Source organism: Schistocerca serialis, chromosome 3, assembly GCF_023864345.2.
Source record: "Schistocerca serialis cubense isolate TAMUIC-IGC-003099 chromosome 3, iqSchSeri2.2, whole genome shotgun sequence".
NCBI lineage: Eukaryota > Metazoa > Arthropoda > Insecta > Orthoptera > Acrididae > Schistocerca > Schistocerca serialis.
In genome coordinates this window covers 1,026,616,291-1,026,760,469 of record NC_064640.1, presented here as the reverse complement: position 1 = coordinate 1,026,760,469, position 144,179 = coordinate 1,026,616,291, and the positions used below count along the sequence as shown (strand labels likewise).

Here is a 144,179-nt window from a genome sequence, read left to right as displayed (position 1 = left end):
TGTAAGATGGCAAGAACTATGCCCCTTACATGAAGTCATTAAAGATCACCTAACTCACGTTGAGCGAACAGTAGGGCTGAACAAAAATGACTGACAAGGCACAATGCATCTTGTAGACGGTATAGTATGGACATATTGGAATAATTAATGTCGGGTGATGGTTTTACAGTAATTCAGACGATATTTTTATGTTCAACATTTGCATCTGGTGTTTAATACCTGAATATAACATCAATGTGCACCCCGTTTTAATTAAAAGGGATCAATTCTGAATCAATTTATGTCAACACTGCCACCACAGTTCAGTCAGGAGTCACAGGGCCTTATTGCTTTCTTTGCGTTATCCGATATTGCGGCAGTTTTGCACTCTCTGTTGATCTGTTAGTCAATTACCTGGGGTGAACACACACCAAAACCAGATAAGTGACGGGTGGGATGTTACATATGGCTGGCCCATGCCAGGATAAGATACTTCAGGATTTGCTAGGAAGTAGTCTTGAAAAAGGAAATTTTTCCATGTGATCCATTGCTTAGCCATTTTCAATTGAAAAAAAAAACGGGTAGCATTAGTTACAATAAGTTACACTGTCTTCTTCATGTGCTGTCCTTTCAAATTGACATTTATAGGTGCCTATGCATTATATTTGTGATTTGTTGGAGTACTTGTGATGTGCAGTGCCGTAATCAGCCGATGCTGAGCACACAGAACAGAATCATTGCTACTAGCCCTTTTGGGGGAATGCTTCATGAACTATTTGTCGGGTCACTGCTCACACCCAGTGTATCAGTTTGTGTCCTGATATTTGTTTTGTGTTATCCAATTATTGAGTGTAAGGGGTACTTGGGTTTTGAGTTTTCATGTAACATAAAAGTGCAAATGATAACGAGGGGAAAAGCCAAGACAACGGCAGAATATAATCAGACAGTTACTCGGCAGAACATGGGTGATAGTAGGGAAACCTCTACCGATGAGCGTGAAGAACGCGAGTTGCAACTTCCTGAAACTGCGTCTCATGGCTGGTTTAGTCCGCTGAATAGCAAGGACGTTGATTCAGGCAGTGATATTGAGGGCTCGGGGGGCGCAGGGAGTACGGGATTTATCCATAAGTATGGAAGATCCAGCGTAAGAAGCCAGAGTGTGTTGGAACAAAACGGTGTCCGACGATTATCAAACGATTCATTCACAAGTGATCCGACTGGGGCGTGGAGACGGTACTTGTCTAGATATCGAAGGGTTCCTCAGAACAGAGGAGAAGAGTTGCATTGTCAACCGCAAAAGGACGAGGATCAAAATGCGGCTACTCTCACAAACATTACGGACCTGTTGCAACCGATGCAAACGGTGAACTTAGAGCAGAGCGCCAACCTTAATTCCGAAATTAAAAAGGCGAATTCGGAGCTGAAAGAGAACCTTAATGCCGAAATTAAAAAGGCGAATGCGGAGTTGAAAGAGCAAGTAAAAGAGGAGGTAAAGAATCTCGACGTCAAAATAGAGAAAGAGATTTCCATCAACAAACGAACGGCAATTGAAGCCAAATTAATTGCGAAAGGTGCAAGGAAAATAACGAGAGAAACTCGGGACTCCACGCAAAGCACGGCAAAAGTAGGAAAGGTCATGTTATCAAGGCTACAAAGCCGGATAAAACGTGTCGAAGAAAAGCAACAAGAGCAACCGGACATAGGGCCTGACGAGATGTTGAAAGAGGAGGTGGCGATATTAAAAAGAAATTTAGAGGACGAGGTAAAACGTCTCATTACAGAGAGATAGGAAAGAAGAAGGGTGTAAGTACTGCGTCGGCTGAACCGTCACTTGCCGGAACACAGATAACCGCTTCACGGTGTGACAAAGTTGACACTATAAGCAACGGGAGCCACGCCTTGATTCACAGCTCTGAGGCAACGACCGAGGTAAACACGGACAGCGCGCAGCTGTGCAGTGAGCACAGTTGCTGTCAGCTGATTAGATGTACCGAACAACTGTCGAACATACAGAAGGGGAGAGATGACGATAGCGTGTCGGAACGAATTAGTCCACGTCCCGAAGTTCATACGAATCGTAAGAACGGGCGAAATGATAACTGGAATGATGACCGGTTTGACTACAAGCATTTTGTGTCAGTCCGAAAGTTCCATCACTACAAGGACGAATGTAATAGCTTGCATCCAAAAACTTTTATGGGACAATTCGAGTTATCTTTGCCCCCACACTGGCCCTTGATGTACCAGCTGGATTTTGTGTGCTCCCATATGGAGGGCGCGACCGCTGAGTACATGAGAAATGTAGCGAAGACGAGCGTCTCGTTCGAAGAATTCAAAAATACCTTCTTGGGCAAGTATTGGTCTGAAGAAACCCAAGAAAGGATCAAACAAGAAATTATGATGCCCAGAGATATGGAAGGGGCAGGGTACTGGAGTCTGGTCAAATTTTTTGAAAATATGACAAAAAGGAACCAGTACCTAGACAACCCATGTAGCGGTGCGGAAATTATCAGATTATGCTACATGAAACTTCCCATCTCGTATCAACAATCACTTGCCGGTCGTTGTGGTAGTGATACTGAGGTATTTAAGGGCATTTTGCGCGAACTGGAATTCACATTTCAAGAGGAACAGGCGCGGGAGAAACGCCGACAGCGTGAACAGAATAACAATCGTCGCAATAATGGACCTCAGTGGGATAGTAGGCCAGTGCCGAACTACAACGGCCACAATCAAAATAAGAGTAATTGCAACTCGAAAAGAAGGTACACGGAAGATGAGCGACACTCTCCGGTGCAACATAATAAATTACAAAGGACTTGGGGCGGTAATCAGCAATCGGGAAGGAACAGGAATAATGGTTACCAAAATAACAACCAGGAAGAGGTCGAAGTCCGCCCTCCGAAGCCTGGTCCATCCCACCTTAACGGGCAGGATTACGAATGACTAGACCAGAGCGCGGACGTATTAAATATAGGCTTAGAATAAGGATTTTGTTAAAGTGTCTTGTTTGTTTGTGTATATACTGATCTTAGTGGTAGAATGTCTCGTTTATATGTGCCTATATTTTGTGTTTTTTTATTAATAATTATATCTCGCCTCTCGATGTTGTAAAAGTGAAGCATTAGATTATTTTGTAAAAACACATGATTAAAGAATGGAATACAAGTATTTCTGAGCGTACCCCTAGAAAAAGATTGATTAGGAACTCTGTAAATTACAGAAAAGTTCCCGGTAATTGTATCTCCGTCATTGGAGAACATATTTAAGGTGGCCAGTCCCGTAGGTCGTTACGAGGACGCACCGCTGCTTCTCGTATGCCGCTGAATACGTAAGAGGTGGACAGCTATGCGCAGTTGCGTGAATTAGCGCACCCAGAGTATGTTAAAATGAACCGGATGTAATCATCTACAGAGCGAACAGCAGCACTGATACGCCAGAAATACTTGTTGACACATAGATAGTATAACAACTGCGAGTGTGAGCAGTGAGCTATATTTGTGTTGTGCCATTATGGCATTGCTAATCCGAAACATGTTCACAGGTATTATAAAACCATTCGTGACAAAAGGAGAAAACGGGAAGAAAGTAGAGGAGAGAAGAAGTGTCGCAATAGAACACGATAAAGGACGCTATCCAAACTTCCAACAAAAAAATCTTGGTAAGACTGACACATGTCTAAGTTTGTTGTGTTTTATACATGTTCGCAGGCACAATATGAGGGACGTCTGCCACATAGGAAATTCAGAAGAAAAAACAAGATTAGAGATAAAAAGTAGTAAATAGTAGATATGTAGTCGGGTTGGCCAACACCGTGTTAGTCGTAGGAATTGGTAGTTAGAAATGGTGATGGGATCCTGTCCAGATAGTATTTATTCCCTATCCCTTGATTGTGTGTGTGTGAACGACTGTGAAGCAAGTTGTCTTGTACATTTTTTATGTTTATGTATAAAAAAATGTATGGTACTGATGGTTAAACATGAGCACTTTCCATGTACTAAAATTAGTTGTCTTAGTGTGTTAAGGTGGCGTAACTGAGCAAGAGGGACTTGAAGCTACGACACCTGGCGCACCACACACGAGCTGACAAGGAACGAGGACGACAGCAATGAGGGGAGCATACAGCTGACGATGGTGATGGCATGCAGACCACGCCCTGAATCGATGGGAACGGTGGTCAACTCAGCAGCCAAGGAGAGGTGACATCCAGCACCTCGGTGTACGACAAAGAGGTCGGTCCTGGTCTCTGTACACGGTACGGATCGGGGGCAGCAATGAAGAGGTCCGAGAAGGTTTCTGTATTTGTTGCTCGCCTTATCAGGCGGAGCGACAGCCCAGATGACCTTTTGTGCCTAATGACACCAACTTTGAAGGCCTGAGCAAAAAATAGGCTCTTGTCTGATCACGGTCCCTCCTTGCCCTAAAACGTCTATAGAACGAGCAATGACCTGTGGCTGAGCCGTGAGAGGTCACCGATCATAGACGCACCGATGGGGTCTTGTGCCTGTCGGACAAGATGTCAACAACGAGCTCTTAGGTGAGAGCCATCCTGCCTCAAGAAGATGCGGGCCCCTGTGGCGCCATCTTCGTAATCGACGTTGCTCTTTTTCTCAGCCGTTAGCCAACCCTCAACTTGCTAGTCAGAACTAATATCACTTCGTTTCCTGCAAGAAACTTGTGCCATGTGTGTGAGTGTGTCAGTGTGGATTCAAAAGAATAACATGCGCCACAACGAACGTACTCATTTGTTCTGTTTATGAATTATGTTATGAGAAGGTTATGATTTTATAAATGTGCCATCTGTTAAAACGTCATATATTTGTCATGCCATGTCTGTTTGTGTTAGAATAAGATTTCATACTTATACCTTGTTACAAATACACAACAGTGGTTGCTCAATACGCAATGATTCTTGTCATTTTTCTTGTGTTTCATATATATATATATATATATATATATATATATATAAGGTACATGTGTGTACACAATCCAGACACTGGACTGGGCCAGACCTTGTTGATTTGTGTAAAGATGACACTTACACCATGCACAATATAAACGTCCAGAGACAGTGAGACACAAAAAAACCCTTTATTTAGAAAATGTCAAACGTGTGTTCACATATAATTGATTGAGAGCAACCACTATCAGCCTCACAAAATGTTACACGAATATTGTTCATGTATGTTTTTAGTAATTTAAGTCGAGTAGGGATGGATAACTGAGAGTGAATGGACCTTAAGTTATAATTGCGGGTCTTGCCATTCAAATGCCAAGCACAGAGGTGCTTAAACATGTGTATTTGCCTTTTGCGACGTGTGTCCTTGTAATATAATTCTAGTTTTCTTTTGAGTACTCTGACCAATAATTGTCTCAGGAATCGGCAGAGATTAAAGTAAAATTAGACTAAATAATGACCACATCTTTAACAGGAAATCCAGTCATTGAAGGCAGGTACCCTAGGAATGAGTCGGAGTTTGCATCAGAGAGGAGGCACTGGTATTCAATTGCCTGTAACTAACCACGCGAACGAATTAAACTAACAGTTATGGAGATATTAATAATGTACCACAGGTGGTAACATCATAGGAGTCATCACCTGCATTACAAAATTGATTTGAAGAGAGGGGCTATGTAAGATGGTAAGAACTATGCCCCTTACATGAAGTCATTAAAGATCACCTAACTCACGTTGAGCGAATAGTAGTGCTGAACAAAAATGACTGACAAGGCACAATGCATCTTGTAAAGGGTATAGTGTGGATGTATTGGAATAATTAATGTCGGGTGATGGTTTTAAAGTAATTCACACGACATAAAAACTTTGTGGAAATGCGTCGATTTACTGGAGGCTAGTTTACCCCAGGGAAGTACTCAGAAATGACCGTGGCCGCCGGCAGAGCGGCTAAGGGAAGCGACAATAGGCAGCTTAGGGCGGCTCAAGCTCTGAGAAAGCGGTAACGTGGCGCGGCCTCCAACTGCCTTAAGATGAGTGACAGTGAGTGGGTGGTTGACCCCGACTCCATGCTGGTATACTGAGAAACAGATGGAGACCTTTACGCCTGTTGATAAATGTCCGTTGTCCCGTTTTCTGTGAAACATGTTAAAAAGCCGTGCAAAGCTATTGTGGAGCGGTCAACAGACATCAAAATATGCGTGTTTGTGACTATAGCAACTTCACGGTGAATTCACGGTCCACAGAGCCTGAAGTAAATCAGGTGAAGAGCGACAGCATGAAATACGTCAGTCTCCAATGGGATTGTAGGAACAAGGAATTTGAAGTACTCTCCTGGGAGTCAGAATTCCGGAAAAATTGGTGTTTGTGCAGGTGCTAACCTCGATGGGTGGCCTACGGGGAGCAAAATAGCAGAAGTTGAGAGGAAGGAATATTTTGTGGGAATTTGTTCACTTCCCAGAGCAGGCATTGGTCGTTGCTGGGAAGCGACGCATAATTAACGCGACTTGCGCTGCAATTGGCGTAAGTGATTTTGCTGGAGGGGAAACCGAGGCAATGAGCGGCCTGTGAGAAGTCTCCGTAGAGGTCTTCCGTTCCCAGCTTGCCTAGAGTGTGGACATGGCGTTCTTGACTCAGCTTGCCTGAGAAAGAGTGAGCATCTCTGCAGTTTAGGACTTAAGACGGGTTCACACAGACAACAAAAGTATCGCCACTACTAATGGCGAACTGCAGTTGCTTTGTAGTTGCATTTGTGAACTCCTAGTTTTCGGTGGCGCCATTTAAGAAGCGCAACTTTTGTCACGCCACAAAAAGTTGAACTTGGTTCTACTCTGTTGCGCAATTTTGCCTTTTCCACAATCAATAACGTCATTCGATTGCTACCTCGCGGCTGGATTCAAACCTTTCTAGTGCATATTCGTTCGCAGATAGTGCTTTTGCTATTAATAAGTCGAAAAAGTGGTCAACAGCGACAATTGTGAGATTCTTGGAGGTGTATCAAGAACGAGAATGCCTTTGGAACCACAAAAGCAAATCATACAAAGACAGAAATTTGAGAGATGCTGCATTAATTGAAATAGTAAACAGTATGCGTGAATATGTATCTGGAATTGAGAGAATTGGAGATAGGAAGTTTTGGTTCAGCTATGTACTGAGCAAGATAGCTGGGAGTGAATAGACGAGCGCAGCCCTGCAGCACCACGAGGTCGGTCGACGTCCACACAACGACGCTGCTCCGCCACACTGAATTCGGTGATATTGCGCCCGCTCTGGCCACTGATAATTTGTTGGATCACGTCGGCAAAGTTTCCACGAGGGTTTCATGGGCCGTGTATTGTAGAATTCTTCTCACACTTCGCATTACGCCTGGGTCAGCCGATAGGAATTATTTTTGATATATCGCGCTTTACTCCACGCAAACGCAATTTATTACCACTGCCTGTTAGGAGAGTCATGTAATGTGATGATTGACGGTCGTGAGTTTACATAAATCTGTGCTAATCGACTGCATCTGTTTTCAATCAAGTAGTTGAAATCTCAAGTCACTTTCTTAACTAATTTTATATCCAACATTTGCATCTGGTGTTTAATATCTGAATATAACATCAATGTGCACCCCTTTTTAATTAAAAGGGATCAATTCTGAATCAATTAATGTCAACACTGCCACCGCAGTTCAATCAGGAGTCACAGGGCCTTAATACTTTCTTTGCGTTATCTGATATTGTGGCATTTTTGCACTTTCTGTTGATCTGTTAGTCAATTACCTGGGGTGAACACACACCAAAATTAGATAAGTGACGGGTGGGGTGTTACACTTTAAGTGGCCCAAAGAGATGGAAGTCTGAGGGTGCCAGGTCTGAACTGTAGGGTGGATGAGGCAATTATGTCCAACCCAATTTGGCGATGTGTTCCCGGGTTCTCAGACTTGTGTGTGGGAGTGCATTATCGTGTTGGAGCATGACCTCTGCTGGATTCCTGTCCGATTGAACACGGTTCTTGAGTTTATTCAGAGTCTTCACGCATGCCTCCGAATTGATAGTGGAGCCACATCCACGAGAATGACGCCATCACAATCCCAGAAGACTGTCTCCATGACTTTTCCGAGGGGCTGTCTTGAATTTCTGCTTTTGTGGTGAATGAGAATGATGCCACTCCATAGACTGCCTTTTTGTTTCTGGCGAAAAGTGGTGCACCCAACTTTCGTCCACCATAATGATCCGTGACAGAAAGGCCTCTCCGTCAATCTCAAAATGCTCCAACAATTCAGGTGAAATGGTTTTTCTTTGAATCTTGTGGTCTGCTGTGAGCATTCATGGAACCCACCGTGAGCACCACTTTGAATATCCTAGAGTCTTGATCATTGAAGACGCACTTCCAGTGCTGACCGACAACTGTAGAGCCAATTGTCGAGTTGTGGTGTGCCGGTCGGTACGAATAATGGCATCTGCACGATTCAACATGTCTGGAGCAGTGGCTGTGACAGGACGTCCCGAGCGTAGCTGATCATGGAGCTCTGTTTCTTCGTTTCCTGAGGCTGTAACTTTCTTTATCCATCGTCCAATTGTGCTCCTATCAACTGCAGCATCGCCATACACCGCACACAAAAGTTTATGGATGTTCACCACTGTTTCTTTTTCTGCACAAAAGAATTCAATAACACCCCGTTGTTTGTAACGTGGGTCGTATGTAGACACTATTTCGACGCTGTACTGCGGCTCTGCCATGTGCCAGAATGGCTCGAAACTTCACCGGTGCACAGAACAAGCGTCAACTGTGAAGCACCAACAAGGACGTTTGTCTATGTATATTAATGCCCTTTTTTTAAAAAAAATGTGGAACATTACTTATTGAATGACTCTCGTACATATGCCTGGCTGTATGGAAGAGGTTATAAAAAATAAATGAAAGTTGTGTGTGACACCTGTGTTCTTTTTTCTCTCCCTATAAAATCCCATACATGTTAATGTACTTATATAGTCTTCACCATGAGCAGATGGACCTAACACCTATTTCACAAGGACTTGGTCTAGGAATACTGTAGAAAAATAAAATAAGAAGAAGAATGGTTCACTACTGCCAGACATTATATGCTCGATAAGTGTAGGTCCATCAGATTGTGGCAAGACAAGTGTCCTCATGTCCATGCTAATGTACCCAGATAGAGTTTGCTTCGAACACATATATATATATATTTCCAGAAAATTATTCCAGCCCAGATACCAGCTACTGGAGGAAGCACTTTTGGGCATTGATGGTATTGCATAAAGGACGTTTTCCAAAAGTGGCGATGTTCCACTACATGAATATTTCACTTCCACTTCAGAAGTCGTATGGGTGTTGATGTCTTTTTCCTAAGTCGAACATACTCTAGGATTCCAAAGCAATAGATAAGGGGTAATGCAAACCTTACTATTGCTTCCAAACAAGATAATATGAATTAAAATACATTTATCAGGTATATGTAAGACACAATATGATATGGGGCAAATTTACAACTTGATGTGGAGAGTGCTGCAATCACAGTACAGCTTTTTGTTTATCAGTAAAACAAGGCAACTGAATGAAGGCCGACACCGACAGAACTTTCAGGAGGTCTTTAAAGCATGGTGGCATGTATATACAGGCTGGTTCTTATTAGCATTTAAAATCCCCTGATGCGATGTAGATGACAGTGATACAAACAATTTAATATCACGAAACAATAAGCAACCAATTGCATAAGAGAAATTTAATTTCTTTAGTGGTTTCTTCAGAAGGTAATGCCTGTCATTTGTGAGTGTCAATAATAAAGTGCATACAGCAAAATGCCATGGTCCTAAAAAAATATATGCAGGAGCGATAAGTAATACAATATTACCTATTGCTCCTGCTCATATTTTTAGGACCATGGCGTTTTGCTGTATGCACTTCATTACTGACACTCACAAATAATGCTATAGGCATAAGCAAATGCTGGGAAATACCTCAGAAATAAATGGTAAATGCTGAACATGTAATGTCACCAGATGATGTATCTCGCCACATGTGTAGCATTTCGGCTTGTCGGTCCTGCTCTTGCTGGTAGGTATCAGCGCTACACACCATTATGTTATGGCACTCTGTTTTCGTTCTTAAATTATAGTGTGATACGGTAGTGCTTGCTGTAGTAGTAATACAAGACTGCGATGAACCGGTTTACATTTATGAAAAGAGAGCAGCCTACAGTAGCGATGTTTGGCGCTACCCTCTACCAGTGAGAGTAGTATGGACAAACCCAACCATTACACATGTTGTGAGGTACGTCATCTGGTGATGTAACAAGTTAAACATTTGTCATCCAGTTTTGGGGTATTACTTGACAGTGATGGCCTGCTGTGTCTTATATTAAATTACTTGTCTCAGCATCATTTACCTCACTTTGGAGTGTTTTAAACATTAATAAGAATCAGCCCGTATTGCGAAACAACGAGGTAATTGCACCATTTTACATCGCACTGTGACAAAAATTTCCACTCATTTCCCTCAGCAGTCTGTCTAAGACTGTTATGAGGCAGACCACTCGTATTGTATGGTGATGCGAAAATTCAGATTCTTGCCATTAGTATCACATATCATACCACTAGAACTGAAGTACTCAACAAAAGTATCAGAGAAGTAAATACTCATTTTCAGGCCATTTTGAGGTTAATAAATGACTTGAATTCAATGCTGGCTGTAACTGAAAAGAAAGCAAATGAGAATGTATATAAATTGTATACTGTTCCAAAGTCTGCAGTTGCTTAGTTCACAGCATTTGGAAAGAGACCGGTCACTTAGAGAAACGTTTAAGCCTGTTACTGAATCTGTAAAACGCCTCTCGAATGCAAATGACGCTGAAAGAGAAGATGCTAGTGGAGATTACATTAAATATCACAGTGATAGTCAGACAGACAAAACATATTTGGTAAGCAGGGAAAAACCATATATATTGTGTTTTCAACCTGTAAGTTTAATCAATGATGCAATACACATCAGTGATTGAGAATCTGAGAGAACAACACGTTTGCCGAATCAAATATTTTTAAAAGCTTCAGAAATTGACAAATATTTATCGAAACAAAGAGTCCTATAGGGTCAGATGTTACACATAACTGAAGTATGTAAGAAAGCCAATGGATTTGGAACAAAAAGTCTCAGCAGTTCGAAATAGAAAAATATGATTAAATCAACGCTAGAGGCCATACATGGCGATGGAATTATCGACATTCAGAATAAAAAATTAAAAATTGATTTTCACAGTACAAATACTATGACGATCCCAACAAAATAGTTTAACGATTAAGACTACTCACAGTGTTGACTGCACATGAGAAAACAATTCATACAAATGAAAGCATCAGTAGTTTAAGAGCTTCAAGAAAGACATATTATCGAGTAATGGCGACAATAGGTCAAGATATCCACAAACCAGCATGCAAGACATTTCTATGGAGGGATTTTGAAATTTGAGGACTGGACAACTTATGGCAGGGAGATCTCACAGATGTGGGACAATATTCATGGAATAACAAATGTTTCAAATTTATTTTAATGGTGATTGGTACATGCTCAAAATTTTCTTCGGACTTACCTGTGAAAACAAAGATACAAAGTAAGGAAAGCAGTTGCACAGGTGACTTTGAATTGCTGCAGGTGGGAACCAATCGGCTCTCAGACAGCATTCAAACATACCATCGTAGAGAGCTTTAAAATTGATGGATATCTTCCCACAAACCACTGACCAGTATAATCGTACCATGCACCAAACAATAAAAATGAAACCAACCGGCACTTATGACAATGAGCTTCTAAATACCAAATATACAGGGTGCCCCAGCTACCTTGTCCACCCAAAATATCTCTGGAACAATAAAAGCTATTGGAAAACGACTTTCACCGGTATCAATGTAGGGCTGAGGCCCATGAATGTACATATTTGGAAACATTCTAAAACGAAAGCATACGTCTTTTTTAACACAAACTTATGATTTTTTAAATGGACCCCCTATATTTTTTTCTTCAGCAATCGATAACATGAGAAAGCACATACACAATGGCGTTGATTGCATCGCAATATTCCCGTTACATCCCGAGATATTGAGACGCGAAGTTGACGCTTGAAACACCCGACATGCGCTGCTAGCGCACGTCCTGAGGCTCAGGCGTGAACCCCATGCTGCCCGTAATCGCGATGTGATTGACATGTGTAATCACACCTCCATACTTATCAAGAGGTCCGAAACGAATAATACGGTCTGCTGCCATCAACTCTCATAAGCACATAATGGTTTCCCTGCCGCACGTTTTACGTATCTACGTACACAATATGAACCAGTACCCATCGGTGTACACCGGTCAGGTTGTCTTATTTATCCTGCACACCCAAAATAAGGTTTATCTAATGCGTTATATGACCCATTTTGCCTGTCGCGCAGGGCCTGGCTCTACCTAGTCAAGTGTCCAACGTAGTTCCCACTACTGCAACAGTTACCACTTCGCCTTGTTTATGATTTGCGACCCATGCAAACTCCTGTACTCCACCACCCTCCGAGCTGCCCATTTGTTGTTGCTTTGGCGTGCAGTACACCGCTTGCCAGTGTAGTCGTGCATCAGAATAATCTAGTGACGGCACGGAGGTAGTACACATTGTGAATAAACGTTGTGTTGTGGAACTTATACTGTACAGTATAATGTACACACATGAAGATATGGTGGAAATGCTGCTGATCTATGGAGAATGAACGTTGACGGGAAATACGTTATGAGATTGCTTGGTTGTTGATAGTACTGTTAGCGAACATTATGATTATTAAGTTAATATGTCTGTTTTCTACCCTACTCTACGTACCTGTACTGTACCCTGTTGTAGGTGGACGAAATGCTGTTCAGGCAGAACGACTGTACAGAAGACGATTCCCTGACAAGCCATCGCCTTCGCGCCGGATGTTTGGTCGTCTCACATCTCGCCTACGAGAAACGGGAAGCTTAAATCCAAGACCTCGACATCGTCCTAGAACACGCACAGATGAACGGGCTGAAGTTCCTGTGCTCGCTACCATAGCTGTGAATCCTCAAATCAGCACACGTCAAATTGAACGTGAAGTTGGTGTGTCGAAATCAAGTGCACAGCGTATTCTTAAACGTCATAAATTTCATCCTTACCATGTCATTTACACCAGGATCTTCATGGAAATGACTTCCGCAATAGCGTAACATTTTGTCGGTGGGCTCAGCAAAAACTTCTGACTAATCCAAATTTTTTTGCAGATGTTCTCTTTACCGACGAGGCATCATTCTCCAACAAAGGAATTGTCAATATGAGGAATATGCATTATTGGTCCAAAACGGCTCCGTCAGGTAGAGCATCAACGTCCGTGGAAAGTTAATGTTTGGTGTGGGATTATTGGAGATACCATTATCGGACCTTTCTTTATAAATGGCATCCAAAATGGCAGACAATACTCTAGATTTATACGACACAATCTTCCTGTTCTCTTGGACACCGTACCTCTGATCCGGAGAATGGTCATGTGGAATCAGCATGACGGATGCCCTGCACATAACGCCTTACGAGCACGACTTCTGAGAAGTTCTCTGGTAGGTGGATTGGACGAGGTGGCCCAGTTAGGTGGCCTGCCCGATCTCCAGACCTTACACCGCTGGATTATTTTCTTTGGGGAGCAGTGAAGGATGCTGTTTACCAACATGAACCAACAATACCAGAGGACATGAAGCAACGCATTATTGATGCTTGTACAGCCATCAAAGAGGAAACAGTAGCACGAAGTAGGGTATCCTTCTTCCGCAGAGTGACCCTATGTATGCAAGCCAATGGGCATCACTTTGAGCATGAGATGTGAACGCTATGTTTAGTATGTAGTACTGGTATCACAGTGGAAGTTTCTACGAAGGGCCATTTTACCCAGTGATGTTAAGAAACATTTGTTTGCAACAATTTGTCATTTAACACATTAGATAAACATAACATTGATAATTATGTGATAATAAAACTAATTGGTTAAACATGTTTACACTCATCTTCTATGTCCTACCTGAACTTCCCAAATCAAAACATTTTTACCTAAACAACGGTAAAACTTTTAGTCCACTTGCTCGTTTCACTAAAACCATCAGCATGAATTTTACTATTACGAGTGAATGATTAACTGTCACTTGCACTAGATCAACAGTAAAGTAAAGTTTTAACGTTGAACGGCATTACCTTCTTAGTAACGGATTAACGATAAGCGAAGTTAACTTTGTGACTAACGTTGCGGTACACAGATATGTTACAGAACCGCATCACCCCTAGCCTATGGGATAAATACCTGCTGGAATGTACGACGTTAATGCAGGATGGTAGCAGACCGTATTATTCGTTTCGGACCTCTTGATAAGTATGGGAGTGTGATTACGCATGTCAATCACATCGCGATTACGGGCAGCTTGGGGTTCACGCCTGTGCCTCAGGACGTGCGCTAGCAGCGCATGTCGGGTGTTTCAAGCGTCAACTTGGCGTCTTAGTATCTCGGGATGTAATGGGAATATTGCGATGCAATCAACGGCATTGTGTATGTGGTTTTTCATGCTATGGATTGCTGAAGAAAAAATATAGGAGGTCCATTTAAAAAAACATAAGTTTGTGTTAAAAACACATATGCTTTCGTTTTAGAATGTTTCCAAATATGTACATTCATGGGCCCCAGCCCTACATTGATACCCGTGAAAGTCGTTTTCCAATAGCTGTAATTGTTCCAGAGATATTTTGGGTGGACAAAAAAATGGTTCAAATGGCTCTGAGCACTATGGGACTCGACATCTTAGGTCATAAGTCCCCTAGAACTTAGAACTACTTAAACCTAACTAACCTAAGGACATCACACACACCCATGCCCGAGGCAGGATTCTAACCTGCGACCGTAGCAGTCCCGCGGTTCCGGACTGCAGCGCCAGAACCGCACGGCCACCGCGGCCGGCTGGGTGGACAAGATAGCTGGGACACCCTGTATATTACAATGGTAGATCCACACATGGCTCTGAGCACTATGGGACTTAACATCTCTGGTCATCAGTCCCCTAGAACTTAGAACTACTTAAACCTAACTAACCTAAGGACATCACACACATCCATGCCCGAGGCAGGATTCGAACCTGCGACCGTAGCAGTCGCGCGGTTCCGGACTGCGCGCCTAGAACCGCTAGACCACCGCGGCCGGCAGATCGACACAAGCATTAATTAAATGTATGTGACTTAGTATGTATATCAAAATATAAGACTGTATTTGAGAAATCATACCTATGAAATTGACCAACAGACATATTTATAGTTTCCAAGGTGCAACGATCAAACACTAGTACTTACATCTTGAAGTACAGCAGTGGCAGTAAGGAGTAGGCAGTTTTTACAGTGAAGAACTAAAGAGAAGCCATCATAAAGCATCAGGGAAACAAGGCTCTCGTTTAATGCATTTCCTTCTTTGCACAACAGTTAGGTGAATGACAATGATTTGCTTTGTAACAAGGTTCACAAACATCAAACTATGTAATAGCGTAACATGACATGTATGATAGGAGTCTCATCAGCAGAGGTAGTAGTGTCCTCAAGAAGTTATCTATGGAACTGCGCATCCCCACTTCTAATTATCGCAGACCAGAAATGAAGCTTGAGAAACGACTTGTGCATGGTGGCAAGGGAATCATTCTACTAGACGAGGCCTGCAGATAACATGACATAACCTACACTGCAAATAAAGATCTCCTAGGACATTACAGTAAAGATCGAATTTTAGCTGACAGAGCTAAGGAGATACGTGCAAAAAGGGATATCAGCATAGATAGGTCAGTGTATCACTGCATTTGTAGTATAGAAAGCAATGCATGCAAACTTATATTTGGTTGGGTTAAAATTTCATCTGGGTTGTAAATGCAGCTCATTGTCCACTGAAGATGGAGGAGAGTATAAAGACCACCTGTTTGAAAAAAAATAATTCAGTTGTGTTGTTGTTGTTGTGGTCTTCAGTCCAGAGACTGGTTTGATGCAGCTCTCCATTCTACTCTATCCTGTGCAAGCTTCTTCATCTCCAACTAGCTACTGCAACCTACATCCTTCTCAATCTGTTTAGTGTACCCATCCCTTGGTCTCCCTCTACGATTTTCACCCTCCACGCTGCCCTCCAATACTAATTTGGTGATCCCTTGATGCCTCAGAATATGCCCTACCAAGCGATCCCTTCTTCTAGTCAAGTTGTGCGACAAATTTTTCTTCTCTCCTATTCTATTCAATACCTCCTCATTAGTTATGTGATCTACCCATTTAATCTTCAGCATTCTTCTGTAGCACCAGATTTCGAAAGCCTCTGTTCTCTTCTTGTCTAAACTATTTATCGTCCACGTTTCACTTCCATACATGGCTACATTCCATACAAATACTTTCAGAAACGACTTCCTGACATTTAAATCGAAACTCGATGTTAACAAATTTCTCTTATTCAGAAACACTTTCCTTGCCATTGCCAGTCTACATTTTGTATCCTCTCTACTTCGACCAACATCAGTTATTTTGCTCCCCAAATAGCAAAACTCCTTTACTACTTTAAGTGTCTCATTTCCTAATCTAATTCCGGCAGGATCACCCGATTTAATTACGACTACATTCCCTTATCCTCGTTTTGCTTTTGTTGATGTTCATCTTATATCCTCCTTTCAAGACATTGTCCATTCCGTTCAACTGCTCTTCCAAGACCTTTGCTGTCTCTGACAGAATTACAATGTCATCGGCGAACCTCAAAGTTTTTATTTCTTCTCCATGGATCTTAATAACTACTCCGAATTTTTCTTTTGCTTCCTTCAATGCTTGCTCAATATACAGATTGAATAACATCGGGGAGAGGCTACAACCCTGTCCCACTCCATTCCCAACCACTGATTCCCTTTCATGTCCCTCAACTCTTATAACTGCCATCTGGTTTCTGTACAAATTGTAAATAGCCTTTCGCTTCCTGTATGTTACCGCTGCCACCTTCAGAATTTGAAAGAGAGTATTCCAGTCAACATTGTCAAAAGCTTTCTATAAATCTACAAATGCTAGAAACGTAAGTTTGCCTTTCCTTAATCTATTTTCTAAGATAAGTCGTAGGGTCAGTATTGCCTCACGTGTTCCAACATTTCTGCGGAATCCAAAGTGATTTTCCCGAGGTTGGCTTCTACAGGTTTTCCATTCGTCGATAAAGAATTCATGTTAGTATTTTGCAGCTGTGGCTTATTAAACTGATAGTTCTGTAGTTTTCACATATGCCAACATCTGCTTTCTTTGGGATTGGAATTATTATATTCTTCTTGAAGTCTGAGGGTATTTCGCCTGTCTCATACATCTTGCTCACTAAATGGTAGAGTTTTGTTAGGCCTGGCTCTCCCAAGGCTGTCATTAGTTGTAATGGGATGTTGTCTACTCCCGGGGCCTTGTTTCAACTTAGATCTTCCATTGCTCTGTCAAACTCTTCATGCAGTGTCATATCTCCCATTTCATCTTCATCTACATTCTCTTCCATTTCTGTAATATTGTCCTCAAGAACATCGCCCTTGTGTAGACCCTTTATATACTCGTTCCACCTTTCTGCTTTCCCTTCTTTGCTTAGTACTGGGTTTCCATCGGTACTCTAGATATTCATGCAAGTCGTCCTGTTTTCTTCAAAGGTCTCTTTAATTTTCCTGTAGGCAGTATCTATCTTACCCTTAGTGATAAGTGCCTCTACATCCTTACATTTGTTCTCTAGCCATCCCTGCTGAGCCATTTTTCACTTCCTGTCGATCTCATTTTTGATACGTTTGTATGTAAACATCCTAAAAATGGCTGCTCATTAACAACTGTATAAAGTTGAAGAGACTGAAGAAATCAGCCAGTCAGTTGCAAACCAAAGGTTTATTTAATGCTAGATCAAGGTGTCGATATTTCTAAAAATATCTTCTTCAGAAGGAGTTGATCCTAAAAATGTATATAACCAGCTATAAACTGTTTTTACATACACAAAAAATATTAATAATATAAAAATATTTGTAAGGTAAGCATACTCACTTGTTACAGCACATGGTGATTAATTGCAGTAGCTGAAGCTGAGCGGTTCTTGTGATATATAAAGTCGATAAAAAAACCTCAGAAACGTCACATGCCATAGCTTAAGATAGCAGTCAGATTAGATTCAGCATAAATGTATTTACACAGTGGTAAAGGCTCTTGTCAACATAAATTATAACAAGATTTTAAAGGATAATGACGATGAGGTCCCATACTCCAAGGAGCGTAGGGGACGATGTGGGAGACCCACACCGCTGACTAAGCAAGGTCGTAGCGGAGGTGGTTTGCCATTGCTGTCCTCCGACCCTAATGGGGATGATTGATGATGATGTAGACGACACAACACCCAGTCATCTCGAGGCAGGGAAAATCCCTGATACCGCCGGCAATCGAACCCGCGACCCCGTGGGCGGGAAGCGAGAACGGTACCGCAAGACCACGGGCTGCGGACTTACAGCATAAAATATTTGCGTAATCTAAGTATTCAGCATGCCAGAGACAAAGGCCAACTGTTCACAGGTACATGCTCAAACGATAACGAAAAATTGGGCTGCAGAGGAGGCTAAATACATCTGCATAAGAACCACGCCTTTCTTGTGTTAAGTAACAAAAAATGGTGCAAATGGCTCTGAGCATTATGGGACTTAACTGCTTAGATCATCAGTCCCCTAGAGCTTAGAACTACTTAAACCTAAATAACCTAAGGACATCACACACATCCATGTCCGAGGCAGGATTCGAACCTGCGACCGTAGCGGTCGCGCGGTTCCAGACTGTAGCGCCTAGAACCGCTCGGCCTTCACGCCCGGCTGATAAGTAACAGCGTTTTGCATTAAAGTAAGAATGAAAATTTCCTTCACAAGGCTGCAAATAATGCAATAAATTTACGGGTATACATTATGCATAAAATCTCTAATATATTTGTTGACACAGTAATACTACAGGTAAATTAACTGTGCAGAAGACAGAATCTATTTATAAAGAATCACTGTTATAAATGCGTGGGGAGAGAAGAGCAAATATGAGCTAAAACAACGTCACTAAAAAGAGAAACTTCCGCTTAACACTACAGAAGCTTAAGTAATAAGGAAAATTAGAATGCAGTGGGAGCTACATATATGCACACAAGTACTGTGTCTTGCTGGTGTTAAGTAATGTAATTTTACATTAAAGCAAAATGACAATCTCTTATAGGCCAGTAATAAATGCAATAATTTTAGAGGTATACATTAAATATAAAATTATCTGTAAAACATTTATGTAGCAGAGTGATACTGCATGTAAATTTAGTTTGCAGACGTAACAATTCTATTACAAAAATCTACTTCTGTTAGAAAAATGTGAAGGAAAGAATAAAATGGACAAAGTTACATTTCTTTTGAGTCCTCAGTCTTCTGACTGGTTCAATCTGGCCCGCTACTAATTTCTCTCCTGTGCCAACCTCTTCTTCTCAGAGTAACACTTAAACCTACATCCCCAATTACTTGTAGGATTAATTTCAATCTCTGTCTTCCTCTACTGTTTTTGCCCTCTACAGCTCCCTCTAGTAGCATGGAAGTTATTCCCTGACGTCTTAACAGATGTCCTATCATTCCTGTCCATTCTCCTTGCCAGTGTTTTCCACATATTCCTTTCCTCTCCTCGTTCCTTACCTTATCAGCCCACCTAATTTTCAACATTCGTCTGTAGCACTACATTTCAAATGCTTCGATTCCCTTCTGTTCAGGTTTTCTAACGGCCAATGTTTCACATCCATACATTGCTGTGTTCCAAACGTACATTCTCAGAAATTTCTTCTTCAAATCGAGTCCTATGTTTGATACTAGTAGACTTCTCTTGGCCAGGAATGCCCTTTTTGCCAGTGCTAGTCTGCTTTTGATGCCCTCCCTGCTCCATCCATCATTGGTTGTTTTGCTGCCTAGGTGGTGGAATTCTGTTCGGGGAGTTGGAACACCCTGTCCCGAGAACGTTAAATTTAGTGACTTCGCTTCCCTGTATTTCAGGAACCACTGTAGCCATTGACATAAAACTTTTATAGGATAATACACTGTATGTACTGAGTCTAATAAACTACAATAATTGCATTTCATCCACTGATTTTGGAAATACAAATTTTTAGTTACATGGTTAAAATTTCGTGTACTTTTTTGTACATTATCCTAAATAATTTTAATTATACATAACATTATACTCTTCTTTTAGTTCAATAGACTCAGGATATGTATGTTATTACTCTCTGAAAATTTGAATACTCTACTCGAAGTGGTTTCTGAGATTTAGGGAAAAATGCAACAAAAATGTAAATTTTCGGGAATGGCCTCTAAAGTTTTAAAATATTGTAACTTACTTAATATATGCTTAATTTTTTGTTTTTAGTCACTCAGAAGCACACTACACCATACTCCTCCTGATCTTTTTTCCTAGTTTTTTCTTCTTTCTGGACTCCTTAGTGGCCAACTGTTCTGCATACTCTGCTTTATCAATGCGAGACTTGTCCGTCTGTTCAAGTTCTCTGATGCAGTTTGCTCCAGGATTAATTCCCATATGCTGTAGCACTTTCACCCTACCAATGTTGTCATCATTAAAAGCAGTAACAGCATCACTGAGCCCCCACTTTAGTGTCTTCATTCCAACAAAAACCTTTTTTGGTAAGTGAGTCCATATAAGATAATTGAACGACTCATTGGGATTTTGAGTCTGACCATGCAGACGCTTTTTCAGTAATTCAGGATTTGCCAGGTCTCTGTAAATAGCTTTTATGATATAAAAACGGTTCAATGGCTCTAAGCACTACTGGACTTAACATCTGAGGTCATCAGTCCCCTAGACTTAGAACTATTTAAATCTAACTAACCTAAGGACTTCACACACGTCCATGCCCAAGGCAGGATTTGAAAGTGCGACCATAGCAGCATCGCGATTACGGACTGAAGTGTCTAGAACTGCTCGGCCACAGCGTCATTTATGATATCCATGACTGCTGCTGGGATGGAACGTTTATGACTGTATGAACGTTTTGAGTACTAGGCATTGCAGTAATTGCACCATGAATCAGGTAGAGGAGGGCAAAGATGATGTACCGGTTTTTCATCAGTTGACAGTCTGTGGAGGAAGGCAGCCTGTACTGGCTGCTTCATTTTCAACAAATCCTCAGTATTATTTCTAATGGCCATCCCATAATACTGCCATAGTTCATCAATCATTTTGTCTGACAGTGTGCCTCTTATGGTTTTACCATCAGAAAGTTTCTTGTCTCTGAAACGTCGTTTCAACTTCCTCAACCTGGTTCCCATCCTCTTCTGCACATGACCAACACATTCCAGTTTTGTGATAATCTTCTCACCATAAGGCTGAGCGGCTACTACACTGTTATATGCTTCTGAGTCTCCATCACTTAAGAACTTAGAGTAACACACTCCCATTTCGTTCACAGATCGACTAAAAATTTCAATAGCTGCAGAGGCCTCCATGCCACCACTTGTTCCTTCATAATTTCTGTCACAGATATGCCATTCTTCATTCTCTGATTTATACTCATAACAATGTTTGGTTAAAATCTGGATATCTATTACCATTCCAGTATCCCCACTAGTCACTGTAGCAACAGAATTCTTAGAACTGTTAGCCACATGTCTGCCAAGTACCATCAAAAGCTACTGGTATGTCTGTCATACCATTATTTATTGCAACAGTTTCGTTTGCAGGACCCTTCATTGATTCACATGCAACAGATTCCACAGCAGCTCCAATAAACCCTGCATATTTGTCGATTTTACAAGGTGGGCATGGCATATTCATCACAGCACATAATGTTTCTGCTGCAGTGTGTCCTTTGCCAATAGCTCTCAATCCATAAAACCACCTAACATTTACTTTAAAATAATTACCTTTACACTTATCAGAATTAAAAAATGAATGAGTATATGTACACCTGGCACTATTAATGATAGTATATTTACAACTGGCACAATTAATGACAAGTTTCCTGGCTAGTCCACTTGATACCTCAATGTATTTATGTAAACTAACTGGCCCTCCACATATTTTACAACACACACATTCACCCCCTGTTAGGATTCGTAAATCTATCAGAATATAACTCCACCTACCAATTACATCAATTTCGTTTTGACAAAACTGTGTATCACAACATTTTATTTTAATCTTCAAAGCACTAATGGGTGTTTCATACTGACGAAATTGCCTGTATTTCATTGTCTGCAACTTCACATGTCACATGTTGAACACAGTGTTTCCCTTTATTCGAAAATCAATTATTATGAAACCTACGATTCTTAAAAACACTTCGTTTTGGCGTCTTTCTTTACTTTTTGAGAGATCCTTCATTTTTCCTCGGAAAAACGTTAGCACTTCGACATACAACGAGTGTTTATACTATGAAACGATACGATACTGTTTTTGACATTGCTACCTATACAAACATGTAATTTAACTTTTATAACACAGAAATGTGGAGCCTTCTATATAAAAAATTACATGTTATTTCATTCGAAAAATAGCAAATTTTATAATGAGATGAAAATCCGAAAATGTGAAAAAACTTTTTTGTCCTCTCTAGCTCCCCTTAACTTCATCTACTTCATGACCATCAATCCTGATTTGAAGTTTCTGCCTGTTCCCATTTCTGCTACTTCTCATTACTTTTGTCTTTCTTCAATTTATTCTCAATCCATATTCTGTACTCATTAGGCTGTCCGTTCCAGTGAACAGATCTTGTAATTCTTCTTCACTTTCACTCAGATAACAATGTTATCAGCGAATCATATCGTTCCTACCCTTTCACCTTTAATTTTGATTCCACTCCTGAACCTTTCTATTACTTCAATCATTGCTTCTTCTATGTACAGATTGAACAGTAGTGGCAAAAGACCACTCTTGCTTTTTAATTTCACCTAAGGTTGTTTTGACTTTCCTATATGCTGAGTCAGTCCTTCCAACAATCATTTCTTTTTCGATTTCTTCACATTTTTCATGCAGCCGTTACATCATAACTTCCCTGTACTTCCTATTCATTTAGTTCTTCAGTGACTTGTATTACTGCATTCCTGAACTTGCCTGTAGGTAAATTCAGCGTGCAGAAGCTAGACCTCTATTTACAAAGGACCACTGTTATGAAGGCATAGTGAAAGAAGAGCAAGAGCAAGTTACATCATAACATAAAAAATGAGAATCTTCTGATTAAGTGTACGAATACAATTAACTTTTTTAATATCAACTGTTGGAACATGTGCTCAAAAGGCTCTGAAAAACGAAACTCAGTGTTATGAGATGTCTGTAGCTATATAGTAGAGAGAAAATATTTAGAGGAAAACGGCACATACACCGATGTTAGCGGAGGTTGGTAAACATGTATTATGTGACCGTGAGCAGCAGTTTAAATCCATCAAGGAAGTGCATATTTGCAAGTTGAAACTGATCGTTCAAAATGTTACCATCTCTCTTCGCAAGATGTTTATAAATTTCAAGTTCTTCTAATAAATCCAATGTCCAGCCCTTTATTTCCTTATGTGAAATTACGATTTCTTCTAATTTCCTCTGAGAATGGTCTGAAATAAGTAAATGTTCATCAAATGAAGAACTATGAACATTTTCCCCTTTTGTACCCAGTAGGTGCTCCTTATATCTGGCTTTAATAGCTCGACGAGTCTGCCTTATGCAATAGGGCAATATTTACAGATCATTTTGTAGACGCCTGAATTTGTGAAAGGATATGGTTCAGTTTTTAATGTATGTATAAAATTTTTCTTCAATCTGTTGTTAGCAGAGAAGGTAAATTTACAACCATATTTTCTAGTCAGAAGACAGCAATCCTGTAGGGCTGTTTTCTAGTCAGAAGACAGCCAATCCTGTAGGGCATATTACTCAAAAATGATATCGAAATGAACGTGCCATTTCCCTCTTCATTACTCCTCAGTTTGATGACACATATTGTTGAAATTTTTTATTTGCCCTTTTGTTACTCAGTAAAAAACAAAAAAGCACACACACACACACACACACACACACACACACACACACACACACACACACACACACACACACATGCATGGGCGAATTGTAATAATTTAAATGAGACTAAAAAATCTCAAATCATTAATTTTTCCATAACTTGCGGTTCATGTTGACAGCTAAACTGCTGCACATGTAATTGTTCCACAAGTAACTAGCACAGGAAAGAAAATCAAGGCAGTGTATGACGTTACACCACAGTTGATTTCTCATAATTGGGACTTTAATTTGTTGATATTAAAAATTTTATAACAACTCCTGTCCTGCAGATCTTATGATAACTTTTGAATCTCGTATATTTTACTAGTAATGAAACAGTTCCTTCTTTATTCCCATTATCCATCACAAAAATGTGAAGTTTGTGTATTGGATGATGAAAACAAACATTCAGGTACTTCACAGTTATTACTAGATTTTTTAGACAGATCTGGAATGGAGTAAGTAATGGTTGTGTCCATTGTTCTGCATATTGTGCTGCTCACCAGGCATACTTGGTCAAATTCTCAAAGTGTGGTTATGCAAACTGACAATACAGGAATGACTGAAGTTGAGCAATATTGTTCTGCTGAAAAATCTGATATGACAAAGAGCTATTATAAACTATACTGTCTAATAATTTTGTGCAAGATGCTTTAATAGATGCATTTTTATCGAGAGGCTGAATTACACTATTAGTTCTGGATGGAACCCGAGTTATATTAACGGTCTTTTCGACTTCCTCCTAAAGACAGAGGTCCCAGTCAGCAGTCCAACAAAAGTAAAGAATTATTTTCTACAAATGGTAGGAAGACGTTTCGGATGAAACATTAAAAACGATTCCCTCCCATTTTTCCAGATTTTGCTACATCGATTATATGATACTTTTAAGTAAACAGTCCTTTTTTTAAATTTTTAATTATAATTTGGCTTGATGTCCCTGAAGACAGATATAAAACTGAGGAAACAATATTCCACCGATACTTATCATTGGCATTGTTGTATACGAATGTGTCATCACATTCATCGACTGCACAACCAAATTTCTTGCTTCTTCTAATTTTTCCACAATTTCTAACGAAATATCGACGTCATTCGAATGCGTGTAGAAGAAATTAACTAATAAATAACACAAATGTTGGTATTCAGGAGAAGTAGGTGATTGTGATTGCATACCACGTTCTTCATATGTCCACTCCACAAGGTTGGATTCCACATCACAGTCAAACACTGGAGCCTGCACAAAAAGACAGATGCTATCAACAAGCATATATTAAGAAATGACAAAGAAAATTCATTTTTTATCTTGATTATTAATACTTAGTGATAGCACAAAGGCAACCGCTATTTATTATGGATATTAAATGAGTTGCAAACTCGAGCAAATAGTAACTGTGAGCATTTCAGTCAGAGAAACTATCAATGGCAACTGAAGTTCACTGTACAAATTACGATCACATTGGGCCACCTGATCTGTTTACCAATGTTCTTTCTACAAATGAGGTGTGCCCACCATTTTGTGCATGTACTGTGTGCTACAGCTACAGCAGGGGTGCATATTTCTTCACGCACCTGGCCAGCTACGAATTTGGCAATTTTCAACATTTTTAACAAATACAATGTTACTTAGCAACTAAATTTTTCACATTTGCTTCTTTCGATGTATTTTTCCTGTATAAAAAATTTCGGGGCAGGTTTCGACATGTTGCATTGGACTGCTCCATGTTAAGTTCATTTGTATATAGACCACTTGAGATTTCAGACCAAGACATTCTAGCGGTGGAACTACAGCACCCACAGGCCATGTTCTGTGTGAAGAATTACAGAAACTGTCAGATACAGTGTGTCATAAGACCAAACAAGTCGAGGCCACAGCCTGCTGAGGATGAAGAGGAAACTGTTGCGGTCGTGATAATCTCATATGCTGCGAACACATTAGCAAAAATCGGAAGAATTATCTGGAAACATAATGTCAAGTGCCTACCAGCCAAGACGAAAGCCTTGTTGGGATCAGTCGAGGATGACCTAGGACTTGAGTCTACTGTATCCCTTGCGAGTATGAGAAACTTTATGTAGGACAGACTATTTGAACAGTACAAGAGAGACGTGCTGAGCATAAATGCTACACATACACTGAACGCTCGATAAAGTCCACTGTGGCAGAGCACTGCATCTTCTATGGAAATATGAATTAGAATGGCACCAAGTTATTACAGCAGTCGAACTCCTTTTATTCTGATAGACTCTGCAAAGATCTGCCTACATTATGAATCAATAAATAAAGCCAGTGGTTTTCAATTAAGCAAGAGCTGGGATCCAGCGCTAACCATGGTCAAAGCACAACGAAAATCTATGTGCAGATATGCGTTTGTCATGGCAACTAAAGAGGACAAGAACGTATTGTCACCACCCCAGTGTCTAGCACTGGTGACAGTGGGAGTGAAGACATCAGATCATTCCCTACAGATGCACTCCCCTGCCATTGCAATAGGTCAGCACCCAGCGATGGTATGCCGATGGGGGGTGGGGTGGGGCTGGGAAGGGGATACAATGGCGACTCCCAGTGGAAGGTAACCAATCATCTGAAATGCCTGAAGATGGCAAGAAATTGGCTTGCCACAATATCACACTTTCTGGGTGACAAAGAGTGGCAGAATAACCAAGAAATACTCAGAAAGACTGAGAAACACATTTTCTCATCTCTAATTGGTTATCCAAGGCATGGTCTTATAAGGAGACGAGATACTGGCAGAAGTAAAGCTGTGAGTACCGGGCGTGAGTCGTGATTCGGTAGCTCAGATGGTAGATCACTTGCCCGCGAAAGGCAAAGTCCCGAGTTCGAGTCTCGGTCGGGCACACAGTTTTAATCTGCCAGGAAGTTTCATGATGATGAATATTTTAAAACGTCAGTAACACCATTGTCTGGAGTATATCTATGTCTTTTATTACACCAATCTGAAAACCTGAGCCTGCTAAATATCACAAAAATGTTTTCATTTTCACTTCATTTGAAAGGTCGCCATCTCTCCTTTCATGATCTTTGGGTAGGACATTTGCCTGTCAAATAATGATTTTATTCTTAAACCTGAATAAAGTTCTACAGTCACTCTCTTCAATGTTTCTTGGAGCTCTGTATTCATTTTTTGGACTCCAAGCAACGTTAACACTACCATTTTTACTGATTTCAACCGAACTTACTCAGCTCGAAGTACGCTACAGAGCTCACTTCAGAAAATGGAGACAATTCTCCACATGTGAGAATTAATACAATTTATACAAAATTGGTGAATGTTCTTCGTGTTGAACAGCTTCCCCCACACTTTCACTCATCCTGAGGATATTCTGAGGTGAAGTATATTCTCCAACTCACTTTATTCGTGGAAATCTGAGAGTGTTCTCAAAAACTCTGAGAGTAAAATACATTCCCTGTTTTATTCATACCATCCATAGGGTCGTACGAATAAAAAGGAGGACATTTCCCAGAAAAGATTCTCGAGACAAGAGAACATTCTCTCAGAAAATTCTCAATTTTATATGAATAAAAAATTCAAAGCATATTCTCTGACCAGGGAGTTCTTCCTTAGTACCTCCCCTTCTTCTTGAGAAAGTTTTCAGTGTGTGTTCCATTCCGCATCCCGCACAGGACACACACAAAATCTTGCATTTCATTCAGTTCGTTCAAACAGGCAAACTATTCAGTGTAAAAATATGGAACTATCAACAGTGTACTCTGGGAGAGTTATACTATGTTTTGACTTAAGTCTTATATGTGGCAACAAATTATTAAGACATTAAAAGGACAGCTCACAAAAATCGAATTTTCGATATGTGGGAAACACTTTTGTTATTGAAGTTTGGTAAACACGAAAATTTAAGAAACCATCACAATTTCATCTACTCCAAACCAGAACTCTGTCAGAGCTATCTAATACAAGACAAATTTGCCCAAATATGACACCTCATGGTCCACTTGCATGTCAAGAACTGGGCAGTTATAATTAAAGTGCAGCTACTTACAGAGGTCCAGTATGGGCTGTAATTATTGTATGGCAGTGAAACTTGGTAGATATTATAATGTGTTAACGGGAAAATGATTTATGTGGGAAAAAAGTTACTTCCAATTGTGCCACCAAGTATAAATCTGGTGCTGTGAATGCAAGGAAAACATAAAGAAATGTTTCCGTATGTAATGGACCAGGAATGGGATGTGGGCAGATAAGGTCAAGCAAGTGAGAAACGCATAATGGTGGTTTTATTATTAACTGCTGATCACACAATTTGTTCAAAATAAGTACTGGGGACATTAACAAGATGTTGTACAGTGCTGATTCAGGAGGATATCAGTTCAAATCAGTGTCTGGCCATCCTGTTTTAGGTTTTTCTTGATTTCCCTACATTGTTCCACACGAATGCCAAGATGGTTAGAAAAGGGCGTGGCTCATTTCCTTCCCCATCCTGAAACAATCTGAACTTGTGCTCTGACTCCAGCTACCTCATGTTAACGGGTCGTTAAAGTCTAATCTTCCTTCCTTTTCGTACAACACCAGGTTTGCACCTGGTGGCCAAAACTGTTACTAACTTTTCCCTGCGTAAATCGTTTCCTCAATTATGCATTAGCATATCTGACAAGTTCCGCTGTCATATGAAAAGTGCGGCCTACTCTGGACCTCTGTGATTACACGCCCTGTACTATGTGGTTGCCAGAGCAGTTCTGTTAAAAGAAACAGATCAGTAGGTTTGTAATTAACGATTTATTAATATTTATGAGTCACCTTTTTATTCGTAACGTAACAAAACACAATATTCTTGCCGTGAGGGATAGGCCCACTGCCACTGTGAGGAAATCCAAAAGTGATACAAAAAACAGTATGCCAGTATTGCAGGAATATTTATATTGCCTGATGCAGACTGAATTCCTCAGATGAACTTCATTTAGAATTAGTTAATAATAAGGCTTTGTTAGTAAAATTTCAAAACTTATGCCAATATAGTTTACCTGAGTGTCACTATCACTGTAGATATTTGATGAAATAATCATCTCGCCCACTGAATTTTCTGGAACAGTTCTTTCTGCCATGCCTCACATCAGGCGTTTGTGGATTCTGGAATGGTGTCATTAGTCTCCATGCGATGCCACACCCATTGCCTCCTACAATTCATGCATTGGAATGGTTCTTGGTTAGTATCTGGCATACATCACAGTTTCCCCATGTCTTAGCATCATGTACAGATGGAGGCCATAAAGTATTGGCACTAGTAAACATTTCACCATAATCACATGTCACCTGCAGGTTGGTACTAGAAAAAACCTTTCCGTTAATATATTCGTCTCCAAGTGCATAAAATAGCATGATTGGTATGTGCTTACAACTGTGGGCTCCCACTGGACATAGAAACTGATATCTTGACTGCCATTTATGTTTTACTGTTTATAGATCTCCCAAGTTCCTGGGAAATCACATCTGCAAAGGTGCTCTTTAGTAACATTATGAAGAACATCTAAATATGTCAGTGGCAAAGTTGTCTGATGTATGCATAAGTCTTCTCCTACACTAGTCTGAAGAACTAGGTCTACTAAATAGCACAAAAACGTTCTCGTTTGCTATTTGTTTGGAAGAATGCCCCCCCCCCCTCTTCTTTCATGATTTTCAGGAAGTGATTCGCCAGCCAAATAATGTATTCAATGCTAAATTTATATAGGCATAACGTCTACAGTTTCTCTCTTCAGTATTTCTTTCGGCGATGTGTATCTATTTTTGGCTTCTGGGTAACATAAATACTACCATTTTTACTAAAAAGCTCTGTAAAGCTTAACCTCAACAGAACTTACTCAGCTCGAAGTCTGCTACAGAGCTTACTTTAAAAATTGTAGAATGTTCTCTGCTTGTGAGAATCTTCCCTAGTTTTATTCATATGAAATTGGAGAACGTTCTTCACTTTGAACAACTTTCCTCACCCTTTCAGTCAAACTGAGAACATTCTCATGTGAAGAATATTCTACGACTTGCTTTATTTGTGCGAACCTGAGAATTTTCTCGAAATTCCGACAATACAGTACATTCTCTGTTCTATTCATATGACCCATTATCCCACTTTCACCATTCTTACCTTTCTTGAGGAAGAAAACATGCGGAAGAAATATCCACATCGTCAAGAAACATTTGCAGTTAGCCCCTAAAACAGAGGAAACTAATAAAATAAGGGCCGGAAATCCGCAAAAGCACGAAATCCGTTGTTATATCATGAGTTAGCGGCCCCACTATGTTAATTTTTAATGCTTGCAGACAATGAAATCTTGCATCCCCCCCTAGTTCCTAGTCTCAAGACATTGTCTACAAATGATATAACATCTTGATTAACTGCAATTGGATGTAGTTTCAGTAGTTTCATTAAGCTTCTTGTCAGAGCCAGAAAAGAACATATACTATTATATAAGAGAATCGTTCTATATTCATTAAATTACCATAAAGATAAGTAATTGGTTAACAGATGCTTTGTACTCTTGTTGTTTGTAGCATTTGTATATCTTTAATTAAATGTCAATAGTACAATTAGCATCAGCTTATATTAGCTGAAATAAAAAAAAGTTAAATTACGTGTTGCGTGACCGAAATTAAGCACTGATGAAGTAAAAACCCTTTTCACTATTATGAACTAGCACAAAGTAAACTGCAATCTCTGAAAACAAGTTTCGACCAGGATTCAAAAACGATGTACTTTGGTGTTTTGTCGACATTATTGTATACGTTACTTCGGAACGTCCGAGAAGTTATTAGTAGAAGTTGCTCTTGTGTGGATACATTTAGGCCGTAAATAGTCGTGTTTCCTTTAATTCAGATACGCGCGTATGTTTATTTTACTTCGCAGGAAACATAAAATTACGTCATGGCAACGTACAATTAGCGTCTAACGACAGTCCGTTGTTGTAGCAAAGCCTTTCGGGAGCGGTGAGACGCCATCTAAAGTTGTTGCCAGAGAGCAAAAATTGTGACATAATGGCGCAACTTTTAGCGATAGACGGCAGCAGAGTGGCGTTCTTTATGATTTAAATCAATAAGTGTATTTGTGATTGTACTAAGTGTTTCATCGAACTCAGTTTTCTGTGTTGTATTTTCGGTGAAGTTTTCTCTAAACGGAAAGGCAATATTGTAGCATCTACAGAAGAGGGTAGTGGGACGTTTCCCAACCGACTCGATTGGCGTAAACAAAACGTATGTTATACACATTTAATCCCATTTCGTATGCTTATATGATATATTAGTATAGTTTTTGTTTTGTTTTACTGAAGTGGCTTATGTTCTACGATAACGAATTTTAGATGCGTAGTATTAATTGCCAGCCTTTTTTTCCATTATCTCGGCATTTTGTAACTTGTTTAATCACACTGCATGGTATGTACTTATTTTTTTCAGCTTTGTTTTGTTTTATTTCAAATTTTAGTGTAATTTAAATTCCGTACATAATGAAGAATTTTTATAACATAAACAAACTTTTGTTGGAAACTTACTGATACCCAACGATGTGTACTTTTGGCTGTGCACTCTTTTGTATAGTTCTACATTTATAAGACTTCGTGATGAACGCATATGGCGTATGTCGATTGATTACTGAGGTAATTACATTATTGAATAAACTCTCAAATAACTCAGCTTATATTAATGTGGAAAGTTACAGTTTTATCAACATATTATCCAGTGTGTATCGTAATTGTAAACAAGACGTCCTTTGTATATACACGAGAGATTACTGTGACACTCATCAAATTCTCTGAGCGAGTGGCACATTTCTCTAGGACGAAACATTTGTATTCAGTTAGCTCAAAGATATCGATTTTAACTGTATACAGAAAAAATTTGAGATTTTTTAGTAATAGCATGGCACTTTAAACACACAGGCAAATTAAAGCATATTTCACTGTTTTAACTAATTATTGTTTTAGTTTTCTAATATTGCTTTGATGTAAGCTTTCAGTGCTACACAAGTTTTACTGTTTCCAATCGTGGCTATGTTTACTTTTTAAAATAAATTACTTTTGTCTTTGTTTGGCAGTGCTTCATTTATTGTGTTTGTTATTGGAGACTTCATAGATTGTAGGTGTTACCTGGTACTTCACACTTCTAATGAATCAAATTGAGAACCAATATATGTATTCAAATGCAGAGTTCATGTGAACGAGCAACACACACAAAGTGTACCGTATATTACATTTTTAAAAAGTTAGTGAGTTCATGGGTTTGTGTTGAAACTAGATTACATTTCTAACTTCAGACACTTTCTAGTTACGGACATTTGGTAAATGTGCATCACATACCTTGTGATGTGATACATTACTTAATACAGAATCCAGGTTAATGACATCTTACAGAAATATTCTCGTGGTTCCATTTAAATTATATTCTGCTGATATGCAGTGTGTAGATGTGTGTATCTTATTAGTTAGTGGGTGTATTGTAGTCATGATTAAGGTATAGATTACATACCAGGAGATGGGAGTGGGATTTTTGCATCTTGAAGCAATGTAATATTAAGGGTTGAGTTTACAGGGATGTTAAACATATGTAGCATGTTCATAGCTTTAATGTTTCAACTGAGTTTTATAAAACATACGTAAGATTTTAAATGAAGTTGTAATGAAGTGATAATTTAAATTATCCACTGTAGACATTTCTGAGTCAACCCTAGGAAGCATGTCTGGAGTTGGCCCTTCTACTAGATCTGTGCTTCTGAAGTGGCTGGATATGAATATGAATATTAGTACATGTACTTACTACACTGATCTTGTGCAGGCTTCTGCAAGCTTGAAGAGATCTAATTTTCCAATCTTTCTGTCATCAGCCATCTCATTTATTTCCTTGTAGAAATCATAATTAAGATACATTTAACGTGTTAGAGCATTAAATAAATATTTTTATTGAATGGTAAACATAGCTTCTCATAAACTATTTTCCTGATAGTATATATAAGAAATGGAGTAAAAAGGAAGCATTTTCACGTGAAAAAGAAGGTATAGGATCATGGGCGTAGTGCAGCCAATGAAGTGTTACAAAAGGAAACAGCTTGTCTTTCTAAGATCCCTACAGATTGCTTGTACCCACGTAGTCATTAATGTGCATAACTGTGTATCTCTTCAGTTACCTGTAAGAGATTTTCAAACACAGTTTCAGGTTGTTAGCCACATACCTTTCTCCAGTGGCAACTGTGACCTGATTAACAAATATAAATATTTCATGCTAGTATTGACTGCTGAAGTCGGTGGTAACGAAGCAGTGCTCTGTCTCAGATTTGAGCTAAACTGTAGCGATTCAAGCTGCAAAACTAGGGTCTCAAAGATGCACTATATTTTTTTTTTTTTTTTTTTTTCGCCAGTTGCAAAATTCTGATAGTGATTGCAAGAGAAGTAAACTTTCACCTTTAGAACAAAAATCATGAGTGTTAAGGTCACATGCAGTTAATGTTGAAAATTATCTGTTGGTAATTCAGGAAGACCTGCAACAGGTAGTTCTTTGAACATGAACGCAGGACAATGGCACTTGAGGAAATACGAGAAATTATTAAGATTGTGATTCAAATCCCAGCATGAACATACATTGCTTTACTCCCTCCCTCCTTTTTTATTTATCCATTTGTGCAAGAATAGGCAATTAAAACTGAAAACTCAGCTATGCCTTTTAAACTTGTTTTCAGTGTAGAAATATGTTTGAAAGTATTATAACTTTTCTTAAAGTCTAACAGCCTTGTTGTTGTTTCATTGCTGTTTCAAGTTGTTGTCGGCTGCGTGTAACCTAAAAAGAAGTGTGTTGTAATGGAGGATTCTTTTGGAAATTTATTATTGGTTCAAAAATGAAAAAAATCGCTTACTATTAAAAGCGATGGAAATAAAAATGCCATGTTTTGTGATTGAGTATTTTGTTTCTCTGTAACAGAGTGGAATGTGCACCAGGTGCAAAAGCCAAGACTGGTGAAGCTAGAAGCTAAGGAGAAGCTGGTCATTATAAAATGGAAGACGCAAATTGAGATTGTTAAAAACCATTCAACAACCAAGATTGCATAAAATATTTTTTTTGTCTAAGAGAATCAATTTCAACAGAATATGCTGTTATCTTCAGGTCTTAAAATCTTTTGTTGTAAAATACTTCCATTTTACCCTGACCTCATGCACATTATAAAAGGTTTTTCATAGTCTGTTGAAACCAGTTGTCTTAAAAGAAGAAAAAGAAATGTGCGATCACAGCTGTTGAATGGTTTTTAGCAATTAAGCAGATTGCCCTTCAGTTTCACAGAGTGAGAAAATTCAAGCAAATTGAGATGTTAATTGGGGTTGTAGGCCTGTTGATAAGTTGATAATGCTTCTTCTCATGTGGCTGGATTGGGCAATAACGGTAAAGCAACAGTTATCACTAATATTGTAATAGTAAAGGTGAAATAAAAAATAGAAAAAAGTCGTGTGGAAAATAGGAGATATGAAATAAGTTAACAAGGAAACAGCAAATGTGTAGAGTTGCAGAGAACGTGACATGAAATTGAGTAGAAATGTAAGAAAAGTAGGTGTGTCTCATAATGTGGACAATGTAGGAAAAGATAGATTTCTACTTACCATAGAAATATCACATTGAGTTGCAGACAGGCACAATTAAGGCACTTACACACAAGCTTTCAGCCATCGCCTTCTTGAGAAAAAGAGAGAGAAACACACCATATTCACACAAGCAAGCACACCTCATGCACACATGACCGGCAACTCGGGCCATTACTCATAATGTGTATTGACAAAGAGAAAAATAGAGTAGAATGTACGTAGACTGCCACCAAAGGAAGAAAATGAAGAGAAAATCAACACAAGTTATTCACAATTGAACAGTGAAATGTAGTGCATATAAATTAATTCTCATCTGGATGCTAAGAATATTAACCTCCCTTTATTTTATTTTAGTTCCCATGTTACCTTGTGCCCCAGTACTGTCTCATCAAACCACTAATTCCACTGACATCGTTCGACCACTCCTTTATTTCCCCCCTCCCTATAATCTTGTTATGTTACGTATGTTCTTAAATTTCATTCCCGTCATCTGGCACATGGGCAGTTTTTTTATCTTCTGTGGTATTTTGCTAGTGAGACTCCTCATTGATTTTTGTGTATTGAGGGATTTATTGTTACAGTGTAATTTAGATTTCAGTGGTAATAAGCAATTTAACTCTTGAGTCTTTATATTATTCCCACATTTCAGGTTACGGTTTTGTTAATATGCAGTTACAGTGAGATGAACTGCTGCCCTCAAATCACAGATTAACTTGTGTTGGATGACTGCTTGTCCATAAGAATTCTCGTTTCTATTCTCTGGCTCTGTAAGTGAAGTAGGCCTCAGTGTGTCATCTCATTTTTGTGTAGTTAAGACATCTTTGTATCTGTTCTTGTCTTCCACAGTTTCATTTTCAGTATTTTTACAAATATATTAAAGTACTGATTTATTTTGTGTAATTATTCTCTAGAGAACCATTTTGGTTTATAGCGAAGTTTGGGGGAAATGTTGAAAAATTGTACTGCTTTTGGAACTGTAAACTTCAGGATTTCTCAAAGTAAGTTGTTTATCTTAATACCATGGCAGAGGCCAAGACTCATTAAGTATCAGTAGCTACACGGTGAAGTATGTGTAAAATATTTGTAGAATACTCTAGCACCAAGTGTGGAAGACACTGTATAGGATGAACCCAAACTCGGACAAAATTTCAAAGATTGTTAATAATATTTCCTCGGTATTTTGGTATAAGGGACCTATGGTGTCAGGTGACCTATCAGACTAACTGCATTTCATGCAATATCCTACTCCCATTGTCTATGTACTTGAAATGAAATGGAAAATATCTACACAGTGGTGCAAATATAGGAATAATGTGCTGTGTCCTCGTTTGGAAACAAACTTTCTTGAGTCACTCATAGTACTTATGTAACAGCAGTAATACCAATTTAACTTTCTGCCCTCAAGCTTGTGATCAGTATTGCTTGGTGCAGTCCTGGGTTTCTTATACTGGCAATGTTAACTGTATGTTAAGTGACACACAACAGTATGGATATATTTACTGATGACGAGTTTGCTGTTGGGCGCCTCAAATATTGGTGTTACTAAACTGTACACTGGCAGAACAAAACGTCCAAACTTTGGTAATGGTGTTTTTCATCAGAAGTTTGTTGCATTACACTTTTACTATTAGATGATTGCACTTTACAATGTGGTTAGGGTAACAAGCCAAATAAATCATGGTTATGTTATTACTCTGTAATGAGCCACATAAGCCTATGATTCTCTTATACTAAAATACTTGGGAAATACACTGGAGAACCTTGGAAATTTTGTTGAAGTTTGGCTTCAACACGAACTCATAATTACCTGAATTTATGTTGCAGCTTGATGTCTTAAAATGATTTTTATGTTTTTGTATGATACATAAGAGGGGGGGAAAACCATTGGGGACAAAATTGATCTCTATAAATCTTGCATTGTGAATTCAAATTAACTGCAGGACTTTGTTTACTATTTGCCTTTGAGAATTTGGGTTTTGTTCCACGTGGTTTCTTTGTAAATAGTTGGCCTCTATACTTGTATTCAGGGTACAAGGTTTTCTATAGATGATTTTAGTTGTATTTAGAAAAGATTAATTTTTTTTCTTTCTGTTCATTTTTTAAACTGTCCTTGTGTATACTGGGTGAAATTCTTTTTTAAAACAGCTCAGTTCTTGTATAAAAGGCAAGCAATTGTCACTCTAAAGTTCTGTTTTAATTACAGTTTTCTTTCTTTTTTCTTCCTTTCCCCTCTCCCCCTTTTTTTACATTGTCCTGTTGGGTACAAAATGCCCATGTGTTCCTCTAACTTGTAGACCAGCTTCCTGTTAAATTGGCTCTGGTACCCACAGTTGGATGTGGTGTCAACATACAGTAGAAATAGGCACTATCCATATAAATTATAGAGGAAAAAATTCTTACATTCACTTTTATTTTGCAGGAATATACCAGTCATCTTTGTGAACATTAAAATGAGTGCCCCTGCTGTGAAACAGTCACTCCCAGCTTCTGGAACTCCAACTAAAGTTGGCCCAGGTGCACCTGCTTCTGGGGCTGCAAATAACTCTCAGTCAGCAGGTGTACCAAAACTGTCAGCTGTGAGCCCAGCTAAGCCACCAGCATCAGGAAATGCTAATCACAATGTATCAAATATGCCTCTTAGTTTAGTTCAGGAACACAAAAATGGAAGCGGTCAGAACCAGACCGTGTCTGGGCCACCAAGAGGATCTGACAAGAACAGAGATCTTGCACCTTCAAGTGCTCTGAAACCTACATCAAATGGTGTGGAAGGATCCCCAACTAAGCCCCAACACAGTTTAACAAATTCAGGAAATGATAAGAAGTCAGATGAATCACAAGCAGTTGCAAATCATTCAGCTGATTCAAGTGTCACATTACCTACATCCCAGACAACACAACAATCAGTTCTGCCAACACAGCAGGGAACACAGTTACAGTCTCAGTTGCAGTTACAACAACTGCAGATGCAGCAGCTGTTACCACAGCAACAGATGATGTCACAACAGCAAATTGTACCCCAACAGCAACAGTCACTGATGCAACAGCAGATGTTGCCACAGCAACAACAGCAGCAACAATCACAGTTTATGACACAACATGGGATGCCAAGACCATCCCAACAAATACTACCACAACAGCAAATGATCGCACAACAACATATGATTGCACAGCAGAAGCAACAGATGCTAGGGCAACAGGGAATCGGTCAACTCGTAATACCCCAACAACAAATGCAGACACAACAGATGATACAAGCACAGCAACACCTGCAAGCCCAACAGCATCTACAAGCACAGCAGCAACAGATGCAAGCACAGCAATTACAACAGCTGCAGGCTCAACAGCACATGCAAGCTCAGCATGTTCCAGGGCAGCAACAGATACAGAATCAAGCACACATGCAAGTGCAGCAACAGCAGCATCTCCAACCTCCACATATTCAGACACAGCAGCAGATGCAACATATGCAACCACAGCAGCAAGCACAACCTCAGTTACAAGTGACAGCACAATCTGTACAGCAGCAGGTTCAGCCATCTCAGCAACAAAATTCAACAATATCACATTCAGTGCAACAAGCCCAAGCACAACATGGGAAAGGGCAACAGCAGTTGCAAGAGCAGCAGCCACAACAACAGAACCAAGGAGAGAAACAGCCATCTACGGTGCAGGATAACCAGGAAACGCAGACACAACCAAACTCTGGACTCGAGGGCCAAGAAGTGTCGACTGCTCTTACGTTGACGACAGCTGATGCCAGCAGTGTACCAGAAAATGAAACAGAAGAGCAGAAACAGGGGGAAAAAGAACAAAATTCCCAAGCAGAAACAAGTGGAAAGGAGCAGACCCCTAAAGATGAAAATGTAACGTCAGAGAACACAGAAACACCTTCAAGTACAGCAGGTATGTGGAAGCTGTTTGTAGTTTCAAGTTGCCAAATCATCTTTAGAACTAACTATTTTGTGTGTTTTACCATTAATTCGTATAGCAGACATGTTGGTTAGATGTTTTATGGTGAATCAGGGTTACTAAATTTTAATTTGTTGTTGGTGGTAACAGAAGACCTTGCTTCTTCAGGTTGGTACATTGTTACAGTATGTAATTTTTTGGGGTATTTGTATTAAGAAATACTCATTCAGTATCCATGAATGTATATTTAGTTTAATCAAATATGTTATACATTATTGGCTTGAATGGCACCACAGGTTTGAAGAACATGCTGTCCACATCAATGCTCTAATTATGTGATGGGTGTTATATTGCTCAACTTATTTGCCTTTTATGGATGGAAACAATGCTGTTTCGGACTAAGAGTATACACAGCTTACACACAAGATACATGCTTCATATGATGTGTGAACGCGCGCGCGCACACACACACACACACACACACACACACACACACACACAAATTAGGACTTAATGATGATAAAAGAAAACTGATGTTTGAGTGAAAGATTTCTGGTGTTGGTAATTGGGGAGAGTCCCCTTGAAGACTAGCTTTTTTTTAAAAAAATGAAAATATTTCACACAGTTGTATGCCCAAATTAATGTTATATGGTGAATGTAGACTACAAGTGACCTATTTTTTAGCTGAATTTTGGACTGTATGGATGTATACCCTTGCTAAATTATTCCCAGAAGTGTTTTCTACCATCTCACATGCTCCGTAATAATAGTTTGAAGGTGGGCACTCAAGGAGATGTATTGTTCATCCACGTGCTTGTGAAACCATTTCTGCTGTTTTGCAAGAGAACATCCTTGTTAGAGAACATACGTTCAATAGAACATTTGTTGCTACCTAAAGTTTCACAAAAAGTAAAGACCCATAGAAGTGTCAACCTCCCATTTGATCTCGTGTGTGTGTGTGTGTGTGTGTGTGTGTGTGTGTGTGTGTGTGTGTGTGTGTGTGTTGTGTGTGTAAAATTTTATGTATTTATTAAAAATCATGTTCGTGACCATCAGTTACTGTATAGACTTTTATTATTGCTGCTAGTGTAGATTGTTAAAAATCCTTGTCAAACACAAGGGTTTTTTTCCCCCCAATTATACATTTGGATACAAATGTGTTGTTTTTTCCCCACTCTGTGTAATATCAAATGCATGTTCTAAACATGAAAAGCGATTTGTGCATTCCTTGTGTTATGTGGACCGAGATATCATGTATGTATACGGATTCTGGATTGGAAAAATTTCTTGTGTCTGATGGTGATTTTGTAACAGTTGAAACTCGTAGCAAATCATAAAGGATTTCATGGCAACTGTTGGAAGTACAGTGATTTTCAGTAAATATTATAATCTATTCTCTATGCATGTAAGTCCCTGTTGTTTGGGCGTCAGTCACATTTAGTGCATTGAGAATGGCTAGTCACTAGCTGAAATCTGGATTTGTGTAATAAAATCTAAAAAAGGATGCATGATGGCTGCACTCTATAATTTATAAAATTTGTGAGTTTGTTGCACATCACTTACACACTGCCAACTAAACATTTGTCTCTGCAGTAACAAATGTATTTGAGCACTCAAGTGACGAATGTTATTAGATTGCAAAACTTATTCATTCTGTAACTTAGTTTGTCATTTTAGTAATGCTTGTGGTCACTGAAAGTAATGAGGGGCCGATATTTTATGACTTTTAGAGCATTTCAAGCAAACTTTAGATTGCTTTACTTACTACCCATGTCAATTTTTCTGAGAAACTGTGATACCATATACCAGAAAAAAAGTTTCTTTATTAAGCTGCAGTGCAGTGGCAGTATTTATTTAGAGGACAAATGGCAGCTGGGGACTCGAATAAGATGAAAGGTAACAATTATGAAAGGCATTGTGAAGATTCAGTTGCTGTTAACTTCTGTAAGCTAAGCTGTATTAAGTGGCTTTGTGGTAGTAAGATGTAATTGGAATGTATTGACATACTATTTGCTGTTGTAATGTTACAGCACTGTAATATCTCTTTACTCCACAATGAACATGGTTCTTTTGCTTCCATCCATAAGGTAATGTCTGTCTGTTTCTTTTTGTCACAGATACTTTCTGTCGTGGTAAAATGTTTGCCAGGTATGCTGCATCAACATAAAACATTTTTGCCTTTGTTATCAACTATTTAATGCTGCTCACTGTTAACAGTAGGGCTGAAATTCAGTTCATTGTGACACTCTGGTATTTCTGCGATGGAAAGCTGTAGAACTGAATCTACTCGGTTACGTTAGACCAAATGAGAAACTGCTTCAGTCAAAGTAAACAAGGAAATTGGCATGCAAGCCACTGAAGTACCGTAAAATTGAAAGATTTGTCCAAGGCCGGGAGTCACAACACAAATTTGTTTTTATCAAAACAAAATGAAGAAGAAATGTGTGCTGGAATGTCTAACTTTGCAGATGCGATAAAACATAGTGGTTATCATGTTGTATTTATATTTTATAGGGAATTTTAATATTTGAAGATGCTTTAGACAGCTGTCAAGTGAGTGTGGTTAAGAGTTTGAATTAAATTTGCAATTAGAGATATGGTCCTTTCTACACTTGGTTCTGGCATCCAGATTCATGTTTTTAAAGAATTCCCTAAACCATTTCAGGTCTCTTGATGAATCCTTTGAGAATGCCACCCTTAATTTTCTGCTCCATTCATGTCCAGTTAGAATCTTTGGTCCATCTGCAATGACCCCATCACTGATTGTACAGTAAAATCTGTCTTCCTAGGTTCTGTACAATTGTCATATCATCAGCTTGATCTTGGTCGAACTATACATGCAACAGTGTGAAATATATGCAAATCAGTTTAGTATGTTTTGCAGAAAGAGAATTCCTTACATGTTACGATAGCTACAACGTGTAGATGCAAGTCGATATATAGATTGCAATAACTATGCAGACAAGAGGAGGGACAGGGAGACTGTAGACCAGTGTGGAGAACTACATCGAACCTGTCTTTGGACTGAGTTTCACAACCCAAAAGTGCCACACAGCAATACTAACAAATTGTGTAAAATACTAAGCAATAAATACAGATAATCTGTTGGAAAATGCACTGAGATGCACATTAGAAATTCAAGTGAGGTACTTTTCTTTGTTGTTTAACAGAACAGTGTTGAGTGGAAGTATATTCAGAACTATTGCAGAACTGTTAAGCAGATGTGTAGAATCTTCAGTGCAAAATACAGTGCAGTGACAATTATAGCCCTTAAGACCACTGTTGGAGAAATGCAGTACCAACATGGAAAAAGATAAAAACTACAATACACTGAAGGGAATGGATTAATAATGAGTTCATAGTTCATGAAAAGCCATTGGCTTCACTAATGCGCTAAATTCATGAACAGGCTTTCTTATAAAACTGGATAGAATGATGAAATGAACAGAGATGGTAAGTCAAATGTAAGGACTTGCTGGAACAGAAGCCTCACATTTTTGGGGATGCCAATTGTTCATCAGAATGATACAGCAGCGAAAATAGCAAGTACTGGGCGAAAATTAGTAGACACAATTGATTTTTCATGAATGAGTTATCAGCAATGCGCCAACAAAATGCTTCATAGGGAGAAGTAGAACAATGGAAGGCATTTTGAATCGTGTCACCTCTCACTCGTTGACAACATACAATTATTTGCCTTCCCCATACACACAAATCTATTTAAATCACGACAAAATCAAGAAAATTTTGACATTGCCATTGGTTTATTGAAAAACCATAAAAGATAGCTGAGGCATAATTGGAACTTAATAAGCTGAAGGAGAATTTTGAAGTTAAAAATGGGGCGATGTTTGGAAGGAATGGGTATTGTCCATGACCATTTCTGCTAAAATGGTTTTGCAAATGAGGTGTGTCTGAAGAAAGGAAGGGGCGGGGGGCTAAATGAAGGAAGAGTGAGGAAAGAAACTAACTTGCCAAATGCTGTTAAAAGAACAAAATACTAAGTGAAGTACTGAAATAAATCGAACCAGAGATAAGTTGTGACCAGGGAAGCTGATGTGAAATCTGTGTCGGCTGGATGTGGCATAGGAATGTGTTGATAAACCTTTGATTGAACAAAACTGGCAGTTTTTACACAAAATGGCCCAAGCTGGAAAACTGGTGGTACTGGTCATAAGACAATAGTCGTGTTACATCGAATGTAATCAAAGAATATGTGATAGCTGTGCAGAAGAGGAAAGTTTACTACTAGCAAGAAATTAGTCAGTTTGTGTATGGCTCTGTGTGACAAATTGTGCTGTAAACTTTGCATTTTTCACAAACTGGAGTGTGGTAAGGCAGAGTCTAAGCTGCAAAACATTTCCAGGGGCTGAAGTGGACTCCGACCAAAATTTATTGGTTGTGAATTGCAGATTAAATGTGAAGAAATTGCAGAAAGGTAGGAAATAAAGGAGATGGAACTTCCCAATTTGCAAGAACCACTGGTTGTTAGAGTTTAGAAAGGAGCATTAGGCAAAGATTTTTACATTGGAAAGGAATGCGCTAAAAGACCGACAGGTAGCTTTCAGTGGTTGAGAAGTGAAAGCAGACAAAAAGACCCAGTAGAAATAATTGGATAACAATAGTTGTTGAATTTAGTTGGCAAAAGGAGGAAATATAAAAATGCAGCAAATAAAGAAGGCAAAAGGTAATGCACGTGTATAGAAAAATTGGATTGAGGGAAGTGCAAAGTGGTAAAACAGGAACAGCTAGAGGAGAAATGAACAGCAGTAGAATCGAGCAGGATGATGGGAAAGAAAAATTAGACACACATGTGGAGAAAAGAGAAGCAGCTGTAGGAATATGGCTTACATGGCAAGCCAGTACTAAGCATAGAAGGGAAGGCTTTAAGATAGAATATGTAGAAGTGCCATACAAAGACAATGAACGTGAAGACATGTTACAGAAAGGGAAGAAGTAAATGCAGATGATACAACTCTGTAAGAATAATTTCACTGAGCACTGGATGGACTTAGGTCAGAGCAAGGCTGTGGAAATAAATGACATTCCCTCATAATTAGAGAGATATTTGGGACAACATACTATGACAAATTATTTCTCCTGGTATACAGACAGGTGAAATATCCTCAGACTTGAAGAAGACTGTAATAATTCAGATTCCAAAGGAGGCAGGTAGTGCTGGGTGTGAATATTGCTGAACCATCAGTTTAATTAGTCATGGTTGTGATGTATTGACACACATTATTAGCCCTCAGGGGCTCAGCATTATTTTGCTGGATACAAACTTGGCAACCTCAGAGTTCCTGAGCTATAGGTTGGTGATCACCTCCAGTTCTCTGTCACTGTAACCTCTGGGCATTCTTCAGTGACCCTCATGTGGCATGACAATCGAATGTTGTGTGTCACAGGTCACAGAGACAGGAGATCTCTACTTAATTGCCCATGTTGTGAGGACAGTACAAACCTCTCTAAAGAAACAAAACTCTCAATTTTAAAGGTGAGGTGTGCACCAGTGAGGTACTTGGCTATTAAGGTGGAGCATTCAATGGGTGACCTTTGGGGATCTGCTGCACCTCAGTTGTATAAAGTTTACTCAGTCAAGCAGGACTCTGTCCGAGAGGACCCGTACTTCCCTAGCTGCTTGTGGAAGCGAGATGGAACTCTTGAACTCAAACTTATCAATTGTACTATCTATAGTCACACCTAGTCATCCGATTGAATGACAGAGGCTAGTCCTGATAATCATATTGCGTTTAGCAATGGGGCTCAAGGAGTCTTAAATTGTATTGTTTTTGTAGTGATAAAGAGGGAGAAGGAAATCGGGGGAAAAATGGGAGATACTGCCTATAGGAAAATTACAGAGACCTTTGGAGAAAAGAGAACCTTCTGTATGAATATCAAGAACTCAGATGGAATCCCAGTTCTAAGCAAAGAAGGGAAAGCAGAAAGGTGGAAGGAGTATATAGAGGGTCTATAGAAGGGCAATGTACTTGAGGACAATATTATGGAAATGGAAGAGGATGTAGATGAAGATGAAATGGGAGATACGATACTGCGTGAAGAGTTTGACAGAGCACTGAAAGACCTGAGTCGAAACAAGGCCCCGGGAGTAGACAACATTCCATTATAACTACTGATGGCCTTGGGAGAGCCATTCCTGACAAAACTCTACCATACCATCTGGTGAGCAAGATGTACCATCTGGTGAGCAAGATGTACCATCTGGTGAGCAAGATGTACCATCTGGTGAGCAAGATGTACCATCTGGTGAGCAAGATGTACCATCTGGTGAGCAAGATGTACCATCTGGTGAGCAAGATGTACCATCTGGTGAGCAAGATGTACCATCTGGTGAGCAAGATGTACCATCTGGTGAGCAAGATGTACCATCTGGTGAGCAAGATGTACCATCTGGTGAGCAAGATGTACCATCTGGTGAGCAAGATGTACCATCTGGTGAGCAAGATGTACCATCTGGTGAGCAAGATGTACCATCTGGTGAGCAAGATGTACCATCTGGTGAGCAAGATGTACCATCTGGTGAGCAAGATGTATGAGACAGGCGAAATACCCTCAGACTTCAAGAAGAATATAATAATTCCAATCCCAAAGAAAGCAGGTGCTGACAGATGTGAAAATTACCAAACTATCACTTTAATAAGTCATGCGTGCAAAATACTAATGCGAATTCTTTACAGACGAATGGAAAAACTGGTAGAAGCCGACCTCAGGGAAGATCAGTTTGGATTCCGTAGAAATATTGAAACACGTGAGGCAATACTGACCCTACGACTTATCTTAGAAGCTAGATTAAGGAAAGGCATTTGTAGACTTAGAGAATGCTTTTGACAATGTTGACTGGAATACTCTCTTTCAAATTCTGAAGTTGGCAGGGGTAAAATACAGGGAGGGAAAGGTATTTACAATTTGTACAGAAACCAGATGACAGTTATAAGAGTCGAAGGACATGAAGGGGAAGCAGTGGTTGGGAAGGGAGTGAGACAAGGTTGTAGCCTATCCCTGATGTTATTCAATCTGTATATTGAGCAAGCAGTGAAGGAAACAAAAGAAAAATTTGGAGTAGGTGTTAAAATCCATGGAGAAGAAATAAAAACTTTGAGGTTTGCCGATGAAATTGTAACTCTGTCGGAGACAGCAAAGGACTTGGAAGAGCAGTTGAATGGAATAGACAGTGTCTTGAAAGGAGGGTATAAGATGAACATCAACAAAAGCAAAACGAGGATATTGGAATATAGTCAAATTAAGTCGGGTGATGCTGAGGGAATTGGATTAGGAAATGAGACACTTAAAGTAGTAAAGGAGTTTTGCTATGTAGGGAGCAAAATAACTGATGATGGTCGAAATAGAGAGGATGTAAAATATAGACTCGCAATGGCAAGGAAAGTGTTTCTGAATAAGAGAAATTTGTTAACATCGAGTATAGATTTAAGTGTCAGGAAGTCATTTCTGAAAGTATTTGTATGCAGCGTAGCCATATATGGAAGTGAAACATGGACGATAACTAGTTTGGACAAGAAGAATGGAAGCTTTTGAGATGTGGTGCTGCAGAGGAATGCTGAAGATTAGATGGGTAGATCATATAACTAATTGCGAGGTGTTGAATAGAATTGGGGAGAAGAGAAGTTTGTGGCACAACGTGACTAGAAGAAGGGATCGGTTGGTAGGAAATGTTCTGAGACATTGAGGGATCACCAATTTAGTATTGGAGGGCAGCGTGGAGGGTAAAAATCGTAGAGGGAGACCAAGAGATGAATACACTAAGCAGATTCAGAAGGATGTAGGCTGCAGTAGGTTTGTGTGCTTCGATATTATGAACAGAGACATCACAGAACTAGAACAACAGTGGGCATCTCAAGGGATAATGGATGTGGTTGTAAAAGAATAATGGAAATTGAGAAGACCACTACCTTCGTTCTGACCTTCTGTTCTCCAATGCTGCTTGAACACATTATGGTAGGATTCCTGAGACTTAGGCTTAGGCATTATGTGGTGCTACAAATGCTCGCAGTTTGGCCATACGGTGCTGCATTGTGGAGGCGAAGCGACCTGCGAGATGTGTGGAAAGGCAGGCCATGAATCTGGTGGGACTGCTGCGCGTCTTGAACATTTTGTGTTAACTGCTCTGGGAACCAACCACTCTGGAGCCCAGACTGCCCTGTTTTTGCTGAGGAATGCAAAATTCAGGAAATAAGTGATGGGGTCCATTATGCAGAAGCCAAAATAGAATGTAAGGTGACAAAACCCTTGCTTTTGCCAATTTATATGCTTCAATGATATAGAAACCTGTTTCTAAGGTGGAAGTTTCAACTCAGACCATGTCTGGTGCACCCTTATGCACCACCAGCACTTGGGCTTGCACCTGTACATACCAAAGCAGAGCGAGTAAAGACATAGAAATCCAGGCAGCTGTGACAGAAGACAAAAGCGACATTTTTGCCGTAAGCATCAAGAATGCAATCCAAAAGCTAAGTGACTCTTCACATCCCCCTTTCCCCATCATCCTCGGAGGCAATGGGAGCAGGGGAGGGGTCACAGTGTTTGGGTCAAAAGTTGTCCTGGACACCAACAGATGTCATCCTGACATGTCTGACTGACGAGGACGGTGACACGGATTCAGTGCCCCGTTACCAGACTCTGACAACCCCTTCACTTCCCTTAGCTCTAAAAGTGCCTCACCATCATGGCCAAAAGATAGGGGTGAACTGAAACAACGGCGCTAATGTCTCCCATACTCCAGTGGGATATGAATGGACTCATCTGGAGGAACTGACTCCTTGTACAGGACAGACGTACCCTGTTGGTTGTAGCCCCCTGACCACACTGGGATCGCTCTGCTGATTCCTGTGCCGTTAACTCCCCACGTATGCCAAGAAGTGGATGCCCGTCACCCTGGGGCATTGGGACTCCCGGCAATGGCCCTCTTGCCAGGTGGCCTTTGCTGCTGTTCGATGGCGCCCGTGGGGCGGGCTCCCTGTCAGAGTGGGTGGCATCAGGGCGGATGACGTGCCATGAAGCATACCGTGTCATCACTTGCTGGTGATCAAACACCAGCAGTCTCTAAGTGGTCGAGGTCTAACTTCAATGCTAAGAAATAAGACTCCAAAGCGTGTCTCCGGGAGGTGGAGGACTTGTCTGAAATGCGGTCAGGATCGGTCTTGATCAAAACGGCTTCCTCTGCCCAGTCACTGGCACTACTTGCCTGTGACAAGCTGGGGGATGTTTGTTTCCATCATGCCCCATAAGAGCTTAAATATGATACAGGGTATAGTATTTCACAAGGACCTTTTGCAGTCTGATGATGAGCTGCGCGCCAGTTTAGAGCAACTTGGTGTCCATTTTGTGCGGCATGTCCACCTGGGTCCAAGGGATAATCAGATTGCCACCGGTGCCTTCATCTTGGCCTTCGAGGGTGATACATTACCCAAGAAAGTCAAGGTGATGGTCTACCGTTGTGATGTAAAGCCATATATCCCTCCCCAATGTGGTACTTTAAGTGCTGGAAGTTCGGCCATATGTCTTCTCGCTGTACTTCCAGCATCACCTGTTGGGATTGTGGACGTCCTACACATCCCAATACTCCCTGTGCCCCACCTCCCATCTGTGTCAACTCTGGAGAGCACCATTTGCCTTGCTCGCCAGACAGCAGGATTCTCCAGACAGAAAGAAAAATAATGGAATACAAGACCCTGGACCGACTGACGTACACTGAGGCTAAGAGAAAATACGAGAGGTTACATCCTGTGCATATGACGTCAACCTACGCTGCCGCTATGACAACGGTTCTACCATCTTCCGTTCCCCTGCGTACAGTTGGCTCTCAGAGCTGTCAGACTCCACCTGCCCCCTTGATGGTGGGGGCACTTCCCTCACTGTTGCTCCTGCACAACCTACTTCAGAAGCTAAGAGCTTGTCAGTCCACACTTCTCAGCTGCAGAAGCACAAGTCTTTTTCGGCTCCTCTCGCCAGGAAGGGGTCCCTTGGGTCACTCCCTTCCCAGGTTCCTGCCAGTGACAAGGCTGACATCTGCCAGTGGCTGAAGCAACTGCAGGTAGCTGGTCATAGGGCTTCACAGTCCTCCTCTGTCACTGAGACTGAATCAATGTAGCCCTCCCACCCGGACAAACCTAAGGAGCAGCAAGAGAAACCTAAAAAGAAAAAGACCCTCAAGAACCAAGGCACTGCGGTGCCACCCACACCACCACTACCTACAAGCTCTGTGTCTGAGGATGAAGTGGAGATTCTGGTGTCCCCTGAGGATCTAGATCTCGCTGGCCCCTCTGACACAATGGATGTCGATCGCAGAGGTACTCATCTGGTGGCAGCAGGTGACCGTGAGGTGTAGGCTGCCTCGTTGAGTGTTTCATGCCTTCCCAATCTCACGATCATGTAATCCTCCAGTGGAATTGTGGCGGTTTTTTCCACCACCTGGCTGAGCTACGACAACTGTTAAGCTTTATACCTGCTTTATACCTTTATACCTGCCCTCCGGGAAACCTGGTTCGCGGCAATGCATGACAACCTGTGTGGTAGTGACCACTTCCCCATCTTCCTGTCACTCCCCTGGCGTCATACCCACAGACGCCTACCCAGATGGGCTTTAAACAAGGCAGACTGGGAAGCTTTCACCTCTACTGTCACCGCTGAATCTTCCCTACATGGTGCCATTGATGCCATTGAGCAGGTCACTAAAACGGTTGTTTCTGTGACAGAAAATGCGATCCCTCGTTCTTTAAGGTGCCCTGGCGAAAGACTGTCCCTTGGTGATCGGCGGAAGTCACTGAGGCATTTAAAGAGCGTCGGTGAGCTCTACAGCGACATAGGTGGCACCCTTCCCTAGAGCACCTAATAGCCTTTAAGAGGCTCCGTGGCCATGTTCGCCAGCTTATAAAACGACAGAAACAGGAGTGTTGGCAGAGGTACATGTCTACCATTGGGTGCCATAGGTCACCTTCCCAAGTCTGGATGAAGATCAGACGTCTTTTTGGGTACCAGACCCCAACAGGTGTCCCTGGCATTAACATCAATGGTGCATTATCTACCGACGCAAACGCAATTGCTGAGCACGTTGCTCGCTGAGCACTCACTCGACTCTTCCATTTCCTTCAGGGTGTGCTGGTTAGTCCTTACCTGAGTTATTTGCATGCGCTTATAAGTCTAAGTAATTCACTCATAAAATTCATTCCTTGATTACTAATTATACTTAATGGTGATCCAGACTTAAGAATCCATTCTTTTACAAAAACTTTAGTTATAGTCTCAGCGTTGTGATCAGGTATGGGTATCATGGGAAGGTATCTAGAGAAATGACCTAACATTGTCATTATGTATTTGTTTCTATCTTTAGTCTTAGGCAACGGTCCTACGACATTTAGTCCTACACATTCAAATGGTTCACTTGTTTCTGGCAGTTCTTGCAATGGTGCTATACTTTTTCCTACATTACTCCGTCTGTTACAGGAATCAAATTGTGAAACAAACTCAAAAATATTAGCTTTGCGGCTCGGTGACCAAAATGTTTGAGCTATTTTAATGTTTGTTGCCTTTTTTTACCACAATGTCCTCATAATAAACAATCGTGTTGTTCTCTCATGATTTGCTCTTTCATGCTTTCTGGGATAAATAAGCGGTTTTCTTTACTAGTGATTTTGTACAATAATCCATCTATTTTGACAAAATGTTGATCATTTTTCCATTACTTGCATTGTTGATCTTCTTGAGCTGCTTTTAACTCTTCTTCTCAACTTACTGTAACACAAACGTTGAGTTTGACTCGTTGCATCAGCATTCACGTGGTGTTTACCAGGTCAGTGAATAACCTTAAATTGGTACTCACTCAGTCTTAATGCCCATCTTGTTAATCTGAAACTTGGCTCCTTTAAGCTCAATAACCGTTTCAGTGCGGCATGATCTGTAATAACTGTTAATTCCCTTCCTGTTAAGAAACATCTGTTATGTGTTATACCAAAAACCAAAGCACAAAGCTACTTCTCACTAGTAGTATAATTACATTCTGCTTTGTTTAATTGTCTGGAAGCAAATGAGATTGGATGTTCATGACCATCAACTTCTTGAGACAAGATTGCACCTATGACAAAATTGGGTGCATCTGTTGAAAGAATAAAAGGTTTACTGAGATCCAGATAGGCGAACACTGTGGCTGTGGGTAGAGCAGTTTTAAGTTCTTCCATTGCCCTTTTGCATTCTGTTGACCAATTAAATGTGGCTCCTTTCTTCAGTAACTGTGTCATTGGACATGCTATATTCATACAACCGGTTATAAATCGTCTGTAGAAATTTGACAATACCAAGAATCATTGTAGTTCTTTCAAATTCTGTGGTTCAGGAAAATTCTTTACATCTTCAATTAATTTTCGATCAGGTCGAACACCTTCACTGGTTATAACATGACAACATAGTTAATCTTTCTTTGTACAAAATGACATTTATCTGCTGACAAAGACAGGTTTGCACTTCTTACATGCTCAAATGCAGCTTGTAGTCTCTCAGTATGCTGCTTCATTTTTTCACAAAAAATTATTACATCATCAAGGTAAACAAGTGCTTGTGTTGGGGCGAGCCCTTGTAAAACTGAATTCGTCAGACGTTGAAATGTAGCTGGAGCATTATGAAGTCCAAACGGCATACTCCTGTTGCTGTTACAAATGAAGTTTTTGCTTGATCATCCGGATGCATTGTTAACTGGTGATAACCACATGTTAAATCTCATACTGAAAAAATTCATCTGCCCAAGTAATCCAAGGTTTCCACTAAATTTGGTAGGAGGTAAATGTCAGGTGTGGTCACAGCATTCAAAGATTGGTTATAAACACAAAAACGCAACTGTGGTTCTCCAGAAATTGATTTCTTCTTTACAATTACAACAGGTGAACACAACGGTGGGTCTGAAGGATCTCTTAGTTTTATAATTCCAGCTTCTAATTGTTCTTTAACCATGTCTTCTACCAACTGTCTTTGACTGAATGATATTCGGTAATGTTTCTGTGTGATTGGAGCTGCATTCTCTGTATGAATACGATGCTGAACTAAATGAGTGACAGGTAAATTTGCAAGTTCTTGGAATAAATCTGCATACTCCAACAAAACAGGTGCTAAAATCTTATGTTCATCACCTGTCAAATGTTCTATCTTCTTCCAAATCTTGCACTTCAGTTCATTATCAACTTTGTTTCCTCATTGCAATTGTGTGGACTGTACCAAAATCTGTGTTTATAACTGCTGTGTTTGTTACTTCATCTGGAATCTGTATTACGTCACTTTTACTTATACTCGACACTTCAGCAACTTTTGTTCCTCGTGGCAAAACAACATCCTCATTGCTCATATTCGTTATTGTAACTGGGACTTTAGGGACATTCGTCTCTCCATTGTAGCGACACCTACACTGCTAGAGACATAACAACACACAGTATCCAGTAACTCACTTTTCTCGGGTTGCTCAATTAATAACAAAGTTCCTTCCTTGCATTGGGGTGACTTAACTTCAACATAGATTGTCTTTCCTGCTCCCCTGGGAATTTGCTGAGGCTGATTAATTTGAACATCGACTCGAACAATTTGAACTGGTGCATCGTTTGGGCGGTTCATTTCCACGACATCAGTAGTGCTGCTCCTTTGAGTACGATCTGAAGAAAGATTCCCTAGGTTTTAGTTGCTATGGCCTAGTCTGATCTTTCTTTCTGCGACAAATCTCTCTGCCTCATTAGCGGACAAGAAATAAAATCAAAGTACACCATTTTAACGCGTTTTGTTATTTGAAACTACCTGCACCCTTGCTGTGTATTTATCTTTATTTTCACCTTCATATTGGCCTTGGCCAAGAATTAATTCTACGTCAACCTCTCCATAGTTATGTAGTTTTCCTCCATTTAATCCTCGCACTTTTAATAGCGGCAGTCTCAGTTTATCCTGTTTTATCTATGCAGCGCCTCATTAATGAGGTCTGTGCTCCTGTGTCAATAAGTAGTTTGATGTTTCTCCCACGATATACAGCACTTATCATAGTCATTTTCGGTCTGATTTTTGCTGGAACTAATAGGAATCACTGTCTCTGGCAGGGGGCGGACAGAGTGATGGCCCGTACGTCCCCATACTCAGTTAAAGATCTGGCAGATTGTCTGTTGTTCGCATTACCATCCTTGTTGTGACAATTTCTCGAAACATGACCCTGCATCCCACAATGATAGCAGATTCGATTCTCTTTACAATCCTTACGCTTGTGAGCCAGCTTATTGCATCTGTAGCATTGTACTGTTATGTTGAAAACTCTGTGTTCTTGTTTCTGCATCTCATTCAGTCGTCTTTGTGCTTCAACGAAACCAACAGCTGATTCTACTGCTTCCTGAAACGTTTTACATCGTGCCATTCTAACAGCTTTGCTTACTTCCTGTCCGTATAACCCATGAGTACATGTGTCCAAGGCTCTCTGGTTGGCTTTGAACAACTGAATGCGATTTTCATTTTTATCTTCTACTAACTCGTGCGTTTGAGCATTGATGTTTCGAATTCTGTCGGCAAACTGCTCGATAGATTCATCTCGTTGCGTTCGCAAACTGTAAAGCTGCTCTCTATACATCTGATCACGTTTTTACATTCTAAACTCATTGTAATCTTCTGTTTTCATGCAAGTAGGTGCTGCACTAATGAAATCTTGTGCTACTCCCGGAATTCTTAATTTGGTAACCATTAGCTTATCTTATGATCCTACAGTGCGGCACCTTCAAGTCTACGAAAAAAACACTTTCACATCGTCTTCGGGTTTCCCGCTAAACACTGGTACTGATGGCAATAATGAAAAATTCTTTATTGTAGTTGTACCTGTTCTGCATGAACTGTCATTTGACAAGTCTTTCTGCTTTTAACTGCCGAATCTCTTCTTGCAGTTCATTAATAACAGTTTGTAGATTGACAATGTTACTCTTGACTGGATTGTGGCATTTCGTCTAATTTAACGCCAATGAGTCACTCAAGTGTAAAATAAAACTCCATCACTGCCTTTCGTATTGTAACCAAACTGGAGTAGGTCCACCTGAATTCCAGCGTTGGATGTCCCTGAGTAGTCGGAAGATGTTCATGCTGCTGCTGCTGCTGCTCAAAGTTCACGTTGTGCTGCACCTCTTCAGGACTGTAGGTTTTCCATAATGCTGACACCAGTTGTTTGTGTTGTTGTCCCGGATTATGATTACACGAAATATTTGTCAGAATTTGTACGTGGTGGGTCCTTGAGGTACGGCAATACGCGAACACAAAGAAGTAAGTTTAAATAGTTTTACTAACAAAAGGCTAATTATAAAACACGCACACTACGCGCACCCTCATCACTGTGTCTGACATTCTAACAGCAGCTAATTACAATCGTATCAAAGTGCTCCATGGTGAGTTAAGAAAAGAGTCATATTCGCGCGCTGGTTATCTGGCGGGCTTACAGATGGGGGCCAGTGGCGTACTCTCATGTGGCGCACTGTGGCTGGACGCACGTCTACTGACCAAGCAAATTGTCAGCATTCCAAGATGGGTCGGCTGGCAAGCAAGAGTTTCATACTGTACGGCTACGTGCAAACCCATAGACCCTTACAATAGTGAATCTGTTGGTAGGATACATTCTGATGCATCAAGGCATAGTTAGGTAGCATGATGAAGTGTGGAGGTAAAAGTGTTAGAGGGAGGCAAAGGTTTGACTACAGTTAGCAGGTCCAAGATTGTGTGGTTTGCAGTTGTGATAGGCAGGAGAGCTGCATAGAACCAATCTTTGGACTGACGATGAGAGCAAGGATAATAATCCTAGAAATCTAAAATAGGAAATTTATGGTCTTGTTTGCAATGTCTAGACTACTTATACAAATTTTCCTTTTAAATTATTAAAGGGACTCATTTTTGGTGATCACTGTTCATGGAAGTATGAATATTTTTATGTGACTCTTCAATTTTAACAGTTATGTTGATTTCTCTTTTCTTTCAACTTCTGTGCTTTTCTTTTTAAGCCTGTTGTGCAAATAAGAGTTTAGAGGATAGGCTTGCTATATAACACAACTATACCGCTTGTCTGAAGAAAACGCAAAATCACATTTGAGGATTGCAGTTATGGCTGCTGTGTAAGAGTAACAAGAGTATGTGAACACCCTAACTTTTGAAACCTTGCAGATTTATTGATTATTTTTCATTGAATGCTGTTAAATGTAACGTAGATAGGGTAATCTACTGTGATATGCTTCAATACTGCTCCTCTAGAGTTATGAGCACATCTTCAATTGTGTACATTTTAGGATCTTTTGCGCCTGTGCAGCTGGGATGACATAATTGCCTTATAGTTCAAATACATACAGGCTTGATAAACAACCTGCACAGTTTGTGGCATACACAGCTAGTCCTTACCACTCAACTACAAGTTTTCATCAGTGCCAGCAGGTGGCAATGCACTGTGCAGATATTTACCTCTGGTCTCTTGCAGTTGGCATAAATGCCGTTAGATAGTAGCACACTCCTCAGATATGCCAATTGACTCACTATATAGTAAAATTATATTGGACGTAATTATTAAATTATTGTTACTATTGTTATTGGCAGTGGCCACAGTTGTATAAATTTGTTAACTGTCTTAACCGTTATACAGCAGACGCCTATTTCAGGCTTTTAGGTTTATAAGAGTCAAAAAATTTGTAAACATCCAAAACGTATACTTGTGAGCTGCCACTGGAGGATTTTAAGCTATTTGCTAGTCCTCTTACTTTTTACTACATGCCACACAAGTAGTCTTATGTACTGTCTTGAACATCACCGGTGCATTTACTTGTGAATAATAATTGCTTATACAATGGATTCTGCAGTTGTGGTTATAGTTGAACAGGAAATGCCATTAGAAGCAGATATCCATCTGTATATTAGGACTGAACTATAACAAAGCAAAGTAAATAAATTTCTGGTGTTGTTCTGTGCCAACTAGTGTGATTGTATCAGATTAGACACATTAGATGTGTCGCTTGTTTGATATATTGAAGGAGATATCAAAAAGTTCCATGACTGGCTCTGTAATACACCAGTGCAAGGCTGCACACAGATACTGGAAGTACCGATATCCAGAAGTGCCATGAGAGAGCATCCTGTTTACGTTGCGAGCTGTACAGCTGTGGCTATTCTCACCACATTTGTTTCCATGTCTGCATGAGTAGCAAGCTAGAACAAGTGAATGTGAGTTTTTGTGTGAAACTGGGGAAATCAGCATCAGAGATGCTCACTGTGATTGTGTAAGTGTACACTGATGTTGCAATGAGTTGTGCAAGGTGTTTTGACTGGCACATGTGCTTCAAGAAGAGAGCATCATCAGCAGAAGACATGAGAGATCGGTTCGACATCCCACAGGCAAAACACTGAAAAATGTCAAATATATTTGGCAGCTTTCGCGTGAAGATTGTCAGAACAGTCCACAGCGTTGTGACCACTATTGTTGTGTAGGCAATCCTTACGTGTGATTTCAGTATGTGTCATGTTGCTATCAGGTTTGTCCCCAAGCTGCTAACTCGGTTGCAGAAGGAACACTGTGTTGAAGTCTGCCGAGACCACCATCAACATGCCTTAAAGGACCCATCCTTCATGCCGAGGATCATTACAGATGATGAAATGTGCACTGTGTATGGGTACGACTGTGAGACGAAGCAAGTCATCACAGTGGAAAAGCCAGTCATGACTGAAAAAGGCAAGGCAGATCCACAGCATGACAAAGTGCACACTCGTAGTCTTTTTAGACATTTGCATCATTGTACATCATGAATTCGTCCCAAGGGCTCAGGCTGTCAATAGCGAGTTCAAGAGGTATTAACCCATGTAATGGGGGGAGGTGGAGGGGACATTCAGTGAAAGGGACCATATTTGTTGTGTATGAAAAACTGGTTGCTGCATGACTGTGCACCCTGTCACTGCTTCATATTAACACAAGAGTTTCTCACCAGAAACAGTATTATCACAGTCCTTCCCCACCGTACCGGATTTGGTTTTTGCAGACAATGCCGTCTTCCTGATTATCAAGGTACAGCTCAGAGGTTACCATTTTGCTACCACTACTGAGTTCCAGCACAAATTGCAGAAGGTGCTTGACAAGTTTCGAAAAGAAGACTTCCAGGACACATTTTATCAGTGGCAGAAATGCTGGGAGTGCTCTACTGCTGTACAAGGTGGTGCTTTTGAAGGTGGTGGTGGTGTGTAAGTGCAGATTGTAAATGAAGTATTTTTTGATACAGTATTGTCAGAGTTTTTCAGTATCATTCCTCCAGTATTCTAAACGTTTGTAGCAAACGTCAGAGAAGCCAACGTTTTGAATTGTCGTTACTGTATGCATGGTTTTCTTGTGTTGTGCTTGAAGATTTATGGTGAGTACTGATGTTCTAGTGTTTTTATGGGCACAGCTGCTCATTAATATATTGACAGGTGAATAGGAATGTGATAAACCCTACATGTCATGGACTTAATGAAAGGGAAGCAGTTGGTATATAATTTGAGATTACCATGACAGTTGTACGGTTTGCTTCTATGATAATTATAATGGTGTAGTCACATGTGCTTTTTCAGTGTGAAGCTATATTAATGTTAGCTGAAAACTTATCTTGCTCATGATTTCTTTCACATTGTGAAATACCCTGTGTTACATGTTATCAGCCAGTGTGAATGGAGCACACTGAGGCTATTTAAACTACATCCTCCAATCCATGTTCTGAAAAAAATATGGATGCTTAATGACAGAGGCTCAATAGATCACACATTCATAGGGAGTGTATTTAGTCTGCGGTGGAATGAGCAAATACAACTACTCCCTGTATAGTGGAGATATTGACCTGGTATAGACATCAAAACAGAGAAGTTAAGCGTTGTAACTCAGTGCTACATTGATCCGGCCATATAGGTTATCTGGGGATGTGCGGACCGTGTAAGGTTACCATCAAGGGTGATTTTGTTGGTAAATTAACTGTGTGTAACCTACTGAACTTCCCCAAGTTATAGTTTTGTAATTTCTTTTTGTTTAGTTGATTTGTATTGAAAATTTGACAAAATGACAACTCCTTAATACAGGAGACCCATATCTGCTATTAAAGTGCGCGTCATTTATGTTGGCGGCTGAGTTTAGGTTCATTCTGCGCATCTGGCGTCACAAAACACAGTCAGCCAATGAACAGAGAACGACGTTGCCAGATCTCGACTGCAGTGCAGAGCATGGACGAGTGTCTTCAGTTTTAGAAACGTTCAGTCATAAATAAAGTAATAGAACAAAAGCAATGTCTTGATAGCAGACTTTCTTTTATAGAAAGTTTGGAAAAAGCATTCTTTATACCAATAGCTTCATATTCTATTAATTAATTAAACCAAACAAGCAATAAGACTCCTAATTCAGGCGATAGCAAGGAAAGGTGTTTGTATCAATCTCACAAACCGCTTTTTCGCAACAAAGAACAGCGGTAATTGTTTATTTCCTATTGTACTTCGATGAAGCGTGAGTAATTCATAGTCATACCAACAGTTTTTGTCAGTACTTTGCGTGACATGTTAGAGTCCTCATGGCATTCTGTGTGTAGACGAGCTGTGTTAGTGTAATGGTTAAGTTGTTGGGCTTCCATGCCAAAGGTTATGAGTTCAAGCCTTGTGTGGTGTGTAAAATTTTCATTATTTGAAAACAATATGGAAGTGCATTACTTCACGAATTATATTCGTTTGAATGCAATTTTTTGAAATTTCTAGTGCTTTGTCTCTTCATTAACCCTTTCGCTGCTGCAGACACGTGCTCCCCGCATTCCGCGCTGTGCGCGATTTTGTCATCACTGCACTGCTCGCCTGTGCAGACACATGGTGTTCCCACTGCTTTGACACACTTATAATTCAATTTCACAAAAACTATTTGGCCCAAAAATTTGATTTTTACACGTCTTCTTGACTGATACCTTCCCCCCTCAACTTTTACCTCTGCAAACTCTTCAAAATTTCGTGCAGTGGTTTACAATATTTAATGCTGCATAATAACTGCGTTGAACATCGAAACAGAATTAAGCCATTTATCGGGGGAAGGTATCAGTCAAGAAGACATGTAAAAATCTAATTTTTGGGCCAAATAGTTTTTGTGGAATCGAATGACAAGAGTGTCAAAGCAGTCGGAACACGATGTGTCTGCACGGGCGAGGAGTGCAGTGACAAAATCGCGCACAGCGCGGAATGCAGGGAGCATGTCTTTGTAGCAGCGAAAGGGTTAATGCGGCCGTGGTAGCTTTACTTCATGAACTGCGCGCTCCCCCCTAAACGTAAGCTTGCGAACTATGCTATACTATGGCGCTGCTTCTATTGGCGCGTGCGTCGTGTGCAACTGGCAACGCAGCAATCTCCCGCATCTGGGCGGGCATGCGCGAGCCGCCAAGATAAAAGAATTGAACTATACTAACTTTGATTGCATTTCAGTGAGCTGAGTGGGAGGGAGCAGCAATCAGCCAATAGAGCTCTTTGTAGAGGGCTATGTCCTAGAAATACAGTAGATACATAAGGAGTCTTGTCATGCACTGCTGGCTACATACTAGCAACTCTGCGCCCCCCCTGCCACTGATGGAATCTGTCAGTCTCAAAGTTAATTAGTTTTTTGGAACCTATAAATTTCAACATACACATTTAAGGGAAGCTAAGTGTTCATTTATGATTACTATTGCACATCTGTTTGGTACTTCAGGCTATGTAGTAGGGTCCGTGCCAGATATCAAACTTTCCGGCATGCTAATTTTGAAGTACAGTCGGGCATTATCTTTCAACTTCGTGATTTGCCTTATACTGCACAAAATATTTTTTGGCTTGTCTCCATTAAATTATAGATACCTTCCAAGTAAATCAGCATCCATCAAAAACTTCAGTAGCTTGTTGATTTGCTGTGGATGACTGCCCTATATCATACGTAATCAGGGTGTATACCACCCGGGACAACTGGGAGATACGGGAAAAACCTGGGAATTTTTTCATCCAGGAGAAAACTGGGAAAAACCTGGGAATTTTTCAGAATTGCGAGACGTTTTTGTTTTAGTTTTCAGTTAAATTTTTGTAATTTTGACTTGTAAGAAACAATACTCTAACAAAGAATATTACTACATCCTGCTACTGCAGAAAAATATTGCAGCAACAAAACATGAATGGGAGAGAGAAAACAAAAAACCAAAATAAAACTTAAGTTGCAAAGGAAATGTGCCATATACAACAACAAAACAGTGCTCATACAAGCGTCTTCCAACAGCAGAATGTGTCAAAGGCTTTAGGAAGACTCTGTAATGCTTCATAACAACAAATTGCCTCTGATGAGTGTGAAGTCACAACTGTTTACATTAGTTTCGTTTGAGCAGTTGCGAGCGGGCTCATGCACATGGCCAGTTGTCACACATGTGTAGTACCTTCTCCTGTTACTGGATACAGAAGTATGCCTGTTAGCTGTGTAGGCAGTAGCAACTAGCAGCAAGATGCTACCCGGAAAAATTTTACTGGCGTCCACAAACCGGGGTATCTGCCGTGGGCGGCAAGAATTCATATTCTTGAGGAAAAAAGCCTTGTTTCACAAAGCGCCTAGTATCTAGCGCATGTTGGTCTATTGATTATTCATATGATTTTGAAACTCTTCGCTGTTGGTTTTTGAACATTTGTAAACTTAGAATAAGTTTATTTCAGAATCGATCGTAAGTTGATTTTTGAATGCGTGCATAGTGTAAGTCATGTCTCTGCCAGGGGAATCCCCATCACATCTAGAAATAAAACTTTCCTGTAAACAGAAGGGGACGGGGCTGTACGAACTGAGCGGAATAAAGCTGAATGGGTGAATGTCAATCGCTGTTTGTTTATGTGATTGACTGGGTTTGCGAATGATCAGCATTGTTTATAATTACCAGTGAAATTTGTAGATTCAGACTACTAGAGTGGAAATAAACTACTAGCAGGAATAACAGGTAAGAAAAATTATGTACTATTTTCTCGATGTATCCAAGAAAATGAAATTCTGATAGAAAATTTTTGGCCAGACCGCTACACAAGTAGCAAATGGCCAGTTGTACAGACCCCAGTAGCAGCCACCTAAGTTCTATTCTGGGAGTAGCGTGGAAAACACTTCGTAAGAACACGTAATAACGCCTAACCAGAGAATAAACGCGCAATAACTAAGCAGTTGATTGTGGCAGGGTTAATGGAATTAAGCGGAGAATAAGTTTTGACACTGGCTGGAATAGTTACAGAATTAGTGATGACAAGATTGTTTGTTAGAATGAGGAAGGAGAAGAAACGGGGACATCACACAAATCATGGGAGAAAATGACGATTCCAAATTTATGATGTAAAAATTTCGCACTGCTACTTTTTGATCGCATGCTTGAGAAGCTGAAGTGTATGAATGAAATGTGAAACTATTTCTGAACATAAAGCTTTTTGCTTGTAGTAGGCCTAATAGGCATTTGATATTAATACTTCATGAATTATATCCTGTCGTGTTAAAAAAAGTGACCATTTGTGCTAAAACAGTCTGTTTGTTTAGTGTGTGTTACAATTGCTGCAGTATTAGACAGTCCTATTTTGTTTTATCTAGCAGACAGTGACAAAATACATGTAATCAGGTTGAGAAACCACACCAGTTTTAGGTACTGTTTGCATTAACAGATTTTTCAGTATTAGGCGACGACATTTCGTTTTTTCATGTGGCAAAGCATTTGATGAAGTTTGATGAGGTAATAGATCCTTTCGCAGAAAGGAAAGGACACCACGCAAAGCTGTAGCAAAGTTGGAGAGAAAAAAATGCCGGGGCTGCAGGATTAAAGAAATGTGGACTGTCTTGCTTGTCATTTGCCTTTATTGGTTTCATGTATCCTATATTTCATTTTATGTTACACATGGCATCCATTATATGTTTGAATTCCACAGAGCGAAATACAATGACATGCGATAGAAGAATGCTGTGTGGAGAGGTGTGGCACTGCACTTTGGTGCAGACCAAATAACATGTCTTACATTTCTTCGAACACATTTTATGTATCACACTCTTCAGAAAGATGTGCACTACAAAATGAACATATTTTTGAAAAGTTGATTTTTTTTTTTTTTCCAACTTTTTGGCGTCCTACCTCAAACGCTCGAGGGGGGCCATGGTTAGGGAATATCGTAAATATGGGGCTGATGCACAGAGGAGTCAGAGTTGTAGTGGGGAGGTGGGTGGTCTCTACGTGACCTGCATTTACATTAAGTGATTTTGCTATTTCCTCTTCGTTTATTGCTCTCACGTCAAATGAAATCAAAACGGATTTCTGTGGCCGGGAGCTATCAAGTGAATTAAAATACATTCACATACTCATGGAAGGCTAAAATGTTATTAGTTTCAGATTTTATTTCCCCTTTCTGACAGCCAAATATTAATCGCCTTTCAGAATAATGAAGTTATTTTTGTCGGTTTGCTAAAGAAATTTGGCTTTTATTAATCTTTTCTGCCGAGGCAGTCAATTTATGTGAAACAAAGTGTTTAATTCCACACTGTTGGCTAGTTTCAACTGTTCGCTGCGTTTCAAAGGTGTTTCTTTTTATCTTCTAGCACATATGGCATTATGCCGTAATAAAGAACCAAACATGAGATGATACAGTTCTGGTTCTCCAAGAAAATTTACATCCGAATCTGGACATATGAATGTGCACTGTAGGCCGAATTATGCATTTTAGTATGGTTCACAAAATTTCAATGCTCTTGGAGTACCCTCTGATGTCTTGTATCTTTTATGACGTAATGTTTTACACGTTCAAGCATACGGGCTTCCTGTGCCATCGTAGCTGCACATGCACGGTGACGCCTGTTACCTGGCGCTTTCTGGCAACTGCTGAAACGAACCTATTTCCAACAGGTGGCAGGAAAATATTGTAAATGGTTGTTTGAAAAGCGTTACTTTCAAAGTAAATTTTCTTTTATGCAAGCTGAACTATGTGCGAGAATGTACAATGAATTTCTTAAATCACAGAGCGTTTGCCTCTCATTTAAAAATAAACTCTTTGAGGACGATCATTTAGAAAAATTTTGAGCCCAGATGATCAGGCATTTATATCGTTACTAAAAATTTTGCTGTCACATTTGTGTCATGTATCTTAAAGTGTAACACGCACAAAAAAGATCAATATTATATGTGAAAGCTTAGCTTCTCTTGCAGCTAATTAATCTTAGAGACCAATATTATATGTGAAAGCAACACTATGTATATTAATTTAAACCATACTTAACAGTGATGTTGCTATTGGCTGACTGTCACGTGTGCTATGCTCTGAATATCAGCTGTCGTTGGCTGGCGAGATCATGTGACATGAGCTGTGACTGGCTTACAAAAGCGCATCGCAATCTCGATTTACATGCTTCAGAAAGTAACATGCGGTGTTTGGTGGAATTCAAATTTATACTTTCATAACACGAAAATATGCAGTGTACATGTTGCTGCACATCAAAGATATTTCAAAAACTTTTTTATTTATTATTATTATTATTATTATTATTACTATTGAGTTCGGTTTTCTAAATGGCCGGGAAATTCTACGCTGGTGTATAAAACCATAACTGTTCAATGGATTGGTAAGCTTTACTGTTCCAAGAAAAAGTATACTGTCACTTACCATGGAAAAAGTGTGTTTTCGCCTGGGAGAAAATGTATTTTTAACTGGGAAATATGGGAAAAATGCAGGAATTTTCTTTTCTTGTCATCATATACATACCCTGGTAATGCTATCTTCTGCCTGCCCACCATAGTTTTTTTTGAGGAGCTTCAAAGCCTAAACAGAAGCTTATTTAATTTATCCCACTGTGTCGGGGGCTAGACTAGACCCGCAGTTACTCCTTACCTGCTGTAAGAGTCAGCCAAAAGGAGTCCTGTACTTACAAGGGGAGGCCGCCAATTGTGAAATTCAGATTCGATTCATACTGCGCATAATAAAAGCTCATGGCCAGAGGTGTAATGTGGCAAAGCACCAAGACGCACTTCTCAGCCGTTGTCGAGAAAATCGACAGTTGCGGTGAAATACTCTCGATGATTAATAATTTTCTACAGCGTCGTGGCGCAGTGGTAAGCGCTCGGGTTCGTAATCCGAAGGTCACCAGATCGAATCTCGCGCCATGCAATTTTTTTTTATTATTAGTTTTTTGTAATTCAAATATATATATATATATATATATATATATATATATATATATATATATATATATATATATATATATATATATATATATATATATATATATGTTGGTGAAGGCGGATCACTCTCCAATTGTACCACCTCCATTTCTCCGTTTTTTTTTTTTTTTTTTTTTTTTTAACAGGGTGTACCAAAGCTCTCCCGTCCGCACTGATTTTCGACAATGTTATAAGTTGCGCTAGGGACCGCATCTACCTTCTTTCGAAGTTAGCAGGCAACTACGCTGTTATGCGGTGGCTCGTTTCGGCCAATTCAACATCTGTTATTCAAGTGTAACGAGCGAGTAACGGAGTTTATATTTCATACCTGCCACAGGAAATTTGTGTTCGTGGGGTCTCTATTCTAATTCGAATGTTTGACTTACGCTATACGTATTCGTTTCGGAATATCGTTTCTACGTCTTCCGTTAACTATACGTGTTTAACATTATGAAGACAATTAATAACATTTGTGAAATACAACTTTGTTTGCGGAAAACATAATGATGTTCGAAGTTGCCAGTTTTTCCACGACAAACTACTTCCAACAACTTATTATATTCATAATTGTTGCAACTGATTGCCGGGAATTTTATATATATATAAATTATAAAAAAACAAATACTTAAAAAAAAAAGAGGTTGCATAGCGCGAGATTCGATCCAGCGACCTTTGGATTACAAACCCCAGCGCTAACCGCTGCGCCACGACGCTGTACAGAATTATTAATCGTAGAGAGTATTCGACCGCAACGCTTTCTTTTAACTCGATTTTCTCGACAACGGCTGAGAAGTGCATCTTGGTGCTTTGCCACATTACACCTCTGGCCATGAGCTTTTATTATGCGCAGTATGAATCGAATCTGAATTTCACAATTGGCGGCCTCCCCTTGTTAGTTAAACTTTTACATTAACAATTTGGCTATTATTAGGACCTCTGTAAGCCTTAGCTCATCTCACGACTTCTCCCTCAACATTTTTGGCTTTATTACTTATGATACCCATTATGGGGTTGACCTCAATTTTTCTAAATTTTATAAAAATTCGGGCCATTTGGGGAAAGATGCATAATCTATCCACCATTCACTCTAGTCTTTGGCACCTACTATTAGGCCCACCATACATGGAGCAACTCAAATGAAACCCATTGGCTAAATAAGTGGGTAACCAGTCGATTATGAATAAGGGACCCTCACAGTTGCAGCCCCTTGACAATGCAGGACTTGCTCTGTTTGTAGCTGAGCTGTAACATACCTGTGTGTGCCAAGGAATAGGTGCCTGCCCAGTCTAAGACACTGGGACTCTGTGCAATGCGTTCTATGCCAGGCAGCCTTAGCCATTGCAGGGTGGCACCTATGGAGAAAGCTAGCCATCAGAGTGAGTGGTATCAGGGTGGATGATCCACAGTGAAGTGGATCAAACTCACTCATATCAGTGACCATGCCAACACAGCTTTCTCATCAGACAGAAGGCAAGATTTTAATGCAGAGGCTTACAACCATTTGGTGTTTACGTTTTTGACCACATCATCAGGTGTGGGTATACTCCAGAACTGACTGATAAATCTTTTGCAACAACTGTTTTTCATCGAAAATATTGAGTATAGGTTTAGAGAAGTTACTATAGTATAGGAATTGAGAAATGGATCTTTGTTGATGGAAACTTCGAATACTAACCAATCACAGGTGCTTCAGTCTGTCACAAGTTCGGGGATATATCAGTTGTTTGTTGTATTCAAAAAGGACCTAAGGATAGTAGAGTGGACACTGGGAGCTTTCACCCCAGCCTTCAATGGAAATGTTTTACCTGAAAAAGTTGAGTCGTGGTTTATAGGTGTGATTTCAAACCCTATTTTTCTCCTATGAGACATTTCAGGTGCCAGAGGTTGGGACACACGTCCTCTCACTGTACTAATGAGGTTACTTGTGGGTTGTGTTTAAGGGCAATGCATGAGGGCAGCCCTTGAGAAAAACCATCTACATGTGTGAAATACCCAGAACTCATCCTCCTCTCCACCCCCCCCCCCCCCCCCCTTCAACAGTTTTCAAGAGGGAAAAGTAAGTATAAAATGTGGGACTGCATGTATTGCCATGATGCCAATAAAAAGTTGACAATTCCATCCAATTGATATGATGTCAAACTTTGCAAATATTGTCAAGGTCCGCACCAAGCATGATGGCACAGTCTTGAATAGCAACTCTTGGCCTTAGCCACATGTCAGGCCTATTTTCCAGGCGGGGGAGGGGACTTCAGCTTCCTCGAGTCCTCAGACCCACAGTTTGGTTGGTAACTGCCCCATCATGGCAACCAGAGATGTCATCATCTGGCATCAGGGAAGAGGACACCAGCCAAGATCCATCCGCGAGGATTAAGCGAACCAGTGGCTGACAGAGCCACAGGCTGTAGGTCGTAGGAAAAAATGACCTCCTTCTGGCCCAGAAGTCAAGACAGGGAAGTCATCACAGAAACAGAAATCTCACATGGGAAGGGAAGAAAGAAAAAAATAGAAAGTTAAACTGAATTCTGCTGCACTGGTCGATCCAGCTCCAATCTCACCAGAGTTCTAGCATATGAATACCAATGATGAATTGCACATTGTGGTGGAACACTACTCAAAAGTAAAGTAATTTGTACTTTCGTTTCCCATTCACTTTTTTCTCAGATCCCAATATGATATGCCTTTAATGAAACTGTGACAGCAACCATTGCCAGCTCCAGGAGAGACAGTTCTCAGAAACCCAACTCCTTACTGTTAAGAGCTTTTCATGTGTTTAAACATGCAATACATGAAATAAAGACTTGTTACAAACTAGTTTAAAATGTATGACAGTTTTCATCATGTAATAACTTAATTATTTCCATTATACACACACATACAGTTTGCAGTAAAGAAAAATCAAACTAATAATAAAGAGTTAAAAAGAAAATTTAACAAAATAGAAACTGCAAATTAGTTAGGAAATGGAGGGTGATACGTAAAAGTGTTAGAAATTTGGAAGAGACTAAGAGGAGGATAGTAATTAATAGGTAAAATGATGCACACCACAGTCACTGTTTGGAAGTGAGAGCCTTGGAATTGCATCAAACCTTTTTCTTTAGATTTGACATTAGAATTTGTGTACATAAGCTATAAAGCTACAAATCCTACTGTAAAATGCTGAGGGGACATCTGGAAGAGTCTACACTCATATGCTCTGAAGCTGTCAGTGAGCAGGTGCCACTACCATTGTTTTAGAAGCTGTTCCTTTTCATATCTACCTGTCAGTTAGGATATTATATACTATTATATGCTTACCTCCGGACAGATTTATACTATCACGAGCTGGTAGAGCTAGTGGAACAGCTCCCACTTGGGGCCTTCAGTGCCCACAGTCCTCTGTAGTGCAGGGAAACCACATCTAGCAGGGGTCAAGTAATAGGACAATTAATTTCAGAACTGCAGTCTATCTTCCTAAACCTGGAACTGTACTACACATTTCCGTACGGCGCATGGAACTTACTCAGTCATTGAGCTTACAGTTTGTAGCCTGTGCATCTTACCCTTGATCCAGTGGTACATCTAGGCAACATATGCAACTCTGACCACTTTCCTATCATTCTCTCTTTCGTAAACCACCGACCCTTGGAACAATTACAATACAGTGGTCACCTCCAGAGCACTGTTCCTATTGGACACCTGTGCCGAGTTGGTCTGAAGAAATAGCTGCAGCTGTCAGATAGTATTGCTTAGACACAGACACCATCCTTCTGCAGAACATTTTATAACATTCAAGAGACTTAGAGGAGGCACGATTTTTAATAAAAGGAGAAAGCAGGGGTGTTGGGAACAGTATTTGTCATCTACACCATGTGATCAAAAGTATCCGGACACCTGGCTGAAAATGACTTAAAAGTTTGTGGCACCCTCCATTGGTAATGCTGGAATTCAATATTGTGTTGGCCCACCCTTAGCCTTCATGACAGCTTCCACTCTTGCAGGCATACATTCAATCAGGTGCTGGAAGATTTCTTGGGGAATGGGAGCCCATTCTTCACGGAGTGCTGCAATGAGGAGAAGTATCGATGTCTGTCGCTGAGGTCCGGCACGAAGTCGGTGTCCAAAACATCCCAAAGGTGTTCTGTACGATTCAGGTCAGGACTCTGTGTAGGCCAGTCCATTATGGGGATGTTACTGTCATGTAACCACTCTGCCACAGGCCATGCATTATGAACAGGTGCTTGATCGTGTTGAAAGATGCAATCACCATCCCCAAATTGCTCTTCAGCAGTGGGAAGCAAAAAGGTGCTTAAAACATCAATGTAGGACTGTGCTGTGGTAGTGCCATGCAAAACAACAAGGGGTGCAAGCCCTCTCCGTGAAATATACGACCACACCATAACACCACTGCCTCCGAATTTTACTGTTGGCACTACACACATTGGCAGATTATGTTCAGGGCATTCGCCATACCTACACCATGCCATTGGATCACGACATTGTGTACCATGATTCGTCACTCCACACAAGTTTTTCCACTGTTCAATCGTCCAAGGTTGACAGTCCTTACACCAAGCGAGGTGTCGTTTGGCATTTACCGGCATGATGTGTGGCTTACGATCAGCCGCTTGACCATGAAATCCAAGTTTTCTCACCTCCCACCTAACTGTCACAGTACTTGCAGTGGATCCTGATGCAGTTTGGAATTACTGTGTGGTGATCTGTGCTGTATGTGTCCCTTCACATTTCCACATCACTATCACATCAGGAACAGTGGTCCTATGGGTGTTTAGGAGTGTGGAAATCTTGCTTACAGACGTATGACATAAGTGACACACAATCACCTGACCACGTTCAAAGTCTGGGAGTTCTGCAGAGTGCCCAATTCTGCTCTCTCGTGATGTCTAATGACTACTGAGGTCGCTGATATGGAGGACCTGGCAGTAGGCGGCAGCACAATGCACCATATTTCTACTAAGATTGAAACAACTTCAGAAATTGTTGTAAATAAATGGATAAAATATTTAACAGCTACACCTTAATAAAAATATAACACATAGTAACTCATTGTTACATCGTTTTTTTATAAGTTAGTTCTACCCTATCCTATTTCTGGGCGCAAACATTGATAACACGAGATATGAACTCCTGCCGTTTGGTTAAAGATTCACAGTTCCCTTCACTATTGCCAAGTTTGACTGTGTCATTTGTCATTGTGTTAGAAAGGTAGGTTTTAATGTGTTTTAATGTACTTTTGCTGCTTTAGCAAGACGTAGTGGTTTCTGGAATTGCAAGAATCAGTGACAGTAATTTCACACAATCAGCGAACACTGTTTTCAATCCATTGTTTATAATGAATTTAACGAGGTCCTGAGAAGTAGCCCTTGATCCTCAGTGCTGTAAATAAACATAAGTTATCCTTTCAGTTTTCCACTGTTAAAGAAAGGATGCATTTTAAGCAGTTTTTAAACTTAGTTTTGGAAAATAGTTTGGCATACTATAAACGAGAACTTTTTTCTCATTTACTACAAGTTCTGTAAAATGTATTTCACGAAGTCCTGGAATCTAGTTTCCATGTTTACTACTGTGTTAATTATTTCAAATGCTAGCCTTTAAATTTCTGAAAGTGCTTGTTTCATTTAAATTAATTTGATATACGTGCGCAGAATTTATAAGGCTCTTAGCTTCCACTAAGCATTTTAGAATAATTTCCTCACATCTCAGTCTTTGGACAGCCTTAATGCAGTTTTCAGTTTTGAATCTACAGCATCTTATGTCCACAGTTTTACTTTTGTAAGATGTCAGACAAAATACTTGTATGCTGGAAAATTGAATTTTACAGCTGCAGTAGAAAAAGAAAAGTTTGATCATCCAGTGTGCTATTTAGCCCAATTTCTTGATGTACAGAGATGTATAGAATTATCATCCCAGCCTTCATTATTTATCACTTCATTAAATGCTGCTCTCAGGTCTGCATAGAATAATGGTTTGTCCAGTGCGTGAATGAAAATTCCATCTTGTTTCACAAGAACTTGGTAGTTTAAATCCCCTTTCCCTCAGAAGTTAACTTCTTTTACTGGATTAGCTAAAAATGTGTGAAATTCTGATACATTGGCCACAAAAAGTTTTACGTGCGTAATTTTTATTACAAGCATGGAGGAGGATTAGGTTCACCTGATGTGCATAGCAGTGGATGAAGAGAGCATGAAGATATGCTTTTTTTGCAATAGACTGGACACCATAATTTTTCCCTGCTATTTAATTGCATTTTTGCAATATAATTTGTTTTCATCATTATTCCAACCATGTAGCACTTGCAACAAAGTAATGGCTATTTCTTGTATACCTCGGTTTTTTTGATACACCATAAAACCCTATAAATCTCTCTCATATTTCTCCTGATTCGTTATTTGAAAAATGAAAAATTGCACTCATTTGACTTCTAATTGAGACATCTGTTGTTTCGTAGGATTATCCTGATATAAAAGGACTATATTTAACCAGAATGAGATTTTCACTCTGCAGCAGAGTGTCGCTGATATGAAACTTCCTGGCTGATTAAAACTGTGTGCCCGACCGAGACTCAAACTCGGGACCTTTGCCTTTCGCGGGCAAGTGCTATATTTAACTTCAGTTGAAATTGTTCTTTAACAACATCTGTAATACAAGCTATGAATTCATTCTATTTGTCAAAGGAAGTGCCTTTAAATACTCCATCAAATGCTAAGTGATCTTTCTCGAAGAGCTAAATCTTGCCATGCTAAAAAGCAGATAGTCGAAATGGGTTTCTTCATTATACTTCTGTTTCGATCAACCTCCTTCTTATGTTTCAAAGCTTCCAGGCATCTTGCTTCTGAAAGAGCATGTTCAATTTTTACTGTACCTAACTGATTGTATTTAAAAGTTGCTGTGATATGTGAAATGGAGTATACATGCTTTTTAGCTTTCAAAAGGAAATTTTGAAGATACTCTTCACCCACCCCTTGCTTAAACCATTCGAAACTGTCATTGCCCATTCCAAATAGTACACAGTAAAAACAAAAAAGTTGTGTTCTTACGACACTTCCACTTTGGAATTGTGCCATTGTGTTAAAAAATGTCTTACAAATTTTCTGCAAGTTTTTTTAATGGACAGACCTGGCTTTGTCTTTTGTTCTTTCACCTGGAGTTTATCTTCCAAAGAAAGACAAGAGAAGAATGCAGGGTTTTCAGTTAAAACGATTCAGTAGATCTTGTGATGAAATAAATGTGTCCATGGCAGTTTGAGGTAGTCAACAATACCATGCATTACAAGATAATGATTTAAACATTACACAACATACAGTTTTCCTTTCATGATGATGGCACCTCAAACATGACATGGCACACCGAAATATACTTCATTAATCAGTTAATCATTACCACCGCTTACTACATTTTAACCACAAAATTCATGTTCTAGGTTTCACCATAAGCATGTCTAGTACTGTTGATATGAAAACCTAGAGACATACGACAGAACTACCAATGTTTGAAATACGTAAGGCTACTAAATTTTAGTCTGAAGAACAATGAAAATACGTAGGCTATTTCCTGTCATCTTGCAACAACACCCAGTGACACATTCACATTTATTTTCTATGAATTATGAGTGTCTTCTTGATATTTGTGTTTATTTAAAACACTTAAATTTGTGTTTATTTAAAACACTTAAATTTAGAGTTAATGGTTTCTCATTCTGCCTGGCTTGCTGCTAGTGTGGTAGACGATGCAAAGTAGTGCTATCTGTTGGGGTACCGAGGAATGACTTGTCATTCCCTTTAGGTGCATATCCACCTGCTGGTGAGAAGTAGGAACTAATCAAACTTTGGCTTTTAAAAACTGTATCCATGCCATAGAAACCACAGTCTGCCACGTGAAAGAAACGAGCTTACTGGCCGTGCTTGTAGTAAGTATGGAATTCTGTGCTGCTATTGGTTGCAAAGCTAGAGGAGTGATAAGTTATACTGGTTGGTGCATACAAGAAGTTCAAAAGTAAAATATTCGAAAATTTGTATGAGGGTACGTGATCAGGTTGGATTAAGTCCAGCTTGGATGAATTTTTTTGGGTAGGTCCAGTGTTAGAGCCTTAATGGACACTTTGCCACTGTTCCACAGTGCTTTAGAAGAGTGTTTGGACACAGCCCCAGGACCTAATAAAATCTACAATCAAATGCTTAAACACCTCAGAAACATGGCAGGAGAGAATTATTATTCCTACCATTAAAACAAGAAAAGACCATCAAATTTTAGCTAATTATCAACCATTGTCTCAAACGAATGAGCTGTGTAAATTATTTGAAGGAATGGTCAACTGATGATTGTGTTGGTGCCTCGTAGGTAAAGAACATTTATGACAATTTTGGAGTGGCTTTTGGGCATTTGGTCCACCAGAGACCAATTGATTTGTCTGGAACCTGCAGTGCGCAGTGCTTTCACACATTACCAACACCTGAGCACTGTGTTCTTTGAGCTGCAGAAGATGTACAATATCACATGGTTCTGTGAGATCCTGACTACTCTGCACGAATTGGCTTCTAGTTTTGGTCACCCATTTTGACCCAGAATTTCTTCTCCCTCGCACTGTTTCAGGTCCAAAATAGGTTGACCTCAGCAACCAATACACGCAGGAAAGTTGGGTCTCTCAGGGATCGGATTTGAGCGTAACCCTCTTTACCATTGCCATCAATGATATAGTGACTGCTGTGGGACACTCAGTCACACCATCATTGTATGTGGGCAACATTTGCCTGTACTACAGCTTTACATCATTGTGCACTGCAGGACGTCAATGTCAAGGGCCCATACAGAAAGTATGTAGCTGTTGCTGAATCTTGGATGTAAATTTTCTCCCACAAAAGCCAACATTATGCACTTTCGTATACTCAGCACTGTGCACACGCACCAAGAACTTTATCTTGATAACAGGTTACTAGAAGTCATTGAAACTTTCAGATTTTTAGACTTTTTATTTGACAATAAGTTAATGTGGTTACCACGTATATGACAGCTCAAGGCAAATTGCATGAAGAAACTTAATACCTTCAAATTTCTCAACAGCACCTCCTGGGGCACAGGCTGCACAGTTCTCGTGGTGTTCTACAAAGCTTTGATTTTATTCTGCTCGGACTAAAAATGTGTCACTAGTGGGGTCACACCATAACCAGTACTGAGCTTAATTAGACCCTGTCCACCACAGTGATGTGAAATTGGCAACTGGAGCATTCCACCTAAGATTTGTAGGCTTTTTCCTGGTTGAAGCTGTTATCCTACCACTGAGGGTCAGACTTCAGCAACTCTTGGTGAATTATAGGGTTACAGTCTGTTAGATACCTACTCATCTGTGTTACTCGACTATTTCACAATCAGCAGCCCAGACTGTTTACGGATCACCCAAAAATGGGTAGACCAGTTGGGATATGATTGAAGGCCGTATGCAAGGACCTCAGACTGCCTCCTCTTGTCTGTTCCAAGAGTTCCCTCTCAGCACCTCTGTGGTATGTATCCAGTGTTATGATTTGAACAGACTTATTTTATGGCCCTGAGAAAAATCCTGATCCCACCATTCTCAGATACCTATTCCTTTCAGTTCTCTAGAACTACTACCCATATTTGACATGCATCTAAAAGGATGGATCAAAAGTCAAAGACAGGTTGGTCATACTTTTCACCCACAAAGGGGCATCAGAAGTATTCTCTGCTGAGTGGGTGGAGTATATACACCGCAGAGTTGGTTGCCATAACACAGACTCTGCAGTACATTCAAACTCTCACCACAAAGGTCTTCTTGTGATTTGCTGTGACTCTGTAAGCTGTTTACAGGGCATATCTCAGTGCTACCCTAGAAATGATAGTGGCACACTTGAACTCTGAGACCGGGTACAAACTTCAGAGTGCAGCCATGGCATAAAATTTTGAAAACCTAGGCTATGGAATGGCAGGCTACCATGACCCTTAACTAGTTGAGAGCAGTGAAGGGGTCCACGAAAAGGTGTGACATACTTCACTCCATGCCCTTCGTTAAGATGCCATCATCATACTGTGCTGACTAAGCACTGGCCACACCATACTTACCTGTGAATTCCTTTTGCGCCAAGATTATCCCTCCGGTACAACTGGTGTCATCATTTCGTGATAGCCCATATTAGTGGTGAGTGTTCGCTGCAGGCTCATCAGAGATGGGCACTCAACCTGCCTACCTCTCTTACAGACAATGAACTAGCAGCTACCAAAGTCCTACGTTTTCTGAGGGAAAGCTGATTTTATAACAAAATTTAATACACCACGTTTGGTGTCGGATGATTTTAGTGGAGTACCTATCACTGTGGTGTGTGCCCAGAGTTGCGTTGGGGCTCTCTCTCCTTCCGCACTGTGTTACATTCTTAAACTCTTATGTATTTTATCTGCCTGTGCAAGGCAAATCAGCTCTTTAGTCCCTACAGCCTGCATCATCTTGCCACATTTTATTTTCTCACTCAGCTTTAGTTGTACAGATTACAACAATGCTTCTTAAGTGTACCAGTCAGTGACCCACTTCAGTTTTTAGCTGCTGGGGTTTTATCTCGTTTTAAACCCTCTGTCTAGAGCTGCTGCCATGCACATTTTTAAGCACAATGATATGATCACAGGTGCTGAAGCTGAAAATTCTACTTTCCTTGTTTCATATCTTTTGATTTGATTTACCTGTGAATTGAGATACTGATGACCAAGTAGTTTAGTCTCTTCAAAACCCATTATCGTCATCTTGTTAAATGTAGACTGAGTGAAGTGGTGAAAGACACTGGGCTCTTTCAGGAGGACTGAAGTTCAAATCCCAGTCTGTCCATCCAGTTTTAGGTATTCCATAGTTTTACTAAATTTCTTAAGACAAATGCTGAGATGGTTCCTTTAAAAAAGGGTATGGCCGACCGCTTTTCCTATCCTTTCCCAATTCAAGGTTTTACTCAGTCTCTCAGCAGCCTCATTTTCAACTGAATCTTATTTCTTTCACCAAATTTTGAATACTGGCTCTGTACTTTTACAACTACTTTGTGCCAGTTTCTGTTGGTGAACAGTTAGAAGTCTAGAGGAAACTTGAGTTTAACCAAGTAGCTCCTCCTATCATGTGTAATCACCAGTAAACACAAAATTTATTGTATTTGGAAATTGTATTACATTATAGACTAGGTGATAGCTCAAAGAGCATACTGCGATATGTTGTCCCTTAATCGCTTGGAAGTCATGCACTTATTGATAATTGTATTTCATTCCTTGTTACAGATGTACACATTTGTGTGTCTGCTATATGTTGAAACTATTCCTCTTCATCGATTACTTGGAACATGTGGACTGAGTTGGTCAAGTATATGGGGTGTGGTCAAAAAGTAATGGGAATTTTTGTTTTTCTTGAAGTATCTTTATTTATTCTGCCTCAGGTATAATAAAATTGGGCTAGTGCTTTTTCCAATCTTGGAAATACTACTGGAACTCAGTTTTTGTTATGATGTACACAGCTTTTTTCAGCGATTCTGCTTTTATCTCATCAGTGATGGCAAATTTTTTTTCATAGAAAATTGTAACTCAGTGATGAGGTGTGAGCGAGAGTATTATCATCATGCAATTTCCATAAGTGGTTTTGCCACAATTCTGGTTCTTCTTTTCAGATTACTTCACATAAATGGTGCATAGCTTCCAGTTTACTATTCCTTGTTGACTGTATAACCATAAGGCAGGAACTTGTGGCGCAGTATCCCATTGTAATTGAAGAAGACAGTGAGAAGAAAAGAACCTTCACATGTGAACTTGTTGAATTTTTTTTGGTCTTAGCTCATCAGGCAGTTTCCTTTGGGACAACTGGGCCTTGGTTTCGATGTCGTACTGTGTTTCATCACCTGTTATACACTTGTAAAGAAGTTTTGGATTCATTCAGCACTTCCTGAGTGGTGTGTACGTGAAGTCATTTTTGGTCAAAATGCAATGGTTTTGGGACAAACTTTGTTGCTACACACTTTATGCCCAAAAACATCCAAAAAAATGTTTGGCATGAGCCAAAGGAAAGGCCATCATCAGCAACGTCTCCGATTATTTGACAATTTTTCCAGAACAATTTTCTTTATTTCTTAGAAATCGTCATCTGTGATTGGTATGCTGGGGGTCCAGGGCAGTTGTCACCTTAAACGTCCTGTCAACCCTCAAAACATTTATACCACTTTTTAAGCTCTTGCATTGCTCATGGTAGATTTGCCATAAGTCACAATCAACATTTTGAATGTAGTGTTACACTTTATTCCATTTTCAAGCAAAATTTAATGCAAATTCTTCTTCTTTTAAATAAAAATTCATGGAGCACCAGAAAACGCGTATAACCTTCTCAACTGTCGACAGTAAACTAAGCGTTCAAAACAGCTGAAAATGCAAAATTAATTCAGGAACATGTTAACCAACAAGACACTTTTTTTTTTAACTCTGATGTGCAAAGCATGCAAAATTAAAAAAGGAATCCCCATTACTTTTTTACCACACCTCGTATTAATTTCCAGTAGTGAATCTCAGCAGGAAGTATTTATTTTCTCCTCTGTCATTGAAGAATTTAAATTCCCTTTGAATGAAATAAATTTGCTGATTTAAATATAGGAGTTACCAAAAAAATTTTTTTAAAGGTCCGATCAGCCGCTAGATGGAAAGTAGAATGAAAGTAAAAAATATTTTATTTGCAACATTTTGCTATACCATCTTGCTACTTCTTTGGTCTGCAGCTTGTTGTGTGTGTCAAAATGCTGTTGTCCTAGCCTGCTTTCGTGTGAGCGAAGAGATGGAAATCGGAGGGAGCAAAGTCTGGGCTGTATGGTGAGGGATAAAGAGCTTCCTATTGAAAACTCTGCAGGAACATCTTTATTGCAGCTGCAATGTGTGGCCAGGCATTTTTATGAAGACCCCCTGCGGGTCTGGGGGTTAGATTAGGCCCGAGGTATTCCTGCCTGTTGTAAGAGGTGACTAAAAGGAGTCTCACACTTTTAGCCATAGAAGTTCAGGTCCCATTTTATGGTTTGACCTGCCACTTTCCAAATTCTATAGAACTGCGGGCCACATGGAGAAGAATGCCTTACGTGGTGCATGAGTTATCCATAGTGCCCTTAGATTTGATCTCCTGAACCTCTTTGTCATGGCTTGCATCTCCACCTGCAATTCAACTATTTGGACGAGGACACTTTCCGGGGTATGTCATCTTCTTTTGTTGTCTCCTGTCTTCTTTTGCCCCCATGACAATATTGGATTTCTCTGCGCCCAATATCCAGCACGGTAATCAGTCCGTTGTGGTGGGGCCGTCATGTACCCATTTGGTGGTAGCCCCCTGACAACACAGGGGTCGTACTGCAGATGCCTGAGCTGTAAACTCCCCACGTATGCCAAGGAGTAGATGACTGTCTTCCTGGGGCATCAGGACTCCCAGCAACAGCCATCATGCCAGTTGGCCTTTGCTGTGGCTCGATGGCACTCGTGAGGAGATCCGCTGATTGGAGTGGATGGCATTAGGGCAGATGACCCGCAGTGAAGTGGACTAAGTCATCTCTTGCTGGTGACCGTACTGCACCAGCAGTCTCTAAGAAGGGCAAGATTGAATACAGTGCCGACAGGTATGACCCTAAATTGTTTCCCTCCCTCGCCACACCCTGGGAGGAACGCAGGGCTACAGAAACAAGAGAGCCATATTCACCTCAGTATTTTGTCTGTAGCAGAATGGACGGGGACTCCTTTCTACCTACAAATTCTCAGTTTTTTGTTGAACATCTTGAGGATAAGTTTGGGGAAGTGACAGCGCTGTCCAAGATAAGAAGCAGTGCAGTCTTGTTTCAGACAGCATTCCCAGTGCAATCCCAGGTGTTATTCACTTGTGACTGGCTGGGTGATATTCCTATTTGTCACTCCCCATAAAAGCCTGAACATGGTCCAGGAGATTATTTTCCATCATGGCCTCCTCTTGAAGTCTGACGACTAGCTCCATGCCAGTCTAGAACTGTGGGGTGTTCATTTCATCTGGTGCGTTTACAGGGGACCCAAAGACAACAGGGTTGCTACCAGTGCCTTAAGCTTGGCCTTTGAGGGTGATTCCAGCCTGAAAAGGTCAAGCTGATGGTTTACCGCGGTGATGGTTTACCGCTGTGCTTTAAGTGCTGGAAATTCGGGCACATGTCTTCCCGCTGCACGCCACATGTTGAAACTGCGGATGTCCACTGCATCCACATACTCCATGTGCACCTCCTCGTACTTGTATCAACTGTGGAGATCAGCACTCACCCTGCTTGCCAGACTGCACAGTACTCCAAAAGGAGTGGAAAATCATGGAGTACAAGACCCTGGACCGGTTGACTTAAGAGGCTAAACGTAAATTTGAAAGATTACACCCTGTTCAGTTGACATCCACTTATGCTGCAGCTACATTACCATTGTCGTCAAAAGTACCAGTCGTACCACACTCTGTGCTTCTGGGCCTCCAAAATACATATGCCCCCTTGGTGGTAGGGGGAAAATCTCCGTCTGTTGCTCCCAAAGTACCTACTTCAGGAGCAAGGTCCCCCAAAATGTAGGGGACATTGTTCCCCCCTCCCCCCCCCCCTCCCGCAGCCGGAGAAGCAAGTCTCCTCCAGCTCTTCTTGTGCGGAAGGGGTCCCCTCCCAAGGTCTCCACTAATGCCACAGTGGACACTCTCCAGTGGCTAAAGGAGCCAAAAGCTGCTGGACAAAGAGCTTCACGATCCTCCTCTGTGCCTGAAGCTACTTTGGAGAAGTCCTCCCAGCAAACCCCTGAAGGGAAGTGAGAGAGCAGGCAAACAAAGAAGTCTGCTAAGATAAAGGGCCCTCCAGTGGCCCCAGCACCGCCACACCCTACAAATTCTGCGCCTGCGCATGAGGTGGAGATCTTAGTGTCCCATGAGGACCTGGATCTCTCTGATGCCTCATCCACAATAGGAATGGATACAAATACTCATATTAGTGGCAGCTGGTGATCCTGAGGCATAACCTGCTTCTTTGAGTGCTTCATGCCTTCCCAGCCTCACGATATCATCCTCCTCCACCACCTGGCTGAGCTACAGCAACTGTTAAGCTTAACTCCAGCTTTCTGTACTGCCCTCCAGGAAACCTGGTTCCGGCAATGCAGTTCCTTGCCCTCTGCAGCTATACGAGATATTACAGGAACCATAGTGAGTATGATAGTGTGTCAGGTGGAGTTTGTGTCTATGTCCTGATCTCAGTATGCAGTGAACCTGTGTCCCTTCAAACTCCTCTTGAAGCTGTGGCTGTCAGAATAAGGATGACACAGGAAATAACTGTCTGCGACATATATCTTCCTCCAGATGGTGCAGTACCCCAGAACGCAAAGGCTGCACTGATTCAACAACTCCCTGATCATTCCCTACTTTTGGGAGATTTTAACGCCCATAACCCCTTGTGGGGTGGTGCCATGCTTACTGGCTGAGGTAGAGATGTCGACACTTTTCTGTCTCTACTCGCCCTCTGCCTCTTGAATACTGGGGCCCTCACACATTTCAGTGTGGTTCATGGCACTTACTCCATTGATTTATCCCCCTGCAGCCCAGGACTTCTCCCATCTGTCCACTGGAGAACCCACTTTCCCATCTTCCTGTCACTCCCCCAGTGCCATTCCCCCAGACGTCTACACAGATGGGCTTTAAACAAGGCAGACTGGGAAGCTTTCACCTCTGCTGTCACCGTTGAATCTCCCCCACACGGTACCATCGATTTGGTAGTTGAGCAGGTCACTGGAACGATCATTTCTGCGGTGGAAAATACGATCCCTTGTTCTTTAGGCTGCCCCCGGCGAAAGTCAGTACCTTGGTGGTCGCCGAAAATCGCTGACGCCATTAAAGAGCATTGGTTAGCTCTACAGACACATAAGCGGCACCCTTCCCTACAGCACATAATAGCTTCTAAATGGCTTTGTGCCCATGCTCGCCAGCTTATAAAAAGACGGAAACAGGAATGTTGGGAGACGTACATGTCTATCATTGGGTGCTGTGTGTTATCTACTGAAGCAAATGCGATTGCCGAGCACTTTGCTGAGCACTATGCTCAAGCCTCCACATCAGAGAAATATCTTCCAGCATTTCGCACCCTCAAATGTCGGATGGAAAGGAAAGTCCTCTCGTTCACTACACGCCACAGTGTACTTCTAACACAGCTTCTGGGCTAGATCGGATCCACAGTCACATGATCAGATATCTCTCGTCTGACTACAAGTGACATCTCCTCGTTATCTTCAACCGGATGTTGTGCGATAGTGTCTTTCCATCGCAGTGGCAAGAGAGCACCATCATTCCAGTGCTCAAACCTGGCAAATACCTTCTTAATGTGGATAGCTATCGGCCCATCAGCCTCACCAACTTTCTTTGTAAGCTGTTAGAACGTATGGTAATTCGGCGGTTGTGTTGGGTCCTGGAGTCTCGTGGCCTACTGGCTCCGTCCCAGGGCAATTTCCGCCAGGGTCGCTGTACAACTGATAATCTAGGTTCCCTCGGGTCTGCCATCCAAACTGCCTCTTCCAGACACCAACACCTAGTTGCAGTCTTTTTTTAATTACGAAAAGCTTAAGGCACAACCTGGAGACATCATATCCTTGCAACGTTATATGAGTGGGGTCCCCGGGGCCTACTCGTGATTTTCATCCAAACTTTTCTATCGCTCTGTACTTTCCTTGTCCAGGTTGGTGCCTCCCATAGTTCTCTAGTTCTCCCCCCCCCCCCCCCCCCCCCCCTCCCCATATCCATGAGAATGGGGTCCCACAGGGCTCTGTATTGAGTGTATCTCTATTTTTAGTGGCCATTAATGGTCTAGCAGCAGCTGTCAGACCGTCCGTCTCACTTTCTCTATATGCAGACGACTTCTGCATTTCGTACTTCTCCTCCAGTACTGGTGTTGTTGAGCGGCGCCTACAGGGAGCCATCCACAAGGCGCAGTCATGGGCTCTAGCCCATGGCTTCCAGTTTTCAGCCACAAAGTCGTGTGTCGTTCGCTTCTGTCGGTGTCCTACTATTCATCCGGAACCAGAACTTTACCTTAATGACAATCCATTCACTGTAGTGGAGACATATTGATTCTTAGGACTGGTGTTTGATGCCGGGTTGATGTGGCTTCCTTATCTTTCTCAGCGGAAGTATAAGTGCTGGCAGCACCTCAATGCCCTGCACTGCCTGAGAAACACCAACTGGGGTGCAGATCATTCTATGCTGCTGCAGCTCTACAGAGTCCTTGTTCAGTCCTTGACTATGGGAGTCTGGTTTAGGGTTTGGCGGTGCCCTCAGTGTTGCGTTTACTCAACGCAGTGCACCACTGTGGCGTTCAACTGGCAATGGGAGCTTTTAGGACGAGTTTGGTGCCCAGCCAGCATCCTGGTTGAGCCAGAGTTCCTCCATTAAAGGTTAGGCGTGCACAAGTGCTCACCAGTTACGTTGCACACATTCGTAGTTCTCCTGAGCATCTGGATTACTGTCTCCTTTTCCCACCTATGGTGCTTAATCTCCCACATCGGAGGCCCAGGTCAGGGCTTATGATTGCAGTTTGCATCCAATCTCTTCTGTCTGGAGTGCTTGCCTTTACCTCTTATACTTGTCCATTCTTCTACACTTGTATGGTGTACACCTAGGCCGAAGCTTCGCCTGGACGTTTCACATGGTCCTAAGGACTCACTTAACCCTGCAGCTCTCTGCTGTCACTTCCTCTCGATTCTGGACATGTGCTGGGCGCATGAAGTGGTTTACACCTGCGGCTCGATGGCTGATGGTCACGTTTGCTTCGCATATGTTCATGGAGGACATATTGAATAGCACTCCTTGCCAGATGGCTGCAGTGTTTTCACTGCAGAGCAAGCGGCCATTTCTCATGCTCTTGAGCGCATCCACTCATGCCCTGGTGAGTTGTTTCTTCTCCATACTGACTCTTTGAGCAGCCTACAAGCTATCGACCAGTGCTCCCCTGGCATCCTTCGGTAGTGACCATCCGGGAGTCCATCTATGCCCTGGAGTGGTCCAGTCGTTCCGTAGTGTTTGTGTGCACCTCAGGCCACGTTGGAATCACAGGAAATGAACCAGGGACTCTGTGGTTCTGTGCCGGCTCTGCATTGGCCATACGTGGCCAATAAATGGCTACCTCTCCTGTCACGAGGGCCCACCTTGGTGTCACTGTGGCTCACATATGACTATCGTCCACATCTTGCTGGACTGCCCACTTTTAGCCCCTCCCTACCTTGTGTGTTGGGCAGCAATGCCTCAACAGCAGACTTAGTTTTACATTTTATTCATAAGGGGGGGGGGGTTATCATACCATATAAGTGTGGGCATTTAGCCTTCTCTCCGAGGCCGCCACCCTCCCTCCATTTTAACTTTGTCGCACTTTCTTTGCATTTGTTTGTATTGGTGACTGTCTTTTCCCTACATGTGTTCATCTCGCCTTTTTTTTTGGGGGGGGGGGGGGGTGAACAATGTAATGTGTTGCAGAGTGGCTGGCTCATCCTCTTTTATTATTGTGATCAGGCAGCCCAGACCATCTGCTCTATGGTTTTAATACCTTCTTCTACTTTTCTTTGTGGTGTATGTTTTCCCTGTTTTTTGTTCATTCCATTCATTTTATTTTTAGGTGTGGTTCCCCATTCCTTTTCCCCCTTTTACTTTCTCAAATATGCTTTGGGTGTTTTTGTACCTTGAGCCTCGCTTGCATCAGGAAAAAGGGACTGATGACCCTGTAGTTTGGTCCCTTTATACCCCAAACCAAACAACCATTGTCATGTAGGAGGAGGACAGTGACAGATAACATTTCTCTTTGCTTGTTCTGAATTGCCCTTTGTAGATGTTGAATAGTCACTCTGTAAGAGGCAGCATTGATTGTTGTGCAATGTTCCATGAATTCTACAAACTAAACTCCTTTTCGGTCCCAGAACACAGAAGCCATACACTGTCTGATGGAGAGGGTTCACTTGGTTTGACTTGGGAATGAGTACGCATCCACTGTTGGGAGTGCTCTTGTGTCTCCATTTTCCTAACAGCTCTATGTCTCGTCCCCTCCGATGGTCACTCAACACAGAAAATGTAAACGGACAGTTTTCTTGAATTGCCTGATCCACTCGTTGAACTAGGTCATAAGTTGACACTTGCTTCCTTTCCTTGACTACCTGCATCATGAATGCTTGTACGTCCTGCTTCGAAGTTCCATCATTCCGCACTTTGCTGTTACTCGTGAAAGTTTCACTGTACCAATTACTCATTTGTTGATGAATTTTGGCTTCATTGCATCACTTAGCATGAAGAAATCGAATGACAGCATGCACATCATACTTGGTGCAAGACTATTGTTGTAGCCATGTTTACTTGCTCGCTGAATGCTCTGAACTGACACGTGTGATGTGACATGATTGATGGCATACTAGAATAGGAAAGTTTCATTGGATTTTCTGTTTTAGTTTCATGACTGATTGGACCTTGAGAGAGAGAGAGAGAGATATATATATATATATATATATATATATATATATATATATATATATATATATATATATATTCACTGTAAATTTTGGTTTGTTTACCATGCCATTCAACAGTACAAGCTTCCAGAATGCAGTCACTGGGTTAGCATCAAACTTTTGCATGTGGTGTTACAGGAAGACCAATTGAAGTGACATCTGTCCAACACTGCTGTATTTTAAGATTCAGCCAGCCAGAGTTGGTGGTCATGTGAGCATTCCCACACGTTTATTTCTATGACAATCTTCAATCCCTCAGTTCCAGGCATGCAGCTTTCTCATAGCAGCATGCCCTGTACGTGTGCAAATACCACTGTATGACAAAACTGTTCCCTGGAGACCAAATAATACTCTGCTCCACTGGAACTCTCTTGGGGGATATTTTTTGGCATTATACAAGCTACCTTGACACTGGCTTCCATGTTTCCACCTCAGTTGATGGCTCTTCATTCATTGTTATTACACTGTTCTAAACATTCTCATAGTTTGGGTTTGTTAGTGTTTTTAAACCCTGGAAAGCAATTCTTGGCATGTTTTCGTACTATTCAGTGCTTTCGTCTGTAACTTGTTTGTCGAAAACTTTCTTTAAATTTGCAAATTTTAAGCAAGCTGGCAGACATTTATACAATGTGGTTATAATTAAACAGTTTGCTACTTGATCCACTGTTGAAGAAAAACCATTTACCACATGGCTTACCCAGCTTTATAGGAATGATGATCAGACTGTGTGCTGCAGGATTTGAGTTGTTAGTAGTGTTAGTGTCATGACCAGCTGTTAGGTGCTGGTACTGTTATGGCGACGTAGGTAACCGAGCGAGGTGGCGCAATGGTTAGACACTGGACTCGCATTCGGGAGGACGACGGTTCAATCGCGCGTCCGGCCATCCTGATTTAGGTTTTCCGTGATTTGCCTAAATCGCTCCAGGCAAATGCTGGGTGGTTCATTTGAAAGGGCACGGCCGACTTCCTTCCCCATTCTTCCGTAATCTGACGGACCGATGACCTCGCTGTCTGGTCTCCTTCCCCAAAACAACAACGCGACGTAGGGTTGGAATACAAGCATCAGTGTGCAGTACAGACGCTGTCAGTCAGCATGGGTCTGAAGAAGGTGGACGGCTTTTCTCGTAAAATTGGCTTATCAAACGTGAAGCAGGTTTATCAAAACAACAGCAAGAGTTCTGCTGCTCTTTGCAGGTATACATACATTAAAGGAATACTGAGTGGTTCTCTTTCCATACCACAGTTGAAAAAACGTGATTTGGAAGTTTGAAGTAAAAGTTTAATCATAGCCACCCTGAACGTGGCAGACTGCAGCTTTTGTACACACTATGCAGTTCCTACAAATTTGAAGTTCTCATAACCTGCAGAAGTGAACAGTAATTAAAAATTAAATTGATGTGATATTTGTTAAGTAAAATGTAGTTACTGGCATGTGGCACAAATAGACCCAAAGCTGACATTGATATGTTTATCACAGAATGTTCCTGACTTCCATATGTTGTGTTTGCCAATTTGTGTGAAGGGAACATGCTCTCATAATTTTGGAACACTGTATCCATTTATTTGTTGAATTCTGTATAATTTAAATATTGAATTATGTCTGATAGCTTTGCTGGCTTAATCTGTGAAAGTTGGCTATTGACCTACATAGTTCAATTTCTATAAGATTATTAGTGTTCCTTTCCTGGGTTTACCTCTTTGCTACCTGGGAAGTTATTGCTGTTGGTGAAATTTTACCACACTCATTCAGCGCAGGGTGAAACTGAACTCCGACAGTTTTGGATGCTGGTCATGGACACTTACTTAAGTGTTCCAGTATAAAGGAGCCATGATAATCCATTAAGTGCCAACCAGCTGCCGTCTCATCCTCAGCCGTTGGTGTCATTCAGATGCAGTAAGGAAGGGTATATGGTCAGCACACATTTCTCTTGGCTAATGTCAGCTTCTCAGACATTAGAGCTTTTACTTCTCATGCAGGTAACTTCTTGGCAGCTGGAAGTGAGTGTGTGTGTGTGTGTGTGTGTGTGTGTGTGTGTGTGTGTGTGTGTGTGTGTGTGTGTGTGTGTGTGTGTGTAAAATTCGGATGAAGGCCTTTATGGCTGAAAGCTTACTTGTTTGATCATCATCTTGTTGTGCCTATCTGAGACTCATCTCCACTGTATGGCGAGTAGCCCACTATCCTTTTCATAATTTAGTCATTATTCCATCCTGGATTTTCCATTGTTTGATTAACTCCTCATTTGGTTTTGCAAGGCAGCGGGGACACGACTCCATTCCTGCCAGCAAGTAAAAATGGCTGGCAGTACTGGGAATTGAACCCAGGTCCTTCGCATAACAATCACGTGCTGACCACCCAGCTATGATTTGTGAAAATACATTTACTACAGTGAAAAAGCCTGTAATATGTTGTCACCAACATGTAAAGCATAAAACGCAGAGTAATGCAACAATCTTCAGTTGAAATGTGGATGCCTTAATCATAGTGTGAATAACTGTGTCCTGTCAGTTTACATTATGGTAAAACCCATACATGAGGTACATGTCGGCTAACGCTTCATCAGTAAACATATCCATACTGATGCATGTCAGTGTTAACATACAACTAAAAATGCTGGAGAAACAAAACCAAGATGGAACCGAGCGTTGCCTAATGAAAATTTCAGGTAGAAGAGCGAAATGGGCATTGCCTGCAGCAAGTACTAAGTCAATGGAACAATTTGTTTCCAAGCAAGTACAGCACATACTGTTGACACAATAGTGTGGATATTTTCAGTGCAGTACAGACACAGAACTGGGTGTAAGAAATCATACGAAATGCAATAACTCTATAATGATCTGCTGAAGGCCATGGGTCCTTTATATAGAATTATGCAGAATGTATCTCTGAACAGCCACCAAAAGTTTGTCAGTGGAGTTTGGGTTTATCCTGTATGTTGTAAGTGGTTTATCAGATTTGCGTAGGGAGGGGGAGTTATCCCAGCCCTGCTGTTGCCCACACTGAAACTGACTTGCCTATGGTTCTTGTCCCTGTCATTGTAATAAAGACAGACAGTACCCTTAAATGGTAGTAGTTGGAGACCCTTTACCTTAAGACACAATTTCTTCAGGAATTAATGACCTAAATATTGTGTCCCTTTTGGCCTCCAATTCTTCACATTGAAAGAATAAATAGGTTGCTGTTTCAGTCCCCTCACCATATAGTGTACACTTGTGGGCCTTTTTTCTGTCTACCAATCATGTGCACGTATTTCTCTAAGTTCCCATGGCCAGTCATTAGTCCTACTACGAGATGACTTTGTCTCCTGTTCCAGCTCAGGGTTGCAGAATTTCTCCTAAAATGTGGCTTTGGCATCATTCGCTTGTCTTTTTTTGTTTTTATGTCTTAGTCCAATATTCTGTGTACCACCACCTGATCCAGCTACATAATTTTGATTGTACCAATGTCTTATTGATGGTTAAGACAGGTTCTGTTCCAACAAATGGAGACATCGCTCCTGTCGTGGCCAGTCTATCAGCTTGTTCATTGACAAGGGACCCACAGCAGGTTTACCGTATTGCTTTCCCCTGGTCTCACAAGGGCTTCATGGCATTCTGCAAAAATCATTGATCTCGTTGTAGCGACTGATAGAGATTTTAGAGCTGCTTGGCTGTGTGAATGATTGTAGATGCCACAATCCTTGTAGCACCTGTGCATATTCTCCTCAACGCACACTCTTGATAGCAAATAATTTTCCAGCTGGAATACCTTGACCAGCTGCCATAGAGAGATTACACTCTCTGGTCTAGGCTGTCCCCTGTATACCGCAGGCCCAGAACCTTAGTCTGGTTTGCTTGGTGGATCAAAAACAGATGATGTCTCCTGCACGGGGTGGTTGGTTGTTCTACACCTGTTCGCTGCTTCCAGTAATTGTTACTTCGAAAGGTTTGTTGAAGCAGCTAAAAGTTATTGTGCAGTCAGCCAACATTTCCTTTCTTGGCCGTGTTGAGTGTGCCCTTGAAGTCTCCTAATCCGTTTACCTGCACTAATAGCCATCTGCGCGGACTGCTGTCTGTGCCTGAGCTCTTCGCTCGACTGACCTTACCCTGTGCCGAGTACTTCTGGAGCCAGGGCAGAATTGGGGAAATTTTCAGAATCTGAAGAACAACTATTCTGCTGAGCTCTACTAGGTGAAATAAGTGGACACACATTACTAAGAGATTCTTCTGAAGAATCATCATCATCATCATCATCACTACAGTTACTGAAGATGCCACACTCACTGTCACTCACTCCTTGTGAGTATCTCGTAGTCAGTACAACCACACCAACGTGCCATTTGTTTGTGGACCTCAAAAGTGATAGCACTCTAAAAAATCTTGATGAATAAGCAGAAAGCTAAACGACACCACAGAAGCAGAATGCTGATGATGACATGAACCTGCCAGCATGAATGTCGAACAGCTACTGTGAAATCCAATGGAAATACTGCTGAGCGACTATAGATGTATGCAGGACCACAGGTAGCAGAACTGGCTGATGGTAAAAGCCAAAGGCACCATTAGGACTTGTATAATGGCCAAGCCACAACAGTGAATGCCATTTGCAGCACTCATGGAAAATACTATTGCTGCAGCTAACAATGTCTGCAGCCCCTGTGGAAAGGTGGAGCATGGCAGGATTTCACATCTGCAGCACTCAAAGGCTTAATTGTATTGGTGGAAGATTCTGGATATCCTAAGGGTCTCCAGTTTTTTTCATCGTGTAAGCTGCTGCTGCTGCTGCCGCCGCCACTGTTGTAACCCAGAGGTGTACTGGAGGCATGTCCAGCATGGTCTCCAGCCCAACAGTTATGTCTAGGCTGGCCAATCTCTGTGCCTTCTTGAGCTCCTTAGCAGCCACCTTTGGTTCTTCTCCGTTCCACTGTACTGTAGCCCCATAAATCATCATAGGTCTTATTATGGAGATATATATTCAGTATCTATTGCTGAGATATATGCAGTACATGCGCTTGGGGTTTAGACTCTTATTTTTTACCAATGGCCCTTCTGCTGCACATGAGAGTACATTTTGCCATGGATAAAATATTCCTTATATAAAGTTCAGCAGTCTTATTACCTGCTTCCTTTGCAATTTCGTATTATTATTCTACCAACTTATATTTTATGTGGGTCCTAATCTGTTTTCCTAAGGAATCTTTTAGGCCATGGTCTGCTTAACACACATTTCAACCCCAAACTAAATATACATTTGGTGAGATAAGGGTGGCTCCATTGCCACGTGCCATTTTTTGACCTAACTATCCAATAGAATGGACCAAAAAGTTGTCAGTTACTTCTTCCTTTCTTCTATACCTAAAGGTAGGCTCCCTACATCTGTTAAGAGATCTCTATTGCTCTTCTATAGGTATTCCAGTAGGTACTCACCTCTGCTGTTCATGTTGCCACTTCCCCATGCCAGGCTGTGGGCATTGGCATCACAACCAACCGACAGTTTTTTTATTCAGCTGGGAGCAGCTGTCCACCAGTTTCCTCACTTCCTGGGAAGGAGCAGTACTTTCCATGCAAGGAAGGTAAGCTGGGGCCAATAAAAATTCCCTCGTGGCTCCTTCCTGATGGTCAGGAACTTCACCATTAGCTTGAATGAAATTCCATTCTTGACATAAATATGTTTTTCTTTTCTTTTTTAATTTCTAGCATAAATCAATTTACATTCAGTTCCTCAGACACCTGATACACTATATATTTTCCTAGATCACTATATACACTCCTGGAAATTGAAATAAGAACACCGTGAATTCATTGTCCCAGGAAGGGGAAACTTTATTGACACATTCCTGGGGTCAGATACATCACATGATCACACTGACAGAACCACAGGTACATAGACACACGCAACAGAGCATGCACAATGTCGGCACTAGTACAGTGTATATCCACCTTTCGCAGCAATGCAGGCTGCTATTCTCCCATGGAGACGATCGTAGAGATGCTGGATGTAGTCCTGTGGAACGGCTTGCCATGCCATTTCCACCTGGCGCCTCAGTTGGACCAGCGTTCGTGCTGGACGTGCAGACCGCGTGAGACGACGCTTCATCCAGTCCCAAACATGCTCAATGGGGGACAGATCCGGAGATCTTGCTGGCCAGGGTAGTTGACTTACACCTTCTAGAGCACGTTGGGTGGCACGGGATACATGCGGACGTGCATTGTCCTGTTGGAACAGCGAGTTCCCTTGCCGGTCTAGGAATGGTAGAACGATGGGTTCGATGACAGTTTGGATGTACCGTGCACTATTCAGTGTCCCCTCGACGATCACCAGTGGTGTACGGCCAGTGTAGGAGATCGCTCCCCACACCATGATGCCGGTTGTTGGCCCTGTGTGCCTCGGTCGTATGCAGTCCTGATTGTGGCGCTCACCTGCACGGCGCCAAACACGCATATGACCATCATTGGCACCAAGGCAGAAGCGACTCTCATCGCTGGAGACGACACGTCTCCATTCGTCCCTCCATTCACGCCTGTCGCGACACCACTGGAGGCGGGCTGCACGATGTTGGGGCGTGAGCGGAAGACGGCCTAACGGTGTGCGGGACCGTAGCCCAGCTTCATGGAGACGGTTGCGAATGGTCCTCGCCGATACCCCAGGAGCAACAGTGTCCCTAATTTGCTGGGAAGTGGTGGTGCGGTCCCCTACGGCACTGCGTAGGATCCTACGGTCTTGGCGTGCATCCGTGCGTCGCTGCGGTCCGGTCCCAGGTCGACAGGCACGTGCACCTTCCGCCGACCACTGGCGACAACATCGATGTACTGTGGAGACCTCACGCCCCACGTGTTGAGCAATTCGGCGGTACGTCCACCCGGCCTCCCGCATGCCCACTATACGCCCTCGCTCAAAGTCCGTCAACTGCACATACGGTTCACGTCCACGCTGTCGCGGCATGCTACCAGTGTTAAAGACTGCGATGGAGCTCCGTATGCCACGGCAAACTGGCTGACACTGACGGCGGCGGTGCACAAATGCTGCGCAGCTAGCGCCATTCGACGGCCAACACCGCGGTTCCTGGTGTGTCCGCTGTGCTGTGCGTGTGATCATTGCTTGTACAGCCCTATCGCAGTGTCCGGAGCAAGTATGGTGGGTCTGACACACTGGTGTCAATGTGTTCTTTTTTCCATTTCCAGGAGTGTATTTTCCTAGGTCAGCATTCTGCCTGCCATCTGGTCATACCAGAGGCTGACTCAAGATGGTAGTGGATCCCTTAATTGTGTTCCAGGTTTACCTGCAACACTTCCAGCCACCAGCATGCAGTCATTCTTGCTTCCAAAGTCTGTAACTTGTGAGAACTCTAAATATAGTTTGCCCTCAGCGATATCTCACCGAATTCCACCGCAAGGGTTTGGCTGTCAGACACAACCTTTCAATTGATTACAATTGAGTCCTCTGTTGAGATTTTTGGGTTCTGGGCCCATACTTTCTCAAACAATCTTTTGAGAAACATGTGTAAGACATTCTGGACACAATTTGATACTTTAATTGCTTCAAGAGTTCTACTGCTGTCTTTACCGTGCAGTGTAACCACATTGCCGAGGAGAAATGTTGTCAACATGAAATAATTCACAGTAAACATCTTTATGAAATTTTAATTTTGTCAGTGGTAGCTGAAATAAATGTTCTTGAAATTTTGTGGGTGTAACTCTCGTTTGTTCAAAATAATAAATGTTGACCAGAACTTAGGTTCATTTCGTTGCTTCACTACAGTTGTTACCTGTAAGTTTCTTAAGTGAAAATGGGTCAGAGAACACACCATGATTTTCAAAAGGTATGAAAAGTCAGTCAGTGTTGCAGGCGCAAAATTTATTAACTCACAGTGTGCTGCTCAAGGTCTTACATCGTACTGGGCCTCCCACAATATTTCTAATGTTCTTATATACTCTTGTGAATGATGTACTGTTGCATATAGTAAGTTTGCTAACTGCAATTACAGAAGTTGGTGATAATTACAAAAAAAAATTCATCCAATGGTTAAGACTGAAATGCTACATGGAATGTGATAAAAGACGATTACATCTCTCTTGATTTCATGGAAAAGTAAGGGAAATGATGCAAATGAACAATGCTGATTACAGCTTTGTTAATTACACTGAAACTATTCCTACATCGTTTCCTGTTTCAGATATGAGTAGTAATTTTTTAATGTTAGCAGAATTTCGATATATAATACTGCAGCCCCAGATAAACATTTTGTTTAAATTTTTAATCTGGTTTTGTTTTATAAATTACAGTAATAACAAGGTAATTGGATGTTGTTAGCCAATAACATAGTAAGCTGACAGTAAGAGAGGCATAATTGTTGCTGGTTCCAAACATTATAATTACAGTATATATAATTACAATACATACTGTAGTAGCAGTTGGTCATGTGACAGTACTACTATTTATAGAACAAAACTTTCTCAACTTTCCAGTACATAGTACAAACTTAGACATTTTCATGAGACAACTCATTTTTCATTAGTGTTGGAACGGGGCAGACAAAACCAACATATGTTATAACTTTTATTTTTAAGTAGGCAAAACTGCTATCTCAGTTTTTCATTTCAAATGTAACATGTAGTGATATTTCCATAGATCTCCCTACACAAAATGTCAAGTTACAGTGTATCGTTTCATCATGTTTACTCTAATCTCAGTCTAACAACCATCAGTCTATTCTCATTGTTAAAAGCACATACAATCAATATCTACCCAATGTAGGTCATTTACATTCAGATATATGTTTTCTTTCCACACAGAGCTCATTAGTATAAGCTTCCTTTTTTCCTATGACAGAGCTGATTCTTATGATTGTTAAATTCAATTTTCTCTTCCACATAACAGTACATATCTCAAATTGTGGCAGAGTAATTCACAACTTCATTATCAATATATTGTCCGTGTGTTAATACTATAAGCCATAATTCATTACCTATAAAACAAAATGTAAAATATTTTCAGTTCTCATTATCCATGATGGTATTTGAGTTGACTGCACTGGTAATCTGAATAAGCAAACATAATCAGAGTACCATAGTTTAGTGTAATAAACAGTATCCATAATCATCAGTGTACCATTGTGCTCAACATAGCTAAATAACACTACTATTAATAATTAGCTGTGTGCTCAAGGTGTGTATATATAGAATTCACTCTATAGGTGCTGAACTTTAAGTACTTACAATTGTAAATAATTAATTATTGAGTCTGTAGTTCAGAGTTTTGAAACACATGGCTTAACAAGATGAATAAAATAATACTCTTGTTTGTGGTTACTGGTCCAATACCATGTATCATGGCGTTGAAGTGTGTGTGTGTGTGTGTGTGTGTGTGTGTGTCTCTGTGTGTGTGTGTGTGTGTGTGTGTGTGTGTGTGTGTGTGTGTTATGAGGAGTATATGTGCATAAAGAAAAACAAAGTGCATCTTCATAGTCAAAGTTCCATCTTCTATAAGGTATGTGCCTATCCAAAGATCAAAGTGTACGCATCAAATAGTCAGAGGTATATTCATGGGTATGAAAGTTGAAAGGTGGTCTAAGAAAATGTGTGACATCCAAAATGTGTTGCTGTGGGAGTAAATGTCACGTGTTTGGGTCCCTTGTGTTTGCTACATGCAAGATGCACAAATGATTGTGCATCCTCCTGAAGGACTCTACTAATTTTCCACATCAGTGTCACCTGTAGTTTTCTTTCCACCACTTTTCTTTCACAAATTGGTACTCCATATGGCTTGTATGACAACTTTTTTCACTATCCTCCACTTTGCATTTTCTGTTACTCTCACTCAACTGTTTTTCTTTTGCAGATATCTACACCATAAGGCTTAATGAAAAATTGGTCATGAGATTTCAGCTTTAGTTTACATTGGCTAATCTTCACTCCACTTGGTCTCTTATAAAAAACGTCACTATATTCCCATAAAAAATTTTATAATTCCTCTTTATCCTCAAAGTTCAAAGACAAGCTTGCCCCTGTCTTTTATGCTGAGAGTTCACTCTGAGGATCATTAGTTATTTTCCCATCACAAAATCCTTCATCTTCCTCATAGTATCCTCTTATCATCAAATTCCTTGACCCCCTCCCCAAAATCTGATTGCTGTTTATGTTATTTAACATCACAATATCTGTCTCCTCAGAAATTCCCATCTTAGTATCAGTAAATGACAATTTCATCTCATTCCAGTTAAAACCAAGTTTAGCCTTGACAGTCCATTTCATTCTCATTATTAAACTTTCATTTAAATCATCAGTCACTAAACACCACTGCACAAAAGAAACATTTATTTTGAAAGACAGTGAAACTTTCTGGTGATGAATTCACTAAATTTTTCTAGTGGCACCTTTAATTTTGATTCCAGTTACAGGAAAGTTAGCAGAATTATCCCCATCTCTTATTCTACCTCTTAGTTTGTTTGATATTCCAAAGTATATGGACTCCGCTGTATATCACAATTATCAATGTTTTCATCTTCGTACTACAAACCCTCTTTTTATCTCTCTGAAATCCATACCTTTATCTTTCTCTACAGATTCTCCATTTTTCACAGGTTGTAAGCTTTCTTAAACTACGTTGTAATCTATTAGCTCTTCATCAGACTCAAAATTCAATTGTGAGAATTGTGCCTCTTCTCTCTTCCTCTTACTCTCTCTCCATCATTGTTGGGCAAGTCCTCATTCTGATAAAATCAATGTTCTCTTTCCCTATCCCCCTGCCCCTCATTTCTTTCTTGTGCCATATCTAGTTTATCAACGTATTTTAAAAATTGTTCAATAGAATCATCTGGTCCATATACCAACCCCCAGTGTATACTTTATGTGGCAATAGCCTCTCTAATGCATCTGTTTCTATTATCTCATCTAATGGTTTATCTAAATGTACAAGTGTCTTAAGTTGCTGTTAACAAAAGTCTTTTGGGCGGATGCTGCCTTCTCTGAAACATGACCGATTGAACAGATCTGATGGGATCCTAGCTTATTCACAAATAATTTTTCAAATTCTGCAAAAGTCATATCTGTAGATATATTCTGATTAGGCCAAGAGAGTGCCTCTCCATCATAAAAATTTCTTTATGAATTTTCAAGTTTGCTGACATACTGTTAGTAAAATTATCCTTACACTGGTAAATGAGGTCCACTGGGTGGATTTTTTTCCCAGAAAAATTGTTTATGTTTATACTATTTCAAGTACTATCATTGTTAGTACAAAAATTTCTAGCTGCATCATTTTCTTCAATTTCAGCTACTTTTGCCATACATTGAAATGTTACTAATTCATGCCCTATCACCACCTTTTATGTCTGACAGTTCTTTGTTAAAGAATATATTTCTTTTACTCATTTTCAAATTAATACTGTCTCCTTCATTTAATGTATGATTTTTAGATTCCTCTCATTGTTCTGTCTCATTGATCAGCTTGTTTTCAACATTCTCAGTTCTGAGTCTAAAGAATAATGTGTGTTTCAAATTCCTATTCTCTGTGTTTACATGTGTTTTAAAATAATTTAAATCTACTTCTACTCCCTCAATTGTCTCCGGAGTTTTCTCTACATGAGCTTTGATATCATCTAAATCTTTTCTGATACGTTTCAGTGCCTGAACTTGCCTCTCCAAGTTTTATATAAATGATCAAACTTTTTTCCTTGTTGATCCAACTTTTTGTCTAATTTCTTGCTCTGTTTTTAAAGTTCTTTTTTCCTAATCCTACTGTCTAGTTTCTGACTTCATCTAATCTCCCCCCTCCCCTGTGAATTTTGCAGGCATATTAAAAATATTGCCACTATTGTCAACTCTCTCTTCGTGACTGAAAACGTGAATCGGTGAACAGATACTGTCAGAATCTCCATTTAACATCTTCCCCTTCTAAGTCACTAACATTGCTTTCAACTATCTCATTATCTTGTATCAAATATTGTGCTTCATCCATTTCTTGATTGTTAAACTTCCTGTTGTCGCACATTGATAATATTATGTGACAAACACACAAAAAACCTCATTAAGCAAAAAGCTTATCAGGCATCCAGTCTGATATTTTGCTTTCCAGATAAAATTGTCTTTCAGTTTTGATGTTAAAAATTGTCCACCTGAAACTCAGTAGTTGACTTCAGCACTTTAACCTGAATGAAATCAATATCCCAGCTCATTTCGCCATATTGCAGTGTAACCACCTTGCTGGTGACATATGTTGTCAACAGAAAATAATTAAAAGTAAACATCTGTATGAAATATTAATTTTGTGAATGGTAGCTGAAATAAATGTTCTTGAAATTTTGTGGGTGTAGCTCAGTGTGTTCAAAATAATAAACATTGACCAGAACTTCCCTTCATTTTGCTACTTTGTTGCAGTTGTTTCCTGTAAGTAATGGACCAAGAACACCATGGGTTTCAAAAATGTGAAAAGTCAGTTATTGTTTCAGATGTAAAATTGTCACAGAGTGCTGCTCAGGGTCTTACATCATACTGATCCACCCACACGATTTCTTGTGGGTCTTATGTACTCTCGCTAACAATTGACATGTAGTTGCATATAGTAAATTTGCAAATTAAAACTACAGAAGTTGTTGATGGTTACAAAAAATTTTGCTATCTGGTGGTTACAGTTGAAATGCATGGAATGTGATACAAACATGATTGCCTGTCTCTAGTTTTCATAGAAAAATAAGTGAAATGATGTAAATAGACAATGATGATTACATTTTTGTTAATCATGTGGAAACTGTGTTGTCCCAGATATTCCTACCTTGTTTCCTGTTTCAAATAAGAGTAAATTATTTTTTAATGTAAACAGAATTTAAATATATAATGCTGCAGCCCAAATAAACACTTTGTTTACATTGTTAATCTGGTTTTCTTTTATAAATTATAGTAATTATTAGGTAATTAGGTGGTGATAGCCAATAGCACAGCAAGCTGACAGTAAGATAAGCAGAGTTGTTAAGTGTCAAACAATAAAATTACAGTATATTTGATATCTCTTTTGTTACTCGCTTGTTCATAACTGAAAAGCCCTAATTGGAAGTAAACAAATTAACAGTACATGCTCCTACCAATGGATGGATGTAATAATTAATGAGTACTTTGACGCGAGGTTGTCAAAAATGATGATAAAAAGATGAAATTACTTAGGAGTTGTACCTAATGATGTAACAGTTACTCATGCAATCCAAACTATCTTTGGAATCATGTGAAAAATGAGGTATTACATTTCAACAAGCAGTTTCACCTCCTCCCAGAGAGATGCCTTGGCTCCATCTCCTAAAGCCCAGCCACTGTTCCCATCGCCTTACAGACAGACAAACTGACAAATTAGAGCACCTTAATCTGGGTAGATCCTTCTAAATTTGAGGCCTAGATTTACACACACACACACACACACACACACACACACACACACACACACACACACTCCATGCAATCTTTTCAGAGAGAGCCGTCTGAACTACATGCTACTGCTGTGAGCTGGATGTACCTGTTGGACAACTACTGTCTTAAAAACCGAGACTGTAGCATCATAGGTCTGTTTCCCTATTTCTTGCCTTGGCATTTACTGGATCCAATTATCCTGCGATGTAAGAGTACCAGATGCTCCCTTGTTCTCAGTGATGAGGCTTGGGTCTGTTACTCCTTTTGCCTTGAAACAGTCCCCCCACCCCACCCACCCCACCCCACGTCTTACGCTCAATGCCATTTCATTCCATCTAGTTTATGTTTAGGAAGACTTTCTTTGTCCAATGTTAAGATATTTTAGATATCAAGTTCTTCAGTTTTTGAGTTGTCAGTGTTCTTTCAGTCCCACAAGAATTGGGGACATCAGGTTGGCACCAGTGGCACCCCACTATGGTGTAAGGCTACTTACTCAGGGATATCACCAGGTACCCCTGAGTCGCCTTTCACAACACATTTGCCACACACCAGTCAGCATTGATAGCATCACATCTTGGGTTGGGTACGTAGGAAATTTGGGAAGCCCTACGGAAATGGGTGTATGAAGAATGGGGTGTTACGGGGCACACTTTGTCAGTTTCATCAGCTGAGACCTGCCATCTTGACCCTGCTAGTGGCTATGCTACCGACGGCATAGTCCTCAGCTTCATGTGAACACACAAACATCCACCTGCGTGGTCAGTGTTATGATAAGGCTCTGTTCCCTGGAGAAGTTGTAGCTAGTTATTTGAGAGACTGAATTGTGCTCATCTGTCACACTTTATCTTCAGAAGTAAAGCATGCATTGTATTTTTTTCATGTGTCAGTACACATTATAGTAGTGAAACCACTGTTTCTCTAGGTTCTGATGCTAAGAAAGAAGAGACAGAGACTGCAAAACCAGATGCATCAAGTGCTGTTACAGAAGTGGCACAAATTGCTGAGACAGAAGATAACGTTGTTGGAGGTCCTGGAGCTGATTCAAATGGTGATATGCCCAGTGCTGGTCCGTCAACCTCTGATAATCAGATAGCAGGGCCCTCTTCAAGAAGTGATTCATCAAAATCTCGGGCTGATGGTCCAAAATCTGAATTTAAAGTTGCGACGCCTCCAAGAAGCAGCAAAAGAAAACGTGAGACAAAGGTGGGTTAACTATTTATTTATTCATTCACTCATTCTTTCACACTTTTCTGACCCAGTTCTTGAGGACACAGTGTTACCTTTGCATTTGATTAATATTTGTGTTAAAACCTTTAAATTACTTTAAGTGAAATAATGTTCCATACGTCAATAACTGTAGTGAAATATTGAGCATTGGGAGGAAAATATTGTTAATTCTAAGTTGGGGCAACTATTAATACCGTCATTTTCTTCTAAATGTTGGTATATCACTTAGTGTCAGCTTAGGTTACATAACAAATCAACAACAGAGTTAATGATCCACAATTTAATAATTTAATTATTATTATTATTATTATTATTATTATTATTATTATTATTATTGTATGTTTAGCAAACTAGGGAAAAAAAGCAGCAGTGTGATATCTCAATGAGGAACTTGAAACTTTCAGCATATGGCATAAGCACTTGGAGAAACTATGGCTCAAGTTAAAAAACAAGCACTAAATAGATATGTACCAAGTAGAACAGTTCACAATAGGAGTGACCCTTCATATTTACAGCCACTGTAAATAAATTTCGGAAGAAACAAATTACTGCATAGTAGGTGTAAAACAAAGTGGGAGGGGGGGGGGGGTGTATAAATAGGGAGAGATGCTGAATGACACGTATTTGATTGTTAAGAGAGCAATGTGTGAAGCCTTCAGTGACTACTGTAGCAAAATAATGTCAAATGACCTTTCACAAAATCCAAAGAAATTCTGCTTGTATGTAAGGGCTGTTAGTGGCACCATAGTTAGCACCCAGTCAGTTGCAGGTGAAATCAGAACTGAAATTAAGTGTAGCAAGGAAAAAGCAGAAATGCTTAATTGTAAAATGTTTCTTTACAAAGGAAAACTGAGGAGAATTTCCCCATTTTAATCCTTGTATCACTGAAAAGATGAGTGAAATATGTATTAGTGTCAGTGGCACTGAGAAATAGCTGAAATCGCCAGAACTGAAAGAAGCTCCAGGGCTTGATGGAATTCCTATCAGATTCTGTAAAGAAATTGCAGCTGTGTTAGTCCTTCTTGTAACTATATCATATCTACCTCTAACAAAAAAACTGAACTCAGTAGTTGGAAGAAAGCAAAGGTCACACCTGCGTACAAAAAGGGTAGCAGAAGTGACCTCCAAACTGCTGTCCAGTATCCATGACATAGATTGGTTCTAGAATCTTAGAACATATTCTGACTTCGATAATGAAGTATTTTGAATAGAATGACCTTCTCTGTGCTCGCTTGTATGAAGTTCATCGTGTAGTTTTCACATGACTTACTGAATGCATAATTGAAGCCAATCAAGTAGACTCAGTAGTTTTGGATTCATGTAAAGTATTTCACCCAGTAATGCATCTGTGCTTATTATCAAAAGTATGATATGGTATATCGAACAAAATTTGTGTCTGGGTTGAGGATTTTTTATACAGAGGATGCTGCTAGTTAAATTGGATGGATAGTCAGTAGATGTATAGGTAACTGTGGGAGTGCCCCAGGGAAGGTTTTTTTTTTTTTTTTTTTTTTTTTTTTTTTTTTTTTTTTTTTTTTTTTTTTACGCTTACTGTTCATGTTGCATATTTATGATCTTGCTGACAATATTAACCCTTGGACTGCTGTGGATGAGCTAATGTGTTGTGCTTCACTGCTCCCCAGGTGCTGAGAAAATGTTTGTGTGGGGCTCTGGGTTTTCTTTACGCACTATTTACATGTGCTGACCCTCTCACTGCTGCGTACAATTTACCTCCATATTTTGATGAATAAGTGTTTGTAGTATTTATCATTCAAAATACGTGCCTCTTCTATGTACTATGATTTGCAAGAAACCTTGTTTCGATGTCTCAAACTGTTTGATATATGACAATTATTATGACCACATGATTCCCCAAGTGTAGGGAGAGAATTGGTGTTGCATGCCAGGTATAAAAACTAAAAACTTGAGAACGAAATGAGTTATCATTCTGCTCTAGATTTTAACTAAAATTTCGATATGTTATGTACATTTCATAGACAGCTATGTACGAGCTAAAATCAACTATACACAAAGTTTCCACAATGCTTTTTTACCTCTACAAACACTCTGAAATTTCTTGCGGTGCCTTACTTAATTTGATTCAGCACAGTAACTATGACATTCAGTCCTTTATCGAGTGAAGATATGAGACTGTAAGATGTGCAAACATGAAATTTTTCCCCAAATAGTTTTCTTAAAATTGGATGATAAGTATTTCATAGTGGTCGGAACACCATCTTTCAGCACAGGTAACTGTATTAGACAACAAGTACAGCGACAACAAAGCCACACTCAACAAGGAATGCAGTGTGTCTTATCTGTAGCAGTCAAAGGGTTAATAGTAACCTCAGACTTTTTGCAGATAAAAGTATATGTAATGAAGTACTGTCTGTAACAAGCTGCAAAAATATTCAGTCAGTTGTTTGTAAGATTTCTGACTTGCTTCAAATGTTCAGAAATGTAAAATTTTACGCTTCACAATACAAGAAGAAAAAAAGTAATATTCTTCAACTATAATATTAATGAGCCTCAGTTGTAATCGGTTAACTCGCACAAGTACCTCGGTGTAATGCTTTGTAGGGGATATAAAATGGGATGATCACATAGGCTCAGTGGGTTAAACAGGTGGCAGATTTCAGTTTAGTGTTAGACTACTGGGGAAATGCAATCAGTCTATGAAGGAGATTGCTTACAAATAACTTGTGTGGCCCATTCTGGAATACTGCTGAAGTGTATGGGACCCGTACAGATAGAAGTAACAGGGGACATTGAACATATACAGAGAAGGGCAGCACAAATGGTCACATGTTTGATACATTGGGGTGTGTCGCAGAAATACTGAAGAGACAGAATTGGGAGACTTGTGAAGATAGACATGACATATCCCAAGAAAGCCTACTTACAGAGTTTAAAAACAAGTTTTAAATAACGGTTCTAGGAATGTATCGCAAACCTGTACATATCGCTCCTGTAGTGAATTTGATGACAATGTTAGGTAAATTACAGCACACATGGAGGTATTTAAACAGTCCTTCCCATTTTTCATACGTGAATAGAATGGGAAAGAACTCTCTTAACTGGTACAATGGCACGTACCCACTGCAATGTACTTCGTTGCTTCACAGAGTGTAGATGTAGTTATAGATGAAGCTTCTTTCAAATGACTGTGACTATAGTACCTTTGTATTCATCCTGTGCTGCTTCCTCAACAGTTCGTCTTGTACTCTTATCACAAGTTAGTAGTTTGAAGATACTTCAATGTTTTGTGCAATTTCCTCAAAAAAATTCTGTTTTTTCACACTGTTCCATGTTTTCCTCTGTGATGCTCCCTTCTCTCCTTGTTACATGTTACTTATTTCAATTATGTTCTTGATTGAAATTTTAGTAATTGCAGGTGTGCTTTATCAGTCACACATTGCTTCGGGGTCTTCATATCTTAACTGAGTGTAGCGTAAAACAGCTGCTCTCTCCCCAGTGTGTGTGTGTGTGTGTGTGTGTGTGTGTGTGTGTGTGTGTGTGATTTGATATAAATTTGAGCCTACAAAAATATCTAGTTAACCAATTTTTTGTACAGATTGTATGAAAATTTTTGCTCTTTTTTTTTAATTCACATACTCTTCATTTCTGTTCAGCCCAATGAGGCAGGTAAATCTGATGCAAAAGACACCGGTGAGGAGCGCAAGTCAAAACGTGTTCGTACCAGGACACAACCTTACCAGGCTCCATTACCAGAACTGCAGTACATTTCCAAACTAAAGACATTGATGAAGTCACCAGATGACAGACTCATAGTCTTTTACAAGTAAGTGTACAGTTGTATCAGAATGAATGTTTTGATGGTGCATGATAGAAAATGAAAGGTATTCTTTTCTTTTACCTCTAGGAATGAGTTTTTAGCTGTACGAAATACAGAAGGAGGTTTTTTTGTGTGCCAAACTCTCCAAAACATTTATAGAAGCAGTCCTCGTATTCGTATACGTTGGTTGTCAGAACAAGAGCCAAAGGAAAAAGACTCCAATGTGTATATTCCTGACTTCTATGATGCTACAGGTAAACACTTAATGTCCTTTTTATAATTTCAGATCTGTGTAAGGACTTTCTCCTTATTAACATTTTTAAAATTCATAAAATGTATTTCAGATTTTGACTGTATACTTACTAATTTGGATTTGAAGAAAGTGGACAAAAATAAATATGAGCTTCCCAATGGAGAGAGGTCACGTACTGAAAACATATTGACACGTGCACTACAATTTGAGAAGGGAGTGGAGAAGCCTTCTGTGACTGAAGAACATCCTGATGGTCTTGATTTATCATTATATAAAGATGAAGCTCAGTTAAAGAAAAAGAGGAATTCGAAGAAGCGAGTGTCAAAGAAAAGAACTTCTGCTGGGACTGAAGGAGGACCAAGCACATCAGCTGCTGATGCTGAGAGTGGTGAACCTCCAGCTAAGACAGCTCGTAAGTCAAAATCCACCAAGAAAACTGGGAAAGCAAAACCTCCTTCAAAGGAAAAACCTAAGGCTAAGGACAAGGAGGGATCAAAGAAACCAGAGCGTGATAATGCACGTGAGAAGCGAAATAGTGCTAAAAAGAAAACTGAGAAAAGTGAATCGAGCAACAAATCTAAAAAGAGCTCGTCTACAGCTACAAAAGTGACTACAGAAAAAAAGAACATCAAAACTACACCAACTAAAAAAACAGATTCAGCTGAAACCTCTATTCCAACAAGGTCTGCAAAAACCAGAAGTAAGTTTGGTATTGTGAATACCTGAATTTTTTAATGAACATTGGCAGTTTTTCATTGCACTGACTATATGTTTTTAGGTGTTAAAGCTGGAGCTGCCCCTTCAAAGACTTCACCCATTACTAGGACAAAGGAGCGTGAACGCAGGGGGGTTAATGCTAAGGAGAGAAAGAAACCAGGCAAGAAGGCCTAAGACAGTGAGTGAGTGATGTATCGTTATCAAATTAACAATTCTTAAGGGTGGATATATGTGGCAGGGAGAAACATATCTTTCTGTCTAAGTGTTTTTATCAGCCCACAACTATATGGACCTGTTGATAGTAACAAGTGAATATTTTATACCTGACATAAAGTGTTTTATTGCACCCAACAAATCTTTTACTTTTTAATGGAGTCTATTACTTTTGTTCTAAATCAGATATTATAATGATTTATGGCTGTTGTAATGGTTATTGGCAGAAAGAGAACTGGATGGACATGGAACAGGGTACAAGATGATTTGGAAGTCTTGTAAAATGCAAATTTGATTGCGGTACTTTGTACCGTTAAGTTGGGATCGAATGTGTATCACACGATGTGTTCTGCATCCTAGATTATTGTGATGTTTCTTATTGGATCTGAAAAGTGAATTGCTGCTGTTGACATCTTGGAGATAAATATCTCCAAGGAGAAGGTGGGATCATTATCATCTGCACAGTGTTTTATCTTATTGCTGTTTCATGGCATATTTGTAGAAAAGAAAAAGATGATATGAATGGACAGTTGTTGAGATTTGCTTTAACTCTTCAGTGAAATTTATGTTACTAGAGTTTACATAGAAATGTCGTTTCTGTAAAACATTTTTCTAGTGTAGTAGCAGCTGTTTCTATATATTTTTCCCAACTGCTCCAAAAAATACCTTACCATTTCCCAATGACCGCTAAAATTAAGAATTTATTATGACTGTACTTTCACTGCATATATTTATTCCACGGTGCAACAACTTGTTGCCACATGCTAGCTCTGACACAGAGTTGCTCTCTGTTTCCTCAGCCAATGCTGAGTTTGAATTGCATGTTGTTGAATTTTAAGTGTGTGTGTGTGTGTGTGTGTGTGTGTGTGTGTGTGTGTGTGTGTGTGTTCTTGGGGAGGGGAAGGGTTTGTGCATAATGTGTGTGCTCTCCCCCCCCCCCCCCCCAATTTGCCCATAATTCCTCCTTACCTGTGTGTGCGTGTGCGAGCGAGCGAGATTTTTCTGGGAGGGGGGTTGTGTATTGCCCCCCTCCCCCAATTTGCCCATACTCCCTCCTTACCCAAATATATATATATATAAATATATGTGTGGTTTTTTTTTGTGTGTGTGTGTGTGTGTGTGTGTGTGTGTGTGTGTGTGTGTTGGACTTTTTAATTATAAGCAGCTTGAAAATTAGTGAAGACAAGAGAGTGACTTGAAACAAAGCAAAAGCAACTTCACTGATGACATTGAAAATATTTGCATATGTGTGTATACAGAAATATATGTCCGTGTATGTTTGAGCTCATGTGTTCTTGCCGTGTGTAGATCTATGTGAGGCCCACTTAAATGAAAATAAAGTATATATCAATTTTAGTGAAGTGTAACATTGTAATCAAAACTTGTTTTTAATAGACCACTTGCTTAGTAGTAAGCAGACTTTGTTGTTTATTTCTTTCACACTGAAATTTGTTAAGAACTGAAAGAAATGTAAAATGAAAAACAGGAAAGTATGCCATTAGCTAGTTAAATCACCAAGAGTATTGTCTGTGTTTCTATGTGGTAGATTGTAGTTATTATTCTATTATTACTACATAATGATTTTATGTTGTGATTAGTAGTGCACATTAATCTGAGTGTATGAATGTTATAATCGGAAGCTGTAGAGGACAAATTCCAGATACAGCATTTATGGCAAAAAAATCTTTGTTCAGTGTTTGTGTGTGTGTTAACTATTGTGTTACCTGCAAATTCTGTGGGTAAGAAAGTAGCATTTCTGTTAAGTGTTTTTGGGGGTATTTAAGTACATACATGTTTAGTCCAAGCTTCACCATAAGAAACTGCTTGACAGCATAATGGTATAACTTGTAATCGTTATGGCTACTATTTTAGTCTTTTCAGTTTTTAACATTTTACATCTCAGACTGCCCCAGCAATTTGCAATCACGAATCAGATTATCAGCGTGTCTATAGCATAATTTTGGAGATTTTCGAGTTATCTCATGGTTAATTATGTATATGGAAGCAGTATGTTTTCATCAATAAATAGTGTAGTTAATTTTTAAGTTATTCATTGTTCATTTACATTACACTTCACTTCCTCTTCATGTCATTCATGTACAGCTGTACACTCTTCAGATTATGTACAAACATAAATCATGAAATCTCAGAGTAAAAGTAAAACACGTGTAAACTATAGTAAAGATAGATAATGCGGTATTATTTGCAATTTGTACCAAATGTTAACTTTTGGACGTACATACGTGTGTGTGTGTGTGTGTGTGTGTGTGTGTGTGTGTGTGTGTGTGTGTCCCTCTTTCATTCATGATTAAATGTACTGTGTTAGATCCAGGACAAAACGTAATGCAAACAGTGAAAGCTATCCAAACTATAAATAAATTTTCTTGTAAATTTTATATTTTGGGAATCTGGAGGACTACTTGCCTTTCATTAATGGCCCCTGTAATAGAGAGCCATTCAAATGAGTCTTTAGACTGTGGACGAGACGACAACTACAATGTCGATGTTTACCAACTTCTCAAGCTTTTTCACCATCCCCCCCCCTCCCGTCTTGGTGGACTTGACTATGGTTTCTGAAAGTTTGATTCTCCAGCTTATATTGCTATATGCTTTGCCCTGGCAAATATTTTCAACAATGATGACCAATTATCTGTCTTTAAAGTAGTTTAATTCAACATATTGTCATATATGTATATAATTGTTGTGATCCATGTTATCAGAAGCAGAGGTTTGTAAAAAAAAAAAAATTGATTCATTTAATGATAATGGTGTGTGTTGAGATATGTTCATCTTCACAAAGAGATAATTGATGTATTAGTTAAATCTAACAATTCATGGGTATTTATATTAGACTTCTGCAACATATAGCACATTGTACTTCAGTAGCTCCACCAGGAAAAAAAAAAAAATAAATAAATAAAATAAATGGCTAACAGTGACCTGATGCCTGCAGTCATTATGGATGATACTGGGCTTCTTTCGTTGTATTGTGTGTCATTTGTTGCTTTCTAACTTCAGGTTGGAAAGTGTAACTATACTTCGATGTACTTTCCTGTCTGTTGTTCTTCCTATGGTGGTTGTAGTCTGTCATATGGGACAGTGGATTTATTGGTGTATGTAGAACAGTGCCATGGTACACATTTTACTTTGCTGGGTGTTTGTTTTAATGAGATGCGCTTTTGGTGTGCTAACAGTGGCATACCTTAATTAACTAAATGTGTGTAATTTTAATGATAGAGTAATTCTTCAATTGCAGATAGATTTCTTCCCCTTTCCATCCTGGGGTGGGTGGTCATGGGTGAAATGTGGCACATACCGAAATTTGTTTCATCATATATACATAATTAAAGAGATGCTGAGTGAATTGGGAGTGAATAGCTTTCTGGCAGATATTCTGTTTTGTTTTTTTTTTATTTTATTTTATTTTACCCATTGGTCTTGATCTTGATAGTTGGAGAACTGTGTGTGTGTGTGTGTGTGTGTGTGTGTGTGTGTGTGTGTGTGTGTGTGTGTGTGTGTGTTTGCTTGCTTGCACATTATATGTAGTAATTGTACAGTAGATGGACTGTTAGTTGATATGTGACACTTGCAGCCATATTGTTCTTATTTTTAATTTGTAAAGTCCACAAATGTGGAAACCCACGAGGATCAACAGTGCAACTTTTTATTGTATTGTATTGTATTGTCTTGTCTTGTCTTTGGGAACACAATCTCATTGTACAAATGCTACAAAGTTCAGTAAACTTGAGCAGCACAAACTGCAAATGAAGTTAGACTAATGCCTATTTATTTGGTTTAAAAAGAGTGCACCAAACCAATTAGATGGAAGAGACTTAAAGGTTTGAGCAGTTACTTGGGGCTCAGCAAACATTCTGCTTTGAAGGAAATGGTGAGCTGATCTGAAGCAAATCGGTTCAGCTGAATGTTTCATCTCTCGCACTATAACTGATTAATGGGCATATTTGAAGCATGATATCAATGTCTTGGTGACATTTATGATGTGTAGTGAAAATCATGTCTGCTGGATATGTTGAATGGGGCTCGTAAAAGTGGGAAAAGGTAAATATGGTGTTCCCTGTTAAATAAAACTAAAAGGGGAAAAAATCTTAAAGCTTCACTTAAAACTCCTTGCCTGCATATGTTTTTTTTTTTTTGGCTGTTATTGTCACCATTTGGATCTCTGCAGGTGATAGTGAGTTTTCATAAACTGTTGTGGTCCTGTACAGTGAACATTAGATGTTTCATATAACATAGTGCCCCTGCTTGTTGTATTGAGCTCATCAAGACACATGGCAGTGTGTGGAATTAATTTTTAAATTTAAAGCATTTGTAGAATTTTCTGCATAGGAAAGTTGTATCTTATCAGTTGACATTGTGCATGTGTTTAGTTCACAGTGTATGTTATTGATTTTTAAGAATTTGTGACTGAAATAAGCCAACAGCTTTTTCTTCTATGGTAGTGTATAACAGCCTTTGTGTGCAAAATAAAAAATTATATATATATAAATATATATAAATATATAAATATGAATATATGTATGTTAGCATTGTAGACAGCTGAAATCGTGTCATGCTGTTTCGTCGTATATTGCTAATTATAATGGCTTCAGTACCATGTGTAATTTGAAAAGCTGGAATCTGTGGAGGAATAATAAAAAAAATTGTGTCTGGAACATGCAAATAAGATGAATAAAAGTGAAGCACCAAATAAATTTCTTCTTCTGCATCTGATGTATGTACAAATTGTACTGAGGTTTTGCGGAACAGTATTTCATCAATGGCCTTGTCATGGCAGCTTGCCATACGAGCTTGAAAGTTACCAGATTCACGGTGTAGTTTGCATTTCAAAAATTAGATACTTTCTATTTTTATATTCTTACTTCATCATATTGTCTCCTGTCTGTTACTTCTAGGCACTGGTTTTTTACTGCTGCTCATGTACCGAGAGTGGTTCTGAGATATTAGGTCAAATTTATCCTGTGTGAGCAATGAACACCATGATACTTATTGTCAAGATAAGATGTACTGTTCATATATTATCATTTGTTTCAGTTGTGGGGCTGGATTTACGGAAATAATTTCCATATTTTTTTGTTTAGACGTTTGTGGAACCTTATGTGAAATATACACAGATATTAATCTTCATTGATATAACCAATATAATAATGAGTGCCAGTAGTTAAATATGAAATTAACTTTCTGTATTTCCTAAAAACAGTATTTTACGTGTCAGTGGTGGGTGTGGCAGTGGAAAATTTTTGTTCATATTTGAATTTTTCATACAGTATGTGAAGAAGATAGTTTGTGCCAAGCAAATAAAATGTCGTTCCTGGTTGAAATGAGTGTCATAACTTCAATAATTGTATTCAGTTGGTAACTGCAGTGGGTAATACCTTCGGAATAATTGATATCTGGGACTGAAAGCAGATAGAAGAACTGCACATGGTTTGTAAAAATGCTACTAGAGATCATCATGAAGTTATGAAAATAGAAACTGGAAAATGATGTATCATGTATGTGAAGCATGGGATTAATTGATCAAATATTTGAGGGAAATGCCACATATGAGCAAATGTTAACTTGACCTTTCAACTGTATTTGCACTACTCACTGACAGGAAATTCCGAATGCACAGTCATACTTTTTTATTTCATCTGTAAATGTGTGCTTATATCCATGAGTTGCTTCATTTTTATTCATCGAGGCTTAGCTCTGTCCATAATGTTTTGTTCATTGCAAGGAAGAATCTCAGAATATGGTCTAGTGTCAAGATTTGCTAGCACCTTGATGGTGATGATCTTGTAGCTTCATTTTGGTGCAATCGGAAAATGTTAAATGTTTATATGTATAGTTCTTAAATATTGAACTTCCTCCTCTGCTTTCTTTTGTTTTCATTGTACAGGTTGTTGGCGTGTATTTAAAATTTAAATTGGCTGGATGAACCAGATATAGAAATTTTTAGTAAATAGTATTTCTGACTGAAAATACAGAGAATGCAAAATTATTTTGGATATAAAATGTAAATTGCATGTATGGAGACTTATTGGCTTTATTACTGAATACAACTTAATTTTTTTTTTTTTTCCTTGGATGCTGCCAAGGCAGAAATTGTTGTTTAGTATGTCCATTATTATGGTTGGAAAACACGATACCAAAGCAAAAATGTCTGTTTATCTTCAGTGTTAAAACTTGTGGCTTTGTTGTGTCATTAGGTTTCATGTATAAGATGTTACCAACTTGGTGTAAAGTATCTGCAGTTAGTGGAAAAACATTTCATTGCATTTTCATGTTAGGATATTCAATCCTCTCATTATAAAATGGCATCTGTCAGACTTTCATTTTTTCCATTTGGTGTCAGTTTATGTGAAATATATGTGTGAAACATATTAGCTGAGTGTAAGCATGCAAGGTAAAAATTCCAATATTTAAGCAAAATGATACATGTATGACTTTTGGAACAAATTACCTTTTTTTTCAATAAAATTATAAATGGAATTGATATTTTTTTGTGTGTCTAGTTTCCCAACTCTCTCTCTCTCTCTCTCTCTCTCTCTCTCTCTCTCTCTTACAGATTTTCTTCCAAGTAAAAATGTTGCACACTACTTAAAAATTGATAAATGGCTGAAGTGTGTGTTAATTTTTGTTAGGTGTATGAAAGATGGGTAAAAAGTATCTACAATCATGTATGTAGGTGATAGGGTGAATCTTGCTTTGGCCTATATATGTGACTGTGTGGTGAGACCATTGCATGTTGTAGATTTCGATCCTAATTATTTTTATGGTTTTTGTTAACTTGGAAGCAAGGGTAACATCCTATGTGTTTTCTTGAGAGTTGTGGTGCTGGTATTAATGGTGTATCAAATTGAATATGCTAAAGCATGCCTTGTCAAAATAAAAACACTGAAATTACTTTCTTACAATAAAATCTTCTTTAAAGTGCTATGTTAAGTTTGTTGCACCATTATTGCCATGCCAACAGATGCAGATTTCCTCATTGGAACAACAGGTGAATTTATTTGGTGTTGAATCAATGTGAATTTGACGGCTGTATCGTTCAAATTTTCTGTTGACACCTAGATGTCATAGTTAACCTGAAACTTGCTGCTTAAAGGCAGTGTGTAAGTGAGCGACCGACAGAGATCAGTAATACTGTCAAATGCATTTACTTTGTTCCACAGACTCAGAATGGTTTTAAGTAGGTGAATTTTGTTTCAGGTTTGTTATGTAGTGTATTTTAGCATTTCACACAAGCACATGCTGTATACTATATAGGGAAGGGGGTCAGGGGGAAAGACTTTCTGGAAGTGTCAACATTTTGAGGTTGTCAGAATCTTTTTTGAAAGATTGTGATTGTTGTAGTAGTTAATCTGGTCACTGCAGTGGTCTAAAAGGTAGAAACATTTCTACATATCTAGTAGTATTGTGTTGGAAAATTATAAACAGATCTGACCGTAAACAATTGTGGTAACTATTTGAATGGAATGGTTTTAGTTTTATGCTTAAACAAAGTTCGAAGCCAACAGTTGAACTGCCCCCTAGTGCAGGAGGGGGAGGGGGGGGGGGGGGGGGAAGAGTTACTGGTCAGCCTGCAATTCAGTCTGGGACACAGAATTGGTGTCCCAATGATCTGACTGACAACTCCCTTGAATATGAAACCCCGAAGTTTTTTCATGGATTGTGGTTGCATGCTGTTTCCCTTTATCTGTAGTTGGTCCATCAATCCACCCTTACCTTACAGACATCGGACAATCTTACGGGTGGGTCTGCACCTCTGGTGTGCCTTAGGACAACCATGTTCACATCCCTAGTCTTCTCCAAATACTCTGTAGGTAGAGATGTTCTTGGCTTTTACGCAGACTACCTCCTTGTTTGGCAGCAGCAATGTTTTACTGAAAGGTAACCATCACTGCCCTTCCTATTATGGCTAGAAGCAACATGTTACTTTGCCCCGTCCTGACGGCTCTTGTGAGTGGGGACCGCTGCTCCAGAAATTTCACGTTTCCATTCCTCTGTAACCTGAATGAATCCGCCGACACTGCTGTTCTCAGGAGCACAAGTATCAAGCTTGCTGCCTAGGCTAAGACAAACCTGTTAGTCACCACCACCACCACCACCACCACCACCACCACCACCTACTACACCTACACCTACACCTACCATGACACCTCACAACAGCATCTAGACAGTATAGGACATTACCAGTTAATTCTCTGAACTGAAACCTCAAGCCTGGGACAGCTGCCCAGAGTATCAGCAGGTTTGCAGGCCTAGATGGTTACTATTTACCTCTGGTAACCTAAATGCTATCACTTTTGCCTGCTCTCAGCATTGCTTCTCTGGTTCCCTATCTCGGAGTATCCTTGTTGGCTTCAGCCTTAAGCTTAACAACGCACAAGTCAATAAGTCAACAATGGGAATGATTGGTTGATAATCACTTGGCAACGAACTTGCAGTCTGGCTATATAATATGCAGATACATGTCTTTTTAAAAGAAAAAATACTGCAATTACATCCACTTCCTTATAATCACATCATCTATAAAGTGTTATGGTATGTTTGTTGCACTGTTATTGCCATCTTAGCAGCAGCAGATTTTCTCACTTGATCAGCAATTATGTTTATTTGGCACTAAATCACTGTGAATTTGATGACTGTACTATTCAGATTTTCTGTTGATGCCTAGAAGTTGTGCCAGAAACAGTTGTGCGGCCTAAGGCCAAGGGGACCAGACATTGTCATTCATTTAAAGGGAAAAATTTTTAACAGTGCATGCCCATAAGCTAAGAAGTTCTACTAAGGTAGAACTTTTTCTTGAATTTCAGATGATGAAACTGATGGGGGTATTGCACCTGGTGAGATTTATTGCAGCAGTGTACACCCTTGTACTAAACCAAGATTTTAATATAGAGAAGTTTCCTTCATCACTGGGTTTGTTATAGGATAGTATTGGCGAAGTACAGATTTACAGTGTGGCATGAAAAATTGTCAGTTACATTAATCTGACAGAACTTCTGTGAAAAGCCAATGAGACGGAGAGAGTGGCACATTTATCGGTAGGATATCATCTACTAAAAATCAACAAATTTGGAAATAAGTTATCAAGAATGTACAGCTGTGAAATTAGGTGTCAAATTTGGTGTGGGAAATTAATAAAAAACTGTTTGAGATATTAGATGAACAGGATGCAATGCCTGTATCTCCTATTTCAAATCAAAGACTGACTTAACTGAAAATGAACCGATGCAACTGCTTAAGTTGACCAAAGATCAAGTAACAGTAGCCAAAACAACTTTGCTGAGTTTCCACTAACACAGTAGCTAGCCTTGCACGTAACAATGGATTGTCGAAAATATGGGAAAGCTTCTTAGATACATAATGAACATGCACATAGCACTGATCTCAAGAGACATCACTTAGCTGCGATCACTATAGTTAATGAATAGTTAATATAGTTTGCATCAATATAAACTTACAAAGGGAATATGGCATGTTAATTTCTGCCATAGTAAATGTAGATAAAGGAATACTGGAACCTCATATAATTAATCCAGAGCCAACAGTTAAATATCCACATTTAATTCAGGATGACATTAAGGACAAGAAGTTTCCAACTTCTTTCACAGAATAGAGCAGCTACCAGCTATTATGCATAACTGATGCTGACACATTCATGCCAGGCAATATATGAAGTAATGCACTGAATGTCCCATTTGTAGCCCATGAGCTGCTTGATTTGTACAGAGTATTACCCCTACCTTCCAAAATTGAGTCATGTACACATAACTAGAGAAAGATTATTTGTTAGTTGGCCAATCTATGTGGCACTATGCAAAACCAGAAACAACTGCTGTGTAAAGAGACAGACCATGTTCACAAAATTTGTAAGCAAAAGTTAGTTTTGAAGTCCATGTACGATCCCGCAACTTGTGAAACTAGGATGTTGCAAGCAGTAAGGGAAATTCCCAAGGATTGTTTAAAGAACTTTGGAAACAAAATGATTTTGACTCCATTAAGCCAGGACCAACAGTAACTCATAGCTCCAAAGGAAGGGTTGACTATTGTGTGTAATGAAGACAAAGCCGACAGAAGTACTGATCGGAGGTAAAGGTAACCTGACATTTTATGGCAAATATAAAGAACAGGAACAGAAATTTTCAGACAATATGAACAAATAATAAGAATTAATGTGACCAGAGAAGAGAGTGTTCCAGCTTTAAATATGGAGATCGGCAGCTATATGATGAACAAGGAACGGAGGAACATTTCTGAACCAAAGCTGGACACGTTTAGAAGATCTTAAGGTAGCAGGTCTTAAAACAGCAGAAATAGAGGAGAAAACAACTTTCCAAGGGCAGCATAATTTCTGAAATGCCTTGGAATCTTTATTCGTTCTGGCCTTACATAGGAGCTGTAATACTTACCATTATGTTTACATGTAGGGTTGTGCAGATATTGCAAATGTTTTACAGATTGTTTTAAGTATACGTAGCAAGGCATGGGCAATGATTGTTGTGGCAGCATGTGCTTTAGGGCCCCTCCATTAAAGCAGACGAAATAATGTGGAGCATGATGTATGCCCCATTAGCTTTGAACACAATAAGAAAAGAGCCTTGTCATCCACATCAGTTCCACACAGATACAGAAGATAACAGAAGGCATTGCAATACCCCCTAAGTATTTAAGAAATTAGTATTTTGAGTCACATAGGGAAAACTTCACAAAAACTTTGTAAGGATACGATTTCTTTTTCAGGTTTATTACTGTAATCATGGTTTTCAGTGAGCATGGGAGTGTAGAAATGACATGATGATGATATTATTATTATTAATAATAATAATGTGTGTATGTACATTAAAGTGAAAAGGTAAGACAAAATTTGATATATAATATGTGAAAAAATATTTTAACCAACTGATTTATATTGTGTTCCTATGTGTATGCAAGTGCACTGAAAAAAAAAAAAAAGAAACATATTTTATATTTATGTTTACACGAATATGTAAAAGAAGTGAAAAATGAACTCCACAAAGTGCAAAATGTAAAGAGAACTAAAATATAATGTACACTCTTTGACATAAAACTTGACCGGCGGCCGGCCGCTTCAGAGGCTAAGTCCGCGCCGATCGCGACATGGGACAAAAAAACTGGCCAACTCGCTAATTCTCTAAGTCCGGTTATCTGCACAATCTGGCAACACTGTAGACTGCGGCACTTCCTGGAGGAAACTTGTCCCATGATAGAGAAACTCTAGGCTGATTACGCCTGTGGTCTAGCGGTAGCGTGCGTGGTTTCTGTTCATAATGTCAGTGGATCGAGAGCAGCTGGTATAAAATATTTTTATAGCCTCTTCTGTCTGAATGCTGAAGACGTGAATGTAATGGTAGCGCAGATTCAATCTATTTCGCTTTGTGACACACCGATATCAAAATTTTATCCAGTAACGATTTTGCGGCAGATTTCCTGCAGACTGTCCTCCTCTGGACGCCGTATGCGGCAAAGCTCCGGGATCCATTTGCTGGCTACTGGCAGCGGCCGTGGCGACAGCAGCGGCGCTGCACTCCCCCGTTCTTTATCGAAAGCGCCTGCTACCGCTCATCGCTTTTGATGATTTAAAACGCTTTATTATTAAATGTTGCTCCACAGAAAATTTCTACAATTTCCATTCACGCTCAAAAGCAACGGAGACAGACGCCCTGATTAGTAGGCGGGTATTATATTACATTAATCGGCAAGAGCTGACGTCGCCAGACGTCATATTAGCTGGTCTCGCGTTTTACCTGAAGACTACGGTCGTGTTCCAGCAGCGGTTTGAATAAAATAATAGTAATAATAACAGTAATAATCGAATTATCCGGCAACTTCACACTTCCCAGTGGATTTTCTCGAACTAAGAAATTTGCTGAATTTGTGAAAAATCAAAATGGCTTCACATCCAGCCTATGATGCCTAGAAGAGTCTTTACATCCTGATGACATGAGAATAGCATAATCTCTGCGTCAGAAGCTTGATTCTACTCGACCATTTAATAGACTCGCATTTTTTCCACCGTGACTAATTTTGTAAGCTAAGCACATCATCCGTTACAGCACACTCTTGGGGCTGGGTAATGTGGCCACAATGGTATGGTGGAACGAGCTATCACAGGTGCAATGCGTGGGTTCAGGCATTTACTTTTAAGAGGCACAAACAGATTTATTTTACCTCTGGTAACCTCAAGAGAAAGACGTTATAATCCAGAATCCGCATTAAACATCACGTTCCTTCATTACCAACTGGGCAGAGCCGGTTTACGTTGGGAAATGACACAGCGGAAGTCATGGTAAACAGAAATACAGTCGCCAGTAAGCTTACTTACATTAGAAAATTTTATTTTATTTGATGAACCGATAGCCATTTAAAGGGACAGGGCTCTTATTTTACTTGTACTTGATTGAACTAGAGACGTTTAAAAATTTGGTGCTGGACTGTGATTCGAATTCGTATCTCCTCTTTCGAGGATCTGAATCTCTCGGAACAGTATAGTTCAGTCATTTCGTTCCTTTTCCCAAGACTGCAATCTTCTCTAGGTCTCCTCCAAAGGTAAGTATGTGGGTCTGAAACCTGATCCAGTACAAAAATATTCATAATTTCATTTCTAGCTTTATCAAGTGCACACCCACCTGCTAGTGAAAATTAACGCGCAATTTCAATGTCTGTTCATGTGTTTCCAACAATGGCAACAGGTGTCGTTATTTCTGGTCAAACACGCACACATCTTACTGTTCATGAGTAAGCAACTGAAACTAAAGCTATATTCGTGGATGCACGGTAGGTGTGCAGTTCGATTGTCGCTTAGGCACAAAAGTTTGTATCCTTATTTTAGATTCAGACACCTAGCGGCTCGTAAGAAAAACCGATACGTAACATTTGATTTTTCTTAGTTAACAATCGGATTACGTGTTGGGTTCGTATCTCCGTCACAGAACTTCACATCATGCACTTCATCTTTAAATGCATGCACACTTTGTTACTTCAGAATGGAGGTATATCAGACATCTTTCGTGGTTCGATAACAGGGACGAAAGGGTCTTGATAGGAGTCACGGTTTATTACAAAAACTGTCGTCTTTTATTTTCAAGTTTAGATTTGGTTACTGGTATTGGCCAAAATTTCGGTAATTCATGACTCTTCATGGCTAATCATCAATATGATGTGATTAGATTAGATTACATTAGATTAACTCTTGTTCCATAGATCATGAATATGACATTTCGTAATGATATGGAACGTGTCATTTTAATGAAAGATTTCTTTAAATACCTTGATTCAATTTCTTTACAACAATTTTTTACTCTCTCTCTCTCTCTCTCTCTCTCTCTCTCTCTCTCTCTCTCTCTCTCTCTCTCTCACACACACACACACACACACACACACACACACACACACACACACACACACACACACACTCTTTTTTATTTTTATTTGTATGTTGTGCTCGACTATCGGCGAGGCACGAAAACGCCTGTGAATGACTTTCTTAGTTTTGAGTACACTTACGAAAGAAATATAAAAACAACAATGAGAGTTACTGATTTATGATGCTCAGTTTGCAGTCAGTTCTGAGTATTATTAGTAACTACGCTCCAGTCCCTAAACCTAGTTACAGAAAGCGAATCAGACGCATTACGTATTCCAGGCCGTAGCAGCCGTGACTTGGAGACACCAGCTATGGTCACTTCCCAGACCGCTGTAGGATCACATCGGTTCGTCTTCTTCCTGCTGGTACTGTAACTGAGATTTGGCAACAAGGCAACGTATGTTTGGCAACTCTGTGATCGACGAGTTACTTCCTCGTGTGCACGGAATTAAGCCTCAAAGTTCACTTGATTTTACCTGTCATTTCCATTGAATAATCCGAGTTATTATCGCTTGCAGGGTAACAAAAGATTGAAAATTTACCGTTTCCAGCCCAGGAAAGTCGTTGCAGGTGGAAACCGCAACTAATCTCGACATTCAAATAGCGGTTTACGAGTTCTAGTTACTATTGCCCTCGTAATAGGAAGCTAAGACCCATACCTCCTCGCCAGCTCTGTGGTAACGTGCTGAGCTGTGAAAAAGCGTCTGTTACGGTTCGCAGTTCCAGTCTCACTGACTGTAACGTTTTTATCCCTTCTGTGAAAGAGCTACAAGCAGTCAGATCAAACATCAATAAGGAAATCGCAAGAAAATGCTTTCAGCTCATAGTGCAATGTTGAAAAACTTACAATGCTGCACAACAGGTAAGGCCTCTTTCCGCTGCTGACAAGCGAATTTTGGGTTTCTAGGAATACGTAACTATATTTATGAAATGCCACATTTGCATACCTCTTGAGTATGACACAGCATACCAATTAAACACAGACCCAATCAAAATCTAAGTGAGTAGTATTTTACTAATTCGTGTCGATAGAGGCATGCTTGTTTACAGATACTTTCGTCGTAAGGTTACCATGGTTAGTTTTATTTCATTTCTTATAATACAGTGCACAATTTTCGTAAGGTTTCCTTTAGTGTTGTTAAAACAATAGTAAACATGAGAGAGAAATTAATCATCAACGATATATGCGAATTCTCAGATGTTACCTATGACAGTCTGACAATGCACATGCAGTTTATTGATTACATGCATGTAGAAAACTTGTTCTGAGTTAAAGCTGTCAAACAAAGTTTGAAGAAGAATAAAATATCACTACCACACGACGGCTAATATAGAAAATACTTTTCTGACATATTATGGCACGATGCGCTCTCCCTGCACATGTTCGAGATGCATCTGCTGCCTGCTGTCTATTAAACCTGAATAGAACAAAATGTCACAGTAGTTAGCCCTTTTTCCACATGCGACTACTTTGGGTTTAGAAGTGAAGGGAATTATGTTCAAAGTTCCATTAGATTAATACCTTCAGCAGAGAGCAGAATTGCGTTTTAAAAAATGTAGCACTGAATGTATTCGAACTCGCGACATCTTATCTATGCTACAAGCTGACACGTAGCTACAGCAGCTCCAGAGCTCGGTAACTATTCCTCTAGAACTTTTGGATTCCACAGCACTGTGAGATTATGCATATGGCCAGGTCTTGACTTCTGAGAGACAAACAGTTACAGCTTTTCTTTTGGACTGAACGACGTTTTCTAGTAACAGATAGCGCAATAGAATAGCTCAAGTGGAAAGGAACACTTCCTATTTAAACTTCTGCATCCTACACTGTTGGCAGTTGTGTGTAGGTGATTTTATTTCTGTGATTACAAAATAGTCGAATGTATGCACTGGGTAGCCGAGGCAGCTAGTTCATGGTGATTCGGTCAACCAAGTAAATGAATTTACTGAACATGCTGCAAATTACTACAGGGAGCCTGTGTGTCAGAATTCTCATCCAGTGTGGCGCAACTGCGTTACGATAGAAAAATGACTCGCAGAGAAGAGGATTTCGTGGTCTGTTGGACGGATGGTAGGTTGTTATACCTATGGTCTGGGTTCGATTCCCACTTCCCTCAATGATTTTAGATAGGGAGAGACAGATTCCATTCTCTCCTGGCTACACCAAGTGAGGAGATATAATGGCTGCGTGGTCTGAAAATTCACATTAAAGATGATATTCCTTCTTTACCAAGTAGGCGGTAGGTTGAACCACAATAAAGTCTGGAGTGGCGACATGTAGAAACTCTATCACCAGTAACCTTTCTTATACTAGTTATTTATTTCAAGTGACGACACAAACGCTATGTATGGTCACAGGACACTTATTCCATCTTTTATTTGAGCTTCTGTATGTCGATAAAATTGGTTCTAAACTGGGAATGCAACTCAGACCGCCCTTAACGCGGAATTTGATCCCTTCGTGGCAATACAGCTCGGCTACAATTTGTTGTTTGTTCAAAATTGCAGATTCCTCAACACCTTCACATATTACGCGTGAATGGGATCGAATCCTGGCCCGGCACTAAAGATTTAATTATGTATTATCAAGCTCTATCATGAGAACACCTATCTGCTGGTGGATAATAATTTTGATTTTTAATGTATTTTCATTCGTTGTCAACACTAACGATATCTGACGTTTTTAACTCCCAGTGAGATACAGAACTATTTGCGAGATGACTGTAAGTTCAAGATGCTATTCTGAGCAGCTGGTGGAGAAAAATTCGGTAGCTTACGTCTCTTTGTGTGTAGTCAACAACGATATGTGTGGGGCTCTATTCCCAGTGAGCGCTGAACTCTTCGTCATATTATTTCAGTTCGTCGTGTCATTTAATGTTCATACATATTCTCAACTAGCTGCTCGTGAATAACTTTAATTTTTAATGTCATTTTGTGTTAAATAGTTCAAATGGCTCTGAGCACTATGGGACTTAACTTCTAAGGTCATCAGTCCCCTAGAACTTAGAACTACTTAAACCTAACTAACCTAAGGACATCACTCACATCCATGCCCGAGGCAGGATTCGAACCTGCGACCGTAGCGGTCACGCGGTTCCAGACGGAAGCGCCTAGAACCGCACGGCCACACCGGCCGGCCCCCACCATCTGGTATCAATGCATTACCCTATCATCCATTATATATAATCATTTTCATAGTACACTTGATATTATAGATGAGTAGGACACAAGACAGGACATAGATAATGTCCGTTTGACGTCAACAGTGTGTAACATTTTACTTTTTTTGAATAGGACAATGTTCCTCTCCAATAATTTTTAGATTAGTTACAATAAGCTTACGCTGCAAGAGAATTCGCTTGTATTTTTCAATATGTGGTCTGTTGTCGGTTTGAAGGCCTTCCATAACATCGGCAACGTCGTGCAACTCCACCGAGGGCTGTCTGGAGTAGGGTGGAGATAGCAATGTGAAAGTTGCGAGCTGTCGAAGACGATCTTCATATTCCTAATGCGATTAGGACATCGTATACTATTGACGACGTTTAGCACCTGTGCAGTCAGTCACTCAATTTCAGAATTCATTTTGAGTAATCCTGCTAAATTCCCTAAATATTGTCTTTTTATATTGATGAGTAATATGGATAGTCGTCACGTTCATGTGCCGTCTACAACGCAAATTTAATGTTACTATCCTAGGAACTAACCTGCAATACGTTTTGTATTTCATAATCGGAACTATCTGCATTAACCGTCATCAGAGCAATGTCAGGGAACAGAATGCAGCAGTGCCTTGCTACCTACTTGAGGACCTGCTTGAGTCGTGTTCTAAGGAAAGGGTAGTTGCTGGTTCACATTATATTACACTAGCGAGACGTACCGACTTTTCCTTTTCTCTGCAAACATCCAGAACTAAATTCAGTAACTAAATGCTAAGAATATATTTGCATTGTGCCAACTCAAAGATCAATAGATATGGATATAGATACAGATTTTTATATTTAAAGCCATTCTCGTTCTGCGTTGGAATAAACATCATTCATTATTTGCTTGTTCTTGTTACGATTGTTATTGTCATTCTCTCACTCGCAAGAGTTTTCGCATTCCTATTTGGTATCGATGCACATGAAGAGTGGCTATGAAAGAAGGGAATACTGAATGTTACGTCATGCAGAATACACTCATTTACTTCGGCTCCTCGTGATCTACGCTACAGGAGAAGTGAGATACATAAAGTTGACAGTGTGAGGACAGACCTGGTAGCACAACTGTGCAACTACACAGTGTTACCAGATAAAATGGTGCTGCGGAATCGACAGTGTAGTACGGACTTTGCCACAGTAGCAGACAGCTGGTAATTTAGGACCATGACCGTGGATTACACTTTGGTCAGTGCTGGTTAGAGTGCTGCAACTGTAAATGGAAGGCTTTGTTTGATAGTCTTATGCTGATGCTGTCTGAATAAATTATGCCATTGGATACAAAGCGGTTTAGTTTTGAGACCTAACCCACGAGGGGGGAAGGCACAGTGGTCTGCTTCAGGAATTCCAAGCAATAAAACACAAAAAACAACCCAGGAAGGGAGACATGCATTTGGAATTTGTTCATCGTTACGTGGTCAAACAAGAGGGTAACATTACTGAAACAATGATCGGGCTACTTAGTATGTAATAGAGCATACAGATTTCAAGGAGGAAACGTATGAAGACGCAGACTTCCTCGTTATCAATATGTGCGGCATATCTTTCGTGTTAACGAAAGTAAATTCCCGCTTTACCTCTTCTTACGTGTCAAATGAAATGAATGCCATGAGGAATAGAATATTTGTTGACTGCGTCTCCTCTTGCTTCCATCCTTACCAACATATTTCTTCATTCTCGTGGTAATCATGACATTCTGTGTGTATGCTGCAAAAGATTGCAAGTGGACAAATTCGACATCGAGGTGCAAAGCGTTATATTCAATTCGAATAAGCTTCCGGTGTATTTTTACTTCGTTTGTATTTTTAGATGATTATGAACGTTACGGAAAATTATCTCACATGCTTTATGTTGAATGAGAAACATTGAATGATCCGTTTTGCTTTCCCTACGTTGAAATGATATAATGTCGGCGTCAACAGCCTTCTTCCACGCCGGAAGCTGAAACTTGTATCATTCTGGATTAATGATAATTGAATGTCTCATATGTATACATAGCCCAGAAGGCGACGTCAGAAACCATCAGGGGAGAACGCCGCATAAAAACCAAACGTGCGCGCGCGTCTCCACTCTGAAGAACCGTATCGGAGAATCACGGCAAGCATTTCGCTGAAGAGCTGCCTCGTCAGAGAGCCTAGAAATGGCAGCGTCGTAGCAAGTATTTGTCAACACTCTGATAGTGCATTTACTTCCGGGTGTAGGTCGGCGTTACCTCGCTAAATTCACTTGACATTCGTTTTCCACATCGAAGACTCGTACGATATAATCCACTGCAAGATGACACAATTAGAAAGTATATTTTATTTCTGGACTCCAAGAACGGCGTTCTTCACATAAGTAACACCTGTTTGTGTGTGCATTCGGGAGGACGACGGTGCAATCTCGCGCCCGGCCATCCTGATTTAGGTTTTCAATGATTTCCCTAAATCGCTTCAGGCAAATGCCGGGATGGTTCCTTAGGAAGGGCACGGCCGATTTCCTTCCCCATCCTTCCCTAATCCGAGCTTGTGCTCCGTCTCTAATGACATCGTTGTCGACGGGACGTTAAAACAGTAATCTCCACCTCCTCTGTTCGTGTGTTTAAGGTTGCGTTTTGAGGCTCAGGCAACATCGCAGTGACTATATTCCGCCTCTGGCCGCCAGTGTGTCGTTAGCTCAGAGGTTCCCTTGTGCGTTGCAGTGCTTGTACTATAAGACATAGCAGTTCGAATCACGGTAGAAGCCGCTGAGTACAACCTTTTATTTTCCATTTTAATTAATGGAGTTGCAAACTGCTAGTAAAAATTTCTTATGCGAAATCTGAAGAATGCCTTTAAACATCGATCTTCGTCCGATTTCGACTTAGTAAATTAAGTTAATATCATGGATTTCTGCTTTGCGAATTCCAAGGTGCTTCACTGTAAAATAGACCCTGAAAAGATTCAAACCGACTGTCAACGATATAAATTTGAGCTTTGTTCGTCATATAGGTCTAACATGTCAGAAGGTTGTTTATGAAGTGCACATGTTCATTAATGTAGTTCCCTTCTTCTAAATTTTTGCGTTTTCTAACACCGGCGTTAGCAATTCCTTTCCGTTCTCTGAAACCTTCAAAACGACAAATTTTTCTGGTTTAAATCTGATGACCTTAACTATCACTTCCGATCAACAATAAATACTTCATGAACCCATACATGGAACTCCAAATGTGCAGTGTTCCTGCACTGCTACAGAGCATGCATTGCAAGGTATTCACACAGTTTATCGCATAGACTTACCATAAGGAATGAAACAAGAACTGTAATACACTTTACACCACAGACGCTCACTCTGGCTTGACGAAAACATCCAAACATTGACCAAAAGTTGCACAAATAATTGAGTTTGAAAGGAAAAGAAACGAGGTATGAAGCATTTATAAATTCATCGAATGTAGTGAGGTGGTTTAATTTCGTCCCAGTCTATAAAATTAATTTCGGGCCATACTCAGCTCTTGCCGATTAATGTAATATAATACCCGCCTACTAATCAGGGCGTCTGTCTCCGTTGCTTTTGAGCGTGAATGGAAATTGTAGAAATTTTCTGTGGAGCAACATTTAATAATAAAGCGTTTTAAATCATCAAAAGCGATGAGCGGTAGCAGGCGCTTTCGATAAAGAACGGGGGAGTGCAGCGCCGCTGCTGTCGCCACGGCCGCTGCCAGTAGCCAGCAAATGGATCCCGGAGCTTTGCCGCATACGGCGTCCAGAGGAGGACAGTCTGCAGGAAATCTGCCGCAAAATCGTTACTGGATAAAATTTTGATATCGGTGTGTCACAAAGCGAAATAGATTGAATCTGCGCTACCATTACATTCACGTCTTCAGCATTCAGACAGAAGAGGCTATAAAAATATTTTATACCAGCTGCTCTCGATCCACTGACATTATGAACAGAAACCACGCACGCTACCGCTAGACCACAGGCGTAATCAGCCTAGAGTTTCTCTATCATGGGACAAGTTTCCTCCAGGAAGTGCCGCAGTCTACAGTGTTGCCAGATTGTGCAGATAACCGGACTTAGAGAATTAGCGAGTTGGCCAGTTTTTTTGTCCCATGTCGCGATCGGCGCGGACTTAGCCTCTGAAGCGGCCGGCCGCCGGTCAAGTTTTATGTCAAAGAGTGTACATTATATTTTAGTTCTCTTTACATTTTGCACTTTGTGGAGTTCATTTTTCACTTCTTTTACATATTCGTGTAAACATAAATATAAAATATGTTTCTTTTTTTTTTTTTTTTCAGTGCACTTGCATACACATAGGAACACAATATAAATCAGTTGGTTAAAATATTTTTTCACATATTATATATCAAATTTTGTCTTACCTTTTCACTTTAATGTACATACACACATTATTATTATTAATAATAATAATATCATCATCATGTCATTTCTACACTCCCATGCTCACTGAAAACCATGATTACAGTAATAAACCTGAAAAAGAAATCGTATCCTTACAAAGTTTTTGTGAAGTTTTCCCTATGTGACTCAAAATACTAATTTCTTAAATACTTAGGGGGTATTGCAATGCCTTCTGTTATCTTCTGTATCTGTGTGGAACTGATGTGGATGACAAGGCTCTTTTCTTATTGTGTTCAAAGCTAATGGGGCATACATCATGCTCCACATTATTTCGTCTGCTTTAATGGAGGGGCCCTAAAGCACATGCTGCCACAACAATCATTGCCCATGCCTTGCTACGTATACTTAAAACAATCTGTAAAACATTTGCAATATCTGCACAACCCTACATGTAAACATAATGGTAAGTATTACAGCTCCTATGTAAGGCCAGAACGAATAAAGATTCCAAGGCATTTCAGAAATTATGCTGCCCTTGGAAAGTTGTTTTCTCCTCTATTTCTGCTGTTTTAAGACCTGCTACCTTAAGATCTTCTAAACGTGTCCAGCTTTGGTTCAGAAATGTTCCTCCGTTCCTTGTTCATCATATAGCTGCCGATCTCCATATTTAAAGCTGGAACACTCTCTTCTCTGGTCACATTAATTCTTATTATTTGTTCATATTGTCTGAAAATTTCTGTTCCTGTTCTTTATATTTGCCATAGAATGTCAGGTTACCTTTACCTCCGATCAGTACTTCTGTCGGCTTTGTCTTCATTACACACAATAGTCAACCCTTCCTTTGGAGCTATGAGTTACTGTTGGTCCTGGCTTAATGGAGTCAAAATCATTTTGTTTCCAAAGTTCTTTAAACAATCCTTGGGAATTTCCCTTACTGCTTGCAACATCCTAGTTTCACAAGTTGCGGGATCGTACATGGACTTCAAAACTAACTTTTGCTTACAAATTTTGTGAACATGGTCTGTCTCTTTACACAGCAGTTGTTTCTGGTTTTGCATAGTGCCACATAGATTGGCCAACTAACAAATAATCTTTCTCTAGTTATGTGTACATGACTCAATTTTGGAAGGTAGGGGTAATACTCTGTACAAATCAAGCAGCTCATGGGCTACAAATGGGACATTCAGTGCATTACTTCATATATTGCCTGGCATGAATGTGTCAGCATCAGTTATGCATAATAGCTGGTAGCTGCTCTATTCTGTGAAAGAAGTTGGAAACTTCTTGTCCTTAATGTCATCCTGAATTAAATGTGGATATTTAACTGTTGGCTCTGGATTAATTATATGAGGTTCCAGTATTCCTTTATCTACATTTACTATGGCAGAAATTAACATGCCATATTCCCTTTGTAAGTTTATATTGATGCAAACTATATTAACTATTCATTAACTATAGTGATCGCAGCTAAGTGATGTCTCTTGAGATCAGTGCTATGTGCATGTTCATTATGTATCTAAGAAGCTTTCCCATATTTTCGACAATCCGTTGTTACGTGCAAGGCTAGCTACTGTGTTAGTGGAAACTCATCAAAGTTGTTTTGGCTACTGTTACTTGATCTTTGGTCAACTTAAGCAGTTGCATCGGTTCATTTTCAGTTAAGTCAGTCTTTGATTTGAAATAGGAGATACAGGCATTGCATCCTGTTCATCTAATATCTCAAACAGTTTTTTATTAATTTCCCACACCAAATTTGACACCTAATTTCACAGCTGTACATTCTTGATAACTTATTTCCAAATTTGTTGATTTTTAGTAGATGATATCCTACCGATAAATGTGCCACTCTCTCCGTCTCATTGGCTTTTCACAGAAGTTCTGTCAGATTAATGTAACTGACAATTTTTCATGCCACACTGTAAATCTGTACTTCGCCAATACTATCCTATAATAAACCCAGTGCTGAAGGAAACTTCTCTATATTAAAATCTTGGTTTAGTACAAGGGTGTACACTGCTGCAATAAATCTCACCAGGTGCAATACCCCCATCAGTTTCATCATCTGAAATTCAAGAAAAAGTTCTACCTTAGTAGAACTTCTTAGCTTATGGGCATGCACTGTTAAAAATTTTTCCCTTTAAATGAATGACAATGTCTGCTCCCCTTGGCCTTAGGCCGCACAACTGTTTCTGGAGCTTACAACTTCCACCCCTTCTAAAGCTTTCATTGTATAATAGAACTAATAGAACTTGATCACCTGTTTTAAAGTATTTTGGATACTGGTTTCTGTCATAGTACTCCTTATTCTTCTCTTCATACCATTTATAATAATCCCTGACACACTGGTACATTGGTCTCATTTTGTCTCTTAATTCAAATGCATAAGAGATTGAGCTTTATTGATATAGTGCCTCAGGAATTCAATTATAATTCTTTCCAATGCTGCATCTGACTGCGGATGGTAACAGGATATTCCTTATAATATACCTGGTATGTTACATTTTCTACTGAAACACAACTTGTGGTGCTATGGGGTATGTTATTGTACACACATACTATGAGCTGAGCCACGAATCCCAATCTGATTGAGCTCTATTGATATAGTATCTCAGGAATTCCATCATAGTTTGGTGTGATTTTTCCAATGCTGCATCTGACTGGAGGTGGTAACAGGAGGTCTATACCCTATCAGTCCTCAACAATTCGCCCACTATGTGTAGTGTCAATCAAAAAATTGCTGCCATTATCGCTCAGTGTTACCGAGAGTATCCCAGATCCCAAAATTATTCTTTCCGTGATGACACGAACCACTGTATCTGCTTCCTGCCTTTCTATTGGTTCTGTTACTGTGAAATTTGTTAGAGCCTCTTGAAATGTTAGTGCCTCTTGAAATGTTAGTATATACTTATTATTGCTATCTGTTACTTTCAGTGGATGTAAAACATCAATATCACAGCTATAAAACATCCATTCTGGTGTTATTACCAATGGCATTTTTGTCTGAAAAATTTGTTGCCTTGTTCTTGTGATGAAGAAACCATTTCCTGATATATTCCACAGTACCCTCCTTCATACCAGACCATGTTTGGCATATCCTAATTCGATCGTATGTTCTCATGATCCCTTGACCACCTAGGTGCGCGTCATGTATTACTGCAAAATTTCCACTTTTTCTTCAGCAGTAATCTGCTGTTCATCATCCTTGACTTCCAGCTTTTCCTCACTTTCATTTTCCTCAGTTTCGGTATCAGCTGACTGTTCTTCCCTTATTCTCAACAGTGCACCATCTACTGAGTTCTTTTTGTGTACGATTTTGTAATAATGCTCCCCTAATTTCAATATGAACTTCATTAAATGTGAGAATGGATCACTAATATTTCTGACCCAGTGTAGTGATTTAAGATCTGCACAAATAGTAAACCTCCAACCAGACACACATGACCTGAAATGTTTGACTGTGCAAACTATGGTTAATCAATCTCTGAATTGTACTATAATTTCACATTGTGTTGTTCAGATTTCTGGACGCATATGCAACTACCATTCCATTGCTAAGAACAGAACCAATTTTATTGTTATTATTAATTTTTTTTTAAATTGTGTACTGTGATATCGGGGTTTTGAGTAGCTTCTCTCTTAGCACTTGGAACACATTTTCTTGATTGGTGCCCCATGCGTACTTAGCACCTACTTTCAACAATTCACTTAGTGGTTTTACCACTTTACTAAAGCCACTAATCAAAGTCTATAGTACCAGATCAATCATTTTTTGTTCTATTGGCCAGGGGATATTCCACCACTGCTTTTAGCTTTTTTGGATCTGGCATTAACACATCTTCGGTCAAGACATGTCCCAGATAGGTGACCTCTTTCCTTAAAATTTCAAATTTATCCACCTGCAACTTTAAATTGTGTTGCCACCCTCCTGCCCTTTCTCTCTCACCCTCCTGCCCTTTCTCTCTCACCCTCCCGCCCTTTCTCTCTCACCCTCCCGCCCTTTCTCTCTCACCCTCCCGCCCTTTCTCTCTCACCCTCCCGCCCTTTCTCTCTCACCCTCCCGCCCTTTCTCTCTCACCCTCCCGCCCTTTCTCTCCCCCCCACCTCTCTCTCCCCCCCACCTCTCTCTCTCCCCCCACCTCTCTCTCTCCCCCCCACGTCTCTCTCTCCCCCCCACCTCCCTCTCTCCCCCCACCTCTCTCCCTCCCCCCACCTCTCTCTCTCCCCTCCACCTCTCTCTCTCCCCCCATCGCTCTCTATCTCTCTCTCTCTCTCTCTCTCTCTCTCACTCCCCCCTCCTCTCTCTCTCGCTCTCTCACTCCCCCCACCTCTCTCTCTCTCTCTCTCTCTCTCTCTCTCTCTCTCTCTCTCTCTCTCTCTCTCTCTCTCTCTCTCTCTCTATTACCCCCCCCCTCTCTCTCTCTCTCTCTCTCTCCCTCTCTCTATACCCCCACCCCTCTCTCTCACTCTCTCTATACCCCCCACCCCTCTCTATATACCCCCACCCCTCTCTATATACCCCCACCCCTCTCTATATACCCCCACCCCTCTCTATATACCCCCACCCCTCTCTATATACCCCCACCCCTCTCTATATACCCCCACCCCTCTCTATATACCCCCACCCCTCTCTACATAACCCCACCCCACTCTCTATACCCCCCACCCCACTCTCTATACCCCCACCCCTCTCTCTATACCCCCCACCCCACTCTCTATACCCCCACCCCTCTCTCTATACCCCCACCCCTCTCTATACCCCCCACCCCTCTCTCTATACCCCCCTCTCTCTATAACCCCCCCACCCCTCTCTCTATAACCCCCCCACCCCTCTCTCTATACCCCCCCACCCCTATATCTATACCCCCCTCTCTCTATACCCCCACCCCTCTCTCTATACCATCCCCACCTCTCGCTCTCTCTCTCGCTCTCTCTCTCTCTCTCTCTCTCGCTCTCTCTCGCTCTCTCTCTCTCTCTCTCGCTCTCTCTCTCTCGCTCTCTCTCTCTCTCTCTCGCTCTCTCTCTATCGCTCTCTCTCTCTCGCTCTCTCTCTCTCGCTCTCTCCCTCTCGCTCTCTCCCTCGCGCTCTCTCCCTCGCGCTCTCTCTCTCGCGCTCTCTCTCTCACGCTCTCTCTCTCGCGCTCTCTCTCGCGCTCTCGCTCTCTCTCGCGCTCTCGCTCTCTCTCGCGCTCCCGCTCTCTCTCGCTCGCTCTCTCTCTCTCTCTCTCTCGCTCTCGCTCGCTCGCTCTCTCTCTCTCGCTCGCTCACTCGCTCTCTCTCGCTCGCTCGCTCGCTCGCTCTCTCTCTCTCTCGCTCTCTCTCTCGCGCTCTCTCTCTCGCGCTCTCTCTCTTGCGCTCTCTCTCTCGCGCTCTCTCTCTCGCTCTCTCTCTCTCGCTCTCTCTCTCTCGCTCTCTCTCTCTCGCGCTCTCTCTCTCGCGCTCTCTCTCTCTCGCGCTCTCTCTCTCTCTCGCGCTCTCTCTCTCGCGCTCTCTCTCTCGCGCTCTCTCTCTCTCGCTCTCTCTCTCTCGCTCTCGCTCTCGCTCGCTCGCTCGCTCGCTCTCGCTCGCTCTCGCTCGCTCTCGCTCGCTCGCTCTCGCTCGCTCGCTCCCTCTCGCTCGCTCGCTCCCTCTCGCTCGCTCGCTCGCTCCCTCTCGCTCGCTCGCTCCCTCTCGCTCGCTCGCTCCCTCTCGCTCGCTCGCTCCCTCTCGCTCGCTCGCTCCCTCTCGCTCGCTCGCTCCCTCTCGCTCGCTCGCTCCCTCTCTCTCGCTCTCTGGCTCTCTCTCCGACCCCCCACCTCTCGCGCTCTGGCTCTCTCTCCGACCCCCCACCTCTCGCGCTCTGGCTCTCTCTCCGAACCCCCACAACTCGCTCTCGCTCTCTGCCCCCCCACCTCCCCCCCACCTCTCCCCCGCCGCCCCTCTTCCACCCCCGCCGCCCCTCTTCCCCCCCGCCGCCCCTCTTCCCCCCCGCCGCCCCTCTTCCCCCCCCGCCGCCCATCTTCCCCCCGCCGCCCCTCTTCCCCCCTCTTCCCCCCCCGCCGCCCATATTCCCCCCGCCGCCCCTCTTCCCCCCTCTTCCCCCCCCGCCGCCCATCTTCCCCCCGCCGCCCCTCTTCCCCCCCCGCCGCCCATCTTCCACCCCCACCGCCCCTCTTCCCCCCTCTTCCCCCCCCCCCCGCCGCCCATCTTCCCCCCCCCTCCCCGCCGTCCATCTTCCTCCCCCCCCGCCGTCCCTCTTCCCCCCCCGCCCGGTGGTCGAAATTGTTTGTTGCATTCACAGAAACCAGTAAGGGAATTCATGAGGTTATCAATTCAATAATAAAAACATTTAGAGAGCTTAAAAAATATTGACTGACAGAGTTTGTAATTATTCAAACACTAGTAATGAATTCATGAATTTTCATGTATTCACCTCAATTTTTCAATTCCTTGCCCCAGTACTGTTTAAATACAATACTACATTTTCATTAAATAAACCTTAGGCCAGTACAAGTATTCAGAACATATTAATAAAAAGGTGACATTTGTAAGCTGTTCAGATAGAAACAAAAAGATTGTGCACAAATATGATGTTACCTGTTATTGTTTTATTTCTAGTACCTGAAGAATTTCTTGTGCCCATGGAAGGGTTGCCAGATTAATGCAGATGGTTCAGTGTGCTTCTTTTGATGTACTCTCTGCATCTAAAATTCCTTCCTGGGCACCTGTGTTATGTGTAAGCGTTCATCACAAGTTATTAGTTTTTGAGGTCTGAAAGTAGTTCCAGTTTTTAAGAAATTTTTTCTAAGTATGAAAATCTTGTAGTTTTGTTCCTGCTTGGGTTCTGTTTTGTTGTTATTTTAAATGAATAGCTAACGCAGAGTCACAAAATATCGCTCTAGTGAAATGCAACTAGCTCTATTCGCACAATGTTAAGAGTGCTATCAACAGTGGATCTCAGATTAATTCTATATTTTTAGATTTTCAGAAGGCTTCACCATTGCTCACATCCGATAAGTAATCAAATTGTGTACCTTCAGAATATTGTCCCAGTTTTGCAATTGGGTTTGTGAATTCCTGTCTAAAAGGTCACAGCTCATGTTAATTGATGGAAAGTTTTCAAGTAAAACGTAAGTGATATCTGATGTGCCCCAAGGAAGTGTTTTAGGCTCTCTGCTGTTCTTAGAGAAACAGTTTAGGAGATAAGTTGAGCAGCCCTCATTGGTTGTTTACAGATGATTTTCATTTACCATCTTGCAAAGTCATCAGATGATCAAAACCAATTGCAAACTGATTTAAACAAGATATGTATATGGTCTGAAAATTGTCAGTGGATTCAAAATAACAAAGTGTGAAGTTATCCACACGAGTACTAACAGGAGTCCACTAAATTTTGGTTATGTGATAAAATACACAAATCAAAAGTCTTTGAATTTAACTAAATAGTGAGGGATTACAATTATGAGTAAATTATTGGAATGATCACATAGGTAATGTTGTGGGAAGGTGAACCAAAGATTGTGAGTTATTGGGAGAACACATAGATGCAACAGCTCTATTAAAGAACTACCTACACTAACTGCTCTTGTCTGGCCTCATCTGGAGTATTGCTGTGAGGTGTGGGATCCGCATCAGGTAGGATTGACGGACATCAAAAAAGTTCCAAGAAGGGCAGCTCATGTCATATTATTACAAAATAGGGGGGAGTGCCACAGATGTTATGTGAATTGGAATGGCAAAAAGTAAAACAAAGGAATTTTTCTTTGCAGCAGGATCTTTGTGTAAAATTTCAGGCACCAACTTCATCCTTCTAATGTGAAAATATTTTGTTGATGTCCACTGACATAGGAAGAAACAATCATTGTAACCAAGTAGCAGAAATCAGAGCTAGCACAGAAAGATTTTAAGTGTTTTTTTTTTCCATGTGCTGTTGGAGATTGAAACAATTCGATGAACCCTCTGTCGGGCACTTAACTGTGAATTGCAGAGTTGTCATGTAGATGTAGAATGTTAGTGAAATTACTGTGGTACATACCAGCTGGATTATGGCATGTTCATACTTACTGGTTGTGTGTCCTTAATTATGTTTTGTTCATCTTAGAGTTCAGTTATAATGTAAGGAATGGCTCTACAGACAGCATGCATGCCAACTGATAAATGACATGAGAATCTATGGATGGTGCTATTGCTGGCATGTAAACATGTAGATGACAAGAAAATTGTCAGTAGTGTATTTTATGTACACTATGTGATCAAAAGTGTCTGGATGCCCCCCAAAAACATAAGTTTTTCATATTAGGTGCATTGTGCTGCCAGATACTCCAAATCAGTGACCTCAGTAGTCACTAGACATCGTGAGAGAACAGAATGGGGTGCTCTGCGGAACTCACGAACTTCGAACATGGTCCGGTGATTGGATGTCACTTGTCATACATCTGTACGTGAGATTTCCAAAGTCCTAAACATCCAGTGAAATGGAAATGTGAAGGGACATGTACAGCACAAAAGCGTACAGGCTGAACTTGTCTGTTGACTGACAGAGACCGCCAGCAGTTGAAGAGGGTTGTAATGTGTAATAGGCAGACATCTATCCAGACCATCATACAGGAATTCCAAACTGCATGAGGATCCATTGCAAGTACTATGATAGGCAGGAGGTGAGGGAACTTGCATTTCATGGTCGTGCGGCTGCTCATAAGTCACACATCATGCTGGTAAAAGCCAAACTACGCCTTGCTTGGTGCAAGGAGTGTAAACACTGGACAATTGAACAGTGGAAAAATGTGTGGAGTGACGAATCATGGTACACAATGTGGTGATCTGATGGCAGGGTGTGGATATGGCGTATGCCCAGTGAAAGTCATCTGCGAATGTGTGTAGTGTCCACAATAAAATTTGGAGGCGGTGGTGTTATGGTGTGGTCATGTTTTCCATGGAGGGGGCTTGGGCCCTTCGTTGTTTTGCATGGCACTATCACAGCACAGGCCTACATTGATGTTTTAAGCACCTTCTTGCTTCCCACTGTTGAAGAGCAATTCAGTGATGGTGGTTGCATCTTTCAACATGATTGAGCACCTGTTCATAGTGCACGGCCTGTGGCAGAGAGGTTAGAAGGCAATAACATTCCTGCTGAATCCTATAGTACACTTTTGGGATGTTTTGTAACACAGACTTCTTGCCAGGCCTCACCGACTGACATCGATACCTCTCCTCAGTGCAGCACTCTATGATGAATGGGCTGCCAGTCCCAAAGAATCCTTCCAGCACCTGATTGAATGTACGTGTGCAAGAGTGGAAGCTGTCTTCAAGGCTAAGGGTGGGCCAACACCATACTGAATTCCAGCATTGCCGATGGATGGCGCCACGAACTTGTAAGTCATTTTCAGTCAAGTGTTCGGATACGTTTGATCACATAGTGTATTCAAGAGGTCTATTAAATGTGTCACACTGTTTACAAATATACCTTTCCCCTTGATGTAGTTGTATGTCATTCATGTAAGATTTATAGTTGTCCATCGGTTGTGGGGGAATATTTTCTGCTTTAGATGTTTTTGCCATAAATCTCTCTCTCTCTCTCTCTCTCTCTCTCTCTCTCTCTGTGTGTGTGTGTGTGTGTGTGTGTGTGTGTGTGTGTGTGTGTTTTTTTTTTTTTTTTTTTTTTTTTTCCGTGGGTCAGCCAGCTCTATGGGTAGTTGCTGTTTCCTGTTGGAAGTAACTGTAGGGCTTTCCCTGCTCCATTATTACTGCCACAAATTCATGTCCAGTCGTATCGACTTGTCCGGGCCACTTTCATTTGCCCCACCCCGTATAACTGAAAATGCACATAATACAGTTTCAGGTCAGTCTGGATTAAAATATCTTGTAATTGATGAAGAGTCCTTCATCTAATAGTGTAAGTGAATAACTTTAAGTAGCACTTTATAAACAATAAACATTACAGTAGTTTTTTACAGAAATCTACAATAACATGAAGTTTATTTCATCCTCTATTTATGATATACTGTACAGAGTTAACTTTATACAGAATGTAATGAAACGTGAAAGACTGAGCAACCAGTTACAGAACGAGATACTGCTGCTACACAGCATCAGTGAGTGATCAGAAATTATGGTTAGCAAATTTCATTTGTCAAACTTCCTGGCTGATTAAAACTGTGTGCTGGACAGAACTCTTACCTTGTCTTTTATGGGGAATGCTTGTACCGACTGAGCTATCAAGGCACAACCTGTGACATACTCACAGCTTCACTTCTGCCTGTACCACTTTCCTACTTTCCAAACTCCATAAAAGCTCTGGGGTACTTGTTGCTGGACTAACAATCCTGGAAGAATTGATATTGTGGAGATATGGTTAGTAAAATAATTTGTGTAGAAGGGCTGCTGTGAAACTCAGAAAGTAGGAAAGAGGTTTTGAGAAATAGAAAATTTCGAGGACAGATCATGAATCATGCCTGGATAGCTTACTTAGTACAAGCATTGCCCTTAAGGGCAAGGTTCTGATATTAAGTCCTTGTCCAGCACACAGTTTTAATCTTCCACGGAATTTCATAACAAAGTAAACTGAAAGATACATTCTGGAGAAAAATACCACGTTAATCATTTCCTAAATGTAGATAAAATACGGCCAAGCAACTGTCACAGTATTTCAAAAAACCATTAGTAATCTCCACTGAATATGGAAAATTTCATGGAGCGGAGTTTAGGGGCAAGAAGGCCCAGACTTTGAGGAAAGGAGAATGGGATCATTCTGAACACCACTTTTGTACTTTCATGCCTATATCGTGGACTTTCTCAGGAAACCTGAATTGATTGGTCCCCTATCCACTGACGCAACTACCAGGATGTGACTAAGAAAACTGCTCTTTTAAAGAGACTGAATCTGCATACAAGAGTGCTATCCAGCAGGTTTTGTAACTCTCTGACTAGTGGCCACTGGGAATCACATAGAGGCAGTGATTGCCTCAATGGTTCCTCACTTCAAATGAGACACACTACTTTCATACAGTGAATTAAACTTGTAGCATTGTGTTAATTGGGTTGTGAGCCTAAATTACCCAGACCTACATGCTGTCAAGCCGTGATACCCATGAGCCAGAAGTCCAGCACTCTGACCTAAAATGACATCCGGCCTTCCAGCCTTTAGCCTAAACTGAGCTTGTCTTAAGACTCTGAAATTTTCTGCCCACTCATCCCAGCCCACCCCACCCCACCCCACCCCAACTATTGGCAATTTGAGATGTGTGTGTGTAATAGGCTGTTCAGACCGAAGAAAAGTCAGCCACCACATCTGTCCAATGCAAAGAGGGTGTCAACCCCCTACATCAGAGAGATCTGGAGCAAGTGATGATGCAAAACAATTGAGTACTAAATCTCCATAAACTTTTCATGTTCTCATGGTCCAGAACTATTCAGTAAAGCTTCAGGAGACAGCCATATTCACAACTACCAAAGGGCATCCTGTAACTGCCTCATTGTGCGGGTAATGCAACCCCTCCTGCCCCTCCAAGTCACCAGATGCCACACAGAACAGAATGTCTCCTACAGACAACACAGCTACAATATGCTCGTACAGCTCTAGCCAGAAACCCTGCACCAGAGACCCAGTGGCTAAGAGGCAGAATGGTACACAGTAGAAAAACAAATTTGAAACCAAAACTAGATTACACATTGATTCTACTGTAAGTTTATGACCTGAAACTATATGCATAAAATTGAGAGGCAGTTAAAACGTTAGATGTCAGTATATATATATACATACATATATATATATATATATATATATATATATATATATATATATATATATATATATATATATATATATATATATAGACACACACTCCTGGAAATTGAAATAAGAACACCGTGAATTCATTGTCCCAGGAAGGGGAAACTTTATTGACACATTCCTGGGGTCAGATACATCACATGATCACACTGACAGAACCACAGGCACATAGACACAGGCAACAGAGCATGCACAATGTCGGCACTAGTACAGTGTATATCCACCGTTCGCAGCAATGCAGGCTGCTATTCTCCCATGGAGACGATCGTAGAGATGCTGGATGTAGTCCTGTGGAACGGCTTGCCATGCCATTTCCACCTGGCGCCTCAGTTGGACCAGCGTTCGTGCTGGTCGTGCAGACCGCGTGAGACGACGCTTCATCCAGTCCCAAACATGCTCAATGGGGGACAGATCCGAAGATCTTGCTGGCCAGGATAGTTGACTTACACCTTCTAGAGCACGTTGGGTGGCACGGGATACATGCGGACGTGCATTGTCCTGTTGGAACAGCAAGTTCCCTTGCCGGTCTAGGAATGGTAGAACGATGGGTTCGATGACGGTTTGGATGTACTGTGCACTATTCAGTGTCCCCTCGACGATCACCAGTGGTGTACGGCCAGTGTAGGAGATCGCTCCCCACACCATGATGCCGGGTGTTGGCCCTGTGTGCCTCGGTCGTATGCAGTCCTGATTGTGGTGCTCACCTGCACGGCGCCAAACACGCATACGACCATCATTGGCACCAAGGCAGAAGCGACTCTCATCGCTGTAGACGACACGTCTCCATTCGTCCCTCCAATCACGCCTGTCGCGACACCACTGGAGGCGGGCTGCACGATGTTGGGGCGTGAGCGGAAGTCGGCCTGACGGTGTGCGGGACCGTAGCCCAGCTTCATGGAGACGGTTGCGAATGGTCCTCGCCGATACCCCAGGAGCAACAGTGTCCCTAATTTGCTGGGAAGTGGCGGTGCGGTCCCCTACGGCACTGCGTAGGATCCTACGGTCTTGGCGTGCATCCGTGCATCGCTGCGGTCCGGTCCCAGGTCGACGGGCACGTGCACCTTCCGCCGACCACTGGCGACAACATCGATGTACTGTGGAGACCTCACGCCCCACGTGTTGAGCAATTTGGCGGTACATCCACCCGGCCTCCCGCATGCCCACAATACGCCCTCGCTCAAAGTCCGTCAACTGCACATACGGTTCACGTCCACGCTGTCGCGGCATGCTACCAGTGTTAAAGACTGCGATGGAGCTCCGTATGCCACGGCAAACTGGCTGACACTGACGGCGGCGGTGCACAAATGCTGCGCAGCTAGCGCCATTCGACGGCCAACACCGCGGTTCCTGGTGTGTCCGCTGTGCCGTGCGTGTGATCATTGCTTGTACAGCCCTCTCGCAGTGTCCGGAGCAAGTATGGTGGGTCTGACACACCGGTGTCAATGTGTTCTTTTTTCCATTTCCAGGAGTGTATATATATATATATATATATATATATATATATATATATATATATATATATATATATATTTTTTTTATGCAACAGCAAGACAGTCTGTTTGGTACATGTTTTGTAGTTGCTGTGAGTCTAGGAGATGACAACATTTTGAATTGTCTATATGTTGTTTATGCTGTGTAGTGCCTGTTTAGAATGGTAAAATTGATTGAAATTCCCATTGTTTGTGAGATTAGATAAGTAATTCATTTTATGAATGAATGTGTAGAACACTTAATCAGTCGACATTCGATGTATTTCTGACGTTTATGTAGAAAATGCAATGTATGATTCAATGGTAAGGAGATGGGTCTGACACTTCAGTGAAGGACACGACTAAATACATGATGACAAATGAAGTGGGTGTCCTATTTTTGGTTAATGAAGAATTGGTTCATACAATTGAAGAATTCGTAAGGGAAAACCTTAAGTTTATAGTGTCTGACCTTTCTAAGAACTTCCTGTAAATGTGAAGATCACTTGTTTGTGAAATTATTTATGAAAACGGAATTTTCAGAAACGGTGCGCTCATTTGATGCCAAAATCACTCACAGAGAAACAAACAGAAGAAGAAGAAGAAGAAGAAGAAATGAATGTATGGGCATTCGTTTTGAGTTCTAGGCTTGTTATAACAAAGGTGGTGGTGCTGGTTTTCTACTCGAGATAGTCATCAGAGATGAGACTTAGGTCACTTACTAAACCCCTCAATTGAAACTACAGTCAGTGAGTGAAGACTTACTGCACAACCACTAAAGTATAAATTCCAGCAAATGCTGATACCTTTGAAGCTCGGGTACACAGTGTGAGATAAACGAGACATTCTAAAGGTGTATTTTTTACTGCAAAGTGAAACAAATAATGAAGTTGTTTACTGTAATATGCTTACGAAACAGCATTTTGCAATATACAATAGGCACTGCAGCAAGCACATAAACAGTATTGTGTTGATTCATGACTATCTCTGGCATCACACTCTGGACAAGTTATGACAACTTTTACAGAACTTCAACTGGAACCAGTTTGACCATCCTCCATAGATCCCTGACATCACCCTACACAACTTCCATCTCCTTCTGCACCAGGAAACACCCCCTAATGGCCAAAAAGTCAACAACAATGCCAAGCCCAAAGAATGTGTTACTGCATGTTTGGCAACACAGATGGCAATGTTGAGGAAGGAATACAAAAATTGTGCCACTCTATGATAAGTGACAAGTGTTTAGAAAGTGATAGGAGCTCTGTAGAAAGATGGTGCAAGATTTGTAGTTTCCCAATAAACAGTTTTTCAGTTTTGTTTTATTAGCAAATACAACTTACTTTTGGAAATACCTCACAAATGAGAAAATTAAATCTGGATGAATTGCCATCTGAATTTTATGTTTGGGAAGATGACAAAATATGAGGATTTATCACAAAAAGCAAAAGGAAAAAAATCTACAGATAAATGTGGAATGAGACTGGAAGGACTCTCTGCACACAGTTACCTGAGAATTGTATGATCACTGTAATTAACAAGAGGGCTACTCCTATGAGGGCACACTGAAAAATTAATGCCTCTGAATTTTTTATTTGAAAACTGTTAAAGCTTTCAAAGTAAGACAAACATTATTAACATTCTACATCTTTATTCTTCATGTCTACTTACTTATTTCTCAACATAGTCATCCTCGCAATGACCACATTACTACCTATAAGGGATCAGTTTGCTGATACTGTCACTGTAGAATTCTTGACTTGTTTGATATCACCTCTGCTTGCACTGCTTCATTAATGTCAGTGTTTGTTAGGTTTTGGAAATGAAAGACAGTCAGATGGGCCCAAGTCGGGACTGTATGGATTATGATCACTGACAGTGAACCCGAGGTGTTGGATTGTTGCAGATGTCGCAGTGCTCGTGTGTGGTCTGGCATTGTCGTACTGAAGAAGCGGGTGCTTCATGTGTGGATGAACCCTTTGAATTAAAAACTCAATTACAGCACTCTAGTGGCAGTGGGCTCCAAATATGTAGATATGAAGAATAAAGATGTAGAATGTTACTAATATTTGTTTTATTTAAAAACTTTAAGAGTTTTCTGATAGAAAATTTGGAGGCATTACTTTTCAGCATGCCCTCGTACATTGCTTTTGGTGTGCTTAACTGAGATGGAAAGAAAGCTGAAAAATTTTGGATAACTGTTTTATTTGCTACAAAAGGCAGTCTGGAGAATGCTATCTGTCTTCACCAAACTTTGCTGAAGTCTGTACAAATATTTTTGTATGCTGTTGTTGGACTTACGAAGCAGTGCATGAAGGTTAAAAATATTGTGCCTAATTGTGAAACTGAAGTGATATATGATGTGAGAACAACTACATGGAATGAAAAGATTCTTCATTGGAAGGATTACACTCCTAACATAGCTTTTGAAAGCATTGTAACAGGAACTGGGTTTTAGACATACATAATTGGGGAAACCCAAACCACAGATATAAATTTATTCCTGCTTTCAAATTAAAACACATGCTGAATACTGTTGAGTGACAAGACCATTACCTGCAAGTTAACAGATATAGTTATGTTTCATAAAGCCAGTAAAACAGGTATGCTTAATGATATTGCAATTCCACAAGCACACAATATCAAGAAACAGAAAAAGACTGAGGAATTAGACAGCACAATGAAACACATAGGGATGAAAAATAAATAAATAAATAAATGGAAACACCCCAAGAAATGCATGCTCGAACATAAATCCAGATGCTGCCAAAACTGCAGGTTGTGCTGTTGTGTTTGAACGCTGTATGTGCTATGTTCTCAATACATGTGGCCAAATTGTTGGTGTTCGTATGGTTGATGTTTCTGACTCCAAGGTAGATGAAGTGCTTATTAGTTTCAAGAGGCGCTGTATCAAAGATTTATACCACATACAGGGAAAGCAGCGAAACATCATCTACTAAGTCACAACATGGAAGAAAGTGTATGTTGAGTGTTCATGACAGACAGTAATTGCAGAGGGGTGTGACAAAGAAATAGGATGATGACGGCTGCAAAAGTCAGTGCAGAATTGAATGTCACATTCATGGACCCTGTCAGCACCAAAATATCAGGAAGGGAGCTTCATAAGCAGATAATTGCAGGATGAGCTGGAATTCCAAAACCATATGCCCACAGCAGGAAAATGTACTGGGGATTGTGTAATATTCCATGGGCTCCTTGGTTACTCTGCAAGGTTGCATTATTGTCAAGGATTATGTAACTGTTTTGGCTGATCAAGTCCATCCGATGGTAGAATTTTTGTTTCCTGCTGCTGATGCTGTGTTTCAAGTGTTCACACAGTTTGCATTGTCTAGTTCTAGCCTTGTGAGCACGAGAATGAATTTTTGCATCTGCCCTGGCCACAACAGTCACCAGATCTCAATATTATTGAGCCTTCGTGGTCTTACGAAAGAACGGTCATGATCACTATCTACCGACATCATAATTACTTGGACTTGCCACTATTTTCCATGAAGAATATTATAAGATTCCCTTAAAAACCATACAGGACCTGTAAGCTGTTTCCAATGTCAGCAGGCTTCCTATACTGTATTAGGCCTGGTGATGTGTTGTGTTTTTGGTGTTTCCCTATTTTTTTCAACCTCTTGCGTCTGCAGGGTGGTGGTATAGAAGAATGGTATGCTATGGTAGTTCAAAAGAATTTCCAGAGAAAACATGAAGGCCCGAGGATTATCTGAAAGTGCCTTTAATAAAGCATAAATTTTTTAAGTATATATATTTTGAAGAAAGAAGTGGATGCTGGTGAGACATTACCAATACCCCTTCGTGTGAACCTTATCTGATCCTACAATAGCTGTCAACAGATATATCAAACTGGGAATACATTATGTGTGAAATTTTATGCTTGCAGCTGAAATAATAATTGGTGGTGGTCGTAGCGGTGGTGGCAGTGGTGATGATAGTGATTATTATTATTGTTATTGTTGTTATTATTATTATTATTGTTATTGTTGTTATTATTATTATTTATTATAGTGATGTTACAACACCCAGTGGTTGCTTGCACATTATGAATTTTGTATTACACTCTTATCATTCACAAAACACCAGTAACTCAGAACATTAATCACGAGGTTAAAATAAACAGTATGCAAAGGTATATAAGAAGAGTGACAGGAGAGATGTCATAATTATTTATCTGTTTCATTACTGACATGCTTCTGTGTTAATTTTGTTGCTTATTTTATTAAGAAACTTCCAAATTGGCCTCATGAAGCTGATTGGTCCTATCTCAAGATCTACTGAGTATAGAAAAATTTGAGGTGTTCACTGGAAATTGATTCAAGGAAGTCTATGTTAAAGCCAGCAGTGCTCACCACTAACTCGCAGAGGTGGCAGTTGGGAAGGTACTGTACTGTATAAGTGTTGGGCGGCGGTGGCAGCAGTGGAGGAGGAGAAGATAATATGCAGTTGACTCTTGATAATGCACTGTTGAATGTTAAAGAGTGTTACTGAGAGTTTTGAGTTTGATTTTACAACTGTTTAAATGGTCAAGATGGAAATGACAAAGAGTTCACATAATCTGCAGTAACAAGTTATGTTGTCACCAGGACATAAATTTATGTAACTAGTATAATTTTATAGATCTCAAAGCCAGTTTATCACTATTCTCATGCAGAAACATATTTAAAAAACTCAGTTTCATAAGCATACATATTTTCTTGCAGAGGTTAGTAGTATGTTGATTTTTTAAATTTTTAATTGCTGTTTATTTTGGCCTTTTAAAAGAGTAGCACATTTGCGTACGTAGATTACAGAATTTTAAAAGCACATAATAAAACTTTCAGTAATAGTTAACAAGAAAACCAGTGTCAGCATGCTTAATCGAGCCAATTTTCTATTGTGACTGAAGCTGAAAATCATTGTCAACTTGCAGTGTAAAGATGTATGTGAACATCATTTATGATGATGGCCTTGCCTCTTCCAGGGTCCATCGATTTAATCAGTCCTCCTCCTCCTCCTCCTCCTCCTCCTCCTCCTCCTCCTCTTCTTCTTGTATTTCTTCTGTTGTCAGATACAGTCAAAATTCCATCATCAATCAGAGCATCCCACATTTCCATGCAATGATCAAAATGTACACAATGATTTAATTTCACATTTCCTCCCAAATCAGAAAAAAATCATAGAAATCTGAATCCATTTTTTGACTCTTCTGTTGCAGTTAATTCTGTGGCTCCTTGATGAACCTGAATTTCTTTCATGTAGGTCCTCTGACCATCTTCAGTGCTCTCCAGCAGCACTCTCTCAACTTCTTTGCAGTACACTGTTTTAAAGTTCTGAATCACTTCCTGGTCAAGCGGTTGCGATTTTGAGGTGATGGTAGCAGGCAGAAGATCAGAAAGTGAATGTGAATGCACTGAAATCAAATGAATCATTTGATGGGTATGGAATCCATTAAGATGCAATGTTGCGAAATGATATGAGTGCAAACTGTTCAGATGTGCTGAAAATATACTAAGAATTGGGGTATAAGAAAGAAATTAAAGTTCCAGATCTTGTCTGCTGCAAATTTTAAGTTGTTACTGTGTGTGTCCAAATAAATTCGCAATGCTTGGAGGTGTTGCGTTATTATGATGTGTGTTATTGTCCAGAGAAAACCAGAATTTTTTACCCTACTTGTTCGAAAGTTCTGTCGTCATTCACACATTTTTCTTAAAGCATCAAGATGCAAGAAATATATCTTTCAAACATCTATGATAGTAGGTCTTACTGCCAAAGGGGTACATTGTGATCCATATAAACCTGAACTGCTTTAATGAATCATAACATTTGAACAAATAATGGGACACATTTGCAATTTTGGGAGATGATAATACACTATTGGCAAATTACATGCAAATTTTGGAAATGTCCTCCATCATCATCATTGCGCAACCATACTCATTTCACCATATTCCGTGATGTTCTGTGAAGTGAATCCTCGCCAGTGTTGCTTATTTTGTGTGTAATTGTCTTACAGAGTTCTGCAGTTGTCCGTGGTCTATTCTTGTACACTCAGGTTTTAAGATAACCTCACAAGCAAAAATCCGGGCGTTTGGTCAAGTGATCAGAGGAGGGGGGAGAGCACAATTTTTTTGAAATTATTTGATCGCCAAAGGAACTGGTTACAAGTTGCATGTAAGTGTTAGATGTGGACACATTGCTCCATCTTGTTGGAAGTAAATAAGTTTTTTGTCATCCAGCTGCTCCATAAATGCATAGAATATGCCTGTATAAACTGTAGTTTCTGCAGTCACATCAAAGAAAATGGGCCAATGATTCTGCAAGCTGACATTGTTGACTACACTCCAAGCTTTTCATCATTTTGTGGCATTTTGTGCATGATAGGAGGGGTCTACACCAGCCCGGTATCCGCTGTTTTGTGTGTTTGTGTAACCTCACACATGGAATAATGCCTCATCTGTAAACAAAGTTATGGAGAGAATGTCTGTACATTGAACAAGAAACCCCTGAAACCATTGACAATAACACATTGTTTTCTCGTGATCTGTTTCTTGCAATGCTTGAAATAGTCACAGAAAGCTTTTGCCACTCCCCCCCCCACCCCCCCTGCCCCCCCCCCTGCCCACTCCATGTCCCCAGGCCTCAAATATCTAGATTCTTTTGTACAAGTGTCAAAAACTTATATTTCTTTGAACTCATTTCTGCAATTGATCAATATGACTGGTAGACAGAGCACAATGTTATTCCATGGAAGCATTAACAACTTGAACACAGTGTTTAAATATCATTCAGCAGGAACCAATTATGTACACACAGAGCTGTAGCAATACGCAGAGAGAAGGGAAGCTGAGCATAGCTCGACTAGCCTTAAATAGACTGGAGGCCAGGGCGAGCTCTGACATTTATATATGTATTCTCTCTCTCTCTCTCTCTCTCTCTCTCTCTCTCTCTCTCTCTCTCTACACACACACACACACACACACACACAGTCTGAGGCTCCCTCTGCAGATGACACAGCACTGCTTCATGCGTGGCCTTTTGAAAGCACGCACATGTGTCACTGCATTCCTCCTCTCTTAGGGAGATCAGATTCTCGAGAAGTCCATACTAGTCTTCTCGTCCGCTGGGCTCTGACTAAGGTGGCATGCTGCAGTGGTAGTGTACGGTCTGAAATGCTTAGGGCATGGACGTATTCCGCGTCCATCTTCCTGTGTCAAACCACACGGCAACACCAGCGATGCCGA

The 144,179-nt window shown here is 40.4% G+C and overlaps 1 protein-coding gene across 1 annotated transcript; it reads left to right on the top strand.

Annotated features, from left to right (window-relative positions):
• The first annotated feature begins 30,767 nt into the window (after positions 1–30,767).
• On the top strand, positions 30,768–105,745 carry LOC126471485 (homeotic protein female sterile-like). The gene is made up of 7 exons (XM_050099692.1): positions 30,768–31,222; positions 37,007–38,490; positions 97,501–97,781; positions 101,438–101,607; positions 101,689–101,855; positions 101,946–102,554; positions 102,633–105,745. The coding sequence occupies exons 2-7, from the start codon at positions 37,038–37,040 to the stop codon at positions 102,743–102,745; spliced, it is 2,793 nt and encodes a 930-aa protein (XP_049955649.1). The 5' UTR covers positions 30,768–31,222; positions 37,007–37,037; the 3' UTR covers positions 102,746–105,745.
• Positions 105,746–144,179: the final 38,434 nt, after the last annotated feature.

Excerpts from the sequence above, each read along its gene's own strand:
- LOC126471485 (XM_050099692.1), top strand. The coding sequence starts at position 37,038 with ATGAGTGCCCCTGCTGTGAAACAGTCACTCCCAGCTTCTGGAACTCCA. Across the intron at positions 38,491-97,500 it reads AACACCTTCAAGTACAGCAG|GTTCTGATGCTAAGAAAGAA; the intron begins GTATGTGGAAGC and ends CTGTTTCTCTAG. Across the intron at positions 101,608-101,688 it reads AGACTCATAGTCTTTTACAA|GAATGAGTTTTTAGCTGTAC; the intron begins GTAAGTGTACAG and ends TTTTACCTCTAG.